This window comes from Nerophis lumbriciformis, linkage group LG04 (genome assembly GCF_033978685.3).
Source record: "Nerophis lumbriciformis linkage group LG04, RoL_Nlum_v2.1, whole genome shotgun sequence".
Lineage (NCBI taxonomy): Eukaryota > Metazoa > Chordata > Actinopteri > Syngnathiformes > Syngnathidae > Nerophis > Nerophis lumbriciformis.
This window is the reverse complement of record NC_084551.2, coordinates 20,135,397-20,265,000: the sequence shown is the minus strand read 5'-3', so window position 1 is coordinate 20,265,000 and position 129,604 is coordinate 20,135,397. Positions and strand designations below refer to the sequence as shown.

The window sequence follows — 129,604 nt, the reverse complement described above, 5'->3', positions numbered from 1 at the left end:
AATAAGCAGGGGCGTCCATGGTAACGTTGCTTGGATGGCAAGCAAAACCTGTGTGTACCTTTCAGCATTAATGGCGCCTTCACAGATGTGTAAGTTACCCATGTCTTGGGCACTAATACACCCCCATACCATCACAGATGCTGGCTTTTCAATTTTGCGCCGATAACAATCCGGATGGTTCTTTTCCTCTTTGGTCCGGAGGACACGACGTCCACAGTTTCCAAAAACAATTTGAAATGTGGACTCGTCAGACCACAGAACACTTTTCCACTTTGTATCAGTCCATCTTAGATGAGCTCAGGCCCAGCGAAGCCGACGGCGTTTCTGGGTGTTGTTGATAAACGGTTTTCACCTCGCATAGGAGAGTTTTAACTTGCACTTACAGATGTAGTGACCAACTGTAGTTACTGACAGTGGGTTTCTGAAGTGTTCCTGAGCCCATGTGGTGATATCCTTTACACATTGATGTCGCTTGTTGATGCAGTACAGCCTGAGGGATCAAAGGTCACAGGCTTAGCTGCTTACGTGCAGTGATTTCTCCAGATTCTCTGAACCCTTTGATGATATTACGGACCGTAGATGGTGAAATCCCTAAATTCCTTGCAATAGCTGGTTGAGAAAGGTTTTTCTTAAACTGTTCAACAATTTGCTCACGCATTTGTTGACAAAGTGGTGACCCTCTCCCCATCCTTGTTTGTGAATGACTGAGCATTTCATGGAATCTACTTTGCCTGTTCACCTGTGGGATGTTCCAAATAAGTATTTGATGAGCATTCCTCAACTTTATCAGTATTTATTGCCACCTTTCCCAACTTCTTTGTCACGTGTTGCTGGCATCAAATTCTAAAGTTAATGATTATTTGCAAAAAAAAAAAAAAAATGTTTATCAGTTTGAACATCAAATATGTTGTCTTTGTAGCATTTTCAACTGAATATGGGTTGAAAATTATTTGCAAATCATGTAATACGAAGGTCCTGAGTAGTCTTGGGTTCAATCCCGGGCTCGGGATCTTTCTGTGTGGAGTTTGCATGTCCTCCCCGTGACTGCGTGGGTTCCCTCCGGGTACTCCGGCTTCCTCCCACCTCCAAAGACATGCACCTGGGGATAGGTTGATTGGCAACACTAAATTGGCCCTAGTGTGTGGATGTGAGTGTGAATGTTGTCTGTCTATCTGTGTTGGCCCTGCGATGAGGTGGCGACTTGTCCAGGGTGTACCCCGCCTTCCGCCCGATTGTAGCTGAGGTAGGCTCCAGCGCCCCCCGCGACCCCAAAGGGAATAAGCGGTAGAAAATGGATGGATGGATGTATTCCATTTATATTTACATCTAACACAATTTCCCAACTCATATGGAAACAGGGTTTGTAAATATTTACCTGGATGGGGACAGAGTATGTGCCGGTCAGCACAGTTGGGCTCATATTGGCGCATAATAAAGGGCAGGAAGTCACATAGCATCGTGGCTAATTGCTGGTTGCATATGACGTCACATCATTTTTCTTCTTCGCAGCTTAATTCACATGATGGTCAACTAGCGTGAGCGTAGCATTAAATCAAGTGAGAGTGAGTGTAGAGTTTGGGCAGAAAATGCCGTATTGCTGTTCTGTTCTTGGGTGTTCCAGTCGTTCAAATAGCAATAGCAAATAGCTTTCATAGAGTCCTGAAAGACGAGGATGATAAAGGTAATGAAGTCATAAAAACAAAAGTGCGTCAAAGGAAATAGCTCTTTAAATATCCCTTTCATCATCTTGTGGCATACTATCGGACCATGCTCGTGTCTGCAGCGATCACTTTGTAAAATGTTGCTTTGAACATTTGATTTGATTGAAAAACTTTCTGAGATGCAATTGAGTTGAATTTCTACTATATTAGTAGTGTTTGAGAGCAGAACGTAAAGAAAGGACAAGAGATCGCATTAGTTGGTGTTCTTTTGTGGTTGCCATGCTTAAATATAAGTACTAAATATCAACTAAGTCATGTACAGTCCTAGTTATAAATATTGTCATTTTGGTCCAAACCAACGTGTTTTTGTTGCCATTTTCAGAACAGAAACTAAAAACTTAGTTGTTGTTGTGCAGGAAAGTCAGGTGCTTTATTCGACACGGATGACCACATTGAAGCGTATTGGTGATATTTGTTAGCATAAAATATCCTTAATAATATTAATAAAGTAGAAGAATAAATCTCTCCTGGGCTCAACAGCATATACTAATTCTTGTTATCGTGAGCAATCATTGCTGAACAACAGGGACATCAACAGCTAAATAATGAGACAAAATACAAACTTCACACCATAAAAACAACTGCAGACATGAATTACAGATGACAGACTAATATTTTTCGCAGGAAATCAACTGCAGACAAACTTTTCTCTTTAGCATCACGGCACTCAAATTCGGTACTTAGCGATGAATGAATAAACCGATTAATGCTTTATTTGTGGACCCCTTCAGATGTAAAGACATGTGTCTGCAATCTTTTCTTCTCTAAATCTGTGTGAGTGTCGAAGGAAAGTTAAAAGTTAAAGTACCAATGATTGTCACACACACACACACTAGGTGTGGCGAAATTATTCTCTGCATTTGACCCATCACCCTTGATCATCCCCTGGGAGGTGAGGGGAGCAGTGGAGGAAGTCGTATCGCGAGCAGTAACGTCTTGGTTATGATGAATGGTTAATTAAAAAAATATATATTTTAGAGTGGTTAAATCCACTTTATCCCATTTTAAATATATTTTCCATTATCACTTATATATTTGCCACTAAACCTTTCAAAATACGTCCAAGTCTGCACTGATGCAGGTAATCAAACAGTAGCCTAATGCCTAAAGCCCGAAAGTGCCTTGAGGTCACGTGATTGCAACCCAGCAATTAACAAGACAAACAAGAACATTGCTAGTTCTTTGCTCACCTGTTTTTTAACTAACTGGCTACTGCAGGAACACACCTGCTTATTTATAGCATGCGTATGAAAGGGGGCGCTAGAGGAACGTGTTTGAACCAATGGAATCACTAAATAAGTGAATCTTAAAGTACTAGTAGAGTGGAAAAACAAGTTGACTTTGTATGCTTATCCATTAAACCATATACAATTGTATTTACAGTCCGAAAAGTATTTGAATACACCGTTTAAACATCACAAGATGCCACAAATTCAGTCAGCTATTTTGAATATTCCGCTCCAAAACCTTCCAAGTTTTTTCGAAGATTGACATCACTGTAGTAACGCTTCTGCACTCTGACCATGTTATCAGATCAGTCATACTGGAAATGTGCAAACATTGGAAAGAGATGTGGTGTTTATAATTTACAATCTTTACATAAGACAAGAACAACATAAGTTTGGCTTTTTTTCTGCATTCAAAATCGTAAATAAATAGCTAACAATGGAGTTACCAGATCGAGGGTCTTCTGTTGCGCCCATTATAACCGCCAGCAAAACTCCATTTACATGTCATGACCTGAAAATTATCCAAATACAAGCGATATTGTTATTGTAAACGTCAACGCAGACGGACTGTTCTAGCAGCTCATTGATAGCAGTGAGCTAATGCTAACTTACAATGCTATTGTTGACACACTAAGCCGGCGGTTACTTCTGCTTTGTCTCAAACTTGCTTAAAGTTAATTCTAGATTATAATTCATGCATCTCTCACCTGGTAGTAGACAAATGAATGTGAAATAGACCCCAACAGACGCTTGCAGGAATTTTTTTTAACCATTCTTGAAGATTGTGATTGATTCTTCATCTAAACAGAATTATATGATTGTCCTGTCTATCGCATACCTGCCAACTTTTGAAATCAGAAAAACCTAGTAGCCAGGGTCCAGGGTCCAGGGTCCGCAAAATGATTATTAGCATTCAGACAGGTTAAAATGTTGCTAAAACCATCACTGTTTGGGCGACGAAAAACGTTGAAAGTTTTCCACTTGTATCGCTAGCAACGGCATTAGACTTGTGTTTTTTTGTCCCAACGTGGTCTTTTGCATCGCTAATTCCTCCGTGTCCGATCGAAAAATCTTGTCTGCACAAGGTGCAATTCGCGTAGTTTTCACCCTTTTTGGAACGGATAATTATTCCCGGATAGGCTTTTGAATATTCTTCACGGAATGACTGCAGTTTTCTTTTCGGTTTAAGACTCGTTTGCGATTTTTCTCCGGCTGATTCCAAGATCGTTCGCTCGTTTGGAAACAATGGCAACTGTATGGCGTCACATTAGTGCCAAAAATCCGAGCGCATAAAAACTGTTATCGCGCGCTGATTCTCCACTTTGTGCGCGCGCGACACCATTTTGCGCGCGCGTGGTGCCTTTCTGCGCACGCACGGTGCCTTTCTGCGCGCGCGTGCGACGCCTTTCTGCGCGCTCTCTGTGTACTCCTGGCATCTCTCCTCGCGCTGTCATGTTTCTTTTTGGCACTTTGGGGGCGGGTATGCTTAGATGGCCCCTTCTTTCTGATTGGCTGTGAGCATTTTTCATATGACCAATCATTCTCCAGTGTAGCAACGTTGTAGCCATCTTACTTCAGACATCTAGCCTCAATCATTACATTGATGTCAATGGTACATGTACTACTTAAATTACCATAACTTGCTCGATTTTCGACCAATTTACAAATGGTTTGCCTTGTTACAAATCTTATTACATGTAGATATGACATAGGATGCTGTTGAAATTGGATCTCTTTCGCTTTTAAAAAAAAAATGACTTAATTGTGCCACATAGTTGTGTAGGGTCAGTGTTAGTCAGTTCTCTGATTATTTTAAACTGTTTCAGAATACATTATTAAAAGCTATTTTTAACATTTTAAAAACAAAATTCAAAGATTATTTCATTAATTTTATGGCTGAATCAAAAGAAATTCCATAAATTAGAAAACAAATGTTCAAGAAGAAGTGAAAATATAAAATAATGTTATGGTTGGATGTTATTGCTGGTGGACCAGTTCTGGCTGAAAGATGTGATTATGGTGTTTGTTGTCTTATTATTTATTTGGGTCACATTTTGTATTACCCTGTATTGTGTTTATTGACATTTTTTTATCCACTTCTTCCTCTGTAAATCTTGATACATATTGACGATGACCCGCCCTGCTATACTTCTGATTGGCTCTGAGCATTTTTCAGCATTTTTCGCCTGACCAATCAGAAAGAAGAGGCCGTCTAAGCATACCCGCCCCCAAAGTGCCAAAAAGAAACATGACAGCGCGAGGAGAGATGCCAGGAGTACACAGAGAGCGCGCAGAAAGGCACCGCGCGCGCGCGCTAAAAGGCACCACACGCGCGCAAAATGGTGTCGCGCGCGCACGAAGTGGAGAATCAGCGCGCGATAACAGTTTTTATGCGCTCGGATTTTTGGCACTAATGTGACGCCATACAACTGGTGCCTCGTGCTTGGCAGCGGTGCTATAAATAGCCTCGCGCATGGCATTCGGAATGGCTCGATAGGAAGTTACGGGAAGCAGTGTCGATTGTCATTGTTGTTACGCGATTTCGTGAATAAAACTTTTTTTTAAATATATATTTTTAATTAATGAAAAACCGTACTTTTTATCACTGCAACCGTAACCCGGAATAGGTTGATGAAAACCGTACTAATTACGGGAAAACCGGAGTAGTTGGCAGGTATGCTATCGGCATCCCAGTGAGAGTGGAACTATTACAGTAAGGGTTTGTTTTATTTTGGTTTAATGTGGTTAGTTTGTATATTTAGCACCGAGCAATTGGTTTAATGTGGTTAGTTTGTATATTTAGCACCTAGCAATGCTGCGGATGCCATAGTGTCACAATGAAACTGCATCCATCACTCGGCTTCTAAAACTTATTGCTTATTCTCTTTGTGTTCAGGCTCAAAAATATAAGGTCCTAGATCATAGTTTTTCCAAAAGTAATTGTTGGCTCTCACAAACTCTGCTTGATTAGCATTCTTGTTGATGGGGAGGGCTCTGTGGTTCCTAGCACATCATCACATGATCATGATCATCTGGCTTGCTTATTATCTCTCAAAAATGGGGGACACAGAAAATGCTTTTGTGAAGAACATGAAAATCACTCATACACAAATTGGATAATTCAAACAATTCAGTGTTTTTTTTTAATGGAAAATGGTACACTGATGTACCTAAGATTATTGTTTTATTTGTAATGTTGCTCCACATGAAATTATATTTGTGACTTAATACTGTTTAACAATAACAATCTTGAAAGACATTTAAAAAAAAACCTGAAAATTCATTGTCTCACATTCAGTGTGACGTGTCTCTGTGGTGGTTCTACCAATAATGCTTTCAAGGCCACCATTAATAGAAGAGGGTCTCATTTGTATCGCATGCAAATGTTTTTAGTAGTTTTTAGTCATTCAAATTGCTTAAGAAAAAACCCCAATATTTGTACACAAATGCAATTTTATTATTAGAATGTCATCCAGTAACGTTTTCAAATGTTTTACTTGAGTGTATGTTATTTATTTGCACTAAACTTGGTAACAATTTTATCCAAAGTTTTTTTTAGGATATAATAATTGTGTGCGTGTATATATATATATATGCACATATATACATATTAATATATATATATATATATACACACACCTATATATTTATATATACAAACAAATATATGTATATATACATATAATATATACACACACACTAGAGATGCGCGGATAGGCAATTATTTCATCCGCAACCGCATCAGAAAGTTGTCAACCATCCGCAATCCACCCGATCTAACATTTGATCAGAACCGCATCCGCCCGCCATCCGCCCGCACCCGCCCGTTGTTATATATCTAATATAGACGATGCAAGGCATTAGTGAGGTTATAAAGCTTGTGCCTGTTAAAGAAAGGAGACTGATCCAATGCAGCATTCGCGTGCCACGCTTCACGACCCAGACGCACACCAGTGCGCAATCATATGGGAGCCGCGCTGAGCGCACCTCCAAGCGCGTCTCGCTGCCGGCGACGGCCGGGTATATGGGCCCGACGCTCCAGCGCCATCCATTTTCAGGGCTAGTTGATTTGGCAGGTGGGTTGTTACACACTCCTTAGCGGGTTCCAACTTCCATGGCCACCGTCCTAGCTGCTGTCTATATCAACCAGGGTGAGCCCCACCCCTTTCGTGAGCGCACTGCGCGCGGAGTGACCCCTGTTACGCGCCCCCGGCAACAGGGGTGGCGGGCAGGTAAGCTGCGCGGGTGGAGTGACCCCTGTTACGAGCCCCCGGCCACGGGGGTGGCGGGCAGGTAAGCTGCTTACCTGCTGCGCGTGACGCCGGCCGCGGCGAAGGCGGACGAGGCGGGGTGTCGGTGCGGTGGGCGCGGTGGTGACTCTGGACGTGCGTCGGGCCCTTCTCGCGGATCGCCTCAGCTACGGCTCCCGGTGGGGTCCTCTCGGGGGAAGGGGCCTCGGTCCCGGACCCCGGCGAGGCGTCGGGGGCCTTCTCCGCTCCGTAAAAGTGTCCATCTCTTTTTTTTTTTCTTCTGTTGTGGCATATGCAGCAGGTGCCTGCTCGTTTTTCGTATGTGGGTAACAACATTTAACTATGTATATATATTTCCGAATTGGTTTAACTGCCACCCGCCTGAATCTATTTAAAATCTAATTTTTTAAAATTTCAATCGCCCGACCCGACCCGCTGATAAAATCTAATTTTTTTAAATTTCATCCGCCCGATTCGTGGATAATCCGCGGACTCCGCGGTTGTGCCCGCAAACCGCGCATCTCTAACACACACACACACACACACACACACACACACACACACACACACACACACACACACACACACACACACACACACACACACACACACACACACACACACACACACACACACACACACGAAATGAATCCATTAAAAGGCAAATTGGAATGTAGCTCCCTTATCATGGTAGAGTAGTTTGCATGTCCCAATGATCCCAAGAGCTATGTCGTCTGGGGGCTTCTAAGTCTCTCAAGACAAACAGGTCCGAGGTGAGATACCAGACAGAGCAGCTCGAAGACCCCTGGAAAAATCAAAATCAAGGACCCAGATTTCCCTCGCCCAGACTCGGGTCACAGGGGCCTACCCTCTGGAGCCATCCCCGCCGGTGTGGCTTGATGGCGAGCGCCTGGTGGCTGGGCCTGTTCCCATGGGGCCCGGCTAGGCTCAGACTTCAACACTCACATTTGGCAACGACAGTGAAACCTGGAGAGGTCTGATTGGGAGGAATGGCCGCCCAGATCTGAACCCCAGTGATGTTTTGTTATTGGACGTTTGTGCTTGTCACAGATTGTCCTTAACAAATACCATGGTTGTGTCATCGGATTTGCGGTCTCATGTTTTGGACACGATACTTGAAGCGATACTGGACCACCATCCGCCGCCCCAGGAGGGGGAAGCAGTGCACCGTGTATGGTGAGGATGGTGTGCTGCTGACCTCGACTCAAGATGTTGTGGATCGGTGGAGAGAATACTTTGAAAACCTTCTCAATCCCACCTACAAGTCTTCCTATGAGGATGCAGAGCCTGGGGAATACGTGGTGGGCTCTCCTATTTCTGGGGCTGAGGTTGCCGAGGTAGCTAAAAAGCTCCTTAGTGGCAAGGCCCTGAGCGTGGATGAGATCCAACTGCCTTGAGTTCCTGAAGTCTTTGGATGCGATGGGGCTGTCTTGGTTGACAAGACTCGGGCATCGGGGGCGGTACCTTCGCTTTGGCAGACAGGGGTGGTGGTTCCTCTCTTGAAGAAGGGGAACCAAAGGTTGTGTTCCAACTATTGTGGGATCACACTCCTCAGCCTTCCAGGTAAGGTCTATTCAATTGTACTGGAGAGGAGGCTACTCCAGATAGTCAAACCTCGGATTTGTCCTGGTCATGGAACTGTTGACTAGCTCTATACTCTCGGCAGGATCCTTGAGGGTGCATGAGACTTTGCTCAACCAGTCTGCATGTGCTTTGTGGACTTGGACAAGGCATTAGACCGTGTCCCTTGGGAAGTCCTGTGGGGAGTGCTCAGAGAGTATGAGGTATCGAACTGTCTGATTGTGGTGGTGCACTCCCTGTATGATCAATGTCAGAGCTTGGTCCGCATTATCGGCAGTAAGTCGGACCCGTTTCCAGTGAGAGTTAGACTCCGCCAGGGCTGCCCTTTGTCACCAATTCTGTTGATAACTTGTATGGACAGAATTTCTAGGCGCAGTCAGGGTATTGAGGGGATCTGCTTTGGTGGCTACAGGATTAGGTCTCTGCATTTTGCAGATTATGTGTTTCTGATGGCTTCATCTGGCCAGGATTTTCAGCTCTCACTGGATCAGTTTGCAGCTCAGTGTGAAGCAAACGGATGAGAATCAGCACCTCCAAATCTGAGTCTATGGTTCTCGCCCGGTCCAAAATTGCATTTATGGACCATTTACGTGATAATAAAAATAAAGAGATGGATGATTGGATTATTACGTTCAAGAGGAGAAAACTGATTAAAAAAAATAACCTTTTCAAATTCAAAAGCTTCATTACAAATGGAACACATGCAGGAATATCACTCTGTTCAATGTTTAAAAACCTAAATAGGTGTATTTTGTTTTATTTTTAAAGGCAGTTGTAAAATTACATTGACGCACATCTAATACATAAGCTCTTCCAAATTTCAGAGTCCGTAGGTTTAAAATAAATATACCATGAAATGGTATTGGTTGTGTACAAATCTAAACAAAAAAACACCTTTTGGATTAAGATGTAATCTTCAAATACCATTGACAGGAATCTGATCATTAGTAATATTATTACTATCATACTGTTAACTTTGCAATCGCTTTTATTCACCATACTTTTAAGATGGTTTGCAAATATTTAGTGAAAGGAGCCATATGTAATAATTTCATGTCAACTAATCATTAAATGGCCCTGATATGTTCTTTTCGAATACCTCTAACTGATAACAGTAGTTCAGCCAGGATATGCTCATTTAAAAATTTGATTTACAGCCCCAAAATCTTGTTATTGTTTTCATTTTGATGTCCTGCCCTCTACCGTTTGACAAATTAGAAAGTCTGTAAGTGTCACATCCAGGTTGCCAATCACGCATCGCACTCTTCGTCTGGCTACTGCCACTGGTAAAGTTACTAAACATGTCAAACCTTAGTAAATCTAAAAGGCGTCGTTATGATTCTCAACTTATTTATGACAAAGCCAGGAACAAAATGAAAATTTGTATCGGGATGCCTTTGAAAGATGGAGACAATTGAAGGCGGAGAAGATTTTTTCATCTGACTCAAAACTTGCTAATTTCCTCCTTGATAGGTAATTAAAGCTTTATTTAACCAGATAAGAAACCCATTGAGATCAAGATCTCTTTCACAAGGGTGACCTGTCCAAGAGGTCAACAGCACATGTCACAGAGCAGTTTCAAAAAAGTAATACGTTGAGACATACATTTTAAAATACATAAAAGAGAACTGTAAAACAATAAAGATTTACACCTTTTGAAAACACAGGCACTGTGCAAAAGTCTCTTGCTGATTGTCCCTCAGGACAGAACGGAAGTCTCCAAATGGAAGTAGTTCACTGAGTTTCAGTTTCGTCTGCAATGCATTCCATGCCATAGGGGCAGCAATGCCAAAAGCTCTTTTGCCAAATTCAGTCCGTACATGGGGAACAGTTAAAACATACAAATTGTTAGAACGTAATGCATAAGAGCTGTTTTTTCTTTGTAACAAAGTACACAAGTATGGAGGTATTAAACCTAAAAGATCCTTATAAATGATAGTCAGCCAATGTGTGTATCTGCGTGCACTCAATGAAGATAAGTCTGCCTTCATATACAGTTGACAGTGGTGGGTGAGACTACGACAGCCAGTAACAAATCTTAGTGCTGAGTGAAAAACAGTGTCCAAGGACTGGAGGAATTTAGATGATGCACTAAAATAAAGCACATCTCCATAATCAATTACGGGCAAGATAGTCGCTGTCACCAATTTCTCTCTGACTTTAAGAGAGAAGCAGTTTTTATTTCTAAAAAAGAAACCAAGCTTTACCCTAAGCTTAGAGACCAAGTTGTTAATATGGGCTTTAAATGAAAGCTCCTGATCAAGAGTAAAACCCAAGTACTTGTAATTTAATACCTGCTCTGTAGACTATAGGGTTTCCATTTGATGTTACAATATTTGGAATATGTTCCAGTAGCACCCTTGAATGAGAGAAAACCATTACCTTGCTTTTTATCTGTATTTAAAACCAATTTAAGATCAAATAAGCAAGCCTGGTTGACATCAAAAGCAGCTTGTAAAAACTCAAAAGCCTGAGTGATGAAGGTTGAACAGCAATAAATAATGGTGTCGTCTGCATAAAAATGGTACATTGCATTTGACAAATTATTGCAAAGATTATTTAAGTAGATAGAAAATAAAATGGGCCCCAGCACTGAGCCTTGTAGAACTCCTTTGGTAATGTCCAGTAATGAAGAGGTCGTCCCAGCCACCTGTACACATTGTGTTCTGCTGGAAAGATAGTCTGTGAACCAAGCAGCAGCATTTTTAGATAATCTAACGTGATGAAGGGCTTGAATTAACAGACTGTGGTCTACTGTGTCAAATGCTTTTGACAAATCAATAAATAGGGCGACACAATATTTCTTGCCGTCTACAGCCTCGATTAAATCATTGAGGACATTACTCAGTGGCCTAGTGGTTAGAGTGTCCGCCCTGAGATCGGTAGGTTGTGAGTTCAAATCCCGGCCGAGTCATACCAAAGACTATAAAAATGGGACCCATTACCTCCCTGCTTGGCACTCAGCATCAAGGGTTGGAATTGGGGGTTAAATCACCAAAATGATTCCCGGGCGCGGCCACCGCTGCTGCCCACTGCTCCCCTCACCTCCCAGGGGGTGATCAAGGGTGATGGGTCAAATGCAGAGAATAATCTCGCCACACCTAGTGTGTGTGTGTGACAATCATTGGTACTTTAACTTTAACTTTTAACTTTAAGAGCAGCTGTAATAGTGCTGTGCTGTTTTCTAAAACCAGATTGAAATGGAGATAAAATATTGTTTGATTCTAAAAAATCCTTTGGCTGGTTACTTATGATCTTCTCAAACAATTTTGCTAAAATGCATAATTTAGAAATTGGTCTGTAATTATTTGTATTTGTGGGTTCACCCCCTTTTAGCAAGGCTGATTTCCAGATTTTTGGAATGCTTTTACTTGTTAGATTTAGGTTAAAAATATGCGAGAGAGGCTCAGCAATAAAATCAGCAGCCAATTTTAAGAAAAATGGTTCAATTTGATCAGGTCCTGCTGCTTTAGTTGTGTCCAGACTCTTTAATGCATTGTTTACCTCAGATACTGATACAGGTGTGAGTCAGGCATTTACGTTTTCTTATCAATCAATCAATCAATCAATCAATGTTTATTTATATAGCCCTAAATCACAAGTATCTCAAAGGGCTGCACAAGCCACAACGACATCCTCGGTACAGAGCCCACATAATTACTTGTAATAAATGGAAATTGACTTTTCATATATAAACCATATTGTCAAATACAGTCTAGGTTATTGTCTAACAAAGCTGGTATGTTTGTGGAATGAATGCTTAGTATTTCGTTCTCAATATGCTGATACGCTGAGGAAATGGGTTCCAACATTAGCATGGCTGTCATCATGACAATGTGAAATGTATGGAGACAGCCAAATCACATCATAAAATAATTCCTTATTCGTGTAGCCTATAGGCATACCTTGGTAAAATGTCTCCTATTTAGTTTTGGGCGTACATTTGGCTGTTAAGCATGCTCCACTTATTTTACCAGTATAACCATTGCGAGCATTGGTTGTAATTTGTTTTAGTCTTTGTTTTCTGATAGAACTGACAATAACCATATGATTGCCATTTGTTGGGATATTGTATGCAGGCATGACGTACTTCTCCCTGAAAATAGCCAAATTTCGGTGTAAAACGTGATGGTTAGAGATATGTTTTTGTCTATTCAGCTATTATAGCCTCAGCACCTCAACACCTAGTATAGGGGTCGGCAACCCGCGGCTCCGGAGCCGCATGCGGCTCTTTGATCACTCTGATGCGGCTCAGCTGCATACATGTTTTTTCCCGGGAAACTTCCGGATTTCAGTGCCTCTCGCAGAAAACACACCCGGGATTAATATTCTCAGATTTTCACCCTTACAATGATAATAAGGGCGTGCCATGATGGTACAGCATTTAGCACCCTCTACAATCTGTATAAACAGCGTGCCAGCCCAGCCTTTTGTTATATGCATCTTCTGCTTGCACATGTAAGCGACAGCAAGGCATACTTGGTCAACAGCCACACAGGTTACACTGATGGTGGCCATATAAAACAACTTTAACACTCTTACTAATAATGCGCCACACTTTGAACCAAAACCAAACAAGAATGACAAACACATTTCGGGAGAACATCTGCACCTTAACACAACATAAACACAACAGAACTAATACCCAGAATCCCATGCAGCCCTGACTCTTCTGGGCTACATTATACACCCCTGCTACCACCAAACCCCGCCCCACCCCAACCCTGCTCCCTCACACATCAACCCCCCCCCCCACCCCCTCCCTCTGTGCATCAGTTGAGGTGGGCGGAGTTTGGTAGCGGGGGTGTATAATGTAGCCCGGAAGAGTTAGGTACAGTACAGTGCAGACATTTGCGGGAGAAGCAGCAAATAGGGTGAACGCGAGTCCCTACACAGCTCTGTGCATGCAGTACACCAGGCAGTGAGTGACTAACACAGCGCCACAGTCAGCACAGTTCAGTACGTGAACCTGAATCACTTCTGCAGCAGCAGTTCTGTGTGCAGGTCGGCGAATCATGAGTCAGTCAGTAACAGCTTCCCCAGCGGCAGATCTCGGTGTGTGTCAGTTCGCGAACGACACAAGCCCTCAGCACCCAATGAACGACGCGCACAGTGACTGAACGAGAGCCTCAATGTGACGTCCTCCTCGGCGACACAGTCAGTTCTCTGTGTCAGTAGGTTCGCGAGTCCTGATTCTGTCGTTCACTAAGTGATTCATGTCGTTAATCCGCGGTGAACAAATCGTTCACTCAGTCCATCCCCCCGCCCCCATGACAAGTAGCTGGCTGCGTCGTTCGCCGACGTCGAGGGTCCAGTGAGTCACAGAATGCGCCAGTTCCACTCATACCGGCATGGTCGCGGCGGAGCTCAACTGAACTGAGAAAGGAACGAATCAGTTCATCAAGTGATTCGGTTCAGTACGTTCACTCAAAAGATTCGTTCGTTCGAATGAATCGTTCGCGAACGACACAACATTACGGCACGTTCGAGAGAATAGGTGCCTTGAAATTCGTAGTCTGCCAGAAAAATCGGGAGGGTTGACAAGTATGATGCTGTCAAGCGCCATTCATATAAAACCCGCGGTCCACACTAACATTCAATTTTCATATTAAGGTGCGTGTCTGAGACCCTTGGTTTATACATAGCACAAAGCAAAAAAAATCTTTGTATGCAGTGTTATTTCATTTTAAATTAAAACATTTTTTTGTGGCTCCCATTGTTTTCTTTAATTTGTGAAACTGGTCAAAATGGCTCTTTGACTGGTAAAGATTGCCGACCCCTGACCTAGTAAGAGGCAGTGGAAGTTTGAACTTCCCAGTTGATTGAGCTGGATTCAGCTGCGCATTTGGCAACCTCAGTCAGGGAGAGAGGGAGAGGACTACATCATTTTGACCGTGATTGCAGTACCATTTCTGGCCACATTATTACATATGGCTCCTTTAAGATTCATACACTTAGTTTTTCTAAGATGTGTGGGAAAAGTGATGTTAGTTGCAGTTAAGTAATTCACTCCTAGCCTTATTACTATCTAAATAGAATAGTGTGGAAAATAAATAGAATGAATTGCTTCTTTCTTATTAGTTGATGTTGTTTTTGTCTTATATAACTTCCATGCATGGTGACAATGTGTCTCTTTCGTACAATCATGTGGACACGAACAAAATTGCACTCCTTTGAAATTGTTGAGGAAGCATTGGCATGAATGTGTTAGATTGTGTGATACAATTGAACTTTTTAAGGAAAAACATTACCAAAAAAATGTACGAATAGAAAAAATAATAAACCTTTTAATGTATGTCTTTATTTCTCCATTTGACGCACATGCAAATTTCATTCTTTTACACATTCACACACTGAGCCATTTGTAATCTCAAGATTATCATGTGACATACAAACGGAATTGTGCCTAATACAATATGTTAAAAAAACGTTTAATGAAGTCGACTCACCTAATGTAAACATGTAAAGAAATAAGCATAATTACATCAACATTTAAAAAACCAAACAAGCGTAATGCTAGACAACATTGTTAGAAAGTGCCACAAATCCCCGTTTAACATCTCAATAAATAAACACAGATGTAGGAAAATATTTCATACATGAACTTAATAAAAATCTTGTATTCACAAATTAGGAGACTGCTTGAACTTAAGGTGATTGATTACCTGGCTGATTGTTGTTTTTAGGATAGGAATGCAAAATGAAAGCTGCAAATACACATCAGCAGATAAGATAAGGCTGACACACAAACACGTAAACGCAAACTGTGACATATGAAAAATATAAAACACATTCCAATTGTGACATCAAGAGTCATTTAAAAATATGTTCTATACTATGCAAATTGGCACTTTAAGCATCAGGCTTATTTTAACATATCATCAATTTACATGAGAACACTAATTAAATAATTTGTATACATTTCTCTATGAATTGTAAGGTCGGGTTGCACTGCAGATGTATTCTCCATTGGCTGATATGTTGATGACGTGCATGTATTATTAATAATCTAACAAATGTGTATTATCAAAAAAAACAAAAAAAAACAGCTCAATAAGGAGCAATAATAGTTATGAGATGTTGCTTGGCACCAACACGGCTCAAGCATTTTCCCCTTTGGTCGCCACTCAGCCAACTTTATAAATCATCTGTCACTAGAAGATGATTGGCTGGAATATGTGACAAAAAAACCCAGATCAAACCCAGCAAAAAAATGAAAAGCAGAGCGAAATGTCACATAATTTGGCTTTGTCTGGCATCCCTCCAACCCCATTATTTAGAGACTTCCATAAGCAACTGAGCTCAGTTTATCCACACACACACACAAACACACACAAGTAAAATAGTATATCTACACAGAAATACGTGTCATTCAGACAATATTTGAAGAAACTAAATTTTTTTATAAAAACATAATTCTCTACGTATCTGTAATAAAAAAAAAAAAATTGCATGTGTGTAGCGAGAATGTCACAGACATGCCTCTGCTACAGTCTTTGGTTACTAAAATATAACACTATTAGGACTATAAGTCATGTGACAAACCGAGCTACAATTATTTAAGTGCAAGTGTGTTTTAATGTTGATGCGTTTGTGGACTTCATTAAAATGGAATGTTATTTCGTGAACATCGTGGTTTTTGTAACGTTAATACCACATAAAGAGTTGTACTTATTGCTCTCTTCCACGTCGATGTACAGGTAAGTGATAATGGACAAACACTTGCCAGTAAATTAGAGCTGTGTTGATCTTTGTGTCAGTGGAAGTGTCCCATGGCCTCTGCAGCCTTCACTCTCACCACAGGGTCGGGATCTTGGAGCAGCATCACTAGACCTGAGGATGAAAACACGTATATTATAGTGCACATACGTACTCTAAAGTCAGCAAAGACATGGTAGATGTATCACCTTTAGTGATGGTGCCCATATTGAGATGGAGGAGATGCTCCTCTGGAAGGTTCCCCAGCAGAAACCCTGATAAGAAAACACATTATGAGCATGTAAGAAACAAACATGTAATGTTAATGTGTTTTCATCTTAGGACATGCCAACTTTGAAGAAATGTTATAAGTCTTCTCTAAGCTTTGTGTTATTAATAGTTTATTGGTATCATAATTTTACAGTATTTTTCCCATTTTCGCAGTTTTTGTTTCTATTTTTACAAGGTGCTGTGGGTCAATTAAAGAACAGCCATTTTGGACATGCTTGTTTCATTGCTCTTTGTCAGGGTTGAACACAAGATGTGACATTAACTCTTTGGGCAACCACAACTCTCGTTGACTATTAGTTAGTTAGTATCCTTGTGTTAGCTTACCACCACCACGGTGTGGAGCAAATTATAGATGGGTTCTTACTCCCTTTTTACTGGAAACTGTTTTGACCGTAAAGAAAAGTGCTATATAAATGTAATATATTATTATTCCTTTGTCACGAGTAGAGTAGGGGAGTGTTACTGCAGCTGGAATCTTTTATTTTTTTTTGCAAATGTTGATCTGAAATCAGAGAAGGCTTTCTTGGAGGTGGACAGTAAACCCTCTGAGTGAGTCGTGTACGCACAGGACAAAGCTAAACATGTTACACACTGAGTAAGAGCAAGCAGGAGCAGACAGCAGGGCCGGCTTTTCAGACAGGCAAACCAGACGGCAGTCACAAAATCATTTTTTTTGTTGTTTTTGTTTATGTTTCTAAACTCTGGACACAGGGATTTTCAGGGCAAAAACCAAATGACTTGTGATCAGATGTTATGTTAGTTACTGTGTACTATTGACTTTGTTTTGCTTAAATAATATTTCATGTAATAAAAAGGACCTACCGGTAGTTTAAATAGTGTGTTGATTTAATCGCATTGACAATAACACTCACCATAAGTAAAATGTACAGTTAATACATGTGATCATATATGATCGGTATTGGAATCGTCAGCATATAACCCTGATTGGAACATCCCTACAGGTTTCAGAAATTGCACTTGAAAATGGAAAAATGCAATAAAATGCAGACCTGGACAGACCGGTTTGATTCCATACCTATGAACATAGCAGCTCCTGCACGAACTTCAGACCAGTTGCTCTTAAAGAACTGGAGGACTGAGATGTGGTAGAAGTTTAGCATGCCTGGAAAGTCCTGGATCTGCAAACAATATCGCAGAGAAGCACAAAGGCATTTAACTACATTTCCTAATCAATTAAATACTAGCTTTTGAATTTGAGAATCTGTGTCTGAATGTTTTGAACTCCCGTTTCCAGATCAGTGTCATAGTAAATAAAATAATGCTTCCCAAAGTAGTTGTGAAACAGCTGAAGTCTGTAGCTCAAAAAAATAACAGAAAATAATTGAAAATCACTGCTTTAGCTTATAGAAAATAGTTGGGACTGAATCAACAGCACCTATACTAGGAGTCGCCATGTAATGCACTCCATTTTCCTTAGTTGCTTCAAGTCACATCAGATCGCACGCGCGTTGCGTGCATGCGTGCGTGCGTGCGTGTCTCACCAGGTACTTGGTGAGATCATTGATGAACTCCCCGTAGTGCAGGCTCTTGTCTTCATAGAGATGATTCTGAAACATGGCTGTGATCTGCTCCGAGCCCACCATTGGTGCACACACACGCATAGAATACTTACAGGCCTGGACACAAAAGAAAAACAACATGAAATTTAACACAAAACAATGGTCCATTTGACTTGTGTATCATGTCAATATTAATCTTTTAAAAAAACATGCATTCTACTTGTAGGAAAAGCCCATTTCTTACCTTTACAACATGTGGGTTTGGATCAACCAGGTGTAAAAGCAGACTGACCAGAACATTGTGAATTTGGTCTTTGAACAGTGGCTCTCCAGAACCAAACTTAGACAGGTTCCCCATTAGATGGATGGAAGTACAGCGGATCTCATCGTTCTCCTGGAAATGTAACGTCTTTCATATTAACTGTTCCTCAGCATAACCAAGATGTCAACTGGTACATTCTGATGTGAAAATACTTAAAACAACTTACGCTCTCTAAAAATGGCTTGATCTTCATGAAGATATAAACCACTAGTAAGTGGACATTCGTCTTGTCCAGGTAGATGAGAACTTTAGACAGGCCTGACATGGCCTCAAGAGTAATCAGCTTGCCTGCAGGGAGACAACTTATCTGTACCCGAAAACTAGTTTGCCTTTAATCTTAATACAGTTCGTTTGGTAGGCTGTCAAGACAGTGATCAAACTTAGGTAAATTATCTCTTATCCATTGACACTGTATGTGTCATGTCAACAAGAACATTCAACTCCTATTCAACAAAATAACCCTAACCTTCAATTGATTCAGACAAAAGAAAGGAACAAGTGACAAGAGGGATTGTTCTCCAACATGTCAGTTACCTGGATCATCTTTTTCCTCCATGCCTGAACTCATTGCTGCCAGCAGCTCTTTGGCATATTTGTTCACCTAGAAGAAAAATATGTGTTTCCTCCATTCAAACGAGTGTTTGCATGTTCTTGTGTGTGCATACCTTTTCAGGGGAGCCAACAGCTATATTACCAAGCCCCCTCACCGCCAACATGCGGACAGTGCTGCAAGGATCGGATATCCTTTCCATCATGTTGTTCATTAACACGTCAATCAACATCAATTCTGTCGCCACGTGATGGTTCAACAGCTATTTAGAAAGCAAAATACATTATATTCATCATGTTAAAGGCAAGTTTGTGTTTTGTTTTTTTTTCTAAATTCTTAACATTTGCACCAAAATATTAGTACAACGTTAAAAAGTGACAACATTTGCTGGTTGTCACCTCAGAGAAAAAAGCTGTGACGGTGATCCGCTGACACTCATAGATGCTGTTCAAGGACGGGCACAGACCCTCAACGATGGCGGGCAACCTCGGGCCAGCGTGTTTCGCCATTGCCCTAAATAGAAAAAAATTATCTGTCATTCTTAAAATTTGCAGTCTTTACTGAAAAGTGGGAAAGAGCGGAATGAAGCTAATTCTTAAAAACAAACCCAACGGTTATATGTATTGATGAGGGTTTGGACAAACAATAACAATACTGGAACAATTGTATACTTTGTCATTAAACAGGAAATAACATATTACTCTTACCAGTAGTAGTCATAATAAAAAAACAGTAGAAGTACTGATAGTGTTTTCAACATTACTATTGCATATTGTCATGTAGTACAACAATGGACCCCTTAACATAATCCGTCCAAAGAGAATGTTGAACCTTCACCTTGTTTGGAGTTTTTTTAATTTTTTTTATACCCAACACTAAACACCCAAGAAACACCCTATTGCCTGAATAGAAGATAACCCATCCTTTATGAGCCCAGTTTTTGGAGACATATTTTTGACAAATTGTTTTAACTTCTGTTTTCAATATCAGTGAAATAACCTCTGGTATATTACTATAACAAGTGTCAATAGCTTGGTAACTAATCTCTATTTTATTAATCCTGAAATCCTGAAAAGTTACGTTTTTTTTTTTTTTTAGAACTTTTCAGACACTTTTTTCAAGCAGGTCTCTAATGTGAATGGATCTCTTATCGTCAACGTTGGTGTGTGTGTGTGTGTGTGTGTGTGTGTGTGTGTGTGTGTGTGTGTGTGTGGGTGACAGGAAGAAATGTGCTCGCTTGCTTGGGAACAAGATGCTGGGCAACACCTGCTGGTTTGCATGTATAAATTGCTACATCCCAAATATATAATTTTTACGTCTAAAAGGGGTCGTATTGTTGTTTAACATTTGAAACACTTGTGGTCAACATAACATGTAATGGTGGTTCTTAGGTTAAAATTGTAAAAAAAATATTGTTTTAAAGACTATATACAAGCTGCAAAGCTTGACAGTCTGTTCAGTATGCACCGTTTTGTGGGCTTATTTATGTGCCATAGACTTCCTCCAGGCCATGTTCCCTTCAGCTGTGTTTCCACCCAGTCAGCCATTTTGTAGTTTTTAGCATTTTCATATCAAGTCTTCTGACAGATAAGTTAAAACTATACACTACTTTTTATTAGAAATGGCAACAGTGGAGGATGCATGTGCAACAAATGCAGTTATTATTCAAACTTGCCCCTTTCACTTTAATTATTTGTTTGAGACACAACAAAATCAGATGGGCTGGGGTGTTAATGCCATATTCAGGGAACATATCCGCACCCACAAATTGTCATTTAGGGGTTTTTCATCATTTGAGTATGTGTCCTTCAAAATGCAAATAAAACATTCATCCATACTTTATCTCACTATTTACAAACCGCCACATAATTCAAAATCATTTATTGATGATTTAATGGAATAACTTTCAGTTGTGTGCATTGACTTTGACTGTTTGATCAACACAGAGGACTTAAATGTTCATGTGGATGTAGCCATTGACAGGCAAGCTAAAGAACCCAGTGATGTCCTTAAAATGTTTGTTTTAACTCAGCACATAAAAGGAGCCCACCACCCACCGCAGTAGCCACACTCTTGATTTGATCATTACTAAGGCTGAAACGACGCGTCGACGTCATCGGTTACGTAAATACGTCGACGCCATTTTTGTGCGTCGATGCGTCGCATATTTACGTCACACTACTGTCATGGCGGATCGCAAAGCAGACAGTGCGAGCGAGGGGGAAAAAGCACGCCAAAAGTCATCAAAAGTGTGGGAGTATTTCAATAAACGGCCTAATAATGTTGTTGTATGCACAGTGCACACTGTGTCGAGCGGAAATGGCCTATCATAGCAGCACAACGGCTATGAACGAACATTTGAAAAGAAAACCGACAGCGTTCTTGCCATCACCATCAACTAGTCAATCGTCCGCGTGAGTATACGTTGTCATCATTACACAAAAACATGAATGTGTCATTTGTATCTGCGTTGTAAATTCATAAACTAAAGCACCGTTTCGCTCTGAGAGGTGCGTTTGGCGTGCAGTGTTTACAAAGACGCACTCCTCTTTAACGCTGTGGAGAGGCGGGGCCGGCGAGCGAGCGGCGAGGTGGGGCGCGCCGGGAGCGACGCCGCAATCGTGCCCAGGTGCGCGATCCGCGCACCTGGGCACGATCATCCAATCTCCTCTCGCTGAAGAAAAGGGGAGCAGCAGAGAGAAAGGGAAGAGAGACTGGAAGGAGTCAGAGTGAAGCTGACGTGGAGCGAGAGAGGAGGAGAGACAGAGACAGGAGACAACGAGCGAGCGAGGAAGAGGAGCTGAAAAGCGAGGAAAGAAAGAGAAAAGAGTTGGAAGAGAAAATACTTTGTGTAAAATTAAAAGATTGTAAACCTGGCAAAGCCGTCTGGCGTTCAGTCTGTCGGTCCTGAAAGAACCCCACGGCACAAGACGTGTCACAAACGCTAACGTTAATTAGTTGTGCAAATACCTTTTACAACATTAACGGTTACATATACTATGTACAAACCAACAATTAACTTTCACTTTAATCATATTATCATTGTTGTGTTATTAAGCAAAATAAGCAATACTTTTACTTTTGTTGAAATGTTTACACTGTTACAGAATATATTGTTTTGCACTTTTTTGTATTGGATGTTTATTTTTATTTTTGCACATTTTAGCAAATAAGCAATACTTTTACTTTTGTTGAAATGTTTACATTGTTACAGATTATTTTCGTTTTGCACTTTTTTGTATTGGATGTTTATCTTTATTTTTGCACATTTTAAAGCAAAATAAGCAATACTTTTACTTTTGAAATGCTTATACTATTGCAGAATATTAAGATTTGCACTGGATGTTTACTTTTATATTTGCACATTAAAAAGCAAATAAACTACTTTTAATTTTGTTAAATGTTAAAAGTTTTAAATGTTTACATTGTTACAGAATATTTTGTCATGTTGTTGTCAATGTTGACTGAGTGGCCATACTTTTTTTTTTGGTAAATAAAAGCCATGTCTTTTGAAAAAACTGGCCTACATTTATTTTTTCATCTTCATTTTAAATAAAAAAAATAATCGGTAAAAGGAAAAATAATCTATAGATTAATCGAAAAAAATAATCTATAGATTAACCGATTAATCGAAAAAAATAATCTATAGATTAATCGATAGAAAAATAATCGTTAGCTGCAGCCTTAATCATTACTAAGGGTCTTGCTATTTCACACGAGAATGTTATCGATGCTGCTTTAACAGATCATATCTGTGTTTTCTTTGACTTTTCGGTTAGACCCAAACCAGCAGTTGTGTCTGCGGCTGTTACAGGAAGGCTCATAAATAGACGGCAGATGAACGTCGGCCAGTTGATTCAATTCATCGCTGCATTGAACAGATCAATGTGTAAACGCAAGACAATTTTCTTCAGCTAAACTCAGACAAAACTTAAATCATTGTCTTTGGCCCACAGAAGCAAAGAGAAACGATTATTAGTCACCTTGAGACCCTCTCCCTGAAACCTAATAATCAGGTTAGAAATCTAGGGGTAATAATGGATTCAGACTTGAACTTTAATGACCACATTAAGTCAATACCATCAGCAGCTTTTTACCACCTGAAAAACATTGCCAAAATCAGAGGTATTATTTCGAAATCCGACTTAGAAAGACTAATCCTTGCCTTTGTCTCCAGCATGTTAAATTACTGTAATGGCCTTCTCACTGGGCTTTCTGAATGAGCTTTAAAGTGGCTGCACTAAATCCAAAATGCGGCTGTCCGAGTCCTGACTAGAACCAGGAAATATGACCATATTAGTCCAGTGTTTACATCACTGCACTGGCTTTCTGTTGCTCAGATAATAGACTATAAAGAGCTCTGCTTGTGTACAAGTGTTTTCATGGCCTTTTGCCAAAGTACATATATGACATGTTGGAGCAATAAGAACCATCTTGAGCTCTGAGAACCTCAGGGAGTGGTCTCCTGCTGCTGCCTAGAGTCAGGTCCAAACATGGTGAATCTGCGTTTCAGTTTTGTGCTCCTAAAATCTGGAATAGTCTTCCAGAAGATGTGAGACGAGCCTCAACATTGGCAATGTTAAAATACAGGCTTTTATTTAATTGTGCATGACAACTGAAAGTATTTTATTTAGAGTATTTGACTGATTTTAATTTTAATTATAATTGTTTTATGATCATTTTATTTTATGATTTTAATCTGTATTTTGATTTAATATTTTTATTTTTGCCTTCCAGTAATCTTATGTAAAACACTTTGATTTGCCCTGTGTGTAAATTGTGCTCTATAAATAGACTTGCTTTGCCACGTGCATGTACGAGGCAGTCTGCCCCACAACAAGAGGATAGAAAAAAGTAAGGAACTTAATTTAATGACTACAAATGGAAAAAAATGGCAGATTCGCGTAAAGCTCTTTAAATAAACCACTACCATATATGAAGATATTCGCTGACATAACTAAGGTAAAATACGTCAGTAAAATCTCAAATTTCATACGGTTAATTCGGAAGTAGGCAATATTTTATAAATATATACACCAGGCTTTCATGGATTGATTTAACATTTTGGAAGACTTATGGGGATCCCAAATACAGAAAAACAGGTACTAACAGGTAAGAAAAGTTGGTTTTGCATAAAAGTGACCTTCCCTTCCAGGGGTCAAACATAATATCATCAAACTTGAAACATATTAATCTGGTAACATTGTGTACTATTTGTTACCATCCAGTAATTTTATGTAAAGCACTTTGATTTGCCCTGTGTACAAATTGTGCTCTATAAATAGACTTGATTTGCCATGTGCATGTACGAGGCAGTCTGCCCCACAACAAGAGGATAGAGAAAGTCAGGAACTTAATGACTACAACTGAACAAAAATGGCAGATTTGCATAAAGCTCTTTAAATAAACCACTACCATATATGAAGATATCCGCTGACATAACGAAGGCAAAATAAATCAGTAAAATCTCAAATTTCATAGGGCTAATTTGGAAGCAGGCAATATTTTATAATTATATACACAAGGCTTTCATGGATTGATTTAACATTTTGGGAGACTTATGGGGATCCCAAATACACAAAAACAGGTGCTAACAGGTAAGAAAAGTTGGTTTTGCATAATAGTGACCATCCCTTCCAGTGGTCAAACATATCATAAAACTTGAAACATATTAATCTGGTAACATTCTGTACTTTTGGTTTACCTTGCTAGTAGCGTAACTCCAGTGATGTGTGCCTTCTGTTCCTTTATTGCATCCCAAGCATTATCATCATCCAGTCTTTTCATCACTGCATCCAGCTGAGCTCTTGCTAGCAATATTCTCAGTGCATCAGCTGCCACTCTGCACACGCACACAGAACAATCTATCAGTCTCTAGATGAAGACATAAATATACTTCACAAAGGCAGCACAATTAAGACAACAAATACGCCAAACCCTGCAACGTGGACCGAGGCAGTGTTTTTGTTGTTTTTATCCTTTGGCGCCGACACTCCGACACTAGCTCCCATTCTGACAGTGAGACAGGAAAACAGCTGAGGAAACTGACTTAGTGCTGGCTCTTGGCTCTGGCCATTTAATAAGAGTTCTTTGAGACCACATGTCATCTACAAACAAAGAACAAACACATTTGTATAAAGATAAACATGTAATTGCAATGCGGCACTTCTGTGTGTTTATCACTTACAGCAAGTGGCTTATGTGTAGCGACCTTGGTGGTTCTTCCTCTGATCATAGACTCTTTCTTGTCCACGTAGGGCGCCATGATGGCAAGTTTCTCCATCACCATCTCAATAATTTGATTGGCTACTATGGGGTCGGCTCCCAAAGCCATCCACATTTCACTGGTCCAGCTAAAAACAACAGGAAAAACGATATATAGTGCATTGGTCAAAGGTCTGTTCTAAGAAGAATAAAGTACCCGGTACACATTGGAATACATATCTAAGGGGAAATAAGTTATCAATTGTACTTGTGTGATTGTGCAGGTAAACATTCTAATATCTTTGTGCATACCTGTCATATGGAAGTGGTTGGTTAATTAGTGTATCAACAACAGTCTGGATATGCTGTGATGCCAGGATTAATACTGTCTGACCAACTGCCACTCTGACCTAAACACAGGTACAAAAGGTATGACTCCATCATGCAATATCATAGTAAATATAATTAGCTATGGATAACTTTGTTATTCTAAACATGAAGAAACTATGTAACAGCACAAACTAATGGAAACAAATATCTGCTATGACGACCATTGTACCATTGTACTACTTATTAAATGGCCAGAGCCAAGAGCATCACCTGTTCTTCAGTGATGCTCTGCATTCGCACATGAAGCACCTCCAGCATCTCAGGTACCTAACAATGGAGATTAAACTCTATTCAACGGATGCAACAAGCACAAAGCATAGTGATGTGAGCAGTCACACTACCATCTCTTGTAGCCCGCCTCCTCTGTTCTTCAGCAGAGTGTTGAGAATGACAGATGAAGCTCTGCAACAGTTTGTCTGACTGTCGACCAGCCCCTCAAACAACATAAACACAAATGTCGCCAGCTGCTGCTGAGGTAGACGCTTACTCATCACCTGAAGCACACAAGAACATAGATAATGATCACCTCCATCTTATTCAGGTTATCGAGGGAAAACAGAATATGTGACCATATCTCAATGTGTAATAGAAATAAGAAATGTAATACTTTTTTCCTTTTCTTTTTTTTAAGTTCAACATGTTGATTGATGTGTGCTTTAAAATGATGTACCTTGGTGAGCTCAGCGCAAGTCTTGTAGAGAACTGAATGGTCTGGGTTTTCTAGTCTGCCTTTGAGAAGCAAAAGGCCATCCACAGCTTCATCTTTGTAGTCTAAAGCAAAACCTGGAATTCACATTTCAAAAGGCGAAATTATACTTTGTTAGTTTATCATTTCATCGGTCAGTGGTTAACGAAATAAAACAATTGTATATCCATAAATTGACAATTTTACAGACCAAAAGGGTTTAGGCTGAAGTTAAACACTTATTTCACCTACACCCTATTACCAGTGTCAAATACAAGATGTAGTAAAACCACAAGACATCAAACTCTAAACATGAGCTTCATAGACATATAAAAACTTTTTAGATTTTCTTTAAACAACACATTACAAATACACCTTGTCCACAGCATAAATAACTATACAAATATATACACAGTAACTACATACCAACAATTATGTAATACCCATATACACTCATACATGTTTAACATTTGTACCAGTAATATACTATATGCAAACACTTACATTTTCATTAGTATTTACAGTATATACCACATATATTTTTTTGTTGTTATCTTTGATCATAGTATTAACTACTGGTGTTTAGTTTAGAGCTGACCTGGGCATTCTACAGCCCACGGGCCCCATCCGGCCCTTTGTGCGTCCCAGTCCGGCCCGCGTGAGGCCAATCATAAATTACAAAATACATTTTAAAAAGTATCTATGTCGAGTGTGCAATACAACGGTGCTGCTTTTGTTTTGAAAAGCGTTATTTGTATTACTTCCGTGTGGACTATGCTTGTGCGCGATTGTGAGTGAATGTGAACAGCGGCAATCACAAATTACAAAATAAATTAAAAAAAACATCTATGTCGTGCGTGCAATACAACTGTTCTGCTTTTATTTTGAAAAGTGTTATTTATGGGCGTATGTCCATGTGTAACCTGTGAGTGAATGTGCACAGCGACAAGTGATGCTCGGTTACCCCCGAGACGCTAAAAAGAGAAAGGTTGATGACGAATGCCGTGTTTTCAACAAGACATGGACTGCCAAGTATTTTTTTACAGAAATTAAAGGTAAAGCCGTGTGCTTAATTTGTGGTACACAGGTTGCTGTGTTTAAAGAATATAATTTCAATCGCCACTACACGACGAAGCACAAGGAAAAATACCGGAATCTGTCTGATGAAGCGCGCGCAAGGGAGGCTGATGGTAAAACTGCAAACCCAACAAGGACTTTTTGCCTAATTTCACCCCCCCAGAGATGCAGCTCTCAGGACAATTTTCGTCATTTCTCACAAAATCGCCAGAAAAAGTAAGTCGTTTTCTGACGGAGAGTTTATTAAGGAGTGCTTATTGGACTCTGTTGCGCTGATATTGCCGGAGAAGAGGGAAGCGTTTAAGAACGTGTCACTCTCCCGACGTACTGTAACGAGGCAGGTTGAGACCATCGCTGGAAACTTGGAGCTTCAGCTGAAGAACAGAACGGCCGACTTTGACTGTTTTTCGCTGGCTTTGGATGAGAGCTGCGATGTACGTGACACCGCCCAGCTGCTCATCTTTTTACGTGGGATAACTGCAGACTTTCAAATCACGGAGGAGCTGGCAGCCATGCAGTCAATTAAAGAGACAACCACAGCTAATGACTTGTTCACATAGGTAAATGCGTGTTAGGACATGTTAGGACTGAAATGGGACAAGCTGGCAGGTGTGACAACAGATGGTTGTCCAAATCTGACGGGGAAAAATGTTGGACTTTTAAAGAGGGTGCAGGATAAAGTGACAGAAATTGACATTTTTGCATTGTATTATACATCAGGAAGTGTTGTGTAAGACAGTGTTAAAAATAAAACCATCAAAAGCAATCTGCTTTTGTATAAAGTTAAGTTAGGTTAAATGAAATTATTATTATTATTATTATTATTTATCTTACGGTACATCAAAATAATTTGAGCAAAATTTAATTGAAATATTGTCGATGTGGCCCTCCAGCAGTGCTCGGGTTGCTCATGCGGCCCCCGGTAAAAATTAATTGCCCACCCCTGGTTTAAAGCGATATAATTTTCTAAGACATTAGTCTTAGAATTGAACTGGAAGTCATACCAAAGACTATAAAAAATGGGACCCATTACCTCCCTGCTTGGCACTCAGCATCAAGGGTTGGAATTGGGGGTTAAATCACCAAAAATTATTCCCGGGCGCGGCACCGCTGCTGCCCACTGCTCCCCTCACCTCCCAGGGGGTGAACAAGGGGATGGGTCAAATGCAGAGGACAAATTTCACCACACCTAGTGTGTGTGTGACAATCATTGGTACTTTAACTTTAACTTAAGGCATCATCCAGTTCTGTTCCACAGATAGGTGAACCTGACTGAAAAACATCTACTTTTTAAAACTAGTTCTCACGTTTGCTTTCTGAAAGACAGATTTAAACCTTTCCAGATTTAAACCTCTCCTGGAGACACTGAGACAGCCTGCAGTTATGAGCTTTATACAACACAACAGCAGGGTTGAGGTCAACAAGATCATGTAGTTTTCATGCTTTTAATTTAATGAAAAAAGCGTAGTTATGAGCATAATAATCCACATAATTTACAATTCTAATTGCCTTTTTTTGAAGTAAGAAAACTGAGTTGTTTAGTTGTATGCCCCAGATTTCAACATAATAATAGACACATGGAATTATTTAACATGTTAAGAGGATTTTGATTTACAGAGTTTTTGTATAAATTATATATTTTACATAACTAAATGGTAAATGGATTATACTTGTATAGCGCTTTTCTAACTTCAAGGTACCCAACGCGCTTTGACACTATTTCTACATTCACCCATTCATACACACATTCACACACTGATGGCGGGAGCCGCGCCATGCAAGGCATTAAGCACGACACATCAGGAGCAAGGGTGAAGTGTCTTGCCCAAGGACACTTGGGCAAGACTACGATGGCGGAAGCTGGGATTGAACCTGGAACCCTCAATTTGCTGGCACGGCCGCTCTTTTACCCGAGCCATGCCGTCCCCAACACTTATGTGACATGGTATGTTAATTTCCTTATTTCCAAAATGTATATGCTTTGTTTTATTTAAATTCATTGATAGTTTATTAGCATCAAACCATTGCTTTAAGAATTAAAAGTTAACTGTATACGGTCTCCAAGAGCTGGCCAAGGTCTTGCCCAGAACAGTACAGGCTTGTATCATTGGCAAGGAGAATACAGTTTAGTTTCATAAGATTTTAAAGACATAATTTTTTGAGAATTTTTGAAAACTGTGCGAGTAAAGAAATAAGCCTATATTTGGTAAACTGATGCTCAGCTCCACTTTTAGAACTGAGAATAACTTTTGCTGTTTTCATTGTTAAAACACCTTTTATAAAATAAATATTGCATATATAGGTGAAGGTAACACATACTTGCCAACCCTCCCGAATTTTCCGGGAGACTCCCGAATTTCAGTGCCTCTCCCGAAAATCTCCCGGGACAAACATTCTCCCGAATTTCCAGCTGGACTTAAGGCACGCCTCCTCCAGGTCCGTTTGGATTTGAGTGAGGACAGCCTGTCGTCACGTCTGCTAGGCCAACCAAAAAGTAACCACAGAACACTATACCGTATGGTGTTCTATGGTTATTTTTTGGTTGGCCAACGGTTTACGTTGTATTGCGCACCCTGACGGCAAGTGTGGGAGTCGGTTCTGAAGTATGAAGAGACGTAACTTCGTCACCTCGCCTGGTTATTGACTCCAACCCAGAATATTACACTGCCCATACCTACGCTCCTTCAAAGGCTGTGCTACTGGCTGCATAGCATTGCACTTTCAAATACAACAATGAGTAGAGAGGAGTGTTATGTGTGTATATGTGTAAATAAATGAACACTGAAATTCAAGTATATATTTTATTTATATGTATATATACATAATAAAATACATACATATATATATATATATATATATATATATATATAATAAATAAATGAAAAAAATATATATATATTATATATATATATATATATATATATATATATATATATATATATATATATATATATATATATATATATATATATATATATATTAGGGGTGTGGGGAAAAAATCGATTCGAATTAGAATCGCGATTCTCACGTTGTGCGATTCAGAATCGATTCTCATTTTTAAAAAATCGTTTTTGTTTTTTTATTATTATTTTAAATGTTTTATTTATTTTTTTATTTTTTTAAATTAATCAATCCAACAAAGCAATACACAACAATACCATAACAATGCAATCCAATTCCAAAACCAAACCCGACCCAGCAACACTCAGAACTGCAATAAACAGAGCAATTGAGGAGACACAAACACGACACAGAACAAACCAAAAGTAGTGAAACAAAAATGAATATTATCAACAACAGTATCAATATTAGTTACAATTTCAACATAGCAGTGATTAAAAATCCCTCATTGACATTATCATTAGACATTTATGTGTCACAGTGGCTTACACTTGCATCGCATCTCATAAGCTTGACAACACACTGTGTCCAATATTTTCACAAAGATAAAATAAGTCATATTTTTGGTTCATTTAATAGTTAAAACAAATTTACATTATTGCAATCAGTTGATAAAACATTGTCCTTTACAATTATAAAAGCTTTTTACAAAAATCTACTACCGGTACTCTGCTTGCATGTCAGCAGACTGGGGTAGATCCTGCTGAAATCCTATGTATTGTATGTTAGAGAATCGTTTTGAATCGGGAAAAAATCGTTTTTGAATCGAGAATCACGTTGACTTGAAAAAAAACCCAAGAATCGATATTGAATCGAATCGTGGGACACCCTATATGTATATATATATATATATATATATATATATATATATATATATATATATATATATATATATATATATATAGCTAGAATTCACTGAAAGTCATTTATTTTATTCATATATATATATATATATATACACCGTATTTTTCGGAGTATAAGTCGCACCTGCCGAAAATGCATAATAAAAAAATAAAAAAACCGGAGCCCGGCCAAACTATGAAAAAAACTGTGACTTATAGTCCGAAAAATACGGTGTACATACATATATATATATATATATATATATATATATATATATATATATACATATATATACATATATATATATATATATATACATATATATATATACATACATATATATATACATATATATACATATATATATATATGCATATATATATATATATATATATATATATATATATATATATATATATATATATATAAATACTTGAATTTCAGTGAATTCTAGCTATAAATATACTCCTCCCTCTTAACCCCGGCCCCGCCCACCCCGACTCCGCCCACCTCAAACGAGTAGCGTGTAACATGTATAATGGCCATGTATCCCAATCAATTTTCCATTTAGTGAATGTAACCCTCAAGGAAAGAAATAAACAATAAAAAACAAAAGGAAAAAAGGAGGAAAGAAAAAAGGAGGAATGGAAGCAAAAAGAAGAAGAATGGAGGAAAAATAAAGAATAGAAGAGGAAATAAGGAAATAGAAACAAAGAAAGAAAGTAGGAAAGAAAGAAAGTAGGAAAGAAAGAAAGAAAGAAAAAAAAGAAGAATAGAAAAGAAGTAAAGAAAGAAGAAAGAGAAGATGAATGAAAGAAGAAAAGGAGGAAAAAAGAAAAAAGGAAAGAAGAAAAAAGAAAGAAGAAAAGAAAGCAAGAAGGAAGGAAAGAAAGAAGGAAATAAGGGAAGAAGAAGAAAAAAGGAAAGAACAGAAGAAGGAAGAAAAGAAAATAATTTAAAAAATAAGGAAAGAAAGTAAGAAGAAAGAAAGAACAGAGAAAGAAAATGAAAGATTTATTGTAAAAGTTAAAAAAATAAATAAAAATCATTCATGTATGAGTGAGTGTCTTCACCTTCATAGCGTAGCTGGATAGACAGCAGTATGTATATACAGTCTATAGTGGTGGCGCGTACAACCAGGTGAGGGTCGGAGCAGCGCGGAGATAGTCGCCCCAGCAGAGCTCCAAAGTTATGAAAGGATACCATGTTCTAGACACAGACAGAGGAAGTGAGAAAATGTTCAATAACATGTCACGTAAACTTTCTGATAAAGCAAGACAAGGGTTGACAGGGTTCACCTTTACTGTCATATTGTCCAAGTAGTGAGTCAACATGCGAGCAGTGGCTGTGATAGCTCTCTCTCTCTCATGGTCTTGCGGTGAGCTCAGCCAGCATTCAACGTGCTGCACGGTGCAGGAAGAGATTAAGGGATGTCAGACGACAGAGGAACAGACGGGAAAATATTGTTGACACTTAATAACAAACTAATTACCCCTTCATAGGAAATTTAAAAAAATCGGTTTCAGTGACCATTTAATTTTCAGTTATAGCAGCCAGTCAAACAATGTAATGACACGTAAAACTCAGACAGTGTCAAACCCACAAATAATTTCAGAGACAATACTTGCCTTAGGCTAATTACCAAACATTTTGTAAGCAGAGTATTACAACCTTTAGGTGTGACAGCCCTAGAATACACACCAATAGTTTTCTCAGTCATATATCGTTCTTTTGAAATGAAAACCTTCTATGCAATCCGACTCAATGACATAATGCAAATTATTTAACAATTTTTTTATTCAATACGGGACATTACACAAACTAAATGTTTGAAGGGAAACTTCACTTCTTTTTTTTAAATTTTGCCTATTATCCACAATCCTTATTTAGGACAAGAACACGTTTTTAATGCATACTATATATGAAATAAATGCGATCAAAAGTCCATTTTCATGGGAGCCTATGGGAGTCACTCTTTTCTGCCTATAAAATCCCCTTAAAAACATAAAAAAAACTCTATTAGGGTTTTATATACATTATGTAAGTATATATGTAATGTAGTAACAGGCACATTTATAATAACATTTAATATTTATGTATTTTGATCATTTTAAGCACATTGATTTCAAAAACCCATCACAACATTCGCTTTTCCGCCCCCACTACATCACTGATTTCTACTCATTGTAGAGTTCATGAGAGCCATCAAACATAATAAAACCTAACTTAATGTACAATGTCTGCTGTTATTACGATGCCGACTGACAGAATTGTTATATTCCTATTTTAGATAAAAAATTAGTCATAATCCTCGCAAAGAAAAGGGGGCTGGGGGTGTGTGTGTTCTCGCTATTTGGATGTCAAAGTGTACAAACATGTTGGATTACATCCTTGTCCTTCTACTATACAGGTGAGAGGCATGATTTATGATCTACAGTAAACTTTCACGAGCAAATGAAGCGAGGAAGCAGTTTACCAGTCGATCATGTCAACATTGGCACACAAGCAAGTGATCACGGTGCTGCTATAGTCTATCTGCATTAACACTTATAATAACAATATCACTAATATTTGATTAATATTAAAGTCAGGAAAAGTACATTGAGTATTTTTGGTGCTTTTTGGATGTTTGTTTTTTTTATTGGGTTTTATTGGGTTTTATGGGCGGAATAGAACTATTGGCTCCACTGTAGGCAAACTTTTATTTACGTGTTACAATGCCTTAAAGAAATATATCCATCATCATGTCTTTCATAATGATTGGGAGCGATAGGCAAAATTTTAAAAAAGTGCAGCAAAAATGGTTTCGGGTGCACAAATTATGAAACCCATGTGAAAGAAAACCTTATCTGAACAATGTCGGACAAAGAACACATATACCGTACAAACGCCGTTTCCATATGAGTTGGGAAATTGTGTTAGATGTAAATATAAACGGAATACAATGATTTGCAAATCCTTTTCAACCCATATTCAATTGAATGCACTACAAAGACAAGATATTTGATGTTCAAACTCATAAACATTTTTTTTTTTGTGCAAATAATAAACTTAGAATTTCATGGCTGCAACACGTGCCAAAGTAGTTGGGAAAGGGCATGTTCACCACTGTGTTACATGGCCTTTCCTTTTAACAACACTCAGTAAACATTTGGGAACTGAGGAGACATTTTTTAAGCTTCTCAGGTGGAATTCTTTCCCATTCTTGCTTGATGTACAGCTTAAGTTTTTCAACAGTCCGGGGGTCTCCGTTGTGGTATTTTAGGCTTCATAATGCGCCACACATTTTCAATGGGAGACAGGTCTGGACTACAGGCAGGCCAGTCTAGTACCCGCACTCTTTTACTATAAAGCCACGGTGATGTAACACGTGGCTTGGCATTGTCTTGCTGGAATAAGCAGGGGCGTCCATGGTAACGTCGCTTGGATGGCAACATATGTTGCTGTAAAACCTGTATGTACCTTTCAGCATTAATGGCGCCTTCACAGATGTGTAAGCAGCCCATGTCTTGGGCACTAATACACCCCCATACCATCACAGATGCTGGCTTTTCAACTTTGCGCCTATAACAATCTGGATGGTTCTTTTCCTCTTTGGTCCGGAGGACACGACGTCCACAGTTTCCAAAAACAATTTGAAATGTGGACTCGTCAGACCACAGAACACTTTTCCACTTTGTATCAGTCCATCTTAGATGAGCTCAGGCCGAGCGAAGCCGACGGCGTTTCTGGGTGTTGTTGATAAACGGTTTTCGCCTTGCATAGGAGAGTTTTAACTTGCACTTACAGATGTAGCGACCAACTGTAGTTACTGACAGTGGGTTCCTGAAGTGTTCCTGAGCCCATGTGGTGATATCCTTTACACACTGATGTCGCTTGTTGATGCAGTACAGCCTGAGGGAACGAAGGTCATGGGCTTAGCTGCTTACGTGCAGTGATTTCTCCAGATTCTCTGAACTCTTTGATGATATTATGGACCGTAAATGGTGAAATCCCTAAATTCCTTGCAATAGCTGGTTGAGAAAGGTTTTTCTTAAACTGTTCAACAATTTGCTCACGCATTTGTTGACAAAGTGGTGACCCTCGCCCCATCCTTGTTTGTGAATGACTGAACATTTCATGGAATCTACTTTCCCAATTTGCCTGTTCACCTGTGGGATGTTCCAAATAAGTGTTTGATGAGCATTCCTCAACTTTATCAGTATTTATTGCCACCTTTCCCAACTTCTTTGGCACGTGTTGCTGGCATCAAATTCTAAAGTTAATGATTATTTGCAAAAAAAAAATGCTTATCAGTTTGAACATCAAATATGTTGTCTTTGTAGCATATTCAACTGAATATGGGTTGAAAATGATTTGCAAATCATTGTATTCCGTTTATATTTACATCAAACACAATTTCCCAACTCATATGGAAACGGGGTTTGTACATCAACTAGATAAACATGGACTGAATAAAAAAATGTGGACAGTTAATTATAAAAAAGTTAAGTGGATAAAATAAAAGAACAGCTTGAGAATAGGAAAAACAACCTCTTTACCTTGAAAACACTCTGTAGACTATCAGGCGTGGGATCCTTGGCTAGCACACTGTTAAGTAAGTCATGCAGTGCAGCCAATGTGTCATGGTACAAAGCCTGCACACATGATGTGATATTCTGATTAATTCCACAATGTTTGTGCAGCATACACATGTATAATGCATGGTTCAAAAATGTTTGTATCATATTAGAGCGGTGCACAGACAAATGGTCACAAAACACAATTATGTGTTCACCTTTCTTTGTTTGGGGTCCAGTATTTCCTCCTCTTTAGTTTTCTCTGGAGTGTGTGTCTCAAGTGGTAGAGAGAACACACTGGTCACACACACCTTCAGCAAGTCAAAGGTCTCATTCTCACTCAGTGCGGGGTCCAAAAGCCTGAGGTATATAAGGTCAAAGGTAAAACCAGTAGGAAAAGAAAAGGGTAGAAACATGAACTGCGTCTCATTTGGTTAGCAAAGATAAGTTCAAGAGTTCTTTGGGTTTTTTTTATACAGAGAATAAAATGTCAACAGTTTCTTTCAATGGTGAAACCCTAAGAAGAGCATTTGAGGATACATGAGGTTGGTACAGGTGCTCATCACCAGGTGGCGCACTGGAGTCCGAAGTGCATCGGCAGGTTCTGCCTTAATAAAATCCTGTCCAAGAAAACAAATCAATAAGTAATCATAAAGAAAAGTGTGAAGGTGAAAGGTTTTATTTTGTTTGTTGGTTTGAGTGTTAGCAGGACGCAAACATTACATTATCGTTGTGAAGTCCCTTTCTCAACGATGCCCCAGAAGCATCCGTTCTGTCTATTCCTAACATCTTGTATCAAATTAGTCTAGCAGAAAGAGATTTTCACTTTTGTTAGAGGATTATCTTCTCTAAACTAGAACGTGGTCTGCTAATACGAGGGTTGCATATGATGTCACATTCGTTTTTCTTTTTTGCGGCTTAATTTACACGGTCAACAAGTTTGAGCATAGTATTAAAACAACTGAGAGCGAGTGTAGAGTTTTGATCAGAAAATGCCGTATTGCTGTTCTGTTGTTGGGTGTTACAGTCGTTCAAATAGAGAAAAAGGAAATAGCTTTAATATAGTCCGGAAATAAGTGGCTATTAAAAGGTAATAAAGTCAGGAAAAAACGAAAGTGCGTCGAAGGAAATGGCTCCTAAAAGTATAACTTTCATCATCTAGTGGAATACAATCAGACCGGTTGTGTCTGCAGCGATCACTTTGTAAAATGTTTGATTGAACATTTGATTTGTTTGAGAAACATTCTGTAATGCAATCAAGTTATATTAGTAGTTTTTGATAGTGGAACTAAACAAAGAAATGACTATAGATCACATTAGTTTTTTGTTCTTTTGTGGTTGCTATGCCTAAATATAACTACAAAGTCCTGGTTGTGCAAATAAACTAAAGCCATGTAAAGTCAAAGTAATAAACATTGTGATTGTTGGTCCAATCCACCGTATTTTTGTTGTCGATTTTCATAGCAAAAACTAAAAGCTTGGTTGTTGTACAAAAAAGCTAAGTGCTTTATTTTACACGGATGACCACATTATGGCGTCTTTGGTGATATTTGTTAGCATCAACAAAATATCCTTTATAGTATTAATAAAGTAGATGAATACATCTCTCGTAGGCTCAACAGCATATACTGAATCTTGATATTGCTAGCAAACATTGCTTAACAACAGGGACATCTATAGCTCAATAATGAGACAAAATAAAAACTTCACACAACTTAAAAACAACTGCAGACATGAATTGTAGATGAGACCAATATTTGTAGCCGGAAATCAACTGCTGATCATGAGATCATAGCAGCACGGCACTCGTTATGTCAATCAAATATGATACTTACCGAGACACGAATAAGTCCAACTTTGTCTTTCAGAGATTAACAGTTAATTTTTGGTCCCCTCAGATGTAAAGACATGATGTGCCTCCAATCTTTTCTTCTCTAAATACCATAAGTGATAAGTGAAGTGTGGTAGCAGTAACCTCTTGGTGATGATAAATGGTTTAAATCTTTCTAAAAAAAAATATTTTTCTTAAGAGTGTAAAAATCAGCTCCATCCCATTTTAAATATTTTTTCATGATCGCTTTTATATTTGCCTATAAACCTTTCAAAATAAGCCTAAATCTGCATGGATTCAGGTAAATAAACAGTAGCCTAATGGGGCTTACACCATCGCCTGAAACCCAGAAGTGCCCGGATGTGCCTCTAGGTCACGTGATTGCAACTCACCTATACTGTATAAGTTCAAACAGAGAGTGGTACCTTTGTATTTGTACACCCCACATATGAATTTTTCACAAAATGGCTAAGATTTTTGTGAAAAAGCCTCAGTTATTGTACGGCTAAACATTGCACGTTAAAAGGTAGTCTGTTTGCTCGCATATCATTCTGTGAAATCGAGTGCCCAGACAAAGAATTCCACGCATTGGTCTCTACGCTCATCACCATCTTCACTAACAGGAGTCTTCAATAAGGATAAAAGTGATGTTAAATGTGCTTTTATTAATTTTGTCATTTATATGTATTTTGCATAGTTTTTTTGCACATATAACTATAATTATTCCCTATAAAATGTGTTTGGTCTTAATATATTTAGGGGTCTGGAAAAGATTAGTTGAATGTATGTTACCCGGTATATCTTATGGCAAAAGACGCTTAGGTTTTCATACAATTGGTGCTATAAAGTGACATGTAGTTACATCAAGCAATAAGGTACATCCTAATAAACTATAATATCTACATAGAAGTATTTTGATTTAAATTGACAATTTTTCAAATTGTCTGAGATGCTGAACTTGGGTTATTAGCTGTAAGCTATAATCATTACTATTATTAAGATCACCTGTGTGATGATAAGTTTATTAGGGCTGCAGCTCTCAATTATTTTAGTAATCAAATAATCTATCGATTAGTTTGTCAATCAAGCAATCGGATAAAACATTTTATTACCTCAATGCGTATTTAAAGGGAAAACTGTTTAAATCAGTGTTTCTTAACCATAGGGCCGGGGCTCGTTGTTGGGCCGCGAGGCCATCAATAAATATCCGTTTTTCAGCTGTGGTCCTTATAGGCAGCAGACATTAATCACAAAAATTATGACTAAAATTGTTAAACTGTATTTTCATTTGCACTTTAATTTTAATGTTAGTTTAGTTAGTACTGATATTTATTATTATTAATCAATTTTGAGTATTTTAGCACTGCGTAATTGTATGTATATTTTTTCATCAGTTTTCATGAGTCCCTTCTTTTGCAACATATTTATATTTATCTATTTTTATAAATCAGACTGACCTAAGCCTTGATAATAATCTGTGTGATTAACACATGGTTTCATATCGCTTGACAAGGTCAACTTGTTAAACTGTAAGAAGGTTGTATATAATTATTGAATCAAATTTAAAATCAAGAGTACCGGTAATATTACTAATTCAGTGGTAATATGTGAGTGGGCTATGGGCCCTTCTGTTGAGAACAAGTTGGGCCCTGAGGTCAAAAAGGTTATGAACCCCTGGTTTAAATTTGCTTTAAGGTTGCTTGTCACAACATTCATTGATTTATTTTAATAAATATACATCATCAACATTGAAATTGCACTTTTAACATTTGGGCATAAAATATAAACCACCCACCCACACACCACTGCTTTCAAGTGCCCTCCATTGCAGTGGCCATGCAGAAACTATGTCTGTGTATTTTAAGTTCCAGGCAATTCATGTGCTTTGGATTTAATCCCATTTCATTACTTACACTCATTAAACGATTATTCGATGCAACATAATATAAATCAAAACTTTTTTCTAATATAATTAATTGATTTAATAGAGAGCTTTTAACTTTTAGTACTGAAATCCATTACCTTTTGAAATATATTTTAATGTAATGAGTTGCCACTGTTTATATACATTTTATATATTCATTAATACAGTATATTTTGTCTTAAAGCAAATTAAGTGCTCTGCACTCACCTGCATGACCACAATAAGCTCTTGTTTACGAGAGAAGATGTAGCCTTGTTTTCTCACACACTCGCTGATGGCTTTTGCAACAAGTCCAACACTCTGGATCAAACTCAGTTTCATTGTCAGATCCTGAAATCCAGGCACACACACAAATACACGGACACAAGTCGACATAATGTAAGAGCACAAATAAGGTACAGTGACAGGACACATCAGAAGATTCAAAAAATTCCCTCCGCCCCCAAAAGAAAGAAATGTGCCACCACCAGTAACATCTTAACATGAGCAAAGCCAATATTTACTTCAGTAATGTGTTAATTAATATTCAAATTGAAGATTAGCAGCAGATGGAAAGAGGTTTTGAGTCCGTGTTAATTAGAGTAGATTGGTTCAAGAGACCTCTGGTGTAAAAAGTGACAGAAATGAACAAGCTGTTAAAAAGAGCCACAAAGAGAATGTAAAATAGTCTCAGGTCAGCATTCAGCAAAATCTAATAGATTTTTAAAAATATTAAAGCAATTTCATTTGAAATGAAATCAAGAGATAATACAAATTATGACAACACAGGAACTACAGCAATATTGTTCTTGGACGATATGTTTATCCATGAATATATTTAAAAAGGTGAATACTACTTTTACTTCAACCCTATTCAAAATCTATACACGTTTGTGTACTGTCTTAAAACAGACAAATTCATTTTTAAACACAAATGCTCCCATCATAATGTAAATTTGATTCACATTATAATCATAATGACATTGTGGTCAATATGATAGACATTATGATTAGGTTGTTGCGTAAGGAAGTTAAGAAGTTGGTCAGTGCAGTCATTTATGCAATCAAGATGTTTCTGAATATTCAGTAAAAGTAAAGTGTTCAAAGGCAGTATCACCGCAAACGTGTGCATCAGAACAGGAAAGTAGCAGAAGTTAACTGGGAAAAGTAATAGCCCCTCTAACCAAGTGACAATACCTTTGTCTCTACTTTAATTCCCAGAACCTGTATGAAATAGATATCATATAATCATAAGACTATTTTCTGTCAAAAGCAAAAAATAAACTGTTTCACGTTGTCAACTACATTTATAAAATTTAGCTACAATGTTAGACAAATTGCCGTTAGGTGATAAATCCTAAAGGATACAAAGCAATATGATCATCTAAATCCTTGCATCATTTAAACACTTTTCATACAGATGAAAGAAAAATATACATGTATATCATCAAATATACTGTAAAAGGTAATACATGTATAATGATTAAACTTACTTTATTAAGTTTAAATTAACCATTAAAAACGTTTTTTCCATTAAAAAGACCACAATGGCAAACAAACTACATAAATGGCTTGTCATAAATGTATCACCACGGTGTTTGCATTACCTTAGTGTTAAAATGTTTGCTGATACAGCGAAGAATGTCTTGATCAATACGATTTAGGATCTTTTCTGGAGGAGCGTTGACAGCCACTTGACCATAACAAAGGATTAACGTGCTTTTGACTTTCTCCAGCTCAACATCGTTACGATCCTGAGGGCAGAACAGACACAGCGAAATTCAAACTCAGCTGATTGAATATAAAAGATTATTATAAATGTTCTATTTACCTTAAGCAAGTTAAAGATGCTTGGGGATTTCTTGAACGCATCGGATTTTCCGAACTCATCCAGCTTGGCCAGAGTTCCTTCTAGATGGCTGTTGGCACACAACCCAATGCCCAGAGCCACGCCCTGAGAAAGGATAACATAGAAACAGAGTTAGGTACTCAAGTTTTCATTCATTTATCAATTAATTATACTGCATATCTTATTCAGTATCACAGGTAAATTGGCACCTATCCCAGCTGACTTTTGGTGAGAGGTGAGGTCAACCCTGGACTAATCGCAGTCAATCACAGGGCACAAAAACATTTACACCCACGGACAATTAGTGTCTCCACTGAGTTAAAAAAAAAAAACTCTCTGAAGCTGACAACCTAGACAATTATTTCATAGTCCTGGACCTAAAATAAAGTCTACAGTTAAAAGTCCCCCAAAACAGACACAGTAGTGATATTAGGCTTGTTTTCTATCAAGTTTCAGCACATTTTGGAACGTCCACTTTTCGCTCCAATTTGTGGCAAGGCCTGCATCACCCTGCTAAAGTCACCTACAGAGGCGATTTTATATTGTGTAGTATGTGCTTTGGTGGCATCTTCACGCCAAAATATGGTATTTTCACACAGAATTTAAAGGAAATATCAAATATTTTTGCCAGATGCTATGTTGCAGGTTGTAGCAATACAACTAAAGAAGGGGTCAGCCTGCATACATTTCCAAATGATGGGAATATGAGGAAAGCATGGACCTCTTCAGTCAAATTGACTTGCTTAAAATGGGACAGACCAAGCGAGAGGAGTGTAATTTGCGCCAATAATTTTAATGATTTTGACTTTGAAGAAAAAGTGTTTTGTAGTTTGGATGGACATTTTTTAAAAGACTCAAACCCAAAGGCAAGCACGGAAATCAGGAGCACCCTTGAGAGGAGAAAGACTTAGTCCGAAATTGAAGAAGAACGGACAAAGAAAATCAGTTCAGATTCTCAAAAATGAGAGAAAAAGAAGCCGCGAGTATTCTATTTGGCGTCCTCTTCCACTGATGCGGAAAGAGTATTAGATAACAAAGGCTATGGTGTCTATGGAAAAGTAAGGAAGTAGGGAAATTGAATGAAATTTTTTGTTCATAATGTTAACCATATCAGTTTTGACAGAATCATGGACCATAGCAATAAAAAAATGCAATTAAGTGATCAAAATAATAGTTTTACATGCTGTTATCCACACGGTCTATGCAGGAAAATGGGCTCCAGTTCTGAAGATGACATCACACCAAGAGAGGATGGCATATAAAGTAATAACTATTTTAAGTACAGTTAGTTATCTACCGATTATTAAACAATTAATTGATGTTATGGGAAATGACTGCTAGATTCAATTTCAGGAGCAAAAAAATACATAAAGGGAACTTGTTAGGGAAATTTCGGTCACCTGGACGCTGTGAGTCTTTTTACTTAACATGCATGTGTGAGTAAAGAGTATACATAGAACACCCACACATGCACAGGAGAACATTAAACTCCATACAAAGGAAGTGAGGTCTGTATTTGAAAAGTCCAGTATTAATATATCAAAGTGTTGGGATATTTTAAATTAAATGTTTTCTTCCTTTTACACAAAAATAAAATAAAAAATATGATTCATTTGAAGATTAGAAACACCACTAAGTTTAATGTTTATCGATATGCTACTTTTGTTTACTACCCGAATACAACAAATCTTGTGATCATTTGACAAATGAAAAGGGACAAGCGCTAGAAAACGGATGGATGGATGGATGGACGTCAACATTTTTTCCTGAGAGTAAGATGAAGCCAAAACTAGCAAAAGAGGTTTTCAGAATTTGGTTGATAGTACCTGTCTTTCAACAGCATCATTGTGTCGTGCTGTAAGGAGGATTTCCTGCAACTGTTTTTTAACAAACTCTTTATTGAAAGAGTGCTGGAGAGCCACTCCGATAAACTGATACAGGAAACTCTATGGGGGAAAAAAAAAAAAGGTATACTGTAATTTAAAATATTACTGACAGGTTGCAGCACTTTGGTCAGTTAAATAGCTTTTAGTCACATACCTTCTCTTCCAAAGCGTTGTTATATGTGGACAAATATCTTGTTGCTTCTGCTGCTAACTGGCACACCCACTTGTCATTGTCAACAGCAACCAAAGTTTTAGACAGGATCTGGAGACAATTGCATTATTTTGTTGATGTCAGTCTGTCAGATATTATGTTTGTGTTATGGTTACAAACGTGCTCCCATAAATGTATTAATTAGAGGTAATTCATAATAATAATTTCACCAGTGCTACTTAGGAATTTTTTTTTATTTTTTTTAAAGGAAATTAATAAAAGAGTCTAGAATACTCAAGTATTATATTTTCCAACCTTTAAACATCAAATACTATGCATCTTTGTTTTTAATATTCAAAACAAACTTACAACAATATTTATTATTAAGAAAACTTTTTTTTTTTTTTTTTTTTTTAAAGCCCACCTCCAGCACATTTTCATCCCATCTTTTCTTATCAAGACTCTCTGCCGTGGATTCTGGAATCAATAACAGAATAATTATGTTGTGTGCACCAGCATAATGTTCTACCCTTAGCAAATGTCTACTGCTTACCCTCCAGTACTGCCAGCACAGGAGGAATCTCTTTGTCCCAAAGAGCTTCTGTGTTGCTGTGAATATTAACAGAGAGGACTCGGAGGAGGGAGAGTGATGGAGCACCATGACCTCTGCTATTGAATGGAAATGCTGCATTCATCTGGAATGAACCAAACCAACCACCCAAGGTAACAAGTCAAGTTACTCTTATGTGTTCACTTGGTGGCTGTACTTACCAACAGTTTGATCAACAATGTTTGAGGAGAGGGCAGATTGACTAAAAGGGAAAAAACTAATATTTAGTCTGGATTTCATGAAACAGAACAGGACCAGTTCCAAGTATGCAGAATATTGTTGTATACTGTATGCAGTCAAACATTTATAAGTGCCCACAAGGTACAGAGCAAACGTTATATTAACACATATGGGTAATAAATATTACATTTACCTTCCTGTGAAAAGTCAATGTTAAAGCTGGGCTCTTTATTTTCCTTTTTCTTGCTACCAAGTACAATCAAACTCCTACACAGTGGAGTTGTGGCATTGCTGTACAGTGAAGGTGTTAGATAGTTGAGGAGCTTTGGCCAAAGCACCTAAAAATTAACAGAAAACCATTAAAAGTTGCCATGAAGTGACATGCACCTGTATTTATGCCCACCTCATTGTGCAAAGTTTGTGATTTACGAACCGCAGACTGAATAAAAATATGCTGTGAATCTTGTCTCAGTGTACGAACATTTCATCCACCTATTGTGTCTTGCAGCGCAGTCATTTTGTGTCGGCAGCACTTCCATTGTGAGCGGGCTGATCGATCTCCGGTCCTCATTCAGTCAGCTGTCAATAGCTACTGTCCTATATCCTACTTTCTGTGCCTTTTTAATGATTTTTAGCCACCTTATAGCATTTTTCTAGTTTTGATAAGTCAATAGGAGTCCAAAGAACTCAATGAACAATTGATGTGTGCTCTGAAACATTCAGTAAGTATCCACAGCATTGTCGACACTGCCTCCTCTCTCCCCTCCTTTTCGCTGCACATCAAGAAGATTAACCAACAAGATAAAGTGATTCTATCTTCTATTCGTAATAATTGTTACAAACTGTTATTGAATCGCAGGACTAGTGACAGCGTGTGTGCGTGCCAGCAGGGCGGCTGCAAAGGGGGAGTTCAGCTAGTTCTTGTTTGGTTTGGCTTTGCTAATAAATAGAAAATTGATTCATCACTGTCGTGTTATGTTTGTTTGATATACAGCCATGTATAGCGCTTTAATAAAATATGGACTTTTGTCGAAGCTAGTACCTATTATTTATCGTTTCTTACGGAGAAATTTGCTTCAATAAACAAACTTTTTCATTTACGAACTCTGTTCAAGAACCAATTAAGTTTGGAAACTGAGATTGTATTGGGACTGGAACTCAAACAAGAAAAGTTGGAAGGTCAAGTTTCAAAGTTATTTTTGGAAATGTAGAAACTGATACATTACATACATCAGCCAGTCGCCCAACAGTTGTGGTCAGGAGATGAAGAGTGTTGTCACACATTGACCTCAGTGCCTCGTTTGTTACCTCTTCTGGGTCTGCAGGTTTTTGACCCCTCTAAGACACACAAATACATGTATTTCTTTAGCGTCATGGGCTTCTTTCAGACAAAAGTAACAAACAGAAAAACAACATAACCACTGTATACATCCAACTATTGTTAGCCAAATGTAATTTGACAATGAACTTTACAAGAGAGTAAGATTAGTGCAGGTGTAAATGTCATAACTGTGAAGTTACTGGTATTGGCATACCTGATATGTGTCTGGTAGGGCACAGTGTTGAACAATGAATCGTACCAGTAACTCTCCTCCGTCTAACTCTAGATAACCATGATGAGCCATGGCGCTGATGACCTGAACCACGCGCTTCTTAACCTGGGTCCACATACAAGTGTCAAAGTTTCATTTGGATGGAATTCCTCATGTCTTGTTTATTGCTGAATGCGTGTTACCTTGTTGCTATGGTCAGCCATTGGTTGCCTGATGCTAGCTAGAATAAGAAGCTTTTTAGTCGCCATCATGGAAGCTGGAACACATCACATGAATGAGTGAAAAATTAGATAATCGATATTATGATTTTGTGTAAAAAAATACATTAAAAAAATACTGTACTATACACAGTTCAATTCAAATGTTTACGTACACACTTAAATGTCCCTTAATTATTTATTTGAAGAGTCTTTAACATAATGTAATAATACACCTCTATATACACACACCTAAAATATATATATATATATATATATATATATATATATATATAAATATATATATATATATATATATATATATATATAAAATAAGTGGCTCTATTTGGTTCAGAATGTCTTTTAACATGACCATGCTACAGCTGATGAAATAATTTGTTTTTGACAGCAATCACCTTGGACCAATAAACAATAGCAAAGTCCAAGAAAATTAAGATTTAAGATTTGTCGATACAATTGTACATTAACAGAAGTTGAGGAAGTATCTTCCAAACAACTGCAAATTCCAATATCATCAGTTCAAATTCAGACCTGCCAACATTTGGTGTTAATCCCCAAAATCCCCTTTTTTAACCCAACATTCTTGTTTAATATGTGTGCAGGCGATTAAAAAAACATGCATGTTTCCTGGCTCTGTGTAAGTTTCCGCAGATTTACATGTCATTGTACATCGAATACTCTGTATCTCTATATTGATGAACAGAGGCGTTAATGTTGTGCCAGTTAGTTGTTGGCATGAGAGCCAGCGAATGGGTTTTATGTAGGAAATATCAATTTTTTTAAATATCCGTGTTCATTTCTTCCTGCTTATGATTCGAACTTTCCAACAGTCTGAGAGGCCGTATATTTCTACTGACAGGTACTTGAATAAGTGCGAGAGAAGCAAAGAAAAGGGAGGGAGGAGCCTTTGTGTTAGAGAAACGGCTGAGTATATTGCCTTGGCATGGTTTCTTGTTTTAGTGTTTATTTATCGACCAAGTCCTCGTCATTCTTTTAACATCCAGGCAAAAGCTATAGCAGTGTATATCCACACAAAAACATCACAATCAAGGAGATTTGTAACATTGTCATATGGTAGAGTTGAAAGTTGGGCAAATTATGCCCAAGTACAAGTTATTACCTCTGCCTTGAGGTAATCTGATCGTCTGTCAGTTAGGCGGCAATATAGCTCAAAGTTACAGGCACAATTTAATGAAAATTTCAGGAAAAGCCAGAAATGCGATAAAGAACGAGGGATTAGATGTTGGCGGTGAACCAGACCATTTCTACGACGTTTCCTTACGTTAAAGTTACGAGGCTATACTGTGTGTATGCTAGCGGCCCCGCCTCCTACCACAGAGACAAAAAGAGTAGATGACTGACAAGAGGGTTCACTGTTTATTTCATTCAGATACAGAAAAAACACGGCCAGGTGCTAAGTCCTATGCAAGGACTCTGTTTGGGAGCGACAGACGAAGAAAACAAGCACACATGAACATGGCCTTTATTTACCTCCGCTAGGGTTTATTTGTCTGTTATTTGTCAGTAACAAGCTATGTGGGGATTATGGATACGGGACAAAGAACCATTGATTCAATTTGGGGGTGATTCAGATCATTCAGGATTTTTAACTATTTTTAAATATTGGTAGGTCTGTGTTCTCCAAGTGCTTTTCTGGTTTGGGTATGTAACAACTTTGCATTTACTCACTGCTGGAGTTGATCAGATGACGCAGGATAGCCAGAGAGCCCATCCTGCTCCGCTCATTGCTGTTTTCTAATCTCTGAAGAACAAACATTACAAGTCGGTCTGGGAAAGCAGTGGCTGGAATGAGAGAGGGAAAGAAAGACTTTTAAAATGCTTAGAGGAACTGCACTTTTTTTGGAATTTTGCCTGTCATTCACAATCATTATGAGAGACATGATAATGGATGGTATTTTTTTATTTTGCATTCAAAATATTAAATAAATGCGATCAAAAGTCTGGTACAATGGAGCCCATGGGAGCAGCACAATTCCACCTATATAGCCCTAAAAAAAAACATCCAAACACCTCCATTGAGGTTTTGTATACATGATGTAAGTATATATGTAATGTAGTAATGGGCACATATATAATAACATTTAATGTTTACGTATTTTGACCATTTTAAGCATAGGCTGCGCATTAGTTTCAAAAACGCATCATGAGCTGATTCATGACGTTTGCTTTTTTTTGTACATCACTGATTATTACTCACTGCAGACTTCATGAGAGCCAACAAACATAATAAAACATAACTTACTGTGCAACGTCTGCTATCATTATGATGCAGACTGCTAGAATGTTCATATAGTCCAATATAGTTGAAGAATGCCTCATAATCCTTACAAAGAAAAGGGTAGGAGACGAGGTAGGACCAAAGCATCTTTTTGTGTTGTCCTCGTCCATTTAGGGTCTTAATGGCTTTCAAAGTGCACTAACTTGTCGGAATACCTACTCAGACATTTTCTGCCCAGGTGAGATGCATGATTTATGAGGAGCAAGGAACCAGAAAGCAGCAGACCACTCGATGTAAACATAGGGACGCACGGAAGTGATCACTGCACTGCTATAAGTAGTTCGCCTGCATTAGCGCTTATAACAATATCAATAATATTTTGTTAGTATTCAAATTACGAAATGTAAATAGAGTATTGTTGGTGTTTTTTGAGTGGTAATTTACTGGATTTTATGAGCGAAATAGAGGAGCTCCCATTAGCTTTGCTGTAAGCAGGCTTTTATTTACGAGTTAGAATTAATTAAAAACAAAACATTTGTTGTCATGTCTTTCATAATGATTGTGAACGATAGGCAAAATTCCAAAAAAAGTGCAGTTCCCTTTTAAGTTGTGACCTGAATCAATCAATCAATTAATATGTACTTGTATACAGTAGTGCTTAATAACAACTGTCTCAAAAGGCAACAATATAAAAAAACAAAGCAAAATGGGTCAAGAGTGAAACATGTGGTTGGTTACACTGAGCTCCACAAGTAATATGATTATCCTCAGAGGGACACCGTGTCTGACGCAATAATGGACAATTTCATTACTGCTCTTGTGACTCCAAACAAAGCATACGTCACAGTGCACCACAGTGAGTTGAAGCATACCGGTATATATTTATAAAAGAGTTACACTACCTAACAGACTGAAGCAACGCAGAACCTCATTGTGGTTCTTGACTGTAGGAGGGTTACTGTAATCAACAAAGGTGGACACCTGGGGGCAGAAAAGGATCATTATAACACAATAGACACACGTACACTTTTAAATTGCACAGATGTGACATTTGTAGCTTAATATTTAGCTACATATGATGAAATACAGATCATTTAGCAAAGTAGGGTACACTTGACTAAACTTTAATTAAAAGGAGACATAATAAATAATTTTATGTCAAGTCATCATTAAATGGCCCTGATATGTCATAAGGCATTAATAAATCATGTTCTTTTCGAATACCTCTATAACTGATTACAGTAGTTCAGCCGGGATATGCTCATTTCAAAATTAGATTTACAGCCCCAAAATCTTGTTACTATTTTCATTTTGATGTCCCGCCCTCTACTGTTTGACTAATTAGAAAGTCTGTGAGTATGACACATCCAGTTTGCCAGTTACGCACCGCCCTCTTCGTCTGGCTACTGCCACTGGTAAAGTTACTAAACATGTCAGACCTTTGTAAATCTAAAAGGCGTCATTACGATTCTCAGCTTAGAAGATTTTTTTTATCTGACGCCAAACTTAATAATTTCATCCTTGATAGGTAAGTACATTTTCTTTTTACTTGTAATAAATGAAAATGGACATTTCGTTTGTAAACTATATTGTCCAATATAGTCTATGACCTTGTCTAACAAAACTAGTATGTTCGTGCAACGAATGCTTAGTGTGATGGTGCTTCGCTCCTAGTGTAATGCTTAGCATGCTAGTCCGGTCAATGACACATCGACGTATAGGCTAACGGGGGAAATATATGCTCGTTAGCCTGCATGTCGATGTGTATTTGAACTGACAGAGCAAAATATATTTTCGACAAATAAAACCTATTTGGATATGGGTAGTGTCAGTGCCTATTTTGTTCTCAATATGCTGATACGCTGAGGAAATGGGTTGCAACATTGCACGGCTGTCATGACATTGTGAAACGTATGGAGACAGCCAAAATCACATCATAAAATAATTCCTCATTTGTGTAGCCTATAGGCATACCTAGGTAAAATGTCTCCTCTTTAGTTTTGGGCATACATTAGGCTGCTAAGCATGCTCCACTTATTTTCACCAGTATAACCATTGCTCGCGTTGGTTGTAGTTTGTCTTAGTCTGTGTTTTCTGATAGTACTGACAATTAACCATATGATTGCCATTTGTTGTGATATTGTACACAGGCATGACGTACTTCTTCCTGAAAAAAGCCTAATTTCTGTGTAAAATGTGTTGGTTGGACGTTTGTCTATTCAGCTATTATGGTCCCAGCACCTCAACACCTAGTAATAGGCAGTGGAAGTTTGAAGTTCCTTGGAGTAGCCCAGTTGATCGAGCTGGACTCGGCTGAGTATCTAGCAACCTCAGTCAGGGAGAGAGGGAGGGGACTACAGAATTTTGACCGTGATTGCAGAACCATTTCTGGCCACATTATTACATATGGCACCTTTAAAGGAGTAGGATAATTAAATCTAATACAAAAACCATGAAAAAGACAAACTATATTCAATTCATTTATCATTACATTTGATATTGTGGTTGTAGTTTGAAATGCTTTACATTAGACCTGACTGAAAATACTGTTTATTAATTCATACATTAGGCAGTGTTGTAGTGTAGTGTTGTACTACAAATTGTAGTTTTAATAAATTAATTTGGCTCCACTTTTCATTATAATAAAACAAAAGGTATTTGCAGGTTAAAAATGCAACGGCTCTTTTATGGAAAAACCTAAAGCAATTGATTGTTAAACCCACTGTTAAAAAACTGAAAAATTAAATAGGAGAATACTTGTAAAAAGTGCCGTTTTGATGGGCTCTATGAAGAATTTAGTTTTTTCTGACTTATAAATGTTATTACAATGTTGGATACTTGTGTTAAACAGTGCCAAAGTAATAAATAGTAAGGTTCATGCATTTTGGTGTGAGCTTGCACACAGTTTAGGAAGTCTCTGATCGCGGCGTTTTGCAGTCTGGCTATGTTGTGACGTCACAGCGAGGTGGACGATCTTATTTTAATATTAAGTCAAGCTCTCAGCTATAGAGGGAGAAGATCCTCTCATTTTGCTGCAGGCAAAAAAAGGTAGGATTAAGTATTATTTTTATCTAATTTTGGCATGCATACAATAACACTGATGTGCGATATGCAGTGACAAATTCTTGTATAAGCAGCTTTTTTTAAGTTCTGAATCGATTGGCGAGTGTTTAGGTGTACCTAATGTTGTGACCGGGTAAATATACTGTATATACCGTATTTTTCATAGTATAAGTCGCTCTGGAGTATAAGTTGCACCGGCCGAAAATGCATAATAAAGAAGGAAAAAAAACATATATAAGACGCACTGGAGTATAAGTCGCATTTTTTGGGGAAATTTATTTGATAAAACCCAACACCAAGAATAGACATTTGAAAGGCAATTTAAAATAAACAAAGAATAGTGAACAACAGGCTGAATAAGTGTACGTTATATGACGCATAAATAACCAACTGAGAACGTGCCTGGTATGTTAACGTAACATATTATGGTAAGAGTCATTCAAATAACTATAACATATAGAACATGCTATACGTTTACCAAACAATCTGTCACTCGTAATTGCTTAATCCGATGAAATCTTATAAATCTAGTCCAAGGGTGTCAAACTCTGGCCGGCGGGCCAAAAATTTCACTTGAGGTGATATCACATTAACACTACAGCTGGCCCGCCGATTATATACAGCGGCGGTGCCGCGGTACACCGCTAATTCTCATACTTGCCAAACCTCCCGGGAGACTCCCAAATTTCAGTGTCCCTCCCAAGAATTGTAATGTCCCCTTCTCGTCCAGTCCAACGAGTGCTGGCTCAGTTACATAATATGTGCGGCTTTGGCACGCACACAGAAGTGAATGCAACGCATACTTGATCTTCAGCGATACAGTTTACACTGAGGGTGCCAGTATAAAAACCTTTAACATTGTTAGAAATATACGCCACCCTGTGAATCCACACCAAACAAGAATGACAAACACATTTCGGGAGAACATCCGCACAGTAACACAACATAAACACAACAGAACAAATACCCAGAACCCTTTGCAGCACTAACTCTTCCGGGACGCTACAAGGTGTGTGTCTGTGTGTGGGGGGCGGCGGGGTTTGGAGGTAGCGGGGGTGTATATTGTAGCGTCCCGGAAGAGTTAGTGCTGCAAAGGGTTCTGGGTATTTGTTCTGTTGTGTTTATGTTGTGTTACTGTGCGGATGTTCTCCCAAAATGTGTTTGTCATTCTTGTTTGGTGTGGATTCACAGTGTGGCGTATATTTCTAACAATGCTAAAGTTGCTTATACGGCCACTCTCAGTGTAAACTGTATCGCTGTTGAGGAAGTATGCGTTGCATTTACGTGTGTGTGCGTACAGGAGCCGCTCATACCTTGTGACTGGGCGGGCACGATGTTAGAACGGATGAAAAGCGGACGTGACGTCAGCCCTTGGGGGCCTTAAAAAGCAGTGCCTGTAAGGCACGCCCCCAAGACTGTGGAATACGAGATATAATGACTGATGAACACCTTCGTTCGATAATGAGGGATGCCTCAGCTCAAAGCCTGAGCCCCGACATTAATGAACTAGCATCCAAGAAAAGATGCCAGGTATCTGGCTTGGGCACATCAGATTAGATCAGTGTGTTGCAAACTGAGCAGTTTAAAGTCCTGAATGGTTAGTTTATTCATGATTTTATTTTCAAATTTATTAGCCTGTGGAAAAAGTTAATGTTGATATTTACCTCAGAAGGCTGCAAATAGAAAAGAGGCATTCCATTTTTATTTAAATTGTATTTGATATGCCATTGATATTTTTTAATTATTATTATTATTATTATTTGAAACTCGATTTTGCATGTCACTATAAAGTTATATAAGCCTTGCTTGTTCAATATTTAATGCAAAACTTGTTTGGGTCCCTATCAAAAAGTTTAATTTGTTCAACCTTGGCTTTGTTCAGTTTTAAATTTTGGCCCACTCTGTATTTGAGTTTGACACCCCTGGTCCAGTCTCTTACGTGAATGAGCTAAATAATATTATTTGATATTTTACGGTAATGTGTTAATAATTTCACACATAAGTCGCTCCTGAGTATAAGTCGCACCCCCAGCCAAACTATGAAAAAAAACTGCGACTTATAGTCTGAAAAATACGGTACTGTTTTTTTTTTTAACAGTGTCTGGAAAAAAAGTAGTGACGACGTTTTCAAAAGATATATATTTAAACAGTATACATTTTCATCAGATAAATTGTGATACTTTTGGACAAGATGAGGAATGGTTCCATTTGCAATCTGCAAACGCCTCCACAATCAGACAGACACGAAAAAACAGGTTATTAAATTGACTCTGGGGCAAAATTTACACTAAAGCATACCCAATACATATTATCTAGACCAGTGTTTTTCAACCTTTTTTGAGCTAAGGCACATTTTTAGCGTTGAAAAAATCCGGAGGCACACCACCAGCAGAAATCATTAAAAAACTAAACTCAGTTGACAGGAAAAAGTCGTTATCGCAATTGTTGGATATGACTTTAAAGCATAACCAACCATGCATCAATATAGATCTTGTCTCAAAGTAGGTGTACTGTCATGACCTGTCACATCACGCCGTGACTTATTTAGTTTTTTGCTGTTTTCCTGTGTGTAGTGTTTTAGTTCTTGTCTTGCGCTCCTATTTTGGTGGCTTTTTCTCTTTTTTGGTATTTTCCTGTCACAGTTTCATGTCTTCCTCTGAGCGATATTTCCCGCATCTACTTTATTTTAGCAATCAAGAATATTTCAGTTGTTTTTATCCTTCTTTGTGGGGACATTGTTGATTGTCATGTCATGTTCGGGTGTACATTGTGGACGCCATCTTTGCGCCACAGTAAGTCTTTGCTGTCGTCCAGCATTCTGTTTTTGTTTACTTTGTAGCCAGTCCAGTTTTAGTTTCGCTCTGCGTAGCATTCCCTAAGCTTCAATGCCTTTTCTTAGGAGCACTCACCTTTTGTTTATTTTTGTTTTAAACATAAGATACCTTTTTACCTGCATTCTGCCTTCCGCTGTTTCCGACATCTAGAAAACAATTAGCTACCGACTGCCACCTACTGATATGGAAGAGTATTACACGGTTACTCGGCCGAGCTTTAGACAGCACCGACACTCAACAATAACATATAATTTGCAGACTATAATTACTGGTTTGCAAAAAATATTTTTAACCCAAATAGGTGAAATTAGATAATCTATAGATAATACATTGCATGGCATTTCGTGGATGTATTTCAGTTCTCCAAAGTTAAAGCAGCCTTTTTACAAATACATTTTTAGCTTGCTGAAAAAAGTAAGTAGGACAGTGAATGTTAAACAAGAGGAACATTTTTTCATATCATCCGATCACGATTAATATCATGTTTTTTTTGTTTTTTTTAGTAAAGGCGGATTGTCCTGTGCAGGATTATATTGAGTACTGTTGCATCCCTACTGTTTACTACTGCAGTATCTTGTAACATAAATTTCTGCCATATTTGATCAAGGTAATATAATAACGGCTGACAACTGTCATTTTGTCTATATCTATGCTTGTGCTTACTAGAGTTAGAGTTGTACAGTTTTCCGGTACTAATAAAGTACCGTGGTACTAACGAATTGAAAACTGTACTATACTGTGTTTGAAAAATACTGGTATTTTTTTTCATCTGCATGCTGCCGTGCAGCGGTGACATTGCTGAGCCTAGGAGCATGTTGAGTGTGTCAGCGCGCGCGCACTCACAGTGAAGACAAGCATAAACACCGTGTGGTGGGGTGGGCAAATACAGAAATTTCTACTGATTAAAAAAGAGGGTACGCAAAGTGCAATGTGGAGATATATGGGCTTCAAAACTATCAATCAAGATGAGGTTTTAAATATGGAAGCGCCACACTGCAAGCGCTGCTTTAAAACATGCCTCGCAAAAGGTGGCACGGTTCACCGTGCGTGACTGCTCGCTGTTTCGAAAAAGCTAAGTATCGTTCTATTTGTGTGCTTTTAATTGTTCTGCAGCTTTCTTTATTACTTTCTCAACATATTTAGTAGTACTATTTAACTTGCAAATCACCCGATCTCTGTCTCTCCACCCCTCCCGCAGCTGCTAAGCTAACGAAGCTAGCGCGGAGAAAAGCGGCGCCGGTCGCCGGTCAGAAGGAATCTACTCCTGCACACCGTGACCAGGACTTCTCGGAAGACAGCAGGAACTTCACTCGGTGACAGAAAACACCGCGAGTATGGCTTCCTGCGCTTCTTGCACCTTACTCACGGAGAGGCTGGCTCTGCTAGAGGGCCGTGTCCGCCAGTTAGAGCAGAGTAATCTCGTAACTTTAGATGTTGCGGACACATCTGCTAGCGTTAGCTGTAGCGAGCTAACTAGCCCAGCCTGTAGTAGTCCTAAGCGGCCTACAAGCTACGGTGTACCGGTTGAGACGCATAATAGATTTAGCTCTTTAGCTAGTCCTACACCCCAGTCTACCGGGCACCACACCTTAGTCATAGGGGACTCCATCACCCGAAACATAAAGCTTAGCAAACCAGCCACAATTAAGTGCATCCCTGGGGCCAGAGCACCTGACATTGAGGCTAATCTTAGGGAGCTAACTCGCAACAGGCCTAGTAAACACGTACGACAGGCTAATCGCACCACTAGTTATGCGAATATAGTTGTACACGTTGGCTCCAATGACACTAGAATGAGACAGTCAGAGATTACAAAGAGAAACATAGCCAGGACTTGTGATCTCGCTAGAAAGATGTCCAGGCATCGAGTAATTGTCTCTGGCCCCCTGCCTGCGAGAGGCAATGATGAGAGATATAGCAGATTAGTCTCGCTTAACAAGTGGCTGGCTAGCTTCTGTAGACAACAGGGACTAACGTTTATTGATAATTGGCCCTCTTTCTGGGGCAAACCAGGCTTGCTGATGAGAGACGGCCTTCACCCTAACCAGGAAGGCGCCATCATCCTGTCTAAAAACATAGACTACTGTTTAAGTCACATTTGACTAACTACACTAGAGCAAGCCCGGTCACAGGCAATTACAGAGCCTGCTAGTCCGGGTGAGGAGTCAGTTAAGCTAGAACTAGCCAGCACCAGGCTGGATAATTCCTGTACGCATAGCAATTTTCTTAGAATAACACACAACTCACATAATGTGTTTTCTGTTGTGAATGTGTCCGGGTAGATATGCATTCTACTGAGGTGGCAAATCATGATGCGTTCAGTCGATCACAGCATCAAGCAAACAATCTGAAAATTCCCGTCGTATCAATTCGTAGATATGGTCGAAACTATTTAAAGTGCACTACGTATAATAAACGCAACATTATTAATATTGCTACTACGGATAATTTAAACAAAAACTCGTCAAAACAGCCCAATACTTATAATATGGGCTTTTTAAACATAAGATCATTGTCTCCCAAAACGTTATTAGTTAATGAGGTCATTAGAGACAACAATCTTAACGTCATTGGTCTTAGCGAAACCTGGCTCAAACCAGACGATTTTTTTGCGCTAAATGAGGCATCTCCTCCTAACTATACAAATGCGCATATTGCCCGTCCCCTTAAAAGGGGTGGGAGTGTCGCACTAATATACAATGAAAACTTTAACCTTACCCCTAACCTAAATAATAAATACAAATCGTTTGAGGTGCTTACTATGAGGTCTGTCGCACCGCTGCCTCTCGATATGGCTGTTATCTACCACACCCCAGGGTCCTACTCGGACTTTAACAATGAATTCTCAGAGTTCGTTGCTTATCTAGTGACGCACGCAGGCAATATAATCATAATGGGGGACTTTAATATCCATATGAATACCCCATCGGACCCTCAGTGCGTGGCGCTCCAGACTATAATTGATAGCTGTGGTCTTACACAAATAATAAATTAACCTACGCATCGCAACGGTAATACGATAGATCTAGTGCTGGTCAGGGGTGTTACCACCTCCAAAGTTATGGTACTCCCGTATACTAAAGTAATGTCCGATCATTACCTTATAAAATTCGAAGTTCTGACTCATTGTCAACAAACTAATAATAACTGCTATAGCAGCCGCAACATTAATGCTGCCACAACGATGACTCTTGCTGACCTACTGCCTTCGGTAATGGCACCATTCCCAAATTATGTCGGCTCTATTGATAACCTAACTAACAACTTTGACAATGCCCTGCGCAAAACCATTGATAGTATAGCACCGCTAAAACAAAAAAGGGCCCCTAAAAGGCGCACCCCATGGTTTACAGAAGAAACCAGAGCTCATAAATTATCATGTAGAAAGTTGGAACGCAAATGGCGCGCGACCAAGCTTGAGGTTTTCCATCAAGCATGGAGTGATAGTTTAATATCGTATAAACGCATGCTTACCTTAGCTAAAGCTAAATATTACTCAAATCTCATCCGCCTCAACAAAAACGACCCTAAATTTTTTTTTAGTACAGTAGCATCGCTAACCCAACAAGGGACTCCTCCCAATAGCTCCACCCACTCGGCAGATGACTTTATGAATTTATTTAATAAGAAAATTTAACTCATTAGAAAGGAGATTAAAGACAACGCATCCCAGCTACAACTGGGTTTTATTAACACAGATACAACTGAATCTACGACGGATACTGCAATACAAAATAGTCTCTCTCTTTTTGATGAAATAACATTAGAGGAACTATTACTGCGTGTAAGTGGGATAAAACAAACAACATGTTTACTTGACCCACTTCCTGGGAAACTTATCAAGGAGCTTTTTGTATTAGGTCCATCAGTGCGAAATATTATAAACGTATCACTTTCCTCTGGCACTGTTCCCCTAGCATTCAAGAAAGCGGTTATTCATCCTCTGCTCAAAAGACCTAACCTTGATCCTGACCTCATGGTAAACTACCGACCGGTGTCCCACCTTCACTTTATTTCGAAAATCCTCGAAAAAATTGTCGCACAGCAGCTAAATGAACACTTAGTGTCTAACAATCTCTGTGAACCTTTTCAATCCGGTTTCAGGGCAAATCACTCTACGGAGACAGCCCTCGCAAAAATGACTAATGATCTACTGCTAACGATGGATTCTGATGCGTCATCTATGTTGCTGCTTCTTGATCTTAGCGCTGCTTTCGATACCGTCGATCATAATATTTTATTAGAGCGTATCAAAACACGTATTGGTATGTCAGACTTAGCTTTGTCGTGGTTTAACTCTTATCTTACTGACAGGATGCAATGCGTCTCCCATAATAATGTGACCTCGGACTATGTTAAGGTAACGTGCGGAGTTCCTCAGGGTTCGGTTCTTGGCCCTGCACTCTTTAGTATTTACATGCTGCCGCTAGGCGACATCATACGCAAATACGGTGCTAGCTTTCATTGTTATGCTGATGACACCCAACTCTACATGCCCCTAAAGCTGACCAACACGCCGGATTGTAGTCAGCTGGAGGCGTGTCTTAATGAAATTAAACAATGGATGTCCGCTAACTTCTTGCAACTCAACGCCAAGAAAACGGAAATGCTGATTATCGGTCCTGCTAAACACCGACATTTATTTAAAAATACCACCTTAACATTGACAACCAAACAATTACACAAGGCGAATCAGTAAAGAATCTGGGTATTATTTTCGACCCAACTCTCTCCTTTGAGTCACATATTAAGAGTGTTACTAAAACGGCCTTCTTTCATCTCCGTAATATCGCTAAAATTCGTTCTATTTTATCCACTAGCGACGCTGAGATCATTATTCATGCGTTCGTTACGTCTCATCTCGACTACTGTAACGTATTATTTTCGGGTCCCCCTATGTCTAGCATTAAAAGATTACAGTTGGTACAAAATGCGGCTGCTAGACTTTTGACAAGAACAAGAAAGTTTGATCATATTACGCCTATACTGGCTCACCTGCACTGGCTTCCTGTGCACTTAAGATGTGACTTTAAGGTTTTACTACTTACGTATAAAATACTACACGGTCTAGCTCCATCCTATCTTGTCGATTGCATTGTACCATATGTCCCGGCAAGAAATCTGCGTTCAAAGAACTCCGGCTTATTAGTGATTCCCAGAGCCCAAAAAAAGTCTGCGGGCTATAGAGCGTTTTCTATTCGGGCTCCAGTAATATGGAATGCCCTCCCGGTAACAATTAAAGATGCTACCTCAGTAGAAGCATTTAAGTCCCATCTTAAAACTCATTTGTATACTCTAGCCTTTAAATAGCCCCCCTGTTAGACCAGTTGATCTGCCGTTTCTTTTCTTTTCTCCTCTGCTCCGCTGTTCCTTGTGGAGGGGGGGGGGGTGGGGGGGGGACAGGTCCGGTGGCCATGGATGAGGTGCTGGCTGTCCAGAGTCGGGACCCGGGGTGGACCGCTCGCCTGTGCATTGGCTGGGAACATCTCTGCGCTGCTGACCCGTCTCCGCTCGGGATGGTGTCCTGCTGGCCCCACTATGGACTGGACTCTTACTATTATGTTGGATCCACTATGGACTGGACTCTCACAATATTATGTCAGACCCACTCGACATCCATTGCTTTCGGTCTCCCCTAGAGGGGGGGGGGGTTACCCACATATGCGGTCCTCACCAAGGTTTCTCATAGTCATTCACATCGACGTCCCACTGGGGTGAGTTTTTCCTTGCCCTTATGTGGGCTTTGTACCGAGGATGTCGTTGTGGCTTGTGCAGCCCTTTGAGACACTTGTGATTTAGGGCTATATAAATAAACATTGATTGATTGATTGATGATGATCTCTTTTATTTTGAAAAGTATCGAAATACATTTTGGTACCTGTAACAAAATATTGGTATCAACAAGTGGTGACCTAGATTACTCAAATACTGTAGCTTATATTGAATGGAAAATACATTAAAGTGCAGTTTAAAAACACATTTAATGATTATTTCAGGGACAAAATGTTTTTATCCACAAACTCAAAAATAATTTGAACAAAGTGTCTGCAGAGTTTTATATCTGAGGAGTTGAATCAGAGCAAACACATAAAAAAACATCTGATTGAAAGATATCTAGATATAAAAATTTTTTTTTTCTTATTAAATGAGTAGGTGTGTTTATTATCCCAGTCGGAACTAATACAGTAGTTCAGTCACAAAGCGAGTCCGCATCCAGGGCAGGATTACTGGTGAGCTGCAGTAAGACTAATGTGTGTCACTATAAAGTTGCTGCTCCTTCTCAACATTGTGTATTAACTTCTATGCTAGTGTTAGACACATTTCTTAATTTTATTCTTCTGGTCTGAACTACCAGGTGTGTAAGGGGAAAGAGGCACAATGCTGATTGAATATTTATCACGTCGTGACGAGCCTGGCTATTGTGACAGTGGGACAGGATGGTCGCACGTGCACAGACACAAACACATTCACACAAGCACACACATTCACATTCACAGACGCAAACAGGATCACGTTCATTAAAGGCAGATTGTTCCATGCAGGATTATACCGAGCATCGTTGCTTCCCTACTGTTTACTACTGCTGTAACTTCTAACAGGCATTTTTTTCAAGAAAATATATACTGTATGTTAACAGCTAATTACAGTGATCAAACTGAAATTAATCACAATCATTGATCATATAATCGCTCAGCCCTATTTGTAATATACAAAGTAGATCTATTCATACGTGCAATATACCTGTTGATGAAGTGCAGAGAGCAAACTGTCCAGTTGTGTCTCCAACACCCTGCTGCCCATGTTGACAGAAGCATCAAGAACTTGGCATAGACTCTGTAACAAAGGAGTTGAAAGACAAACAACAGTTAATTCTCTAAACAAAGACAATTATCTTGCTTTGCCCACATTAATTTCTAAACATGATAAAGGACAGAAACAAGAATATAAACAGTTTAAAGATCTTTCTTGAAAATCTAAACAGTAAACTACAACAATGCTGCAGCCTGGGCTCACCTTACTAATGATGTGGTGCTCATTGTTTTTCTTATACAAGGACAACATGGCAGGAATGACTTTGGGAATCTGCTCCTCTAGTTTATCGCTGGCCATCAAATGGCACATGGAGCCAACGGCCTCTGCGACTGTTAATCTTAACTGCAAGACAGAACAAATTACACTTTATAATTGTCTCCAATTAGGAGGGAGACATTCAACAGAGACAATACATAACCATTTATAATTGTTATTATATTATTGTATGATATCCATGCATTGAGTTGGAGCAGTTCACAAAATGTTCAGACCGGTTATGGTGAAGGCTGGAAGTGTGCTGCTGTTCTTAAGGGTGCTAGACGGCTGCTATGTTTTTGAGTGGAGAAGAATTGAGGCTGTGTACAGAAAAAAACCCCAGTGCGTCTGAAGTTACGGCTGCCACTGTACATTGTGTTTGTATCGGTGGTCTCGTCCGCAAGAACACAAGCAGATGAGATGTGTTGCAGGAGTATGGTTCTTCTAATGAATAACATAACTAGATATGCCTGCACAATCTGTCAAAAGGCAGATATTTCAAACAGTTCTTGGATCTTTTTAAATTAGGAGATAATCAAATCTGAATCTTTTTTTAAAGGAGTTATTATTAAAGTTTAGTAACAGCATGTCTTTTAAGCAACAACTAACTTTAGCATAGCAACAGTGGACATTGTAATAAAGTCCACAGTTGAGTCCTTTAGAGTCCAATTCAAAAAATAAGCATAACCAATCACTAACAGCTATCAATTGACAAAATGTTGTTAGTTTAATTTCCGCATGTTTAATTTTAACCATGAGAGGTACAAATATGATCCAACTCTTTAAATGTAATAGTCTTTAGAGCAGCAGACAGAATGGGGGAGAGTTAAAGAAGAAAAATAAAACAAAAATAAAATAAAATGAAGTATGCCTGTGCTTTTAGTATTGTTAAATATATTCAAAGGGGCTATACTATGCAAAATCCTATTTTCTTACTAGTTGACATCTATTTTTGTGTATTTGGGTTCCCCATAAGTGCCGAAAAAAACATTTAAACCATGGAGGCTTGGGGAGATATTTATCAAACAATTGTGCCTTGTTTCAAGCAAGCCATATGAGATTAGCCTCGATTTGTGACGTTTACCAATCTGTAACATCAGCGCAGGGCTGGGCGATTATATGATCGCGATCGCGATTGTCGATTGCGATTAATTTGATTTGATTTGTGCCTCGTCCCCTTATACAGCTGGAAGTGCAGCCCAGAAGAATAAAATAAAGAAATGTGACTAACATAAGCATATAAATCGAAACACAACATGTAAAAGGAGCCGCGGCTTTAGTTTCACTATCTGCTGCAGGTCACAAGTAATCCTGCCCAGAATACGGACTTGCAGCCACTCAGACAGAGAACGCATATGCGACTGTATTGGTCCAAGCCAGGAAAATCAACACACATACTAATTTAATCAGAAAAAGTATTTTTATATCTTAATATTTTTAATCAGACTTTTTGTTTATGTGGCTGCAAAGATTCTACTCCTCTGATCTAAAAACGTGTCCCTGCTCTTGGGGTAACAAACACAATAGTACCGGTATAACGGTATAAAAAGGACTGTGCAGACAGACACTTTGTGTTCTTTTTGTTTGTGGATAATAAAACATTTGGTTCCTGATGTTTTATTTTCTGATACACATTATTTTACAGGACCTCAAATTCGAACAGCACTTTAATGTATTTTCATTCATAAGATACAGAATTTGAGTTTTAAAAACTCCACAAAGTGGGTCACCACTTGCCGTTTGCCAAAGTACTGGTGAGAAGCACTGATGTATACAAGTAATTAAAGAATACAAATAATAGTATACCATTTGAAAGTTTTGTTTAGTAAATGTTAACTTGAAATAAGTCTTATAGTATTCAGTACACAACTGATACTTTGTTTACTACAGAATGTTTGTGATAAGCAAAAAAGCGAAGTAACTTTGAGAGGAAAAAAAGTTGTTTTCTTTACCCCCACAAAACGTACAGGAAAAAGAAGCAAAACCATGGCCCTAAAACCAGGTACGGACCATAGTGTGGGTTACCTGTACTGTTGCACCTCTAGTAAGCACGATTAAAGATATGAACAAAATGACGGTTGTCAGCTGTTAGCATTTATTACCTCTATCAAACATGGAGGGAATGTCTGTTACAAAATACTGCAATAGTAAACAATAGGGATTCTGTAATTGGTAATCCTGCACAGGACAATCCGCTTTAATTAAAAAAAAATAATAATTATATTAATCGAGTTTATATATTATGAAAAAATTAATTGTGATAATTTTTTCTGCCATATCGGCCAGCCCTAAGTCAGCGTATTTTGGCAAACCATGTAGAGATATTCCAGAAAAAAGCTGCACCAATCCGCCATTTTTATTTTCCTAAGCGGCAGTTGTAGTCCTAATTAAAATGGGTCCACTGTGCTACCCGGGGACCGTAGATGCTCTGATATTGTTTGTATTTACCAGCACAGGTCACTACACAAACCTACAGCCTCATCTGAAGAAGTAAGAAGTGCCTGGTTAATTTTTGTGTTTTGCGTTCATGTACCTACTCGGAGTATTGGATGCTGGGGCCCAGCAAGAATTGCAACCAGACTTGTAAGCGCATGAACACCTGCCTTGGTCCAAGGACAATATACAGAAAGATTTACCCAAATCAAAATTTAATCGTGGAGACTGTTTCTGAATTTATGGCAACGGTGGTTACAATAAATGGTAGTAGATTATCAAATGTAATGATATGCTAGCGATGTAGCATGTAGCTTACCTGGATTGCTTGTAAATGATAAATGATAAATGGGTTGTACTTGTATAGCGCTTTTCTACCTTCAAGGTACTCAAAGCGCTTTGACACTACTTCCACATTTACCCATTCACACACACATTCACACACTGATGGAGGGAGCTGCCATGCAAGGCGCTAACCAGCACCCATCAGGAGCAAGGGTGAAGTGTCTTGCTCAGGACACAACGGACATGACAAGGTTGGTACTAGGTGGGGATTGAACCAGGGACCCTCGGGTCGCGCACGGCCATTCTTCCACTGCGCCACGCCGTTTAAATGAGATAAACAGGCGATGTATAACGCAATATTATTGAATGGATATACTTAATTGTTTCAAATATGGAGACAGGCATTATTATAACACATAGTCTGTACACTTAAAGCCTTATAGACTGAATGGCGTTTAAACAGAAACCTATTAAACTAACCATCTCCTCGGTTCTTAAGTTTGACTGACCAGTTCGTACATGGACAGATGGATGCTAAACTCCTCGGCTGCTGCCATTTCTAACAAAAAGGTAGCATATAATTCTAACTCTTGATATTTGTCAGTACGGAAGTCTACCCTTAAAAGTACTAGATGGCTGACTTGGCGTAGACGCAGTCGCAGCCAGCTGGAGGTGGCGAGAAGTGGAGTAGATATAAGTCTTTTAAAAACTGCTTTTTTTTTCCAGAGAATGTCAGAGACAGATTTATGCAAAATGTTGATTAAAGTGCCACCAGTACATGTTATATAGACCACAATGAAGTGTAATACTGTAGATTAAAATCATAATTTTCACCAAATGGTAAAAAGGAATATTTTAATACCCGCGAACACCATTTGGGTTTGAAAGCTAAAAGGACAAGTTTCACCTGACTTATCCCAGCTTCCATTTCTACATTTTTACATTAACTTCCCTAATTTAAGCAACGAGAGACTGAGCAAACAAACTGACCCAGCGTGGTAACCTCGTGAACGCTTTACCTTTGAATCTCTGCTCTGCAACCAGTTATTGAAAACGATGTCAAAGGCAGCATAAATTTCACTGGAGAATGTGTCCTGCCTGACTGTGGGATCTGGAGCCTTGTCAAGGTTGGCAAGGTACTCCATGATGCTGTCACTGAAATGGCACAGTGCTAAAGGAGAAACACAAAACAAAAGGACAAAAAAGAAGAGGCGCAATCAATTTAAAGATGCTATACAGTAAGATTTACCTTCTTATGTTGTACCACTTCTCGTGACGCAGGTCAACATTTGACTATTAGCATTACTATACACATGCTTACACGAAAGTTGAGTATTACTAAAAAAAAGAGCCATATTGCAAAATAAAGTATGTTCGTACCTGTGGACAACACCCACTTCATGTTGTCTTGTTTGGTTAGGCTCAGCATGGGCAACATGGTGCCAAGAATAGCATTCAGGAAAGGAACCATGCCATAAACTACAGAGAAAAGGGGATAAAGGCGTTAAAAATAATCATTTAAAACAAAAACAGTGTCTCCTTATAAACGCTACATTACATCAGGACAATAACAAAAGCCGGCTCGTTGGCCATAAAATAAAACTACTCGGGAACTGGGGTGCAGACTTAAACTGATGTGCAGGACAAGGCAGTATAAGGGCAATACAAACCTGTAGGTGTGAACAAAAGGTCTACAAAATCTACATCTAAAATCCTGCTAAAGTTTTATATACAAAGTATATTATTAGAGAAGTACAAGTTTGGAATCAGCATTACATGAAATACAAATGTGGAGCTCACTTGTGCTTAGGGATGGGTACCTTTCACATTTGATCCAATATGGTACTGAATACCAGGATATTCAATGGTACCAATTTTCTGTAATTTTGTGTGTGTTAATAAATGTTGATTGTTTAATAATAAAATCTAATTCTTAATGTAACATCTAAAAATGAGCTGATTGTTAAACATGTGCTGTCCGGTTTTTAAATCATGTTTACCGTACTTATTCCATTTCAGAGTCTCATTTGCAAGTATTAAATAATAGACTTTGCATGCAGTTGCAATTCCAAGAGGTTAGTAAGTAGTTAGTTAGTGGTTAGTCATAAGTGTATAGACTACAGTGTGTTGCTTAGCTAAGATGTAGTCTTTACCATGAAGCTCACTTACGAAGAGTTTATATTGTGAGTATTGTATTTATTTTACACGCTTGCTGTTTGATTTTATTGTGCATCTGAGCTGTAGTTTTTGTTATTACATTCAGAGGTGTTGAAATCGCAATCTAAAATCTCTAATGCTCATCAGTAGCATGTATATAGCAAAGCCAATGTAAATTAGCAAGAAGCTAAAACTTTCTGGGGAAGTGAAGCATTACCTTGCGTTCGAGCATTTAGAAATACTTGCTTTGTTGGCATTAAAAATTGCAACACTACCTCGAAGCAGTTAGGCTGAGTCCGCTCTGAGTGCTGTTTGAGTGCTTGTTTTCTCACCTAGCGTTTAGTCCGCAAATAGACGTGCCGCCACGAGCAACAAAGGTAACAAAATATGAAACCGTTTGATTTTACGTGGATCGATATCTGATACTACCAACGGAAATCGGCCAGTATCTATAAAAGTAATGAATTCTGTACCCATCCATCCCTACTTGTGCTGCAGTTTGTTATGGTATACCGTTAGAATCCGAAAGGTTCGCTAATGTCTGGACCACAAAAAAGTGAGGCAAAATTCCAGGTTGAAATTTGCTAAGTATCTCCTCCATGATGTCGTTGATGTGTTTGTTGCCAACAGCAACCAGGATGTTGCTGGCTGCCTGCTGCCAGTCAGGCACAACTTCCTGTGTGAAGCACAAACACAAACAACACACTAAATATCTTATAAGAGTCTAAGTGTTACAAACCAAACTCCACTGTAACATGTGACATATTTCACCTTTGATCGCGTCATCTCATCTGAGGCCAAAGAGATGATGCTCTTGATCCTGGGGTAAGGGACAGCATCTATCCTGTTGCCAACAATCATCTCAATGGTTTGAAGAATGATAACTCTGTGGCCCACAACCAACTGGAGAGAGGAAATGCAGCAAGGAGGACATCATGAACGAACAATTTAAATGTATGTTTTAATTACCAAACCAAACTGGCAGATATTTTGCATTAACATTGCAGGTAGAAGCGTTATACTAATACATTAAAACAACATTGAACACATGAACATTCTATGCATTGTATCAATGATATCTCCTGACATTTGGTTCGTTGCTCACAGTAATGGTGACATCAAGTGTTAATCACAAGGGCTGTGACATAATAAGATGTTTCCGCACAATGTGATGACACGCATTGATTCCTCATTTTGTGGTTAAATATCCAATATGCAACTGTTCAGCCTACAACAATGAAGAACATGGCAATGTTGGTTCTTTATTTGCCCAAAACTTAGAATATTAGTTATAATGGTGTTCGGAAAATAAGCTAATAACTTTTTAATACAGTATACAGTTAAGTAGTTATACTATATTCTCGACTGCAGTATCAACAAAACTTGATTGATTTCAAATTATAGAATATTTTTTAAAAAGGTTGTAAAATCGTTTTAAAAAAGTATTCCCCTGTGTGTGAATTATTGGAGGGAGAGTGTATTTTGTATTCATTTCCACTACATATGGCGTGCACTGAATTACCTTTGGGTGTTTTAGCAGGTAGTCCTGACACATAGCAAGCACTCTGTCAGGCTGTTCTTTTCCCAGAGTCAGCATTGACTTCCTGACCTGAGCTTGGACATCGGGGTCTTTATCATTGGCAGCATCAAGCAGTGCCAGAGTCACCTCTAGAGTTAAAAAACACACAACATGACTCAGTCTCCAAACTTACATGTTATTCCCAATATTTGCTGCATGCAGTCACTGACACAACACAAGACGCTTAGCAATGATTGGGACAGAATAGCAGGTAGTGTGAAAACGGATTAACAAGCATGTCGAAAGTGTGAAATGGGAGACGCTAATGATGGACCTTATAAGAGGAAAAACTCACGTTCCACATCTGTCTCGCCCATGGTGGACAGAGGGCTGGTTTCCTGGGCTCCAGACCCTGAGACCAGCAGGTGGCTGTATAAAGTTAAATGGTAGACATAAACCTGTTAGTAGGGCTGGGCGATATGGTCTTTTTTTAATATTGTGATATTTTAAGGCCATATCGCGATACACAATATATATCTCGGTATTTTTGCCTTAGCCTTGAATGAACACTTGATGCATATAATCAATCAATCAATCAATCAATGTTTATTTATATAGCCCTAAATCACAAGTGTCTCAAAGGGCATCACAGCAGTATGATGATTCTATGTGTCTACATTAAAACATTCTTCTTCATACTGCATTAATATATGCTACTTTAAAACTTTAATGCAGAGAAGGAAATCACAACTAAAAAAATCACTATTTTTTTCATACAGTGTTGATCTGAAAATGTTTGCCTCTGCATTTTGATGGTGTGGGCGTGTGGCACCGAACGGAGATGTTGACATGCGGAGTAAGCAATCTTCATTCTCTAGCAGGTGACTTTTCAAATGATGCTACATATTAGCAGTACGGTAATGCTACTTTTTATAGCAACGCTTTTGCCCAACACTTGACAAATTACGGTTGTCTGTTCGACATATTACCACTTGAAACCAAACCACCGCCAGACGATGGAACCCCTGCTGTTTTTTGGGGGAATTAATTATTCCTTCATTTGTTATCAGATTCGCACCTTCTTTCTCTCGTATTACCACTCGCACGGCTGCGCTAGCATCACAGCTAACGTTACCCATGCTGCTACCTCTTTGCTGCGCGAGGGCGTATACGTATGTGACGTATGACGTGACAGTATGACGTGTGTAAGAAGGTGCGCTTGTCTGTCTGTGAGAAGAAGACACAGGAAAGAGCGAGGAGAGCCTGTAGTGTAATGCCAGCAGCTAAACAACTGCGTGAGAACGTATACTCGAATATCACGATATAGTCATTTCTATATCGCACAGAGACAAACCCGTGATATATCGCTTATATCTATATATCGCCCAGCCCTATCTGTTAGCACACCTTTCAGCATTATTGAGTACATTTGAGGACAGTGTCTAAACACAGCAATGATGCAAATTTCAAAATACTGCAACTCTATAACGCGTTACGTAGAATACCCAAAATACAACTGCATGAGAAAAATGCTGCAGGTTAACGACATAAAACGTACACATGCCAGGCAACCAGGGTAGAAAGTCATTATTTATGAGCATGATGCCCAAAGGAAAGTTGGCTAACTACTACTACCTGCTCAGTGGCTTTGTGGTTAGAGTGTCCGCCCTGAGATCGGTAAGTTGTGAGTTCAAACCCCGGCCGAGTCATACCAAAGACTATAAAAATGGGACCCATTACCTCCCTGCTTGGCACTCAGCATCAAGGGTTGGAATTAGGGGTTAAGTCACCAAAAATGTTGGCCCTGCGATGAGGTGACGACTTGTCCAGGGTGTACACCGCCTTCCGCCCGATTGTAGCTGAGATAGGCTCCAGCGCCCCCGCGACCCCAAAGGGACTAAGCGGTAGAAAATGGATGGATGGGTCACCAAAAATGACTCCCGGGCGCGGCACCGCTGCTGCTCACTGCTCCCCTCACCTCCCAGGGTGAGGCCATGTGGCACAGGGGTTAGTGCATGTGCCTCACAACACGAAGGTCCTGAGTTCATTGGGTTAGTGCATGTGCCTCACAATACGAAGGGCCTGAGTTCTATCCCGGGCTCGGGATCTTTCTGTGTGGAGTTTGCATGTTCCCCCTGTGACTGCGTGGGATCCCTCCGGGTACTCCGGCTTCCTCCCACCTCCAAAGACATGCACCTGGGGATAGGTTGATTGGCAACACTAAATTGGCCCTAGTGTGTGAATGTGAGTGTGAATGTTGTCTGTCTATCTGTGTTGGCCCTTCGATGAGGTGGCAACTTGTCCAGGGTGTACCCCGCCTTCCGCCCGAATGCAGCTGGGATAGGCTCCAGCACCCCCCACCACCCCGGAAGGGACAAGCGGTAGAAAATGGTTGGACGGATGGATGGATGTTTAAAGTCAGCAAAATATTTACGTATTATTATTGTGAATGTGCCTGTTACTACATTACATAAATACTTACAGCTTGTATAAAAAACCTTGATGGAGGTTTTTAGAGCAGCAAGAAAGAGCAACTCCAATTGGCTCTATTGTTAGCTGACTTTTGTCAGCGTTTATACACGAGTTAAAATGCTTAAAAAGAGAAAACCATGTGTGCTTGTCTCACGTAAGGAAAAGTGAAGTTCTTTAAACGTCAGTGGGCATCCTGCTCATTTGGACTCATATGGACTGGACTCTCACACTATTATGTTAGATGCACTATTGACTGGATTCTTATACTATTATATTAGATCCACTATGGACTGGACTCTCACACTATTATGTTAGATCCACTATGGACTGGACTCTCACACTATTATGTTAGATCCACTATGGACTGGACTCTCACAATATTATGCTAGATCCACTCGACGTCCATTGCACCGGTCCCCTCCAAGGTTTCTCATTGTCATCCCATTGGGTTGAGTTTTTTCTTGCCCTGATGTGGGATCTGCGCCGAGGATGTCGTTGTAGCTTGTGCAGCCCTTTGAGACACTCGTGATTTAGGGCTATACAAGTATACTTTGATTAAATGATTTCTTCAAAAAGGATATTCTAGTGATGGGTCCGGCAACACCGATGCATCGGCGCATGCGTCGAGCTCGTAGAGCAAAACCCTGTGTCGGTGCACGTGCCGCTTTTAGAAAGTCACGTGACCGATCATGAGCTGTTTCGGTCACGTGACCGATACGCAAACTGTGTCGCACCTGTGTGCGCGTCTTTTCTACAGCCGGAGAAATAATAACTAAGAAGAGAAATCGTCTAAAATTTAATACGTTGGAAAAAATGTTTTTTTTTAAATAAAAATGTGTAAAAAAATAAAAAATAACAATTCCCAGTCCACAAACATCCTCATTCACAACATGTTCTCTTAGATTTCCATGTTATGATACATGTTCACATTATTTATTGACTGTATCTAAAAAATATAAAAATATATTTTTATTTAAATGAAGATATTAAATAATCCTAAATACAATGACTTGGTTTATATTATTGTATATATCGGGTCATAAAACCAGTGTCAGTTGAGTCAGTCCATAGGTTGCCTGTAGGGATTTTTAATGTCCAGCAGATGTCAGTATTTAGTGACACAGTATCGACACAGTATCAATAAAGGTTTGCAATGTGTCGAAACGCTTCATGACGCCTCATCAACCCATCACTAGGATATTCCTTAGCCTGACAAACAAACATGCAGCACTTCTCTCATGCTGTTGATTTTGTGCTTTATATGTATGTACGTTTGGCATTTGCAAATATTGTTTGCATTCGTTTTATATAGGTTTAATTTGCAGCATGTCCGCGTTTTATGCTTTTTGGGCTTTGGACCCTGCCTGTGTTTGACCTTATGGGTCACCGTACTTTTCCATCCATTTCTCTACCGCTTGTCCCTTTTGGGGGTTAACGAAAATACCAAGACCAAATGTAACTAAAATATGAGGAGGCATGATGTATTAAAGAGGTAATAATTGCAGCACCTAACTTGCTACGTGTTTTCTTGTTTAATACTCAGACGTAACATTCAAAAACCGAGTTTAATTTTCTTCAGAAGCCAACATTGTTAGCTAACATTAATATTAGCATTGATTGTGATTTACTGTTCGCTTTAGCTGCGGCTACGGAAGACAGCAACTCTACAGCAGCTACAAACAAGGCTAACATACTGAAATGAAAATCAGAGGTCGACTTACCAACAAACACTCTACTTCCGACTACAGTTGTTCCTCTTCGAAGTGCGACAGTAACGCTTTATAGGCGATACGGCTGCTGTCACTGCAAGTGTAAACACGCCTGATCATGTGCTTCTGGTCAGCAGGAACAAATCAGTCAAATGACGTTACAAATGACTCGCGACCATACTTCTTCTTCTTTCATTTTATCGTTGTGACCATCGGCATATTGCCACCTACCGGACAGGCTTATAGCTTCTTTTTTTCTTTTTTTTATACAGTGCATTACACCAAAGTCTGAACTTCTTTTTTTTAATTATTTCTGAGAGTGTCAAAGATGCATACACGTTTGGGGTCGGTGTACCTTCCGTTCATTATATTTCCAATTCTAAAACGCAAATCAAAAGATAAAATTAGGGCCTTTTTCGATTGTTATCATATATGGCAGATTTTAAAACAAACTTAAAAGAGTGGATTTTCATTCAAATATTGCCATTAATTTGGATTGTGTGCTGTTTTCTTTTGATGGATTTAAAATGTTCCAGATAAACACAAAAATTTAAAAAAAAATTCATACAAAATGCAAAAATGCGTGGTTATCTGTGTGATGACAAATTGAACCGGAAGCAGTATTTTAGCTTTTCCATTGTGTGCATATTTTTTTTAATTTTTTTTTTTTTATAGAACAACAAACATACATTTATAATTCACTCAATAGTAAAGGCACTTTAAACAACAATGAAAGAAAACAAAAGCAAATACAGATAGAGTACTACATTTAATAAATAATGATAGTAAAAAAAAAAGACAAAAAGGGCTACCTAAATCACTTTAAATGCCATCCATCCATCCATCTTCTTCCGCTTATCCGAGGTCGGGTCGCGGGGGCAGCAGCCTAAGCAGGGAAGCCCAGACTTCCCTCTCCCCAGCCACTTCGTCCAGCTCTTCCCGGGGGATGCCGAGGCGTTTCCAGGCCAGCCGGGAGACATAGTCTTCCCAACGTGTCCTGGGTCTTCCCCGTGGCCTCCTACCGGTCGGACGTGCCCGAAACACCTCCCGAGGGAGGCGATCGGGTGGCATCCTGACCAGATGCCCGAACCACCTCATCTGGCTCCTCTCGATGTGGAGGAGCAGCGGCTTTACTTTGAGCTCCCCGCGGATGACAGTGCTTCTCACCCTATCTCTAAGGGAGAGCCCTGCCACCCGGCGGAGGAAACTCATTTCGGCCGCTTGTACCCGTGATCTTGTCCTTTCGGTCATAACCCAAAGCTCATGACCATAGGTGAGGATGGGAACGTAGATCGACTGGTAAATTGAGAGCTTTGCCTTCCGGCTCAGCTCCTTCTTCACCACAACGGATCGATACAGCGTCCGCATTACTGAAGATGCCGCACCGATCCGCCTGTCGATCTCACGATCCACTCTTCCCTCACTCGTGAACAAGACTCCGAGGTACTTGAACTCCTCCACTTGGGGCAAGATCTCCTCCCCAACTCGGAGATGGCACTCCACCCTTTTCCGGGCGAGAACCATGGACTCGGACTTGGAGGTGCTGATTCTCATCCCAGTCGCTTCACACTCGGCTGCGAACCGATCCACCGATCCACTTTAAATGTTTTTAACAAATATATCAATTTAAGGGCTTTTGTACTCTTAATCATTCTCCAAGATTTGATTGATAATTGTAAACCATTAAGCCAATTAGAAAATGTAGGCCTTACTTTCATAAATCGACATTTATGTAGAAAATGTTTTGCCTGGAGCATAATAATGTTGACAAACATTTCTATGATACAGTCGTTTATCCATCCATCCGTTTTCTTCCGCTTATTCGAGGTCGGGTCGCGGGGGCAGCAGCCTAAGCAGAGAAGCCCAGACTTCCCTCTCCCCAGCCACTTCGTCAAGCTCCTCCCGTGGGATCCCAAAGGCGTTCCCAGGACAGCCGGGAGACATAGAAATACCAAATTTGATCTCCTCACCCTTGTTTCTCAGCCAATCTCTGATCTCCTCCCAAAACACATGTACAGTTTCACATTCCACAAACAGATGATTGACATCCTCTACAGCTCCACATATATAACAGCCATCAACCTCCATGTTAAATTTAAGTTTAAAAAAATCCTTTGAAGGGTATTCCATTGATAATGTTTAGCATGATTTTGGCATAACGGTAACATCTTTTTTCAGCAGGCGTCCTTTTGTTGTTTTTTAAAAAGTGTCATTAAATAGATGTCCAACTTTTGTTTCAGAAACGAAAATAGAAAAAATGGTCCAAAATTTGTTTTTTGATTTGCATTTAAGAATTTTAAATAGAATGAACGGAAGGTACACGGACCGTTTGGCAATATTATATTTACTAATGAGGATAGTGTTTAATATACTCGTAGTAGTAATAACAGTAATACAAGTAATAATAAAAATCACATTGGTTATACTTTAAAGCAAGGTGTCCAAAGTGCGGTATGGGGGTCAGTGTATGTTTTGGTATTTCAATTTACTTTTCATTAATGGAAATTGAACAACAAAAAACGAATGGTTTATTTGAATTGCGTCTCAAAGTACAAAAAAGACAATTGAATAACAAAGTGGTCCGTGTATGTTTTGGTATTTCAGTTTTCTTTTCATAAATGGATACTGAAAAACTAAAGATGTACTTTTTTTTTTATTTCGTTCTAAAATACAAAAAATAAAATTGAAAAACAAAGAGTTTACCTTTTTTGGTTTTGAAAATAAAAATTATTATCCCCAGTAAACACAAACGGAAAAATAGACCAAAACGGATGTTTTTTGCGTAGTCGAATACAGGAAGTTTTATTTTCAAAGTAAAAGCGAGGATACTACAGTACCCACTACCCGTGTGTCTGGCTATAATGTCTTTGGAGCCGTACACAGACAATATTTTAGACATGGCACAACGAGTTGTACTCTTTCACATACATCTATATGCACATATCATATGAAAGTGGAGGCGCATCATAGTACAGATTTTCTTACAGGACATTCCGTGGACCTGTCTTTTGAAATCAATACTTCCGGTTCCGGTTTCGGGAACTGAAAATACATAAATGTTGATTAGCTTTTCAGTTTCAGTTTCTGTTGATGTGTGTGTGTATATATTTCTATATAAGTTTTGGAACTCTGTGCCATGTTTTAAGTATTTTTTTTTACATGTTAACCAGCGTCACAGGCACACGTATATCCGCTTTTTAAACACAATCAGGATTCCTCAAATGACGCTCCATTTATAACAACATAAGACTGTCATGGACATTATTGAATACAGGGATTTATTCACACATGATGGTCTTCTGCTCTTTTTGGACTTTTATAAAACGCTTCACTCGCTGGAACATGACTTTCTTTTTCTAATGCTGGAACACACTGGATTTGGCATTAAGCTTTGGGGGAGGATGAGAGGACTTTATGATAATATTAATAGTTGTGTTAGGGTTGTACGGTATGCCGGTATTGGTATAGTACCGCGATACTAATGAATCATATTAGGTACTATACCACCTCTAAAAAGTACCAGTTATTGTTGCATTTGCCTGGATTGATTGATTGATTGATTGAAACTTTTATTAGTAGCTTGCACAGTACAGTACATATTCCGTACAATTGACCACTAAATGGTAACACCTGAATAAGTTTTTCAACTTGTTTAAGTCGGGGTCCACGTTAATCAATTCATGGTAAATGGATAAAAATATACTGGAAAACATGATCCAATAATATAGTTAGTGAATTTCTTGTACGTTAACAAAATATTGTGTAAAATTAGTTGTAGAAGTAATAATGAGTGGTGTGGCTAATTTCAACCAGAAATAAGAAGTGTTTTGGCAATGCTTTGTGCAATTGTTTACATTCAGAAAATAATGGATGAAAGGGAAATATGTTGCAGAGTTGCTCACAATTAAGCAAGTTGCCTTGTGCATCCATAATATCTACAACCGACCATATACTTCTCTGCATGCAACCATCATAATACAGCTATTTGTTTCTGTGTAAAATAGATATGTTTTTCATATTGGAATGCGATGAGGGGAGAAGTTGTGTGTGAACGTCATTTTCCAACAAGATAAAAACTGTTTGTGAGGAAAATAAATATTTGATCCCATGCTGATGTTTTAAGTTTAAACCCCTTACAAAGACATGAGCAGAACACAGCTTTTATGGTAGACTTGTTGTAAGTGAGAGAGACAGAATGTTTACAAAAATAAAAATCCAGAAACAAATAATATTGAATAGAGTTTATATATTATTTTGTATTTGCATTTAAAAAATATATATAAATTATAGTCCCAAAAGAGAACACTTTAAGTTGATAATTATCTAATGTGCACAAACCTTTATTTGTATTTAAATTAATTATTGGTTTACAATTTAGGTTGTGTTTATACAGTGTGTTTTTATTTCCAAATTCAAACAAGATCACTAGAGATGAGAGTAGAAATAAATCAAATACTAATGCTACAACATCAGACAGAAAGTGCAACCAATGGTATAGAACAAGGGTGTCCAAAGTGTGGCCAGGGACCGTTGGTGGCCCGCAGAATGAAAGACAAAACAAGTGTAATCGAATTAAAATGTTAAAATGTTGATGCTAACAGCACAACGCTGACATGAAGGATGTTTTTCTATTTAAAAAAAATCAATGTTTTAGTTTCGAAAGTGAAAAATATCAAAATGGCAATCAATTCTTTGATTGTTCAGTCTACGGCCCTCAGTGAAAAAAGTTTGGACACCCATTGAACAGCACGGTGCGAAAGGGGTCAGTGCATGTGCCTCACAGTTAGAGGGTCCTGGGTTTGATCCCCGGGCTCAGGGTTTGCATGTTTTCCCCGTGACTGTGTGGGTTTCCTCCCACCTCCAAAGACATGCACTTGGGGATAGGTTGATTGGCAACACTAAATTGGCCCTAGTGTGTGAATGTGAGTGTGAATGTTGTCTGTCTATCTGTGTTGTGTCGACTTCCCCAGGGTGTACACCACCTTCCACTCAAATGCAGCTGGGATAGGCTCCAGCACCCCCCACAACCCCAAGAGGGACATGCGGTAGAAAATGGATGGGTGAGTATAGAACATAAAGAGAGACGGCAAGGTGTATTTTTGTGTTATTTTATTATTCAAACAAACATACGTGTGTAGAAATATGTACAGTACTTCATTAACTCATGTGCCTTACAAACATGAATAACTGTGTAAAATGCTTCATCTGAGTTTGAATATGTTGTTATTGCGTGCTCAGTATGTTACAAGTACTTGCAATGAATGTTTGATTTCAGTTGTTTGCTTGTGTTTGACATAACAAGAAGATCAGCAAATAGCAGCTCATATAAACTCTCAAATTAATAAGAATGAAAACATCAAATGAACACAGACATGCAGTTATGGTAAAATAGCTGCTATGTATATTGTTAGAAATAAACAAACTTTTTTGGCCTGTTTATAACATTAAAAAAACACTTTTGTGCTGGTTTCAGAACACTATAATTTAAAAAATAAATTACATCAATACCCTGTAAAAGACCGATCTCACCATCACCCAGTGAATGGACGAATTCAATGAACATTAATACATATTACATATAATATTGTTATTATATCATTTGTCATCTGAAACAGCCTTAGTACAAAATAGAAGGTTTTCATTATGAGGAGATTATGTTATAGAGACTCACGCGCTTCGCTGTCCATCAAACAATGAAAGAACCGAGCATTCATTTTTTTCGTAACATTGTTGGCTGTTTAGATTGAAGTTGTCGTCTCTTTGAAAATCAGTTGTATGTAGTTTTTCTTCCCGTTGTTAACCTGTCTTGGGTAGATTTCTGTCTGGTTGTGTTTTCCTGTGGGAAAAAAAAAACATAATTATTTATATACAATATTGCCATTGAAATGCAATGACCTAAAGCAGGAGTGGCCAAACCTTTTCCATCGAAAGCCACGGACAAAAAAATAAATAAGGCTGCGGGACTAGTTTGATACGATTCACTTTTCTTCATCCTATTGGTTTTCTTTTATTAAACATGATAAAACAAAACTCCAGTGTAGGTCAAAACATACTATTAAATATATGGAAATAATTATTGTTGTTAGTTTAATATATTGTTCAAATATTAAATAGTTCAGATTTTCTGATACTCATTCATTGTGTTTCATGCTTCATTTTAAGTATAAAATATTATAATTATATGGCTGCCAGGCTGCAATTTGGACGTCTCTGATGTAAATAAAAAAAACAAACCCTTCTATATTAATTTTAGTGCAATTTATCATGCGCAAGGTCATACAGTATATTGAGTTTGACTTAGAGCATTTACACATAATGCAATCCAATAATCTTTTTTGGATTGTATTTCGAATATATAGCCAATAGATTTATCAGGTCTCAGACATATTTGACTTTTGAGGGTTAATTACCTCAGCAATATTTTTTTACTGCAACAAAACACATGTTACACTTACATTGAAATGATTTCAAATTCCATTTTATTCAGAAAGGACATGTGAATTAATAAAATGAAACAATTAAGGACGATAATATTGATACTTGTCTGGTATATAAATTAGGGATAGGCAGTGTGGCCTAAAATCTTAATTGCAATATAGATAATTCGGCCTCTTGCGATAACAATATATATGAAAATGTATTATTTTACGTATGGGGTAACATATTATGGCATTTCCGGTTGTATGATTTTGTCAAAACTATTATTAATGTAATTTATTGTTAATAGCTGGTTACTTTTCGTTGTAACATGGTTTTAACTACACTTCTGTTAAAACGTACTAAGCACTTATTTTTAGGAAAGACAATATTTTTTTATAATAAAAAATAATGATCTAACCACTGTAGTATCAACCATATACTGATACTATACTTCGTATCGTTATTATCGATATTTGTATCGATCCGCCCATCTCTGTGTACATTCAAGCACTCTATTGATTCAAGCATTAAAGCAAAACCTCCTACGGTGTGTAGTGTAGCATAGTTAGCTATTCCTCGTCCTCCAGGATAAGCATGGCTGTAACTACCATTGAGGACACCAAGGTCATGTCCTCTGTATTGTTTTTAGAAGAAGATGATATGACCGATAGCAAAAATACTTTGAGTGGGACATTGTGTGCGCTGTACGTCACGATGCAGTAGATCAGGGATCCCCAAAGTTTTTGACTCGGGGGCAGCATTGGGTTAAAAAAAATTTGGTAGGGGGCCGGGCTGTATATATATATATATACTGTATATATATATATATATATATATATATATATATATATATATATATATATATACATACTAGAGATGCGCGGATAGGCAATTTATTTCATCCGCAACCGCGTCAGAAAGTCGTCAACCATCCGCCATCCACCCGATGTAACGTTTGATCAGAACTGCACCCGCCCGCCATCCGCCCGTTGTTATATATCTAACATTAATAAAAATTTAAAAAAAGGGTGAAAACTACGCGAATTGCACCTTGTGCAGACAAGATTTTTCGATCGGACACGGAGGAATTAGCGATGTAAAAGACCACGTTGGGACAAAAAAACACAAGTCTAATGCCGTTGCTAGCGATACAAGTGGAAAACTTTCAACGTTTTTCGTCGCCCAAACAGATTCTTTGGATGTGATAAATGCCGAAGTTTTATTTACGGAGGCAATAATTGAGCATGGACTTCCAATCGCACTGGCTGATCACATGGGACAGTTAATAATGTAATGCAACCTTTAAAAATCATTACACGGTGATCGCGATCCCAAAAATAAACTTTTCTTGCATGATAATGTCCAGAAAAATTCACTTTATATTACTATAGAGTCCTTTTAACGAATGAGTTTGATGGTTTATCACAAACCTTAAATGAAAGAAGTCCTTTGTTCTCCTGCACCATGGCCTTGCTTCGTGTTTGGTGCGCAATCCTGTCGGCTGTATTTCACAGCACGACATACTGTTAAAAGTGTTTATACTATTTATGCTTTCAAGTCCAAGTTGAAGAAATCTTGTTAAATGTTGACAGCATAACTACCAAAATACAGAAGTATGTCCTTAATATTTTTGCAGTGCTATTTCTGTTGAAAAGTTCAAATGATTACATTAGAGATGTGATGTGCCACTTTTCAAGTGTCTGATGGCTTAAATTAATTTTCATTAATTTTTCATATTTTGAATTCTTTTGAAAGGCTTACAAAAAAACTACATTTGAATTGTAATTCCATGCTATTGACAGGACTATTAATTTTAATGAAGTTAGCTTACCATGTTTACAGTATGATAATTGTGATAGAAATGTGAATTTTAGGCACAGAATATTTTTTACAATGAACAAGGCAGTAGATTATACAAGCTTGGACAGAAAGTTAATAATGACACCAATTTTTTTTTTTATGGAATTGTTTAGTACTGTTTTACCATTTGTTTACTGTAAAAAGTGTTTATGCTGTTTATACTTTCAATTAACAAATTGAAGTCTTGTGAAAGGTTGACAGGATAACTGGCATTAACTGTCAAAATAATTTCAAACTATTGAAGTTAGCTTACAGAATAAACATGTCAATCAACCCATATGATTTTTGCTGTAATATTTTTGTTTTGAAAAGTCACTGTGACTGATAGAAAAGTGATGGTTTTAGCAACATTTTAACCTGTCTGAATGCTAATAATCATTTTGCGTCGGGGGGCGAAGCCCTGAACCCTCCACCAGGACTTTGTCCTGGACCTACCAGGGCCTGCGGCCCTTGGACCCTGGCTACTAGGTTTTTCTGATTTAAAAGTTGGCAGGTATGGTGAGGTTATAAAGCTTTTGCCTGTTAAAGAAAGGAGACTGATCCAATGCAGCACAGACTTGCGCGTGCCACGCTGTCACGACCCAGATGCACACCAGTGCGCAATCATATGGGAGCCGCGCTGAGCGCACCTCCAAGCACGTCTCGCTGCCGGCGACGGCCAGGTATGCGCCCACGCTCCAGCGCCATCCATTTTCAGGGCTAGTTGATTCGGCAGGTGGGTTGTTACACACTCCTTAGCGGGTTCCGACTTCCATGGCCACCGTCCTGCTCTCTATATCAACCAGGGTGAGCCCCACCCCTTTCGTGAGCGCACTGCGCGCGGAGTGACCCCTGTTACGCGCCCCCGGCAACAGGGGTGGCGGGCAGGTAAGCTGCGCGGGCGGAGCGCGCGGAGTGACCCATGTTACGAGCCCCCGGCCACGGGGGTGGCGGGCAGGTAAGCTGCTTACCTGCTGCGCGTGACGCCGGCCGCGGCGAAGGCGGACGAGGCGGGGTGTCGGTGCGGTGGGCGCGGTAGTGACCCTGGACGTGCGTCGGGCCCTTCTCGCGGATCGCCTCAGCTACGGCTCCCGGTGGGGCCCTCTCGGGGGAAGGGGCCCTCTCGGGGGAAGGGGCCTCGGTCCCGGACCCCGGCGAGGCGTCCCTTCTCCGCTCCGTAAAAGTGTCCATCTCTTTTCTTTCTTTTTCTTCTGTTGTGGCATATGCAGCAGGTGCCTGCTCGTTTTTCGTATGTGGGTAACAACATTTAACTATGTATATATATTTCCGAATTGGTTTAACTGCCACCCGCAAAAAAAATTTAAAAAAAAATAAATAAAAAAATATCTAATTAATCCGCCCGACCCGACCCGACCCGCGCGCGGATAAAATCTTTTTTTTTTTTTATTTCATCCGCCCGATCCGCGGATAATCCGCGGACTCCGCGGTTGTGTCCGCAAACCGCGCATCTCTAATACATACAGCCTGGCCCCCTGCCAAATGTTTTTAACCCAATGCTGCCCCCGAGTCAAAAATTGTGTTAGATGTAAATATAAACGAAATACAATGATTTGCAAATCATTTTCAACCCATATTCAGTTGAATATGCTACAAAGACAACACATTTGATGTTCAAACTGATCAACTTTTTTTATTTTGCAAATAATCATTAACTTTAGAATTTGATGCCAGCAACACGTGACAAGGAAGTTGGGAAAGGTGGCAATAAATGCTGATAAAGTTGAGGAATGCTCATTAAACACTTCTTTGGAACATCCCACAGGTGTGCAGGCTAATTGGGAACAGGTGGGTGCCATGACTGGGTGTAAAAACAGCTTCCCATAAAAAGCTCAATCTTTCACAAGAAAGGATGGGGCGAGGTACACAACTTTGTCCACAACTGCGTGAGCAAATAGTCAAACAGTTTAAGAGTGTAATTGCAAGAAATTTAGGGATTTCAACATCTACGGTCCATATCATCATCAAAAGGTTCAGAGAATCTGGAGAAATCACTCCACATATGCGGCATGGCCGGAAACCAACATTGAATGACCGTGACCTTCGATCCCTCAGACAGCACTGTATCAAAAACCGACATCAATCTCTAAAGGATATCACCACATGGGCTCAGGAACACTTCAGAAAACCACTGTCACTAAATACAGTTTGTCGCTACATCTGTAAGTGCAAGTTAAAGCTCTACTATGCAAAGCGAAAGCCATTTATCAACAACATCCAGGAACGCCGCCGGCTTCTCTGGGCCCGAGATCATCTAAGATGGACTCATGCAAAGTGGAAAAGTGTTCTGTGGTCTGACGAGTCCACATTTCAAATTGTTTTTGGACATATTCGAAATCGTGTCATCCGGACCAAAGGGGAAGCGAACCATCCAGACTGTTATCGACGCAAAGTTCAAAAGCCAGCATCTGTGATGGTATGGGGGTGCATTAGTGCCCAATGCATGGGTAACGTACACATCTGTGAAGGCACCATTAATGCTGAAAGTACATACAGGTTTTGGAACAACATATGCTGCCATCTAAGCGCCGTCTTTTTCATGGACGCCCCTGCTTATTTCAGAAAGACAATGCAAAGCCACATTCAGCACGTGTTACAACAGCGTGGCTTCGTAAAAAAAAAGAGTGCAGGTACTTTCCTGGCCCGCCTGCAGTCCAGACCTGTCTCCCATCAAAAATGTGTGGCGCATTATGAAGCGTAAAATACGACAGCGGAGACCCCGGACTGTTGAACGACTGAAGCTCTACATAAAAAAAGAATGGGAAAGAATCCCACTTTCAAAGCTTCCACAATTAGTTTCCTCAGTTCCCAATCGTTTATTGAGTGTTGTTAAAAGAAAAGGTGATGTAACACAGTGGTGAACATGCCCTTTCCCAAATACATAGGCACGTGTCGCAGCCATGAAATTCTAAGTTAATTATTATTTGCAACAAAAAAAATAAAGTTTATGAGGTGAGTTTTTCCTTGCCCTTATTTGGGCTCTGTACTGAGGGTGTCGTTGTGGCTTGTGCAGCCCTTTGAGACACTTGTGATTTAGGGCTATATAAATAAACATTGATTGATTGATTGATTGACGAGTTTGAACATCAAATATCTTGTCTTTGTAGTGCATTCAATTGAATATGGGTTGAAAAGGATTTGCAAATCATTGTATTCCGTTTATATTTATATCTAACACAATTTCCCAACTCATATGGAAACGGGGTTTGTAGTTTTGAAAAAATCATACAACCGGAAATGCCGTAATATGTTACCGCATACGTAAAATAATAAGGTAATCATTGAAGTCGGACATCACTGAAGGCCTAGGTGGGAAACACACGGCTCACCACTGCTGTTAATGAGTTGTGTACACTGCAATGAGGTGGCGACTTGTCCAGGGTGTACCCCGCCTTCCGCCCGAATGCAGATGGGATAGGCTCCAGAACCCCCCACAACTCCAAAAGGGACAAGCGGTAGAAAATGGATGTATGGGATGGAGTTGTGTACATACTCATGTTTAGTGAGGGACGCTTTGTCACAGGTGACCTCTGTGAGTGGTCCGCCTTCCTTAGAAGAGTTTATGTCAACTCCTGGATGGTGTCTGCCACCTCTGGGGGTAGACATCCCATTCAACTTCATATCCCTATATTTAAAAAAAAAAAAAACGGAAAACATTACAAGCTGCTTTAATGCCAATTCACAATCGCTGCAAAGATGTAGACTTTCTTACCCGTTTGTGGTACCCTCCCCTTCTTCAAGCACTTTGAGGCCTGGAACTTTCTGTCCAAAAAGTTTTACAGCAATGTACATAAGCAGACCACAACGGTTTCTGTAGCAGCAGGTGGCATCCACCACCAAGAAAACCACCAGGAAGATCACCATGATGATGCCAACCACGCTGCCTTTGGTCATGCGGCTGTGCACTGTGAGTGTTTGAATATGTTAGAATGTTATACACGTATTGCACACTAAAATATTGCACTGTGTGTAAATAATTCATACCAGGTTGTTCTGCGATGGTGAAGTTGAATGTTGCAGGGAGAGAAGAACCATTAGTATTTACTGCTATGACTTCTAGTTGATAGTCAGAGCCGGAAGTCAGGTCTTTGAGAGTGACAGAGTCAGTGTTGGATGACAGTTGCTTCTCAGTCCACTCAGTCCCATCTTTACCCTAATGAAAAAACAATTTTGCACTGAGAGCTGAAGCATGGGACACAGAAGGAGTCAGAAAACAGAAAGTGGGACTCCATTGTCGACAGACTACGATATTGGGAAACTGTGCCAAACAACTTTAAAGACAAGTTTATTGTAGACAGATTAGCAGATAGAAAGAAGTGACAAAACAATTGGTTCACAGCGCAAAACTTACTAGTGTGTTCACAGGTCAGACAATGTTGACTTATGGCCAACCGTTAATGGAAGAGGTAAGAAAATCCATGTACATGAGTATAGGTCCTAAACATTTATTTTCAGGGTATATGTAACTTGTAACTTTACCTTGCAATATGTGATCCTTAGAAATTCATGATATCAGAAGTACAATTATTTAAATGACCTTTTCTTGTTAGTGACTTTTTTCATTGAACTGCCATTTGTTTCAAATACGGAATGGAGGACACACTCAAATCAAAGAAAGCACAAACATGGTTTTGACCTGTCGATATCGCAGAGTGTAGTGCAGGACAGGAGTCGCGCCATCATTCGAAGTTTTAAGGGGGACAGAGAATGAGTTGTCCCCTACATTCATCTTATCAGACAATAATACTGGACTGTCTGGTTCACCTAAAGGAAAGAGCAAAAAGACCATGCAGAAAATTAGACTTTTTGGGCATCGCATGGACTTCACTATCAAAGCACAGCTGTCATGTCTATTGCCACAAATGATGACAGCCATTTTACTGTAACTACTATCCATTTTCAGTCACTATAGACTCTGATGAACTTAATAACAATTTAAATGCCAAACTAAAACTGATCGATAATTGGATTAGATAAAATGATAGAATGATTATTAATGCAGAGAGGACTAAATCTGAATATATTTTAAATGAACCACCTGTGTTAAATTTGACTAAGGGAGGTTGAACTGGTTACGGGGTTAAAGTTATTTGATCTCAATGTTGACAATATGTGAAAATTGGAAGTTAATATTTTTTTATTGAAAATAGAACTATAGCAGTGATAAATCCCTGTAAAAAATGTGTACCTAACAGTGTAATAAAAACTTTAATTATGTCTTCAGTTTTGTCACATTAAGTTTATTGTTCTGCTATTTAAAGTTAAAGTACCACTGATAGTCACACACACACACTAGGTGTGGCAAAATTATTCTCTGCATTTGACCCATCATCCTTGATCACCCCCTGGGAGGTGAGGGAAGCAGTGGGCAGCAGTGGTGGCCGCGCCCAGGAATAATTTTTGGCGATTTAACCCCCAATTCCAACCCTTGATGCTGAGTGCCAAGCAGGGAGGTAATGGGTCCCATTTTTATAGTCTTTGGTATGACTCGGCCAGGGTTTGAACTCACAACCTACCGATCTCAGGGCGTACACTCATATTTGGTCTGATACAACTGAAATTAACCTAAAGGTGAAATGCACTCCTTTTTTTTAATGTTGCCTATTGTTCACAATTTTTTTATGCATTCTAAATATTAAATAAAAACAGTAAATAAAAGTCTGCTTACAGCGGAGCTAATGGGAGCTCCACTATTCTGCCCATAAAATCTGATAAATGACCGTTCAAAAAGCACCAACAATACTCAATTTACATTTCGCGACTTGAATATTAACCAAGGATTAGTGATATTATTATTATAAGCACTAACGCAAACTAACTATTTATAATGACGCCGTGATAACTTCCTGTGTGCCGATGTTTACAACATCAGAGGGATCTGCTGCTTTCTTGCTTCCCTGCTCCCTGTAAGTTTATTGTAGATCATAAATCATGCATCTCACGTGAAAAGTAGATGGCTGAAGATATAATCCGACAAGTTGGGACACTTTGATAGCCATTTAGCATTCTGGACCTGGCAAGAACAACACAAAAAGCACTCGTTCCCCCGACCCAGTTTCTTTGCGAGGATTATGAGAAATGTTTAATCTAAATGGGAATATATGAACACCCTAGCAGTAGGCATCCTAATGTAAGTGATGTTTTATTATGTTTGTTGGCTCAAATAAAGTCTGCAGTGAGCAGCAATCGGTGATGAAGAAGAAATATAAAGCAATTGTTGTAATGCATTTTTAAATTAATGCACTGCGTCTGCTTAAAATGATCAAAACACGTAAATATTAAATGTTATTATAAATGTTCTCAATATTACATTACACATAAATCATGTATATAAAACCCTAATGGAGGTATTTGGATGTTTTTTTAGAGGCTCTATTGGCAGAATTGAACGGCTACCACAGGCTCCATTGTTAGCGGACTTCTGATCAAATGTATTTAACATCTAGAATGCATTTTTTAAAAATATGTCGTCATGTCTTTCATAATGATTGTGAATGATAGGAAAAAAACTAAACAAACTGCAGTTCCCCTTTAAGCAAACTGCAAGTTGCTCAAGATAAAGATGTTTGTGTCGCCCTGAATTGTCCATTCAGCACAAATGTCATACAAATGAATTGATAGCTACTTTCGCAGCAGCTATTGGGGATCTTGATGAACATAGAAACAATCCTGAGACTGTCTTACCTCCTGCAGGGAGATGATGGCATCGGACAAGATGGTATGGTAATGATGATTTTGGAGACATTACATAAGATATGGAAAAAGAGACGAAATAGTGAGAACAGATGACAAATGTAGATTAATGCATGGTCAAAAACTACGCCATCGGACAATTTACATCGAAAATATAAACAAACAGAGAAGATTTTTCGCTCAGACTTGTGTTTTGTTGCGCCGTCATATGCTACTCGTGTGTGACACTCACGTATTCCTTGGGTGTGAGCAGTGTGCGCTTCTGAGAATTGTCCCAGTCCTGCTGCATTCAAAGCCGCCAAACGCACAGTATATAACGTGTAAGGCTCGAGGGAAGTCACAGCCATAGTGTCTAGATGTAGAAACATGGATATGTCCTTTAAACATAATGATCCAGAGAGCACAAATAATTTTTTAGGAGCAGTGATTAATCACTACTGTAAATCACCAGCATTTGGGACTGTGATCTCCTTCCATTGCTCGGCTGCATTTTTCCTCCACTGCAGAACGAAGTTTGTGATTGGTGTCCCCCCACTGACAGGCAGAGTTGTAAGGGAGAAGAATACTGATGCAGGTCCAGGTGACACTGATAGGTAAAGAGGTGGTCCAGGCTGTGCTGTGGGTCAAGAGGATGAAGATGAAAAAACTAAATATGCATTGAAATGGTAAGTATCAATTTCAAATGATCATGTACACCTGCAAAGGATAAATTAGTTGTCATTGTTGATTGACACTAACAAATATATATTAATTAAATTTACTGTGGCTGCATTTGGGCTGCACGGTGGTATGGTAGCTCGCAGGTCAGCCTAACAAGGTTTAGAACGGCACAGCAGTGGAGATGGTAAGCAGCACCAAGTTCCTGGGGGTGCCGATAACTGGCAATATGACTTGGTCCCTATACACCGGAGCTCTTGTAAAAAGAGCTCAGCAGCGCATGCACTTTTTGCGTCAAATGAAAAGAGCACAGCTCCCTCCCCCCATTCTCACCACATTCTACAGAGGCACTATAGAGAAGCTACTGACCAACTACATCTCTGTCTGGACTGGAGCCTGCAGTGCCTCAGACTGGAAGTCTCTGCAGAGAGTGGTGAGGACGGCAGAAAAGATCATCAGGACTCCTCTTCCTCCTATCCGGGAAATCGCAAAAAGCCGCTGCCTGACCAAGGCTCAGAAAATCTGAAGAGATTTCTCCCACCACCACCAAGGACTGTTTTCACTGCTGGACTCTAGAAAGAGGTTCCACAGCCTCCGTAGCAGAGGTTCTGTAACAGCTTCTTCCCTCAGGCCATAAGACTCTTGAACGCATCAAAATAATCCTCTCAATTCCCCCCAAAAACGGATTAACTCGCTGGAATATAAAGACAATATAACATACATCCATAAACGTGGATGCATATGCAAAAGTGCAATATATTTATCTGTACAGTAATCTATTTATTTACATCTGCACCTTATTGCTCTTTTATCCTGCACTACAACAAGCTAATGCAACTAAAGTTTGTTATCTGTACTGTAAAGTTGAAAATTGAATGACAATAAAAGGAAGTTTAAGTCTAAATCTAAGTCTAAAACACTGGGGAATGTTATGTCTTCATTGTCTTTATTGGACAAAGGTGGACTGGTCCAAAGTCTTTGAGGTTTCGTGATGGTTGAGGCAATGAGGATGTGTACTGTAGCTGAAACTTTTCATCCTTTGATGCCTTGAATCGTGGATTTTGTTCCTTCTATCAGACATAGGTGAACTTTGTGATTGCAGGAATCATCAACATGAACATGTAGAGTAAGACTAAACAAAATCGGCTTGCAAGCTTGATGAAGTGGAAGGATAAAACACCGGCCCATGATGTCAAAGTGTCCTCTCTGAGATGTAAACAATGAGCTACAATATGTGTGTTTGTACTCTTAGTTTAAGGAATGCATCTAGTGGATTTAAGAGCAAAATGTATATATTAGAATATTCTAACAGTCAAGAGATGCAGGTTAAAATCTACGTGGGAACATGTGTGAAGCTAAAAGGAGTGTGAATGGTTGTTTGTCTACAATACCTGTATATGTGCCCTGTTTATGACTGGTGACCAGTCTAGGATGTACCTAATGACGACAAGTTGTATGGATCAGAATGGAATAGAGGTGTTATTATTTGCAGTAGTGCACAATTTCACATAATGACAGGACATTTTTGATTCTATATGAAACAATATATTAATAAACATACTAGATGTACAAACATAATTATATTTGAAGTGATATACTGTAATAATAAACACATTGTACGGTTGATACTTCTGTGACAGCTCCAAACAACTGGATCTTGGGTAAGTGATGCACAGAGCATGTTTGAAGCCAACGAACTGCCAGGAAATATTTAGGATGGAGTATAAGAGTTTGATTGTTTTTATTTTTTAAGAATGTAGACAAGAAAAAGCTTTTGTGTATCAGTTTACGGTGTTAAACTCTGGAATGGACTGTGTGATGAATTGAAACAATGTATGAACATAGAGTAGTTTAAGAACACGTACAGTATAAAAACATGATTCCTAAAAGATGTGAGGATGGGAAGTTATATAGATCATCAAAAGGGGGCATAGTTTTGCCTTTTTTTCTTTCTATATTTAGTCTTGTCTTGATTAATATGTTTATTATATCATTATTCTTGGCTTTATATTATTATGTTGGAATTATTTTTTATTACAATTATCTATATCATTTTTATTATTATTGTTATTGTTACTTGGAAGCAGGCAAATTAATGAATTAGAGTCGTTCTTCGCAACATCTTGCTTCAAATACCATGGCTTCCTCACATCGCTGAATTGTATTTTTTTTTTTTTTTTTTTTATTTTTTTTTAACATATTCTACAATCTGTTTCCCTAAATTAAGCATTCTTAAGCATAAACATGGCTAAATTAACTAAAGATATTAATACTACAGTAGTATTGGCCACTGGATGAGACCAAACTAATCAGAGCATGCTGTTAAGAATACATATATAGCAGGAATTCTCAAACTGTGGTACGTACAAGACTATAAAAAATGGGACCCATTACCTCCCTGCTTGGCACTCAGCATCAAGGGTTGGAATTGGGCGTTAAATCACCAAAAATGATTCCCGGGCGTGGCACCGCTGCTGCCCACTGCTCCCCTCACCTCCAAGGGGGTGATCAAGGGGTTTGGTCAAATGCAGAGGACACATTTCACCACACCTAGTGTGTGTGTGACAATCATTGGTACTTTAACTTTTTAACTATAACTTTACTGTTCACACTGTGAGTAGCCTGCTCAGTGGCCTTGTGGTTAGAGTGTCCGCCCTAAGATCAGTTGGTCGTGAGTTCAAACCCCAGGTGAGTCATACCAAAGACTATAAAAAATGGGACCCATTACCTCCCTGCTTGGCACTCAGCATCAAGGGTTGGAATTGGGGGTTAAAACACCAAAATCATTCCTGAGCACGGCCACCGCTGCTACTCACTGCTCCCCTCACCTCCCAGGGGGTGGAACAAGGTGATGGGTCAAATGCAGAGGTTAATTTCACCACACCTAATGTGTGTGTGACTATCAGTGGTACTTTAACTTTAATGTTACAGTGGCTAAAAATATTAAATATACTTGTTAAACGAAACCACTGCCATATTTTTAATGAATACTTGGGCTTACTACTCTACTATATTTTAATGCTGGTCATTATGGTGGTACTTGGTTTACTAACCAGTGCTATATTGGATTAAAAGAGTGTAAATGTGACTAAAAGTTATTCCATGTCTAGAGGGCTCTCATAATATTGAAAAATGTATTTAGAAGGTAGTAAACAAGTTTTTATGCTCTCGCTATGAACAGATTTGATTTATAATTAACAAGTCCTACTTTACGGAAATTAATTTATCGCAGTCATGTCCGAAACCAGCCAACAGCGAAAAATGGGGGATTATTGTATTGATATTTTTGAGTGTACTTGATAAGTTTCAACGATTTCCCACTCCTTTTTTGAACATACATGTGGCAAACACATTTGTCTCCTTATGTTTTTATGTTAATTATTGTTCATGTTCAAAATAAAAATAAAACTACAAAGACACGATTAATATCTTCCTATTTACATAAAGAATTATAATCCTCGCGAAGGGTTAAAAAAAAGTTGGCTGCAAACAGAATGCAGCTGAGATAGGCTCCAGCACGCCCCGTAACCCCAAAAGGGACAAGCGGTAGAAAATGGATGGATGGATGAATAAAAAAAACTTGGTATTTAGTTTATAAATAAGGGGTGGGACTCGTTTTACTTCTTCCCACTCTTTTTTAGATATGAAAAACCCAACAATTATTTATTGTTTTTATTTTTCATGTGTTTTAATTGTGAAGTATTTATTTCTATTTCTGTACTTTACTGAAATGTTACTAAGATTATTTCCTTTTTGATATTATTTATTTTGCTTTGTTTATAACAAGTCAAAAATAAACTACTACTAAACTATTACTACTATATCTAATAAAATGCAAAAATAAAGTAAGCGCACAGTTTATTCCAATGCAAAGATAAGATGATCTCTTACTGTGAATTGCAACATCTCTTGAAGCATTGCCAGTGACGCTGACAGCCATGCAGGAATACAGACCACCATCAGAGGGCACTATTTCATCAATCACCAACACACCTTCCTCAACACGGATACGACCAGAAGAAGAGTCCTAAGAGACCAAACGCAAACATATAATACGAAAGTTAGACCTCACATGGAATAATCAAGACTAATGTTGTGTGTCTGGCACAGTACACACATACCAGTGTTTGTCCATTGTACTTGTTGATCCAGTGTAGTTCAGGCTGAGGATGGCCGGAGACGTTACAGGCCACAGACACACGCTCGCCCACGTTGACGTTCTGCCATTCGACAGACAAAGACACCTCTGGGGATTCTGAAATGAAAGAAGTCCAACATCACCACGGCACTGTACTGTCTGTACATTAATATGACAGTGTTTCCCCGCAGTTGTGTTATGTTCACAAAGACAAACGACAAACATCGTTGAAGATTAAAACAAACCAAAGACGTGAAGCATGATGGTAGCGCTGCTTTCAGCGATCTTGTTGGTGGCGGTGCAGACGTACTCCCCATAGTCGTCCCTGACAACTGATCTTATGGTCAACTGGCTGCGGTCAGAGTTGTACTTGTGATGTGAGGGGTCATAAAATACTGGCCTGCAGAGAAATTCATACATACATACGATTCAGAATTTTAACTAATCAATTAGATCAGGGGTGTCAAACTCATTTTAGCTCAGGGGTCGCATGGAGGAAAATCTGATTTAATGTCGTACACCATAGTGTAGTATGTGACTGCCTATATGAGAGCCACTAAGCAGCCCAGGGTGATGACATAGTGGGAAACAGGTAGTGTCTAATTTCTTAGGGTTTGTTTCCCTCCATATTTTCGAGGAGTGAGGGCTTAATTTAAGACAAAGGGGGAAGGGTCAAAGGGTCCCTTTAATGCTGACAACATTGGCACTTACTTCACAGTTCTGGACCTAAAATTTAAGTCTACAGGTAGAATTTCAGAACCCCCACTTTTTGCCTCCAAATGTGGGCGGCCTCCATCAGCTTACTAAAGTCACTTACAGAAGACTGGAGGCAATTTCATACAGCATTGTATGTGTTTTGGTAGCATCTTCATCCTGAATTATATTTTCACACAGAATTTCAAGGAATTTGTTATGATCCGTTGCCCGGATCATAGTTTATTTAGGTTTTGATTCATGTGTGGTTTAAGTTCTGTTTCAGCACCCCTGTTTTGTGTTTCTCGGTTGTCATGGGTACTGATTAGTGTCACCTGCCTTTGATTAGTGTTCAGGACACTCACCTGTTACTGGGCACTAATCAGAGAGCTATTTAGTCCTGCCTTTTCGCCTCACTCAATCTGGTGCTTTTGTTTGCTTCCATGCAACAGTTTACGTCGATTACCCTTTGGTAGTGATGGGTTGATGAGGCGCCATGAAGCGTTTCGACACATTGCAAAACTGTATTGATACTGTATTGATACTGTGTCACTAAATACTGACATCTGCTGGACATTAAAAATCCCTACAGGCAACCTATGGACCGCCTCAACTGACACTGATTTTATGACCTAGTATATACAATAAAATAAACCAAGTCATTGTATTTCATATCTTCATTTAAATAAAAATATATTCGTATCTTTTTTAGATACAGTCAATAAAAAATGTGAACATGGATCATAACATGGAAATCTAAGAGAATGTGTTGTGAATGAGGATGCTTGTGGACTGGGATTTTTTTAAATTAATTTTTTACACATTTTTATTTTAAAAAAACGGTTTTTCCAACGTATTCAATTTTAGACTATTTCTTTCATTGATTGATTGAGACTTTTATTAGTAGGTTGCACAGTGAAGTACATATTCCGTACAATTGACCACTAAATGGTAACCCCCCCAATAAGTTTTTCAACTTGTTTAAGTCGGGGTCCCTGATTCATGATACAGACATATACTAACATCATAATACAGTCATCACACAAGTTAATCATCAGAGTATATACATTGAATTATTTACATTATTTACAATCCGGGGTGTGGGATATAGAGAGGGGGGGGGGGGGGGGGGGGAATTAAGTTTGGTGTTATCAACACTTCAGTCGTCTCTTCTTAGTTATTATTTCTCCGGCTGTAGAAAAGACCCGCTCACAGGGCACAGAGGAGGCGGGAGAGCGACACAGTTCGCGTATCGGTCACGTGACCAAAACAGCGCATGATCGGTCACGTGACTTTCTAAAAGCGGTACGTGCACCGACACAGGGTTTCGCTCCATGAGCTCGACGCATGCGCCGATGCATCGGTGTTGCCGGACCCATCACTACCCTTTGGATCTCTGAGCTAAGCTTTGCATTATGCGTTTCCTAGTTAGCTATTCCGTTAGTTCCCCGTGCTATAGGCATTCCCCGTGCAATCGGCACGCTCTTCTTGTGTTTGTTTGATTGTTCCTGCCTGATTTATAAGAATAAATCACTATCTTACCTGCACATTTGTCTCCGGAGTTCGTGCTGCAATCTTGGAAAAACAATCCGCGCATTACCTTGCGTCCACGACGTTACAGAATTAGTCAATTTGTCTGCCAAATGCATTGTTACCAGTTGTAGCAATACAGCTAAATAAGGGGTCAGCCTGCATCAGTTCTAAATGATGGGAATATGAGTAAAGTATGGACCTCTCCAAACAAATTGACTCACAGAGAGGAGTTTAATTTGTAGTGATCATTTGATGATTCTGACTTTGAAGATGAAGGGGTTTTGGTCAGAGCTTGGATGGAAACATTTTTAAAGACTAAAGCCAAATGTGATCCTGAAAATCAGGAGCACCCTTGAGGGTAGAAAGACGGAGTCAGAAACTGAGGAAAAAACAGAGAAAGAAGGGCAGGCCTGGCTGGAACTCAAAAATTAGAAAAAAAGAAGGTAATTGTATTTTGCGTCCTCTTCTGCAATGTTTTCTTTAAGGTGCTTGAGGGAATGCTGAAAGAGCATGAAGAACCACAGACTATGGTGTTGATAGAAGAAGAGATACAAGAGCAGGGAAGTCCAGAAATGGTCATTGTTTTATATTTCTTTTTTGTTCATAATGTTAACCATATCAGTTTTAAAATAACCGTGGACTTGGATCACAGATTCCTCTAAAACTTATTGACATTATGGGAAATAACTGCCAGATTATTTTTTTAGGAGCAGAAAGTAAATAAAGAGAACTTGTTAGTGAAATGTCGGAAATCTGGAGGCTATGGGTCCAGAGTTTGCATTCAGGCTTACTCTACTGTAAATGATTATACATCTACACACACATGAACCCACATTAAATGGGGAGAACATGCAAACTCTACAGCTGGATGTGAGGCACAGTCATCAATCACTTACATGTTCCAGGTAATATTAGGTTTAGGATGGCCGTCGACCAAACAAAGCAAGGAAACGTTGGTTTCTGGTCCAGCTATCACTTTCTTCACCTCTTCTCTCAGATGCACAGTAGGAGGAGCTGTATCAAGTTTAAATATATGGGAATACCATTCACTAGACTAAATGCTGAATTGATTTCTGGTGTCTAGACAAAAAATATAAAAGAGTACTGTATGTAAAGAATATACTTACCATTGACAACAACAGATATGGAAAGCTGCTTGTAGATGGGCCTTCCTCTTATCTGGGCATGGCAGATGTATGTCCCAGCATCCTGTCTCCTCACTTTCTCAATCAAGAGTGTGTTATCAGGCTGCTGACGAACATTATTTCCTGCAGCGAAAAAGATAAAAAAAAAAAAAAAAACACAAAGTTATTATATAAAAGATAGAAATTTGGGAAAAGGCAATTTGGCTACTGCTTCATTTGGCTACTGCTTCATTTGGCTACTGCTTTATGAATCAGAAAAAATGTTTTTAAGCAAGCACAGAAATAAGATTGGCGGTTTACTGTGGCACGGGGGCATCAAACAAATGTTCATCTTGGGTCACATTGCAGTTATGGAAGCCCTCAGAGGGGCGTGTCATGGTAATATTCAGTCCCTCTACGATTTTGTTGTGAAGTGTGTGAAGTGATTTATATTTATATAGCGCTTTTCTCTTGTGACTCAAAGCGCTTTACATAGTGAAACCCAATATCTAAGTTACATTTAAACCAGTGTGGGTGGCACTGGGAGCAGGTGGGTAAAGTGTCTTGCTCAAGGACACAACGGCAGTGACGAGGATGGCGGAAGCGGGGATTGAACCTGCAACCCTCAAGTTGCTGGCACGGCCGCTCTACCAACCGAGCTATACCGCCCCACATTTTGTTATATTGCGATCGCGCTAATTTATGCAAATTCAACCAATCCCGGCAAATTGTGCGCTACGCAACAACTTTGCCTAATCCCGCAATTCCCTCATAAATTTTGGCCAATCGTCGACATTTGCGCCAATCAAATTTATGCAGCACTCATCCGCAACGCATTTGTCTAATCAATCAAATGTCTCCCTGCATGACCTTAGGGACTGATTATCACACAACATGGATGTAACGATTACCAATAAAATGATAACCTGCCGTAAAATTCCAGACCGTTAGTACCGTATTTTCCTGGCCATAGTGCGCACCGGATTATAAGGTGCATTAAAGGAGTCATTTATTATTATTATTATTATTTTTTAATTTAAAACATTTTCTTGTGGTGTACATACTGTAACATGTAATGGTGGTTCTTTGGTCAAAGTGTTGCATAGATTATGTTTTACAGATCATCTTTAAGCCGCTTTCTGACAGCTTCCGGATGCGCCGTTTTGTGAGCGGTCTTATTTACGTGGCTCACCTTCGACAGCGTCTTCTCCCCGTCATCTTTGTTGTAGCCGTATAGCGTGCAAGGACAGGCGTTGAAGAAGTGTCAAAAGATGGAGTTAACTGTTTTAATGACATTTAGACTTAGCCATCCCACTGGAACTCTAATAACTAAAGTTCCTTGGGTGAACAATGTAAACTCACCACACCGGTATGTTTTAGCGCTTTCATGGCGAGTTTACTGACAGATATAAGTAAGAACATTACACTACTTTATATTAGAAATGGCAACAGCGGAGGATGAATGTCCCATAACAAGAAGATAGAGGAAAAAGAAGAAGCTTATCGACAATTTTTCAGGACTTTTTCAGGACAGATCAGCGGGTACCAAAAGGTGAGAAAAGTTGCTTTTACATAATATTGCAAAACAAAACGCCATATAATATGTCTTACGTTATACACAAGCCATAATAATACTCGTATGCTTAATGCGCCAACAATCCTTCAAGCGGTGCGGCTTCATAGCTTACCAAAGTCGTAGTAAAACATTTTAAACGATTTTTGAGCGCCGTGTGTAATGTCTATATATTCAATGGAACATGTAAAATGTTGGTGTTGTTTACATATTGCAATCTTAGTGCTATCTACACTTATCGTTTATGTTTGACTGCCATCTACTGGTCGCACTTAGCATTACACCATGTACCAAATAAAATAGCTTCGAGGTCGGTAAGCACAACTAAAATGATTCCTTACATTCGGCGGACCGGGTTATAAGCCGCACTGTCGAGTTTTGAGGAAAAAAACGGATTATAGTCCAGAAAATACGGTATTACCGTTTTAAGTTTTACATTGTATTTATCGGAGAACCGTGAAAAACTTAGTGATCTTAGATACTAGCATGATTGCATATATGAATAACAAAATAAGTAAGGAAATAATAGCTTAAGTTAAGAACTTAATTTGCATGCATACAATTGTTTTTCTGTCAAAATTTAAATACATTAATCAAGAAAGATAAAATCCCTTATTGATGCACAATTTTTCCAAGCTTTTGCCGGCCACATAAAATGATTTGGCGAATCAGATGTGGCCCCGGGCCTTGAGTTTGACACCTGTGCTATAGGTAATGAATGATACACTTACCATAAAAAGAGTTCTGCTCCTTGTTGTATATCCAGCGGACATCTACTGCCGGCTGGCCCGACACCAGACAAGGCAATATCCCATCTGTACCCTCCAAAAACTCATGGTAGGTGGGGGTGCTTCCAAATGAAGGACCGTCTTGCAAGAGATACAGGATGCATGTTTTTGGTACAATATAGTCCACTATAATTGACGAGCATAAGCATAAGGCCAGCATAAGGTGATGATTTACTTGGGTGCACAGTTCTTAATGTATGTTGAATCATTTGTAATTTACACATTGAATAGGGAATTGATCCTTGCATGCTTATTACACATAAAGGCTACATGGACCACTACAATACTACATAGTCAATGGCTCCATTGTCATTAGTGTTTGTTCATGGTATTAGTGGATGTTAAACATACATACAGTGATAATATTGTGTATCACATATTTCTAGTTTCTCATTACAACATGTCAGAATAAGAGTAAGAAGAAGTAAAGCTTATTAAATTCTACCCCGTTCTGTTTCATAGCAATTTGCTTCACATTTGTTTGTCCTCAATCTGTAACACAACAGTGAATAAACAAATAAATACATAAATACTGTAAATACATTAAAAAAGGATAAATAAACACATTAATAATCAATCAATTATTTATTGTATATAGGATAATACACTTATACACTTATAATACACTTATAAAGTGGGTGCATGGGAGTTTGCCCAACCAGTCTACATATGCTTTGTGGACTTGGAGAAGGCATTCGACCGTGTACCAGAGAGTATGGGGTAACGGACTGTCTTATTGTGGCAGTTGGCTCCCTGTATAATCAGTGTCAGAGCTTGGTCCGCATTGCCGGCAGTAAGTCGGACACGTTTCCAGTGAGGGTTGGACTCCGCCAAGGCTGCCCTTTGTCACCGATTCTGTTCATAACCTTTATGGACAGAATTTCTAGGCGCAGTCAGGGCGTTGAGGGTATCTGGTTTGGTGGCTGCAGGATTAGGTCTCTGCTATTTGCAGATGATGTGGTCCTGATGGCTTCCTCCGGCCAAGATCTTCAGCTATCACTGGATCGGTTCGCAGCCGAGTGTGAAGCGACTGGGATGGGAATCAGCACCTCCAAGTCTGAGTCCATGGTTCTCGCCCGGAAAAGGGTGGAGTGCCATCTCCGGGTTGGGGAGGAGATCTTGCCCCAAGTGGAGGAGTTCAAGTACCTCGGAGTCTTGTTCACGAGTGGGGGAAGAGTGGATCGTGAGATCGACAGGCGGATCGGTGCGGCGTCTTCAGTAATGCGGACACTGTATCGATCCGTTGTAGTGAAGAAGGAGCTGAGCCGGAAGGCAAAGCTCTCGATTTACCGGTCGATCTACGTTCCCATCCTCACCTATGGTCATGAGCTTTGGGTCATGACCGAAAGGACAAGATCACGGGTACAAGCGGCCGAAATGAGTTTCCTCCGCCGAGTGGCGGGGCTCTCCCTTAGAGATAGGGTGAGAAGCTCTGTCATTCGGGGGGAGCTCAAAGTAAAGCCGCTGCTCCTCCACATCGAGAGGAACCAGATGAGGTGGTTCGGGCATCTGGTCAGGATGCCACCCGAACGCCTCCCTAGGAAGGTGTTTCGGGCACGTCCGACCGGTAGGAGGCCACGGGGAAGACCCAGGACACGCTGGGAAGACTATCTCTCCCGGCTGGCCTGGGAACGCCTCGGGATCCCCCGGGAGGAGCTGGACGAAGTGGCTGGGGAGAGGGAAGTCTGGGCTTCCCTGCTTAAGCTGCTGCCCCCGCGACCCGACCTCGGATAAGCGGAAGAAGATGGATGGATGGATGGCACTTATAAAGTATTCATGAATACATACATACATACATTTTTCTAATAAATACTTGTTTATAAGTTATGATTCACATTATGAGATGAATAAAGTGATACATTTTTTGACAAGGTTCAATATGTTTATCAGGATTCTTCTTGTACTTTGTAAACACTCTAAGTATGCACAGTTTCATAAACTGGATCATATTAGTACATTGTTCCACTTCTTTGCTTAATCTATTCCATAATGTAATTCCATATACTGATATACTAAAGGTTTTAAGTGTTGTACGTACATATATTTTCAAATTTTTTGGCAGCAGGTAATAGTTTTCTTAGTGCATAATTTTAGCTGTTTGCAAATGCACCAAATCATTCAATTCAATATTTTAGATTAATAAATACATTTTTTTTTAAAAACAGAGTTTGTTGATTTCAGTTATTTAGTTTCACTGCAATTTATCCATGAATCCATTTTTGAAATCAATAATTTTCTTGAGTCGTGGAGATGTACTACACTAGTTTTTCTAAACCATTGTTGGGTCACGAGCACTCCCTAAGAAGCCGCCAAAAAAAAACGTTGTTTCCCAGCTGTGGTCGGTATGGGCCCCAGCGGTACTCAGTTTTAATGCACTTTTCCACCACTTGTGGCAGTAATGACAATTTCAAACAAACAGTATAAGTATGAAGCTGCAGTCATAGCAAAACAATTTAAGTGCAAAAAATATGACTAAAATAATGAAGCTGTATTTTCATTTGCACTAAATCTTCATTGACACTTTATTCAAGAAACACACATTTTTATTTATCATAGTATTAATTTTTTTAATTAGCCTGACCTAAGCTTTGATAATATTTATTTTTATCTAATATTATTTAACAAGGTTTACTTTGTTAACTGTGGGTTAGATATAATTATTAAATACTCTGTTGTTTTTGTCAAGCATTTATTGAGTCTTATGTGTGGTTTTTTTTGTTTGTTTTTTGTGGTTTCACTGTCTTTCAGTTAAAGACCAAAAAAGCCTGACTTGTATTCTTAGGTCTTGCTCTAAGATTACCGGAGTAAAACTAAGAGACTTAAACGTCTTCTGCAACCCACAAATCCCTAGAAAAGCAAAGAGCATTTTAGCGTCCCCCAGTCATGACTTTGCCGCCCCGAGCCATGTCCTTGCAGGCGAATTCTCTCTGTTGCCAACGTTATGCCCTTCCTACGTGTAAAATAAATCGCTTTTCCAAATCATTCGTCCCCTCTGTAGCCAGACTCTTAAATTCTTCAGAGGGTTGTATTGCTGTACTGTTTATGTATTTATTGACTATCTATTTATTGTGGGCCATGTGTAGGCTTTACAAAAAAACACAACAACCTGCTGCTCAAACTGAATTGGTCCTTGAGGGACAGGGGTTAGTGTATGTGCCTTACAATACGAAGGTCCTGGGTTCGATCCCCAAGCTCGGGGTCTTTCTGTGTGGAGTTTGCATGTTCTCCCCGTGACTGCATGGGTTCCCTCCGGGTACTCCGGCTTCCTCCCACCTCCAAAAACATGCACCTGGGGATAGGTTGATTGGCAACACTAAATTGGCCCTAGAGTGTGAATGTTGTCTGTCTATCTGTGTTGGCCCTGCGATCAGGTGGTGACTGATCGCACTGCGTAACATACCATGACTGATCGCCGAAAGGGACAAGCGGTAGAAAATGGATGGATGGATGGATTTTAAATGATGATTAAAATCAAGTTTAAGATGACTAAATTCAGTGTTAATATTTGAGTGGGCCCATCTTTAGGGGAAAAGTTGGGCCCTGAGGTCAAAAAGGTTCAAACCCCCAAAACTACACCCCCATGCTGCTTAACAATAAATGTGTATAAATAAAAAACAAGGTTTTCTTTTGAACTGGCCTGATGTTGTATGCTGCTACTACTGTATATGCCAAAGTGCATGATATGTCACGTACCATAAACATAAAGCTGCGTCTGAACGTCATCCGTGTGCCCGTTGTCAAATTCACACAAACAGGTGTATTTGCCACCATCCTCCACTGTGGCCCTCCTGATGAGCAGTTTAGAAGAGGTCTCGTCCACCTTTGATACCATCTCTTCATCAATCTCCATGCCATTCTTTTGCCACGTTATATCTCCCTCGCCCCCAGCTATAAGAGAACAGGAAGTTTTAAGTAAAGCATTTGGGGAGTCTGACAATTACAAGTGGCCCACACATGCACTAGAGACACAGATAAAGTTACGTTTGTGCAAAAACTTACCTTTACACAATAGTAAAATCTCATTTCCAACTTGAACATCTTGCTTACTGGTGATGATGTCCATCTTGGCATCTGAGAAGGTGAGGAAACCATGCACCATCAAACACACGCCACTTTCTATTCGTAGTTATGTTCATTAGCGATATTTACAGGACAACCCATACTTATCTTATTGTAATCATCTAATTCCCAATCATGCATCATGTAAAATGTCATATATGAAAGATTTTTAAAAGAAACAGTTCTTACCTGTGCTGAATGCAAACAGAGGCAACAGAAGCAGAGCCAGGTAGATATGACATGTTTGTTTTGCCATGGTCACCAAAATACCTTTCAGTCTACCGGTAAGTTTTCTTTTTTTGTACTCGCAGTTTTACACAGACAGCTTATCAAATTTTGAAGGGCTATTCAAAAAATGTGAAGTCAGTCATTCTGTTTTCTAGATTGTTATGACAGGGAGAGTCCGTGTCTGAAAGTATATAGGAGTCCAGGAGGAGATGAGAGGAAACAAGAAGTGGGTGGAGAAAAAAACCATGAGTCTCATCCCTCCTTTGTTTATACTACACTGTGTAACACTTTGGTCATTCATGAACAGACAAGGAAATAAATTACATTCAGTAATTTTTCCTTTAATTCAATGAAGTGCATATTTACAGAAGTGGGAGGGATCATGAAACAACACATACAACCCCTGGCAAAAAAATTATGTTTAATTTTGTATAAAAAAAAGCGGATAACAGACATGTCAACAACTATAGTTATGCCAACTTTCTGGCTCTAAGAAACACTGAAATTAGTCAAGAAAATAAATTGTGGTAGTCAGTAACAGTTACATTTTTAGATAAGACAGAATGAAACAATTATGGAATCACTGAATTCAAAGGGAAATTAGGTAATTATAAAAAAAAAAAAAAACTAAATAAACATAACACACCACCAGTACTTTGTTGCACCACCTCTGGCTTTTATAATAGCTTGCAGTCTCTAAGGCACGAGGGCTGGAACAGGCGCGCAAACAGGTTTTATTCGGCCCGCGAGATGAGTTTGCTAAATATAAAAATTAACCTGAAATTTTAGAATGAAAGAAACAACTGTTCTGAATGTGTCCACTGGATGTCACAATAGCAATGATTTGTATCTTTGAAGATCAGTGGTGTCAAAGTCAAGGGCCACGGGCCAGATCCGACCCACAAATGAATTATCTATGGCCCCCGGGATGATATTTGATTAGTATTAATACAATACTCCATCAGTGTTGGCACTACGAATTTTCAAAATGGGTCCCAGGGACCCCATCAAGTCATAAAAATGGGGTCCCACAGTAAATTTTTGGGGTCCCACTTTTTTGTAACCGTGTTGAAAACAAATCATAAATGTATGCATTATCCTGATCTATCCCACATTCTTTTGGAAAAAGGTTGTCATAAACGTTACTTAATTCTTTTTTTTTTTTAAATACAAAAGAAAACATTTTTATGCATATATCAATGTATTCAGTTATAAACATTCATTCACTTTCTTCTTTCCTTCCTGGATCTAAACTTTACCGCTGCCGGTATTTTTTTCTATATTTTTATTGTAATATTTTCATTAGAGATGTCCGATAATATCGGCCGATAAATGCTTTAAAATGTAATATCGGAAATTATCGGTATCGTTTTTTTATTATCTGTATCGTTTATTTATTTATTTTTTTATTAAATCAACATAAAAAACACAAGATACACTTACAATTAGTGCACCAACCCAAAAAACCTTCCTCCCCCATTTACACTCATTCACAGTCATTCACACAAAAGGGTTGTTTCTTTCTGTTATTAATATTCTGGTTCCTACATTATATATCAATATATATCAATACAGTCTGCAAGGGATACAGTCCGTAAGCACACATTGTGCGTGCTGCTGGTCCACTAATAGTACTAACCTTTAACAGCTAATTTTACTAATTTTCATTAATTACTAGTTTCTATGGAACTGTTTTTATATTGTTTTACTTTCTTTTTTATTCAAGAAAATGTTTTTAATTTATTTATCTTATTTTTTTTTTTTTTTTTTTTTTAAAGGACCTTATCTTCACCATACCTGGTTGTCCAAATTAGGCATAACAATGTGTTAAATCTACGACTGTATATATCGGTATCGGTTGATATCAGTATCGGTAATTAAAGAGTTGGACAACATCGGAATATCGGATATCGGCAAAAAGCCATTATCGGACATCCCTAATTTTCATAATGTGTTTGTTCTAGTTTTGGCCAAAGAAAACAATCTGAAGTTGTCTTTATTTTACAGTTTTAATGCCATGATTTTAATAGTCCAGCCCGTGTGTGCACACATTTTCCTCCATGCGGCCCTTGAGCTAAAATGAGTTTGACACCCCTGCTCTAAGGCATGGACTCAATGGGTGACAAACAGTACCGTACTCTCCTTCTTGCTCCAAAATTCTCTGATTGCTGTTGTCAGATCAGCTTTGCGGGTTGGAGCCTTGTCAGAGACCATAAAAGAACCGCTACTGTCACACATATTCACCGCTTACTCTGCTGACTTATAACAAGTTCAATGTAGTGCTTTTGTTTTGACGATGAGTCATGTGACCTGTACATCATCACTGACTAAACATCTCTTCACCTATGGAAAATGTGTTGTAATCGCAATAGTGCTTTTGCATTATATTTATAAAACGTTAGCATTCTTTGCCTTGTGTGCACTCTAATTGCTTGTTTTATCATAACATAGTGGGCCAGTTACTGTATGTCAAGTGACGTGCATTGGCTGTGTACCTAATAAAAACCTAAAAAATACAAACCAAAAATCCTGATAATTACACTGCTGCCGCCACTGTTCTTTCATCTGCTATGGTATAAGTAGCAGGTCCTCTGGGTCCCATCAATTTTGTTGGCTAGAAGCCAGTCTGCCCCTCCCCATTCCCATATGATAGGCTATCAGTGTCTCCACACTAGAGTCCAAGTAGCCAATCAAAGCATAAAAAGTCCAATGAGGCAAACTATCAGATTGATTATCAGGGTGGGCTATTATGACCCATTAAAATGGAGTGTGCTCATAATGAGGCCCATTAACAAGGGTGGGCACACAAGTTGACCATCACTGCTCAATGTTCTCTTTTGTTGAGGATTTTATATTTTTGTCTTTAAATCCTTGTAGTTCTACATCTGTACTGCACAGCAAATCAGATTTTGAATTGTTTTATTTTGTTTGCACGGAATTCCAAAAGAAAACAATGAAAGATCTGAAATGCCAAAGAACGAAATAAATGGTACAATATGTAACACTAGGGGTGTCCAAAAAAATCGCTTTTTGAATGAATCCCAATTCTTATATGTAACGATTCTTAATTGATTAAAGATATACATACATACATATACATATATACATACACATACCGTATTTTTCGGAATATAAGTCGCACCGGAGTATAAGTCGCACCTGCCGAAAATGCATGATAAAGAAGGAAAAAAACATATAGAATTCGTACTGGAGCCCGGCCAAACTATGAAAAAAACTGCGACTTATAGTCCGAAAAATACGGTATATACATATACATAGAGGCGGTGTGGCTTGGTTGTGGCTGTGTCAGCAACTTGGGGGTTCCAGGTTAGATTCCCGCTTCTGCCAACCTAGTCACTGCCGTTGTGTCCTTGGGCAAGATACTTTACTCACCTGCTCCCAGTGCCACCCACACTGGTTTAAATGTAACTTAGATAATGGGTTTCACTCAATAAAGTGCTTTGAGTCACGAGAGAAAAGTGCTATATGAAAATAATTAATTTCACTTCACATATACAAATACATATACTGTATATGCATATACATATACATACACATACATACATACATACATACATATATTCACATATATACTTATACAGTATACATACATATATATATATATATATATATATATATATATATATATATATATATATATATATATATATATATATATATATATATATATATATATATGTATGTATACTGTGTATATATATATATATATATATATATATATATATATATATATATATATATATATATATATATATATATATATATATATATATATATATATATATATATATATATATATATATATATACACACACACACACATACAGTCATGGTCAAAAGTTTACATACACTTTTTACAACTCTTATTTTTTTGGGATGGAGTGATTGGAGCACATACTTGTTTGTCACAAAAAACATTCAAGAAGTTTGGTTCTTTTATGAATTTATTATGGGTCTACTGAAAATGTGACCAAATCTTTTGGTCAAACGTATATACAGCAAAATACATTATCAATTTTGGTGATGTAGAAATGTTACAATCAAATCAAATTAGGTTTACTTTATGTGAGTGATTATGATTGACGACACCTGTTGACTTCTCTGAGCCCATTTAAATATGGCTCACGTGATGCAGTCATTAGACTCGGTTACAAACGCGACAATAGGAAAGTCAAAGAAACTAATCATTGACTTGAACAAGTCAGGAAAGTCACTTGGAGCCATTTCAAAGCAGCTTAAGGTCCCAAGAGCAACTGTGCAGACAATTGTCCGTAAGTATAAAGTGCATAGCACAGTTTTGTCACTACCACGATCAGGAAGAAAACGCAAGATATCACCTGCTTCTGAGAGAAAATTGGTCAGGATGATCAAGAGTCAACCGACAACCACCAAAAAGCAGGTCTGCAATGGATTGGCAGGTGCTGGAACACAGCTGTCAGTGTCCACAGTCAAGCGCGTTTTGCATCGCCATGGACTGAGAGGCTACCATGCAAGAAGGAAGCTCTTGCTCCAGAAGCGGCACCTTAAAGCTTGTCTAAAGTTTGCTGCTGATCACATGGACAAAGATAAGACCTTCAGGAGGAAAGTTCTGTGGTCAGATGAAAAAAATTGAGCTGTTTGGCCACAATACCCAGCAATATGTTTGGAGGAGAAAAGGTGAGGCCTTTAATCCCAGGAACACCACACCTACCGTCAAGCATGGTGGTAGTAGTATTATGCTATGGGCCTGTTTTGCTGCCAATGCAACTGGTGCTTTACAGAGAGTAAATGGGACAATGAAAAAGGAGGATTACCTCCAAATTCTAAAGGACAACCTAAAATCATCAGCCCGGAGGTTGGGTCTTGGGTGCAGTTGGGTGTTCCAACAGGACAATGACCCCAAACACACGTCAAAAGTGGTAAAGGAATGGCTGAATCAGGCTAGAATGAAGGTTTTAGAATGCCTTCCCAAAGTCCTGAATTAAACGTGTGGACAATGCTGAAAAAACAAGTCCATGTCAGAAAACCAACACATTTAGCTGAACTACACCAATTTTGTCAAGAGGAATGGTCAAAAATTCAACCAGAAGCTTGCCAGAAGCTTGTGGATGGTTACAAAAGGCGCCTTATTGCAGTGAAACTTGCCAAGGGATATGTAATCAAATATTAACATTGCTGTATGTATACTTTTGACCCAGCAGATTTGGTCACATTTTCAGTAGACCCATAATAACTTCATAAATAAATGTTTTTTGTGACCAACAAGTATGCGCTCCAATCACTCTATCACAAAAAAATAAGCGTTGTAGAAATTATTGTAAACACTCGACAGCCCTGACATTATGTTCTTTACAAGTGTATGTCAACTTTTGACCACGACTGTACTAGCTACCCTTCTACTGGTCACAAGGTCTGACCATCATTTTAACCACGCTATTTCACATCTATACCATCCTGAGAACTATAGCATCCTCTGCATTTGTTCGCAGCCTATTTCTGTTTTAAGAGTAACACGTTTCAGGAAAAAATTGCCCTGTTATACACGTCCATAAACGTCCCTTGCAGGAAGATCTGGCAGTCCCTTAAATAGACTGAACTGGGTTTATGCATGCGACACACACTATGCATTGTATGCTATCTTCCAGGTCTGATGACCGAAAATATACACAATCTATTGTGTATATACTGCAGTAATAACATTGACATAATGTGCGTAATGCATTTTTATCAGCATACACTTATTTAGCACGCCGCCGCCAAATGTGTATACAAACAATGGTATGTTACGCAGTGAGGCGGCAAAACAATGACAGTGGAAGACATGAGGGCGAGACAGTAGGAAGCGGAAAGAGAGGCACAGACAGACTCTAGTGCCTGGATAAGACACACCCTCATGTTAGTGAATTTACATTAGTGTGTGTGTGTGTGTGTGTGTGTGTGTGTGTGTGTGTGTGTGTGTGTGTGTGTGTGTGTGTGTGTGTGTGTGTGTGTGTGTGTGTGTGTGTGTGTGTGTGTGTGTGTGTGTGTGTGTGTGTGTGTGTGTGTGTGTTCTTGTCCATCTTGGTCCACTTTCCAGATAAGCATCTTTTTTTATACGTGTATGTCTTCTACTCATTGAAAACTTTTTCTGCCGAGATAAGGAAGTCGTCAGGCCTTCATTTGCCATTGAAACGACCTTGCATGCATGATTGGCATATGCCCATTCTTTCATCGTTGGGCGTTATAATTAAACACGGCAAGTGCGAGTAAAACAAGATGAGACCAAGACAACAAACGCAAGGAAATCTGTTGAAAACTACTCTCTATTGCAGCCTACAGTATGCAAGATGGAAAAGTAACTTTGTATATTAACAGTTTAATGGGTTCTTAATAAACATACACAGGTGCGTAATACCAAATTCTGGGCCCCCATACACAAAACTACCGAAGGGAAACCCATACCACCCTAAACCCAATGTCGCCGCCATTTTCACACTTGGTATGTGTACATAGGATAGGATAGGATAGACTTTTATTGATCCCTGCACAATGGGGAAATTACTTTGTTGCAGTGCATGTTTTTACATACAGTAACAGAAGTAAAGCATAATGAAAAACGAAAATAGTAATGAATACTACATATTGCTCACTAATATGTATAGATAGAAGACAAAATACAACAAAAAAACTAACATTGGTATTGCACACCACGAAAAAACTAACAAAAAAAAACCCTCACAGTAAACACATAAGTGCGTTGTAAGGTAAATGGGTTATACTTGTATAGCGCTTTTCTCCCTTCAAGGTACTCAAAGCGCTTTGACACTATTTCCACATTCACCCATTCACACACACATTCACACACTGATGGCGGGAGCTGCCATGCAAGGCCCTAACCCCCACCCATCAGGAGCAAGGGTGAAGTGTCTTGCTCAAGGACACAACGGACGTGACAAGGTTGGTAGAAGGTGGGGATTGAACCAGGAACCCTCTCCCAACTCCGCCAAGTCAAGTCTTTTGGCTGTGAGTAGAAAGGACATGCACACAAAAAACTAATTATTGCATGGATTTGGTAGAAACTATATTTTTAAAACACATGCAAAAACCTTAATTAGGTTGTTGATATTTTATATTTTATTTAATTTACATATATAGAACATATCAAGATTAACCCCCTAAATAAATTGGTTGTGTTTAAACAAAAACAACAAATGTAATTTCAATGTAAACTCCAATAACCATTTAACCTGTCATTATTCCCCTAAATATGATTAATAATTATCTATTAAGTTTTCCTTTACTTAGAGCAGTGGTTCTCAAACTTTTTTCACCAAGTACCACCACAGACAAGACTTGGCTCTCTCAGTAACACCATGATGACCAACAATGACTACTCAGTGGCCTAGTGGTTAGAGTGTCCGCCCTGAGATCGGTAGGTTGTGGGTTCAAGGTTCGAGTCATACCAAAGACTATAAAATGGGACCCATTGCCTCCCTGCTTGGAACTCAGCATCAAGGGTTGGAATTGGGGGTTAAATCACCAAAAATGATTCCCGGGCGCGGCACCGCTGCTGCCCACTGCTCCCCTCACCAGAGGACAAATTTCACCACTTTAACTTTAACTAGCGTAGTATGCCTAAGTATTAATTAAAAACAAGGCAGAGGTTTTATTTAACACTTATATCTAATATTTTGGCCACTGTGACATTACGGATAGTTTGAACAGTAACACAGTGTTTGAATATAGGAAATCAAAACCTTTACTTTAATTAAGTGATTCTTTGGCCTACCACTAGATGGCACCCACATACCCCTAGAGAAGGGGTCGGCAACCCGCGGCTCCGGAGCCGCATGCGGCTCTTTGATCACTCTGATGCGACTCAGCTGCATACTTGCCAACCCCCGATTTTCCCAGGAGACTTCCGGATTTTAGAGCCTCTCGCAGAAAACTCCCGGGAGTAATATTCTCCGATTTTCACCCTAACAATAATAATAAGGGCGTGCCATGATGGTACAGCATTTAGCGCTCTCTACAATCTGTATAAACAGCGTGCCACCCCAGCCTCTTATTGAATGCATCTTCTGCTCTCACACGTAAGTGACAGCAAGGCATACCTGGTCAACAGCCACACAGGTTACACTGACGGTGGCCATATAAAACAACTTTAACACTCTTACTAATAATGCGCCACACTTTGAACCAAAACCAAACAAGAATGACAAACACATTTCGGGAGAACATCTGCACCCTAACACAACATAAACACAACAGAACAAATACCCAGAATCCCATGCAGCCCTGACTCTTCCAGGCTACATTATACACCCCTGCTACCACCAAACCCCGCCCCCATCCCAACCCTGCTCCCCTCCCCTCTGTGCGTCTGTTGAGGTGGGCAGGGTTTGGTAGCGGGGGTGTATAATGTAGCCCGGAAGAGTTAGGGCTGCATGGGATTCTGGGTATTTGTTCTGTTGTGTTTATGTTGTGTTACGGTGCGGATGTTCTCCCGAAAAGTGTTTGTCATTCTTGTTTGGTGTGGGTTCACAGTGTGGCGCATTATTAGTAAGAGTGTTAAAGTTTTTTATACCACCACCGTCAGTGTAACCTGTGTGGTTGTTGAGCAAGTATGCCTTGCTGTCACTTACGTGAGCGAGCAGAAGCCCCATACAACGTATGGCCGGGCCGGTACGCTGGTTATAGTGGGCGTTAAATACTGTGCCATCACAGCACGTTTGAGAGAATAGATGTCCCGGAAATTAATAGTCTCCCGGAAAAATCGGGAGGGTTGGCAATTATGACGCTGTCAAGCGCCATTCATAAAAAACCTGCGGGCCGCATTAACATTCAATGTTCATATTAAAGTGTGGGCCGCATGTCTGAGACCCTTGGTTTATACATAGCACAAAGCAAAAAAAAAAACGTTGTATACAGTGTTATTTCATTTTAAATTTCAAAAGATTTTTGTGGCTCCCATTGTTTTCTTTAATTTGTGAAACTGGTCAAAATGGCTCTTTGACTGGTAAAGGTTGCCGACCCCTGCACTAGAGGTACACATACCACAGTTTGAGAATCCCTGACTTGAGTGACTAAAGTAGACAGCATCCATCCATCCATCCATTTCCTACCGCTTGTCCCTCACGGGGTGGCGTGGAGTGCTGTAGCCTATACCAGTTGCACATTATTAGGTAATACAAATCGTAATAATACATCATTATTATTATGATTATATTATTATTAGTCAATCTCCTGGGGGTTAAGTCGCCTCATGTCTTTAAAACTACAACTTTAATCGAGGGTCTTTGAATGCAACACAGTTATGGGTAATGAGAAGAAAAAGAGAAACTTGTACATAATTTTGTCCTATGCTGCCACAGGCAGATTAAGCATATTGTTGTCTCTCCTTTATCACCTCTCCTTGGTCCAAAAATGTCAGCGCTGTTTGTGAATGCTTAAAAGTGAACTTTGATGATGTCCGTGTTGAGCGAAGTGCTCAAAATTAGGTTTGCTGCTATCCATGTGGAAGGAACCTTTTATTATTTTTGATAGGGTCGGTCTTTGACATTCTTTATTTGATTCAAGCAACCTTATTTTTGAACTTTCACTCTGTATATATTTTCTTTCAACATTTATGACGTTTATTTTTTAATATAAATTACCGTATTTTTCGGACTATAAGTCGCAGTTTTTTTCATAGTTTGGGGTGCGACTTATACTCAGGAGCGATTTATGTGTGAAATTATTAACACATTACCGTAAAATATCAAATAATATTATTTAGCTCATTCACGTAGGAGACTAGACCATACTTGCCAACCCTCCCGAATTTCCTGGGAGACTCCCGAAATTCAGCGCCTCTCCCGAAAACCTCCCGGGACAAATATTCTCCCGAAAATCTCCCGATTTTCAGCCAGAGCTGGAGGCCACGCCCCCTCCAGCTCCATGCGGACCTGATAGAGGACAGTCTTTTTTCACGACAGGAGGACAACAGGGTGACAAGAACTAAATCATCCAGACAAGAGATAAATTGTATTATTATGTTTATCTTACCTAAAAATAAATATATTTATTAATTAAAAAAAAAAAAAAACTAAATAAATTTTTACTATATTTTGCTAAAAACATCAAAATTAACTGTATTTTTATTTGTATTTTTTCTGACTCCTTATTACATCCAGCCATAGAATTATACATTAAAATAAACACATTTGAAATAATTAATTTTAAATTATCATAATAATTCATTTAAAATGACCATATTTAATTATTAAAATAATTGCTTGTTTATCAACAACTTTAGCATTTTATTCATTATATTTATATATATATATATATATATATATATATATATATATATATATATATATATATGAATGAAATACTTGACTTGGTGAATTCTAGTTGTCAATATAGTCCTCCCCTCTTAACCAAATCTTCAAACTTCACAAAAGCCCAGGAATAATTTGGCTTACTAATAATAAAAAAAAGCAGAGGGTGATTAGAAAAGTGTTGGTTGTGATTCTTTATAGGTGAGATGAACTTGTGCTGTCTCGAAGAGCAAAAGACCAAACCATAAACAAGAGAGATATACTCGTATGCTCATTGTCTCGGTTATCAATGTGAAAGTGAAAGCAATGCTACTTTCTATATTTATCTGTGTTATGTTTATACGCAGAGAAGACACCGAGAGGTCATTTAAACCATTGTTTACCACAACCATTGTTCCACTACAACAACTATTGAACAAACGTTGCAGGGAGCTCTCTGTTATGGTTCTGGTGTAGAAGAGCTTGGAACGCGTCAAGGGCGTGTTGGTCTTCACCCCAGAATGCAGAGGCGGCAGGCTAAGTGCAGGTAATAATTATTTTATAACCAAATATACTGTAGCACGAGAGTGCAAAAAAAGGCAAAATTGATAGGGAAAGCCATGCTGCACGAAGTGTCCAGAGGACAGGGCTGGCATAAAAAAGCATGAATCGGTGTGTCCTGATTTCTAACCAGGGACAAGTGAGGAAGTCAACACTCAGACAGAAGTAGTGGCATAAAGAGGCAACAAAAACAAAAATAAGAGCAAATACCAGAAACTAATTACAATTGTCATGAGCCATCATGACACTTTCTCTTTCATTTCCTCGTGCAACACACGTATGTTTCTATCGCCGACTCAGGAGCTGTCCAGCGTTTTTGAAAATCTTCCGTAATTGCAGTGAACAGCGGGATTAATCAAACTTCTTCCTGTTGAGTGGTTCTGGTGCGATGACATGAAAAGTACCAACTTAGCTGTGACATCACTGTTGTCGTACACAAAGAGAGATTTTTCCAGCAAAAGACATGTCACTCATCGTCAAGCTTGGCATTTGAAACAATCTTGAATGTCACCTTTAATTCTTTCATCAGAGCCTTAATGTGAACAGTCACAACATCTCAAACCCGCGCTGCCAGAGCCAGCACCAGATGTGCTGTTGACCACTCAAATGTAAATTTAACTGCCGGCTGCAACAATGGCCTACATGGCCGTAACCTTATTTAGGCCGCCACATCCGTCCTTTGCAGACAAACACTTTAATGATGTTTCCGAGCCACTTCTGAATGCTGAATGAAAAGCCATTGACTGCATTGCTGTAAAAAGGGAATCAAAGAACAAACAAAACATTTCACCCACACAAAGAACTGTTTATTTACCACAAAGGTTGTTTTGCTTGCCTTCAAATGAGTGAAAGAATCCATGTCCAAACATTGCAAAAAGGGATGTTGTCCTCCAAACACAAGCAAACATCAGTCCCTCCTGGATTCTGCAGGGTTTTTTTTTTAATTATTGCAGCCTGAAATGCATGCTACACTCACGTTTCATCAATCATATATTAACGTTGTTGCACTACAGAAAACTGGGTAACACATGGCACACTGACAAAGCCTATTGTTACTATAACAATCTACAAGGTTAATATAGTTGGCTTCTCTTTCTTCCCCTCCATTTATCTGCTTTCTTTTGTTTCATGTTATCTTTACATATATGTATTGTTGCATTTGAACAATTGTATTGTTGATAATAGAGGTAATTATGGACTACAAGTAGACACTAGGCAAAAGTATTGGGACACTTAGGACTAACACTGGACAAAAATATTGAGACACTTAGGACTAACACTAGGCAAAAGTATTGGGACACATGGAATACAAGTAGACAAAAGTATTGGGACACTTAGAACTAACACTAGACATAAGTATTGGGACACTTAGGACTAACACTGGACAAAAATATTGGGACACTTAGGACTAACACTAGGCAAAAATATTGGGACACTTATGGAATACAAGTAGACAAAAGTATTGGGACACTTAGGACTAACACTAGAAAAAAGTATTGGGACACTTAGGACTAACACTAGGCAAAAGTATTGGGACACTTAGAACTAACACTATGCAAAAGTATTGGGACACTTAGGACTAACAGTAGACAATGACAATGTGAAATGGAATTAATTCATTTTTGTCCTCAAAATTCTACACACAATACTCTATAATGACAACGTGAAATGGAATTATTTCGTTTTTGTCCTCAAAATTCTACACACAATACCCTATAATGACAATGTGAAATGGAATCTATTCATTTCTGTCCTCTAAATTCTACACACAATACCTTGTTGAATGGGTAAAGGCGGGGCAACACCGGCAAAAGTCGGTCCCGTCCAACGCTGCTTGCAGCTTTAATTATTGTTATCATTCATTATCAATAGTGATATTTCTATTGGTATTTGTATCGCTCCATTTGTAGTGTAATAATGTTCATTGTCGTTTCTGTATTATTATTTATTTCGCTAACTGCTTCTTTGCTATCACTTTTACTATCATATTTGTACATATCATATTTGCTGATGTTGTTCTATTGTTGTTGTTGTTATTGTTATGTTTACTGTTGTTGTTTTTGTCTCTCTGTCTTATCCCCTTTTGTCCCCACAATTTCCTTCCTTCCTTTTTTTCTCTTTCTATCCTCTCCTGGCTGCACCAAATAATAATATAAATACATTTGATAAAGTCAAATACAAATAAGGCAACAAGAGAAGTATCCCACACTTATCTTTTGTAAAGTAAATGTGTACAGCCGATATGGGCATCTACATCAACTATATGATTTGCCTGAGTAGCTGGACAGGACACAAAAAAAAAGACACAAGAAAAAGAAAAGCTGAATTCACAGCAGGTTTTTCCAAAACGTGTGGCAAAAGTTGCAATGTTTTGTTGCAAGTTGAACAATTGGTGGCCAGTCAATCAATCCCAGAAAAACAGACGACCATTCACCCTCACATTCACAACATTTGTTCCATATGACTAAATTGCATTTGTGTCAAAATATTGTGGTCTTTTTTTTAAATGTATTTAAATTAGTCACTGTGATTAATTGCGATTAATCAAAATGGGATTGTGCTTAACATGATTTTAAAATGTAATCGTATGGCAGCACTAATTTCAAGACAAATACTTATATATTTAACATTTACATATGTTATTGGTATCAACATTTCTCTTCACATTTTTAATTTGCATCATATTTATACCTGGTTTGTATTTTATTTATTAATCTGTACACAACAACAAAGATCCCTACTGATATTATTTGTTCTTAATGTATCAATATTGCTCTTTACATAGTTTCCCCTCAATTTTTTTGTTTTTGAGTGACTACTATCAATTAAAAATACACTTTTAGAAAATGGTGACCTATAAATATTAAGTCTATGTCTATTTATCCCAAAACAGTGGCTCGCAGGTCGCAACTGCACCCTTTTAAGCTGTAACACGTTCTAAAAATAAAAACAAAAACAAAAAAAAACCTGTAAAAAAGAGAAAGACTTTAAATGTTGGTACAAAAAACTGAGATGCAGCTTTTTTTCCCCTGAAAGTAAAACTGCACTTCTTTTTCGGAAAACCCCCCAAAAACAATGCTTATGTGATACAAGATTTCCAGATAGTAAAACATTGATAGTACGAGGTGACAAACAATGCAAGACTGGGGATAATCTACTGCACCTATAATGATGTCTAAAAAAAACCATCCAAAAACCGCTAACATTGGTATACTAATCAAACTATAGCAACATTGTTATTGTAAGGGCTAACAACAAGGAACTACTTTTCTGGCATTGCGACATCGCCCTGCTCACACTGCATCACTCAGTGCTTCAGGCCACTAGCAAACACTGAGCTGCTTCTGCTGTATTGCCTTTGAGTGAGTAAACATTGATGTTGGGTTTTAAATCATGCATCTCACCTGTATCGCAGAAGGTTGTGGCATAAGCTGAGAAGTTGGTCGATTTTGAAAATCCACACGCTACATTACATCCAAACTGACTGAAGCAGAGGATACTTGCTCTCAACTTGCTCTCAACAAATGGAACGCAGCATAAGATGCCGAGCACCCTGATTGATTGATTGATTGAAACTTTTTTTAGTAGATTGCACAGTACAGTAAATATTCCGTACAATTGACCACTAAATGGTAACATCCGAATAAGTTTTTCAACTTGTTTAAGTCGGGGTCCACGTTAATCAATTCATGGTAACCCACGTGGGATTGATGGCAGCTTTCAATCTTAAAATACATTTTTGAATAATCAATCTTGTTGTTGATAATTTAGTGGTGAGTTTGGTCCATTATACATAGTAAAAATAGTAATATAGTCTATAATTAACAAAGTCTAACCAAGATTTCATTGTAGCCAATAGTGAACTAATGACACAATCATCTAGACTTTGAACACTCTACACATGAGCGAATGAAGTGCGTTCTTACTCAACAGGAAACATGTCACTCTAAGGGTGGCAGTATGAACAACACCAACACTGTCATAAACATGTGCCATATAGTGAAACCACGCTAAACAACAACGACAAACACATTTTGGAAGAACATTTGCACTGCAACACAACATGAACACTACAGAACAAATTCCCAGAATTCCCTGCAGCACCAACTCTTCCGGGACGCTACAATATAAACAAACGCCATTAGTGGATCTACACCTAACATCCACTGTAATGATACCACGTACAATAGCGTATCTAGTCGATAGTTCTATGATTACATCGATATTTTTTAACATCACAAAATCTTCTTTCGTTTTTTTTAAATTTATATTATGTTTATAAACTCAGGAAATATGATTGTGAGTCACTGTTTTATATTCTTATTTGAGACGTTTAGCAACAGTGCAACACGATAACGCTCCGAGGCTTTTATGAAATGTGCCATTAGTGGTAATAAAAACAAAACGTTCTCCCTATGTTTTTTTTGTTGATGTAAGTAGCGTCCGTTGCATGTTATCAAGAATGTGCCTGTTACTACATTACATACAAAACCCAAAACCAGTAAAGTTGGCACGTTGTGTAATTCATAAATAAAAACATAATACAATGATTTGCAAATCCTTTTCAACTTATATTCAATTGAATAGACTGCAAAGACAAGATATTTAATGTTCAAACAGAAAACCCCTTTTTTTTTTGCAAATAATCATTAACTTGGAATTTAATGGCAGCAACATCTTGCAAAAAAGTTGACACAGGGGCATTTTTACCACTGTGTTACATGGCCTTTCCTTTTATCAACACTCAGTAAACGTTTGAGAACTGAAGAGACCAATTTTTGAAGCTTTTCAGGTGGAATTCTTTCCCATTCCTGCTTGATGTACAGCTTAAGTTGTTCAACAGTCCGGGTCTCCCTTGTGGTATTTTAAGCTTCATATTGCGCCACACATTTTCAATGGGAGACAGGTCTAGACTACAGGCAGGCCAGTCTAGTGCCCACACTCTTTTACTATGAAGCCACACGTGGCTTGGCATTGTCCTGCTGAAATAAGCAGGGGCGTCCATGATAACGTTGCCTGGATGGCAACATATGTTGCTCCAAAACCTGTATGTACCTTTCAGCATTAATGGTACCTTCACAGATGTGTAAGTTACCCATGCCTTGGGCACCAATACACACCCCCATACCATCACGGATGCTGGCTTTTGAACTTTGCGCCTATAACAATCCGGATGGTTCTTTTCCTCTTTGTTCCAGAAGATACGGTGTCCACAGTTTCCAAAAACTATTTTAAATTTGGACTCGTCAGACCACAAAACACTTTTACACTTTGCATCAGTCGATCTTAGATGAGCTCGGGCCCAGCGAAGCCGGCAGCGTTTCTGGGTGTTGTTGATAAATGGCATAGTAGAGTTTTAACTTGCACTTACAGATGTAGTGACAAACTGTAGTTACTGACAGTGGTTTTCTGAAGTGTTCCTGAGCCCATGTGGTGATATCTTTTACACACTGATGTCGGTTTTCCTTTAAGCGAGGCATCGAAGGTCACGGGCATTCAATGTTGGTTTTCAGCCTTGCTGCTTACGTGTTAGAACGTTAAGTATCTTGTCTTTGCAGTCTATTCAATTGAATACAGGTTGAAAAGGATTTGCAAATCATTGTATTCTGATTTTATTTGCGATTTACACAACGTGCCAACTTGACTGGTTTTGTGTTTTGTACATACTAAGACGTTGTTAGAGGTATTTGGTGTCTTTTAGAGCAGTGGTTCTCAACCTTTTTTCAGTGATGTACCCCCTGTGAACATTTTTTTAATTCAAGTACCCCCTAATCAGAGCCAAGCATTTTTGGTTGAAAAAAAGAGATAAAGAAGCACTATGTCATCAGTTTTTGATTTATTAAATTGTATAACAGTGCAAAATATTGCTCATTTGTAGTGGTCTTTCTTGAACTATACTTGTTGAAAAATAAACAAGTGATTCAATTATAAATAAAGATTTCTACACATAGAAGTAATCATCAACTTAAAGTGCCCTCTTTGGGGATTGCACCGTAATAGAGATCCATCTGGATTCATGAACTTAATTCTAAACATTTATTTACAAAAAAAGAAATCTTTAACATCAATATTTATGGAACATGTCCACAAAAAATCGAGCTGTCAACACTGAATATTGCATTGTTGCATTTCTTTTCACAGTTCTTTTTGACAGACATTTTAGTGAGAGACCTGAGCTTGTGCTTCACTGAGTTTATGAACTTACATTCATATTTTGTTGAAGTATTATTCAATAAATATATTTATAAAGGATTTTTGAATTGTTGCTATTTTTAGAATATTTAAAAAAAATCTCACGTAACCCTTGGCATACCTTCAAGTACCCCCAGGGGTACGCGTACCCCCATTTGAGAACCACTGTTTTAGAGGACTTTATAGCGAAATAAGCAAATCCCTATTACCTGCATTGCTAACCTCGTACTAGCGGTTTTTCACTGTTTAGAATGCACAGAAAGGAGGAAAGACGTGTGTTCTTGTCTCACATAGGAATTGTGGATGGAAAAACTTGTAATATTCCTTTAAGCAAATAACGTTTATAACTTCTTAGCATGTCTTTGTTGGATTAGTTTTAGCCTTTTTATCAATTAAAAAACATCACACAGGCATCCGTCGATTTCTCAGTCCGTGGCCTTCGGTTGTACACACTCGGTCGTCCTGTATATATAGAACATATTTACTCTATCTTTGGTGACACATGACTTGCTGTATCAACAACCCCAGCAGATGTTGATACAAATACAACGTAAATACAATCACAGAGCGCTCACAGGGTGGAATCCGAGCACCTCGGTGCGCCCGCCTGTCTGCCTGCTGAGTGGACGCTACGTGACTGTTGTGTCTGAGCTCCATTCAGGGATTTCTCCTGTTTGTTTTGTTGGAACTTTTTTTTTTTTTTTTTGGGGCCTCCCTGACGACATCCTCTTTCAAGTTGTACTCGTACCACCATCCTGGTGCCAATGCCCTGCAAGCAACCCACTCAGCCACCTGCTCCGAGACATGGGGCTGTGCCCAGTCTAATGCATACAGGAAGAGAGCCGCGCAGCAGAAACAATGGAGATGTTACAGCTGGAGCATAGTCCCGCCGATAAAGCGATGTTTAACGAGGACATACGTGAAACACAAATCAATAAATCATATATTGTATTACAAGCTATGGGTAGATGTTGTCTTCTGGATGAAATCTTCTCTAAACCGTGTTCCCCTACGTGACCGTCCAGGGTCTGTCAGTGCCAGTGGAGGCCGCCATGGTAGCAGATAACACTAACTAGCTTCCTGCCATTACTTCTAATTGGCTCACAGCCCGGAACTCTGCAGACACCCTGGGTGGGACGTGACTGTGTGTGTGTGTGTGTGTGTGTGTGTGTGTGTGTGTGTGTGTGTGTGTGTTTATTGAACTATTATTCACAATTTTGCAAATGAAATAAATGGTCTAAAGTAGAGATGTCCGAGAATGGCTTTTTTGACGATATCCGATATTCCGATATTGTCCAACTCTTAATCACCGATTCCGATATCAACCGATACCGATAAATACAGTCGTGGAATCAACACATTATTATGCCTAATTTTGTTGTGATGCCCCGCTGGATGCATTAAACAATGTAACAAGGTTTTCCAAAATAAATCAACTCAAGTTATGGAAAAAAAATGCCAACATGGCACTGCCATATTTATTATTGAAATCACAAAGTGCTTTTTTTTTTTTTTAACATGCCTCAAAACAGCAGCTTGGAATTTGGGACATGCTCTCCCTGAGAGAGCATGAGGAGGTTGAGGTGGGCGGGGTTAGGGGGCGCGGGGGTAGGGGGTAGCGTCCCGGAATAGTTAGTGCTGCAAGGGGTTCTGGGTATTTGTTCTGTTGTGTTTATGTTGTGTTACGGTGCGGATGTTCTCCCGAAATGTGTTTGTCATTCTTGTTTGGTGTGGGTTCACAGTGTGGCGCGTATTTGTAACAGTGTTAAAGTTGTTTAACACCCTCAGTGTGACCTGTATGGTTGTTGATCAAGTATGCCTTGCATTCACTTGTGTGTGTGAAAAGCCCTAGATATTATGTGACTGGGCCGGCACGCAAAAGCAGTGCCTTTAAGGTTTATTGGCGCTCTGTACTTCTCCCTACGTCCGTGTACACAGCGGCGTTTTAAAGTCTTACATTTTACTTTTTGAAACCGATACCGATAATTTCCGGTATTACATTTTAAAGCATTTATCGGCCGATAATATCGGCAGTCCGATATTATCCGACATCTCTAGTCAAAAGTCATACCACCAAGTCTGTTTGATACTTTACATTAGTTTTGGATGATACCACAAATTTAGGTATCGATCCGATACCAAGTAGTTACAGGATCATACATTGGTCATATTCAAAGTCCTCATGTGTCCAGGGACATTTTCCTGAGTTTATAAACATAATAGAAATTTAAAAAAAAACGAAAAAAGATTTTGTGATGCTAAAAAATATCGATGTAGTCATAGTAGTATCGACTAGATATGCTCCTGTACTTGGTATCATAACAGTGGATGTTAGGTGTAGATCCACCAATGCCGTTTGTTTACATTTTGACGCCGGTGAGCTACGGTGTGTAGTGAAGCATGTTTAGCTATTCCTCGTCCTGCAGGGATGATACTTGTAAGAAACTTACTTTATTTGTCGCCATGGAGGCGAGGATTAGTGATTTACAAGTAGCTAAAACACTGCCGACTGTAGCTGGACTTTAGCCGCTAACTAGCTAGCCATGTCTTAAAGCACCTCCTCCTTAGGGCGTTTCACCTTTATCTTTAGTTTTTAAGTCAAAATGCGTCCGTTTTCCCTTTTCTATCTACACACTGTGTCTGCTTTTAAGTACTCTGTGATTGTGTGCTACCAAACATGCTCGTCTGCTTGTAAACCAGCAATGACACAATGTGACGACGACGGGGGCACAGGGGACCAGTACTTTTCAGAGGAGGTATAGTACCGTATATGATTCATTAGTATCTCAGTACTATACTAATACCGGTATACCGTACAACCCTAATGTACACAGTAGGATGTGATTAATATGGCCCCATTTGTCGCGGTTTACCTGATACATGAAACCTGATGAACTGGGGGGGATGCACTATACACTTTAGCCGCCAAATGTCAGTAGAGTGTTGTATATCTTAGAATGTGTTTTGTGGCAATTCCAACTTTGACCACAGTGTCTGTTGCTATGTAGAGTGGCACTTTCCATCATTTTTAGAAGACTTCATTGCAAAATTATTAACCTCCCTCTTCCTTTCATGCGAGATTCACCCAGGAATGGGGCCATATGAATCCCTCCCCGACTGTATGTTGTTTACACTACAGTTAAATAGAACACATGTTGGTTACGGCTTTGAGCGGAAAATAAATCCTTAACCCTTGTATAATGTTCATATTGTTGTTACTCAGCCAGCGTTTGTGGGTCTGATGGACCCGTTGCATTTTGTGGCTTTTAATGCCTCACAATCAAACACTTTTATGTTAAAATACTGAACAGATGTTTACCTTATCCCAATAAACATATGTTCAGTATTTTAACATAAAAGTGTTTGATTGTGAGGCATTAAAAGCCACAAAATGCAACGGGTCCATCAGACCCACAAACGCTGGCTGAGTAACAACAATATGAACGTTGCACGGAAAATTTCTCGGCCAGTTTCTGCATCCCACAGGGATTCTTCTTTTGTGTTTCTGCACCTGCGGTTCCCACACAAGGTTGCAACATTGTTTGTCAACACTGTCTGCTCTCATTTTCTCGCACATTTGACCCTCTGATGTTCTGTGTACCTACACTCTGTCCTCCTCCTGTCTAGGCCTGCTGTGTGTGTGTGTGTGTGTGTGTGTGTGTGTGTGTGTGTGTGTGTGTGTGTGTGTGTGTGTGTGTGTGTGTGTGTGACAGAACATCAATTTCCACACTTCTATTAGCCCCGAGTCCAGTAGACCTGGCCATCTTATATGTAATAGAAATGTGTAGGGGGGGGCGTATGGTGTGCGGTCATTAAATATGTATTCTGATATATGTTCTTCACAGAAAATGAGCTGTCACGCCAAATTTCTTCCCCCTACAAAAACCTCCCCCCTCCCCCTATTTACACTTTGGCTTTGACACAGGACAGCAGCAAACACAATATTGTAGTGAAATGGTTTCAACAATAATGTTGATTTAAAGTACAAACATTTAACAGTATTATATATTAATTAATATTAGTGAAATGTTTCAGCAATAATATTGATTCAAAGTACAGACATTTAACAGTATTATATATTAATTAATATTAGTGAAATGGTTTCAACAATAATGTTGATTTAAAGTACAGACATTTAACAGTATTATATATTAATTAATATTAGTGAAATGGTTTCAACAATAATGTTGATTTAAAGTACAGACATTTAACAGTATTATATATTAATTAATATTAGTGAAATGGTTTCAACAATAATGTTAATTTAAAGTACAGACATTTAACAGTATTATATATTAATTAATATTTTTTGCACGTTACCACGAAGACAGAAGTTCCCAGCAGCGGCCCTAACACTCCGCCTGAAATTTTCCCTAACACTCCGCCTGGAATTTTTCGAAGCCTGCTGGTGTTTGACATAAGTCCCCTGGGAACGATAAAGACAAATGTCATTCAGTGACACCACCATTTTCAGGAGATTTGGATTCTATCGATCTCTGTCAATGACGTAAGAGGAAATGACGTAAGAGGAAATGACCCCGGAAGTAAATGGGGGGGAAGGTTTTTGTAGGGGGAAGAAATTTGGCGTGACAGAGCCAAAGTCAGTGAGTCTCAGTTTGAAAAATTAGGCTCCAGCGCTCCCCGGGAATAAGCGGTAGAAAATGGATGGCTGGATGGATGTATCATTTTTCTTTTAATAAAAAATGAAAACGGGTCCCACAGACCCGAACACCACACAAATAATTTGACAGCTTGGTCCCCCCCAGTTCAAAACCCTCATCTGCGCCCCAGCTAAGAACAACTTAACAGTGCTCATGCAGCAAACTAATAAATGTTGCTCTCACATTTTCATATTCATTTCATTTCAAATTTGGTTAGTACTTGTTTTTCTTATCAGCCTAACGTTCATGTGTTAAATTAAATAATCTTTGTGATTTGACAAGGTTGAAACTGTAAGTACCATATTTTCCGGACCATAGGGTGCACGGGATTGATTATAAGGCTTACAGCCGATGAGCGGGTCTAGTCAGGTCTATTTTCATACAAAAGGCGCACCGGATTATAGGGCACATTAAAGGAGTCTTCTTTTTTTTTTCTAAATTGAAAACACTTCCTTGTGGTCTACATAACATGTAATAGTGGATCTTTGGTCAAAGTGTTTCATATATTATGTTTTACAGATCATCTTCAAGTTGCTTTCTGACAGTCGCTTCAGGATGCGCCGTTTTGTGGGCGGTCTTATTTACATGGCTCACCTTCGACAGCGTCTTCTCCCCGTCATCTTTGTTGTAGCGGTGTAGCGTGCAAGGACGGGAGTGGAAGAAGTGTCAAAAGATGGAGCTAACTGTTTTAATGACATTTACTTAAATCAATAACGAAGCAGCATCTCCTCATCCGTGGCTCACTAGTGCAGGGGTCGGCAAACCGCGGCTCTAGAGCCGCATGCGGCTCTTTAGCGCCGCCCTAGTGGCTCTCTGGGGCTTTTTAAAAAATGTATGAAAAATGGAAAAAGATGAGGGGGAAAAAATAATTTTTTGTTTTAATATGGTTTATGTAGAAGGACAAACCTGACACAAGCCTCCCTAATTGTTACAAAGCACACTGTTTGTATTAAACATGCTTCACTGATTCGAGTATTTGGCGAGCGCCGTTTTGTCCTACTAATTTTGGCGGTCCTTGAACTCATCGTAGTTTGTTTACATGTATAACTTTCTCCGACTTTCTAGGACGTGTTTAATGACACTTCTTTTTCTGTCTCATTTTGTCCACCAAACTTTTAACGTTGTGCATGAAAGGTGAGTTTTGTTGACATTATTGACTTGTGTGGAGTGCTAATCAGACATATTTGGTCACTGCATGACTGCAAGCTAATCGATGCTAACATGCTATTTAGGCTAGCTATATGTACATATTGCATCATTGTGCCTCATTTGTAGCTATATTTGAGGTCATTTAGTTTCCTTTAAGTCCTCTTAATTCAATTTATATCTCAAGACACACTATCTGTATGTAATACGGCTTTTAATTTTTTTAATTTTTGCGGCTTTTTTTGGTCCAATATGGCTCTTTCAACATTTTGGGTTGCCGACCCCTGCACTAGTGCAATAACAAGGGTTATGAAATGTGTCCTGTGAAAAACTGTCAGACCGGAACTCGCTAATAACTAAAGTTCCTTGGGTGAATAATGTAAACTCACCACACCGGTATGTTTTAGCGCTTTCATGGCGAGTTTACTGACATGTATAAATAAAAACATTACACTACTTTGAAAACGAATACGCTTATCGAATACGGCGTCGTCACGGACAACAAAGGCGGACGCGCACAAATTTTCAGGATGCATGCAGATCCCAAATACAGATCAGCAGGTACCAGAAAGTAAAAAAAGTTGCTTTTGCATAATATTGCGAAAAACAAAACGCCAGATGATATGTCTTACCTTATACACACACCATAATAATACTCGTATGTTGAAGCACAGTACTATCAGTCAAGCGGTGTGGCTTCATGGCTTACCAAAGTCGTACTAAAACATTTTGATAGATTTTTGAGCGCCGTGTGTAATGTTCTCTATTTTCAATGGAACATATACAATTTTGGTGTTATTTGCTTGAGTCATATTGCAGTATACACATATCGCATATGTGTTGCTGCCATCATATTGCAGTCTACACGTATCTCTTATGTGTGATTGCCATCTACTGGTCACACTTATCATTTCCCCATGTACCAAATAAAATAGCTTCGAGGTCGGTAAGCACAACCAAAATTATTCCGTACATAAGGCGCACCGGGTTATTAGGCGCACTGTCGAGTTTTGAGAAAATGAAAGGATTTAAGTGCGCCTTATAGTCCGAAAAATACGGTAGGTTAGAAATGACTATTGAATACCATTAAAATCAAGAGTAAGAATATTAATAATTCCTCTAACTGTGAAGTCAAGAGTGAAAAAAACAGTACTTTTGAGGATATTATCATGTTGCAAACCATTATTCCCCTAAAAGTATAATTACATTATTTTTGTCTGATAGTGAACCCTTTCTGAAGGACTGACACCCAACACCTCTAAGCTAACACAAATAACTGCATCCAACCTATTTCAATACTGCTTGTCCTCCTTACAGGTGAGTTGGAGCCTATCCCAGCAGACTTCCCACAGGACACACGTAAGGCGTACATGTTGTATGTCTCCACTTTCTGTCCTATGGCTCTGAGGATAGCGCAAAGCAGCCAGGACATATCTAACAAGAACATCACACACGGGCGATTTAACTAATGACTCAGACAATGAGGCCCAAGCTATGAGCTTCACAGAATGCCGCTGAATGACGCCATTTCCCATGCCCATGAGTCTGAGAGGATGCCTTTGATTGTGGAGTGAACCAACTACTTCCAGCAATTTTCTTTACAGATGATCCTTTTCAGGGTCACCTGTCATAAAACTGCATTTACTGCATGCAATTTCATATCATTTAAACGTTAATATCAAAGAATGCAAATAATTATACAAAACACAGTATCAGTGAAGTTGGTACGTTGTGTAAATCGTAAATAAAAACAGAATACAATGATTTGCAAATCCTTTTCAAATTATATTCAATTGAATAGACTGCAAGGACAAGATATTTAATGTTCGAACTGAGAAACTTTTTTTTTTTTTTTGCAAATAATCATTAACCAAGTATTTAATGGCAGCAACACATTGCAAAAAAGTTGCCGCAGGGGCATTTTCACCACTGTGTTACATGGCCTTTCCTTTTAACAACACTCAGTAAACATTTGGGAACTGAGGAGAACACTTTTTGAAGCTTTTCAGGTGGAATTATTTCCCATTCTTGCTTGATGTACAGCTTAAGTTGTTCAACAGTCCGGTGGTCTCCGTTGTGGTATTTTAAGCTTCATAATGCGCCACACATTTTCAATGGAGGACAGGTCTGAACTACAGGCAGGCCAGTCTAGTACCCGCTCTCTTTTACTTTGAAGCCACGCTGTTGGAACACGTGGCTTGGCATTGTCTTGCTGAAATAAGCTTGGATGGCAACATATGTTGCTCCAAAACCTGTATGTACCTTTCAGAATTAATGGCGCCTTCACAGATGTGTAAGTTAGCCATGCCTTGGGTACTAATACACCCCCATACCATCACAGATGCTGGCTTTTCAACTTTGCGCCTATAACAACCCGGATGGTTCTTTTCCTCTTTGGTCCGGAGGACACGACGTCCACAGTTTCCAAAAACAATTTGAAATGTGGACTCGTCAGACCACAGAACACTTTTACATTTTGCATCAGTCCATCTTAGATGAGCTTGGGCCCAGCGAAGCAAGCGGCGTTTCTGGGTGTTGTTGATAAATGGCTTTCGCTTTGTATAGTAGAGTTTTAACTTGCACTTACAGATGTAGCGACCAACTGTAGTTACTGAGAGCGGTTTTCTGAAGTGTTCCTGAGCCCATGTGGTGATATCCTTTACACACTGATGTCGCTTTTTGATGCAGTACCGCCTGAGGGATCCAAGGTCACGGACATTCAATGTTACGTGCAGTGATTTCTTCAGATTCTCTGAACCTTTTGATGATATTGCAGACCTTAGATGGTGAAATCCCTAAATTGTTCGCAACAGCTCGTTGAGAAATGTTGTTCTTAAACTGTTTGACAATTTGCTCATGCATTTGTTCACAAAGTGGTGACCCTTGCTCCATCCTTGTTTTGTGAATGACTGAGCATTTCATGGAAGCTGCCCAATCATGTCACCCACCTGTTCCCAATTAGCCTGTTTACCTGTGGGATTTCCAAATAAGTGTTTGATGAGCATTCCTCAACTTTCTCAGTCTTTTTTGCCACTTGTGCCAGCTTTTTTGAAACATGTTGCAGGCATCAAATTCCAAATGAGCCAATATTTGCAAAAAATAACAACGTTTTCCAGTTCGAACGTTAAGTATCTTGTCTTTGCAGTCTATCCAATTGAATATAGGTTGAAAAGGATTTGCAAATCATTGTATTCTGTTTTTTATTTACGATTTACACTGGTTTTGGGGTTTGTATTATCATGTCTGTGAATGTTCTCAATCATACAGGTCATTGTATTCTCAGGGCATTCAATCGATCACAAAACTGGACTGTTTTGTTTGTTTTGGAATACGTTTCGTCTCTCATCTGAGTCGACTTCCTCAGATCGTGCTCATAGACTTAAATTGGTCAGATACAGTCTAGCGGCTGGTGCCCAAACCCCAAATGTTTATACTCCAAAAACCAGGAAGGTGTGCCTGGGCAAGGATGCTTTCTCCCTATCGGACTAAGAAAAACTTGGATGAGAGGCGAAACGTCTTCCAAGACAAACCAAACAGTCCAGTTGCGATCGATTGAATGCCCTGAGATAATTATATTATCATATACTCCGGATTATTTTTTTGTTAAAATAAAGATAAATACATAAATATCTGCTTGATTTTGGATTTTAAAGCCAGTTCTCCATCAAATTGTACACTATAAAAATGACTTGGTAAAATTCTGGCGACTGAGCTTTGGTACCGTTATTTCATATACAGTGATACACTATAAAGAATCTGTAGATTTTATTATATTCGTAAAACCAACATTTTTTTCAGTGTACATAAAAAATATATAATAATCAAATACATGGAAATTGTATACATGTATTATATGTACACATTTATATTCATATATTATTCACTGTTGCAAGCAGCCCTCTGAGGGCAACCATAACTTCGATGTGACCCTTAATGAAAACAATGGTTTATAGCAGTGTTTTTAAACCATAGGGCCAGGGCGAGCGCACCCAAGATTGCCGCCAAAAAATATGTGTTTTCAGCTGTGGTCCATATGGGCCGCGGCGGTACTCAGTTATAATACACTTTTCCACCACTTGTGGCAGTACACTGAAAATTATTTGCCGCTTGCCAAGATTTAACGTTTTATTTCTAGAAAAGTCCCGAGTTTTAAGAGCTATTTACTCATCTTTGGTCATTGGTTTTACATCATAATCTTAGATTTAGCATGAATAAAATAAATGTTGTCTATTTTAGTTTAAAAATGTTAAAATTGAGAAAAAAAACTATTAAAATGAAAGATTTTGCAACATTCCAATGATGCCTAATTTTTAGAATTGTATGTTGAATAATGCTTGTTTTCAGAATAAAATGCCTATTTTGAGCTTAAAAATCTTGCTAATTTCTAGATATAAAAATCTCAAATTACCATATTTTACCAAGTAAAATACCTAGCTGCATGGACAGATAATGTCACCAGTTTTTAGTATTCATTCCTAAAATCTAGTCTTTTTATCTTATATTTTGTCAGCTCTTTTTTTGCAGTGTAATGACACTTTCAAACAAATAGAAGCAGTCTGGAGCAAAAGTCAAAAAGACATTTCTTGAGCGCAAAACCTATGACTAAGTTAAGAAGCTGTATTTTCATTTGCACTTTAATTTTGACAGTTTCGTTAAGAAACATATATTATTTAGTTTGTATATATATTAGCACAACATAAAACCATTTTTGTGATAATTGCTGATTTGAGTGTTCCCGCAGGGCCCTCTGTAGTGGAAAAGTTGGGCACTATGATCAAAAAAAAGGTCAAGAACCCCTGTTTTAGAGTCTCAAATTAACATTTCTGCATGTTTTTGAAGTGTGTGAGGAGTAAAAACAGCCAAATAATCCCAAAGAAATGTTTTTGAAACAAAGCACAACATTGTGTTGGCCTTAGGTGAACTCCTGGCATCAGATAAACGTGAGCATGGCTCCGGACAGACAGACTCAAGAGGATTTGGCTGACTGAATCATGGTTTGGAAGAGTTATTGTGTGTGTGCGCGTGGGTGTGTGTGTGTGTGTGGGTGTGTGTGTTGATGAGAGAAGGCATCAAAGAAATCAAGCATCCTGTGGGCAGCCCAGGGCAGGACCAGTGGGCCCAATGCACCGGCAAAGTGGGTGTCCTGTTGGGCAGGCACCGCACCGTCTGCACCACACGCACGCACGCATGAAGAAA

The 129,604-nt window shown here is 38.9% G+C and overlaps 2 protein-coding genes across 4 annotated transcripts; both read right to left on the bottom strand.

Annotated features, from left to right (window-relative positions):
• Nucleotides 1-15,061: 15,061 nt before the first annotated feature.
• Nucleotides 15,062-71,985, bottom strand: mroh1 (maestro heat-like repeat family member 1). 3 transcript variants are annotated; one of them, XM_061950347.1, is made up of 45 exons: nucleotides 71,815-71,985; nucleotides 67,977-68,050; nucleotides 67,625-67,770; nucleotides 66,874-67,005; nucleotides 66,616-66,778; nucleotides 65,326-65,424; nucleotides 64,965-65,116; nucleotides 61,174-61,314; nucleotides 60,901-60,993; nucleotides 49,165-49,243; nucleotides 47,713-47,826; nucleotides 45,988-46,061; nucleotides 45,788-45,910; nucleotides 45,483-45,590; nucleotides 44,446-44,590; nucleotides 44,234-44,274; nucleotides 44,016-44,157; nucleotides 43,887-43,939; nucleotides 43,466-43,573; nucleotides 43,252-43,371; nucleotides 41,408-41,530; nucleotides 41,184-41,330; nucleotides 40,774-40,800; nucleotides 39,805-39,927; nucleotides 36,383-36,462; nucleotides 36,061-36,202; nucleotides 35,825-35,920; nucleotides 32,582-32,686; nucleotides 32,357-32,492; nucleotides 26,448-26,560; nucleotides 26,119-26,271; nucleotides 25,988-26,044; nucleotides 25,700-25,797; nucleotides 25,371-25,536; nucleotides 25,121-25,290; nucleotides 24,888-25,025; nucleotides 19,582-19,696; nucleotides 19,299-19,445; nucleotides 19,168-19,234; nucleotides 18,800-18,921; nucleotides 18,556-18,705; nucleotides 18,294-18,428; nucleotides 17,828-17,930; nucleotides 16,710-16,775; nucleotides 15,062-16,635 (listed from the first exon to the last, which is right to left on the bottom strand). In XM_061950347.1, exons 2-45 carry the CDS (start codon nucleotides 67,996-67,998, stop codon nucleotides 16,559-16,561), a joined length of 4,911 nt encoding a protein of 1,636 aa, XP_061806331.1. In that variant the 5' UTR covers nucleotides 67,999-68,050; nucleotides 71,815-71,985; the 3' UTR covers nucleotides 15,062-16,558. The 3 variants fall into 3 exon arrangements, with proteins under 3 accessions (XP_061806331.1, XP_061806338.1, XP_061806346.1); XM_061950354.1 differs by lacking the exon at nucleotides 40,774-40,800; XM_061950362.1 differs by lacking the exons at nucleotides 44,234-44,274; nucleotides 44,446-44,590.
• A 5,613-nt stretch (nucleotides 71,986-77,598) lies between these two features.
• ncam3 (neural cell adhesion molecule 3) lies at nucleotides 77,599-101,750 on the bottom strand. The gene is made up of 16 exons (XM_061946856.1): nucleotides 101,527-101,750; nucleotides 101,278-101,349; nucleotides 100,972-101,166; nucleotides 97,222-97,359; nucleotides 94,921-95,061; nucleotides 94,690-94,807; nucleotides 91,813-91,967; nucleotides 91,551-91,684; nucleotides 91,321-91,456; nucleotides 87,221-87,388; nucleotides 87,004-87,124; nucleotides 84,716-84,845; nucleotides 84,064-84,232; nucleotides 83,792-83,984; nucleotides 83,573-83,704; nucleotides 77,599-77,638 (listed from the first exon to the last, which is right to left on the bottom strand). The coding sequence occupies exons 1-16, from the start codon at nucleotides 101,591-101,593 to the stop codon at nucleotides 77,599-77,601; spliced, it is 2,109 nt and encodes a 702-aa protein (XP_061802840.1). The 5' UTR covers nucleotides 101,594-101,750.
• Between the last annotated feature and the right edge of the window lie 27,854 nt (nucleotides 101,751-129,604).

Coding starts and splice junctions, on each gene's coding strand:
- ncam3 (XM_061946856.1), bottom strand. CDS start 101,593: ATGGCAAAACAAACATGTCATATCTACCTGGCTCTGCTTCTGTTGCCT. Junction 84,233..84,715: donor ACACTCTGCGATATCGACAG/GTCAAAACCATG, acceptor TTTTTTCATTAG/GGTAAAGATGGGACTGAGTG. Junction 77,639..83,572: donor GCGTCCCTCACTAAACATGA/GTATGTACACAA, acceptor TTTTTCCCACAG/GAAAACACAACCAGACAGAA.
- mroh1 (XM_061950347.1), bottom strand. CDS start 67,998: ATGGGCGAGACAGATGTGGAAC. Junction 32,687..35,824: donor GTCTACAGAGTGTTTTCAAG/GTAAAGAGGTTG, acceptor TGCACCGTGCAG/CACGTTGAATGCTGGCTGAG. Junction 26,272..26,447: donor CTTGCGCTGAGCTCACCAAG/GTACATCATTTT, acceptor TGTGTGCTTCAG/GTGATGAGTAAGCGTCTACC.